Source organism: Oncorhynchus nerka, linkage group LG9a (genome assembly GCF_034236695.1).
Source record: "Oncorhynchus nerka isolate Pitt River linkage group LG9a, Oner_Uvic_2.0, whole genome shotgun sequence".
Lineage (NCBI taxonomy): Eukaryota > Metazoa > Chordata > Actinopteri > Salmoniformes > Salmonidae > Oncorhynchus > Oncorhynchus nerka.
The window spans coordinates 51,515,407-51,659,585 of record NC_088404.1 but is presented as its reverse complement, the minus strand read 5'-3'; the positions used below and the strand labels follow the sequence as shown (position 1 = coordinate 51,659,585).

General features: G+C 43.0%; 3 protein-coding genes and 1 long non-coding RNA gene across 9 annotated transcripts in view; 2 read left to right on the top strand and 2 right to left on the bottom strand.

The window, feature by feature from the left end:
• LOC115134479 (cadherin EGF LAG seven-pass G-type receptor 1-like) overlaps positions 1–26,172 on the bottom strand; it is a 76,008-nt gene extending 49,836 nt beyond the window's left edge. The window contains 1 exon segment of the mRNA XM_029668495.2: positions 22,308–26,172. Coding sequence (XP_029524355.2) covers positions 22,308–25,827 — 3,520 coding nt within the window. The 5' untranslated portion in view covers positions 25,828–26,172.
• Positions 26,173–34,546: 8,374 nt separating this feature from the next.
• On the bottom strand, positions 34,547–64,104 carry LOC115134478 (plasma membrane calcium-transporting ATPase 1-like). 3 transcript variants are annotated; one of them, XM_029668492.2, is made up of 21 exons: positions 63,747–64,103; positions 59,110–59,549; positions 55,196–55,393; positions 54,190–54,447; positions 53,841–53,966; positions 52,531–52,770; positions 44,242–44,268; positions 42,219–42,365; positions 41,866–42,080; positions 41,487–41,729; positions 40,947–41,188; positions 40,600–40,837; positions 40,234–40,413; positions 40,054–40,141; positions 39,842–39,948; positions 39,513–39,704; positions 39,122–39,335; positions 36,006–36,217; positions 35,796–35,903; positions 35,486–35,674; positions 34,547–35,335 (listed from the first exon to the last, which is right to left on the bottom strand). In XM_029668492.2, the coding sequence occupies exons 2-21, from the start codon at positions 59,306–59,308 to the stop codon at positions 34,964–34,966; spliced, it is 3,795 nt and encodes a 1,264-aa protein (XP_029524352.1). In that variant the 5' UTR covers positions 59,309–59,549; positions 63,747–64,103; the 3' UTR covers positions 34,547–34,963. The 3 variants fall into 3 exon arrangements, with proteins under 3 accessions (XP_029524352.1, XP_029524353.1, XP_029524354.1); XM_029668493.2 differs by lacking the exon at positions 63,747–64,103 and adding an exon at positions 60,918–61,178; XM_029668494.2 differs by lacking the exon at positions 44,242–44,268 and having other exon boundaries at positions 63,747–64,104.
• Positions 64,105–73,347: 9,243 nt separating this feature from the next.
• On the top strand, positions 73,348–77,422 carry LOC135573417 (uncharacterized). Its single transcript, XR_010464740.1, has 2 exons — positions 73,348–73,438; positions 74,345–77,422. It is a non-coding gene; the product is annotated as an uncharacterized LOC135573417 (long non-coding RNA).
• Positions 77,423–82,049: 4,627 nt separating this feature from the next.
• LOC115134477 (GRAM domain-containing protein 4-like) lies at positions 82,050–123,735 on the top strand. 4 transcript variants are annotated; one of them, XM_029668486.2, is made up of 21 exons: positions 89,940–90,267; positions 90,365–90,452; positions 90,991–91,198; positions 93,168–93,291; positions 100,428–100,551; positions 100,813–100,871; positions 107,541–107,673; positions 110,275–110,300; positions 110,498–110,589; positions 111,152–111,243; positions 111,354–111,402; positions 111,815–111,886; positions 112,026–112,069; positions 113,664–113,773; positions 113,966–114,120; positions 115,873–115,890; positions 117,431–117,578; positions 117,814–117,907; positions 118,821–118,911; positions 119,458–119,526; positions 120,234–123,735. In XM_029668486.2, the coding sequence occupies exons 2-21, from the start codon at positions 90,433–90,435 to the stop codon at positions 120,339–120,341; spliced, it is 1,836 nt and encodes a 611-aa protein (XP_029524346.1). In that variant the 5' UTR covers positions 89,940–90,267; positions 90,365–90,432; the 3' UTR covers positions 120,342–123,735. The 4 variants fall into 4 exon arrangements, with proteins under 4 accessions (XP_029524348.1, XP_029524346.1, XP_029524350.1 ...); XM_029668488.2 differs by lacking the exons at positions 89,940–90,267; positions 90,365–90,452 and adding an exon at positions 82,050–82,154; XM_029668490.2 differs by lacking the exon at positions 90,365–90,452 and having other exon boundaries at positions 89,954–90,267.
• The last annotated feature ends 20,444 nt before the right edge of the window (positions 123,736–144,179 follow it).

Here is a 144,179-nt window from a genome sequence, read left to right as displayed (position 1 = left end):
TTGGCTGTCTTTGTTAGGAAGAAATGGTCTTCACACAGTTTGCAATGAGCCAGGCGGCCCAAACCGCTGTATATACCCTGACTCTGTTGCACAGAACGCAAGAGAAGTGGCACAATTTCCCTAGTTAAAAGAAATTCATGTTTTTGTCACTTCTAGGTTAGACTACTACAATGCTCTACTTTCCGGCTACCCGGATAAAGCACTAAATAAACTTCAGTTAGTGCTAAATACGGCTGCTAGAATCCTGACTAGAACCAAAAAATTTGATCATATTACTCCAGTGCTAGCCTCCCTACACTGGCTTCCTGTCAAGGCAAGGGCTGATTTCAAGGTTTTACTGCTAACCTACAAAGCATTACATGGGCTTGCTCCTACCTATCTCTCTGATTTGATCCTACCGTACATACCTACATGTACACTACGTTCACAAGACGCAGGCCTCCTAATTGTCCCTAGAATTTCTAAGCAAACAGCTGGAGGCAGGGCTTTCTCCTATAGAGCTCAATATTTATGGAATGGTCTGCCTACCCATGTAAGAGACGCAAACTCGGTCTCAACCTTTAAGTCTTTACTGAAGACTCATCTCTTCAGTGGGTCATATGATTGAGTGTCGTCTGGCCCAGGAGTGGGAAGGTGAACGGAAAGGCTGTGAGGTGAACGGCTCTGGAGCAACGAACCGGCCTTGCTGTCTCTGCCTGGCCAGTTCCCCTCTTTCTACTGGGATTCTCTGCCTCTAACCCTATTACAGGAGCTGAGTCACTGGCATACTGGGGCTCTTTCATACCGTCCCTGGGAGGGGTGCGTCACTTGGGTTGTGCCGTGGCGGAGATCTTTGTGGGCTATACTCGGCCTTGTCTCAGGATGGTAAATTGGTGGTTGAAGATATCCCTCTAGTGGTGTGGGGGCTGTGTTTTGGCAAAGTGGGTGGGGTTATATCCTTCCTGTTTGGCCCTGTCCGGAGGTGTCCTCGGATGGGGCCACAGTGTCTCCTGACCCCTCCTGTCTCAGCCTCCAGTATTTATGCTGCAGTAGTTTATGTGTCGGGGGGCTAGGGTCAGTTTGTTATATCTGGAGTACTTCTCCTGTCCTATTCGGTGTCCTATGTGAATTTAAGTGTGCTCTCTCTAATTCTCTCTTTCTCTCTTTCTTTATTTCTCTCGGAGGACCTGAGCCCTAGGACCATGCCTCAGGACTACCTGACATGATGACTCCTTGCTGTCCCCAGTCCACCTGGCCGTGCTGCTGCTCCAGTTTCAACTGTTCTGCCTTATTATTATTGGACCATGCTGGTCATTTATGAACATTTGAACATCTTGGCCATGTTCTGTTATAATCTCCACCCGGCACAGCCAGAAGAGGACTGGCCACCCCACATAGCCTGGTTCCTTTCTAGGTTTCTTCCTAGGTTTTGGCCTTTCTAGGGAGTTTTTCCTAGCCACCGTGCTTCTACACCTACCTGCATTGCTTGCTGTTTGGGGTTTTAGGCTGGGTTTCTGTACAGCACCACTTCCCAGTGGCACACTGACTCACCCAATGATGAAGATGGAGTGAATAGGCTACTCACCGGCGATGGCCGATGTGCTCGTTGTGGCAATATCCTAGATAAACTACATTTGCTTTCCAAACTGTACGTTTTTCCCGTGACTGTATTTAGAAATTTGCGAAAGGCAAAATGACAGCCTCAACAAACCATAGAAATATAATCCATAGATGGCCGTTTCCTTTCAAAAACGGACTGGGAGCCATTGCTAGTGTACCCATGAATTTAACAGTCAAATTGCCACATTACGAGGTTTCAATCCCTTCAGATGACATGTCTATGGCTACAACGCAACAAATTGTTCTCTACATTTGTCTAGCATGCTTGCCAAATTGTGGCCTTCTGGACTGTTGGCATACCGGTAACTCTCAAAATACAGGAAACATTTGAGTAAATGACGGATACAATGTACAGTGCCTTCAGAAATGATTCACACCCCTTGACTTTTTCCACATGTTGTTGTGCTACAGCCTACACACATTACCCCTTAATGTCAAAGTGGAATAATGTTTGTAGCAATTTAAAAAAAAGCTGAAATGTCTTGAGTCAATAAGTATTCATCCCCTTTGTTATGGCAAGCTTAAATACGTTCAGGAGTAAAAATGTGCTTAACAAGTCACAAAATAAGTTGCATGTACTCACTCTGTGTGCAATATTGATTTTTGAATGACTACCTCATCTCTGTACCCTACACATACACTTATCTGTAAGGTCCCTCAGACAACCAGTGAAATTCAAACACAGATCCAACCACAAAGACCAGGGAGGTTTTCCAATGCCTCACAAAGAAGGGCACCTAGATGGGTAAATACGTAGAAATGGAATATCCCTTTGAGCATGGTAAAGTCATTAATTACACTTTGGATGGTGTATCAATACACTCAGTCACAACAGAGATACACGTGTCCTTCCTACTGTAACTCAGTTGACGCAGAGGAAGGAAACTGCTCAGGGATTTCACCATGAGGCCAATGGTGACTTCAAAACCGTTAGAGTTTAATGGCTGTGATAGGAGGATGGATCAACTACATTGTAGTCACTCCACAACACTAACCTAAATGACAGAGTGAAAAGAAGGAAGACTGTACAGAATAAAAAATATTCAAAAACATGCATCCTGTTTGCAACAAGGCACTAAAGTAAAACTGCAAAAAATATGGCAAAGAAAGTAATAAAAAGCTTTATGTTTGGGGAAAATCCAACACAACACATCACTGAGTACCACACTTACTTTTTTTAAGCATGGTGGTGGCTGCATCATGTTATGGGAATGCTTGTCATGGGAAGGGATCTTTTGGGGATAAAAAGAAACCGAATAGAGCTAAGCACCGGCAAAATCCAGTTTCAGCAGGAGAATAACCTAAAACACAAGGCCAAATACACACTGGAGTTGCTTACCAAGATGACACTGAATGTTCCTGAGTGGCCTAGTTACAGTTTTGACTTAATTCAGCTTGAAAATCTATGGCAAGACTTGAAAATGGCTGTCAGAGCTTGAAGAATTTAAATAATAATAATGTGCAAATACTGTACAATCCAGCTGTGAAAAGCTCTTAGAAACGTACCCAAAAGGACTCACAACTATGTTTGCCAAAGGTGATTCCAACATGTATTGACTCAGGGGTGTGAATACTTATGTAAATGAGATATTTCTGATTTTAATTTTTATTAAATTAGCAAAGATGTCTAAAAAAAAGATCTGTCATAATGGGGTATTGTGTGTAGATATAATCCATTTTGAATTCAGACTGTATGTAACTCAACATAATGTGGAATAAGTCAAGGGGTATGAATACTTTCTGACGGCCCTGTATATGTTATGGTGTGGGGTGCATTTTCCTGGCATGGTTTAGGTCCACTCATTGGCGTATTGGATCTGTTCTGGCAGCTCGTGGTGGCCCAACACCCTATTAAGACTCTTTATGTTGGTGTTTTCTTTTCTTTTAGCAGTTACTTGTATGTGCTTGTGATAAAACTTAAAGCTGCAATATGTAACTTTTTGGGCAACCTGACCAAATTTACATAGAAATGTGAGTTATAGATATGTTATTCTCATTGAAAGCAAGTCTAAATCGGTTCTCTGTGCGCTATTTCTAGGCTTCCCGTTGTTAAGTTTAGTTTTTGCATCTTCAACTTTCGGTTTTGTACACCAGCTTCAAACAGCTGAAAATACAATCTTTTTACTTACAAAATGTTTTATCTCTGCCTCTGGCCCCCTATTGGCTTGGGCCCAGGGCGTTGAGCCCGTGTAAACCCCAGCATTAATCCAGACTTGCAAATAGCCACATGCAATTTCAATTTGCATCAATGAGAAAGGATTTCAAATTTGCATCAGTGCATCAGTCTTCCAATTTCAGTTTAACTCTGCCAAATGTCAAGAATCCAGACATATTACTACAAATGACTAGGTTAGCATGTACACTGTATAACTTGGCATATGGTTATGACAAATGGCCAAAAGTTGAATAAAATGCATGGGGATTTCCACAACTGAAAGGGAATTGAACTTGAACAGAAAACGCTGAGAGGTCAGTGGGTGTTAACCATCAGCATTTTTGTTTTTCTCTTGTCTATCTCTGAGGTAAAATAACATTCAGTCATTTACTGTGGAATGTCAGAAATACTCAACCAAAATGTTTAATTGAAATATTTTGTAATTGTTTCCCACAATTATGTTTTGTTTGAGAAATTCAGAGATTAGAGTTTAGCTCCAGCAGTGGGTGATGCCCTACTGGCCATAGTGTATTTGTGTAATCTCATAGGAAATACCTTCATAGAACTCATGCTTTACGTCTCAGATTTCAACAATTCCTTTTGTATCCCGCAGCATCCATTTTTGATTTGAAAATAAAGCCCCTCTTCGGTAAATGGCTAGCTGAGGAAAAGGGGAGCAATAGGTGCAACTCAACTGAAAGAGGATACCAATGCCTATATAATCAATTCTGAATCAATGTTGTCAATAAATTGCAGTTTTGTGATGAACTATGAAAACAAATACAGAATGTTCCTGTCAGCACAGTCTAGTAACTGTCAAATTGGCAGCTAATCTGAAAAAGCATCCAACTCCATCCAAATACAAAATAGAACTGCAAACCCCAAAATCAATGCTGTTCAGCATCTCACACGAAAAAGTGGAACTTTTACTTTGAAGCCAAGTGTGAATTAGCCCATACAAGAAAATGTGAGGTAGTTAGATAAAACACCTGTTTTGACAGGCCCACTGTCTGATCCTGGTCTGACTGAGCCCCAGACACGAAGAGGAAAAAAACACATCCCTTCTTTCAGCGATTGTCTTTCCTCCGAGTTGCTGTCCCACAAACTGCTTTGTGTGAGCATGACAGAAATCTGCATAAGGACAATAGCTCCCAATGCCCTGCTTCTAAAGGGTCTGAGAAGTCCCCCTCTCTTTAACTCCCAAAAAAGGGACCCGTTTGAGAACCCCCACCCCTCCTTAAGAATGCCCCAAGGAGTGAGAATGCTTCCGGGTTGCTATAGTGACACCCTATGAATTGCCAAAGCCTCACAGCCTCCAAATTCCCCCTTTGCCCCTTTCTCCAAAGTTGAACCACTTTGGGTCTAGTGGGAGATAGAAACCTCCCCCACAGTCTTTAGGCGGGACGGCCAGGTTAACCAATACTTGCACAGGGGTATTCCAGATAGTTTAAAAAGGGCCATTAACTACAGTAAAAAAAAAGGTTGTCTGTAAGTTGTTTCGCCATAGAAAGTTCCATAAATATAAGGTGTCACGTCCTGAAAATAGAGGATGCAACGAATCAAGGAAATGCCACAGAGATTCTCCCCCAATCACCAACTGTCAGCACTTGAGGCACTTGAAGTCACAATGATGTCATCCTTCCTATGTGCTAAGTCTGGCATGCTGTAGTGTGTGATGCTATCCCGTAGTACCATTCACTACAATAAAAGTCTAGGATTTGACTAAAACTTGCTCAAATAAAGTAGGCCTTTTCCCGAGGGAGTGGGAATGCCTTAAAGAAAACTTTGGAAAATCCTGAACTGTAAGTGATCTGAGAATATTTAGTGGGCTTAGCGGAAGCTTTGGAGGATTATCATGACAGTTTTTGTGGTTAGGAAGTGACACATCGGCCTCTTACATTGGCCCTCACCTTTTATCATGTAAAATCGCTCCAACCCGGGAATAGCTTACAAGTTGACCATGGTAAGGAAAATATTTATACCTCCATGCATATTCTAAATCATATGTATATTTCATTTAATAAAGGTGCAATATATATATATCCTTCTGCAATTCAATTGACATGAACTAAACTGAAACAGTATGGTCCCAAAAGCTTTGTCAATCCAACACCCCACTCTTATTTTATAAAATGACAAAATAGTTCAATAACATCAAGTTAAACATTGAACTATTTGGCTCCCCATTGGAATGCAGATCTGATTATAGCGAATTCCCTCCACGCCACTCTCTCCCCATGCTTAACTGAGAGGGCATTTTGGGACTAACAAAGTTAAGGGTGAACACACCAAAACCACAAACTTTTATTTAACTAGGAAAGTCAGTTAAGAACAAATTCTTATTTACAATGACAGCCTACCCTGGTCACAGCCAGATGTGATACAGCCTTGTTTCGAACCAGCGATTGTCGTGACGCCTCTTGCGCTGAGATGCAGTGCCTTAGACTGCTGCGCCACACGGGAGTACTGAGTATGTTTGTGACACAACTCATCCAGATGGCTGTAAATTAAGTAAGCATGAGTGGAAAATATGTGACTGAATGTTTTGGCATACAAATAAAATACAAATATTTGTCACATGTGCCGAATACAAGCCCTTAACCAACGATGCAGTTTCAGAAAAAAAGTGTTCAAGTATTTACGAAAATAAACTGAAGTAAAAAAATGAAAAAAACAAACATGTATTTTTTTTTATAAAATAAGACAAATAGAAAATAACTAATAATTAAGGTGCAACAATAAAATAACAGCAGTGAGGCTATATACAGGGGGTACAGTACAGAGTCAATGTGCGGGGGCACCGGTTAGTTTAGGTAATTGAGGTAATATGTACATGTAGGTAGAGGTGAAGTGACTATGCATGGGTAGTAAACAGAGAGTAGCAGCAGCGTTAAAATGGGGGGTGGGGACAATGAAAATAGTCCAGGTAGACATTTGATTAGCTGTTCAGGAGTCTTATGGCTTGGGGGTAGAAGCTGCTAAGAAGTCTTTTGGACCTAGACTTGGCACTCCAGGACCGCGTTCCGTGCGGTAGCAGAGAAAACAGTCTATGACTAGGCTGGCTGGAGTCTATTACAATTTTTAGGGCCTTCCACTTACACCGTCTGGTATAGAGGTCCTGGATGGCAGGACGCTTGGCCTGGACTAATGTACTGGGCCGTACACACTGCACTTGTTGCATTCGGCGCACGTGACAAATAACATTTGATTTGATTTGGTTTTGATGCAGCCAGTCAGGATGCTCTCGATGGTGCCGCTGTTGAGCTTTTTGAGTATCTGAGGACCCATGCCAAATCTTTTTAGTCTCCTGAGGAGGAATAGGCATTGTCATGCCATCTTCATGACTGTCTTGGTGTGTTTGGACCATGATAGTTTGTTGGTGATGTGGACACCAAGGAATTTGAAGCTCTCAACCTGCTCCACTACAGCCCCGTCTATGAGCATGGGGGCGTGCTCGGTCCTCCATTTTCTAAAGTCCACAATCATCTCCTTTGTCCATAGCTTAGTGATGAGCTTTGGGTGCAATATGGTGTTGAATGCTGAGCTGTAGTCAATGAATAGCATTCTCACACAGGTGTTCCTTTTGTCCAGGTAGGAAAGGGCAGTGTGAAGTGCAATAGAGATTGCATCATCTGTGGATCTGTTGGGGCGGTATGCAAATTGGAGTGGTTCTAGGGTTTCTGGGCTAATGGTGTTAACGTGAGCCATGACTAGCCTTTCAAAGCACTTCATGGCTACAGACGTCAGTGAAACGGGTCGGTAGTCATTTAAGTAGGTCCTGTATTGACGCTTTGCTTGTTTTTTGGTTCAGTGGAAGGCATAGCGGGATTTCTTATAAGCGTCCCAGTTAGAGTCCCGCTCCTTGAAAGCGGAAGCTCTACCATTTTTAGCTCAGTGTGGATGTTGCCTGTAATCCATGGCTTCTGGTTGGAGTATGTACTTACGGTCACTGTGGGGACGACGTCATCGATTAACTTATCGATGAAGCCAGTGACTGAGGTGGTATACTCCGCAATGCCATCGGAAGAATCCCGGGAATATATTCCAGTCTGTACTAGCAAAACAGTCCTGTAGCTTCGCATCTGCATCATCTGACCACTTCCTTATTGAGCGAGTCACTGGTACATCTTGCTTTAGCTTTTCTTGTAAGCGGGAATCAACAGGATAGAGTTATGGTCAGATTGGACAAATGGAGGACGAGGGAGAGGTTTGTATGTGTCTGTGTGTGGATTAAAGGTGGTATAAACATAAGATATTACAGATTTTAATGTCCAGTTGGTAGGATAGTTTTGATCAGAGTTCATGCATTTTGTTATCCAATGATTGCACGTTGGCTGATGGTATGGGGCCACAGTGTCTCCTGACCCCTCCTGTCTCAGCCTCCAGTATTTATGCTGCAGTAGCTTATGTGTCGGGGGGCTAGGGCCAGTCTGTTATATCTGGAGTACTTCTCCTGTCGTATCCAGTGTCCTGTGTGAATGTAAGTATGCCCTCTCTAATTCTCTCTTTCTTTCTCTCTCTCGGGGGACCTGAGCCCTAGGACCATGCCTCATGGCTACCTGGCATGTTAACTCCTTGCTGTCCCCAGTCCACCTGGCCGTGCTGCTGCTCCAGTTTCAACTGTTCTGCCTGCGGCTATGGAACCCTGACCTATTCACCGGACGTGCTGTTTTCAACTCTCTAGAGACAGCAGGAGCGGTAGAGATACTCTTAGTGATCAGCTATGAAAAGCCAACTCACATTTATTCCTGAGGTGCTGACTTGTTGCACCCTCGACAACTACTGTGATTATTATTATTCAACCATGTTGGTCATTTATGAACATTTGAACATCTTGGCCATGTTCTGTTATAATCTCCACCCGGCACAGTCAGAAGAGGACTGGCCACCCCTCATAGCCTGGTTCCTCTCTAGGTTTCTTCCTAGGTTTTGGCCTATATAGGGAGTTTTTCCTAGCCACCGTGCTTCTACACCTGCAATGCTTCCCGTTTGGGGTTTTAGGCTGGGTTTCTGTACAGCACTTTGAGATATCAGCTGATGTAAGAAGGGCTATATAAATAAATTTGATTTGGTAGAGGGGGATTACTCGCTCGCAGTCGGATCCTTACAAGGCACCCCGACCTATGTTCCCGTTATCTCCATCTCTTCTTTATGCGAATGACGGGGATTTGTTTCTTGTCAGGTGTCTGAAGTAAATCCTTGAGGGTCCGACTCGAAAGAAAAACTATTCGTCCAGTACGAGGTGAGTAATCACTGAAGCTCTTTTACAGTCATAAGAGACGGCGGCAGAAATATTATGTACATTACAAGTGACAAATAACGCAAAAAAATCACACCCAATAGCACAATTGGTTAGGAGCCCATAAAACGGCAGCTATCTTCTCCGGCGCCATCAGGATTGAGCCAGTGGTCAAGTTCACATGTATCTTTAATCGGTAACTATGTATATCATAAGTCATACATTACACATCTAAAATGAATCATAAACATGTCATTATAGCTACAACAAGCAATCTTTGAAATCTGAATGCTCTGAATACAATACATTTCACATTAAACAAGTCCAGTTAGTTCTGAGTATGTGACTGAGTCTCTTATTCACACACTCATTAAAGCTTAAGCCAATATGTCATGTATATGTTGTGCTTGTAGATGTGTAATGTAGTCTATGCTTGATGATATAGGCCTACAGTCCCGGGGGGGTTTTCTGGATCAAAAAGGGTCTTAGGTGGTTGACGTAGCAGCCGCCAGTCGTTGGCGCAGCTACATTTGAGACTCCCTCATCTTGGCATTGTATAATTTTGGGGGGAAATTTTTAAGCCAAATTTCTGCAATTCTACACATTTCTCCATGGAACTTTTTTTTGGTTTGTTGCTGTTTTAAAGCAAATTTCTTGCAATTCTACACATTTGTGAGTAGTTTCAGGAAACTAGGCCTATGTCACTCGTCACTACTTTACAGGAGAGGGAAATTTACTTCATCATAACTGTTTTATCAGAAGGCCTTTTTTTTGGGCAGAAATGCCTTCTGGAACATGTGAACTTTCATGTGCCTTAATAACAAACATGTATGCCATCTGTAAATACAAATACAATTGTTAAATTGTGAGCATAGTTGGTTTAGTCACGGAAAAAGACTGGAACTGTCCCGCTACGCATGATTGGCTGAGATAATGGATTGGATGGGCTGGACATGCTGTCTTTAACATGAGCTGGTCAGTATGTATAGGTAATCCTTTCTAACGCAGATTTTTAAAGATATCACGAAGAACTGCAACAAAGAAGTTGACCGACTTATGAAATCAATGGAATGCCCAGTGGAATCGGAGTATGATAACTCTGGATAGCCTCTGGATTACATCTTTAAACTAAGTGCAACCATGCATGCCATCAGTGACAGAGAGGGAGAAGCGTTTATCAATGTACAGTCGTGGCCAAAAGTTTTGAGAATGACACACATTAATTTCCACAACATTTGCTGCTTCAGTGTCTTTAGATATTTTTGTCAGATGTTACTATGGAATACGGACGTACAATTACAAGCATTTCAAAAGTGTCAAAGGCTTTTATTGACCCTTTTTTTTCAAGACCTCTGCAATCCGCCCTGGCATGCTGTCAATTAACTTCTGGGCCACATCCTGACTGATGGCAGCCCATTCTTGCATAATCAATGCTTGGAGTTTGTCAGAATTTGTGGGGTTTTGTTTGTCCACCCGCCTCTTGAGGATTGACCACAAGTTCTCAATGGGATTAAGGTCTGGGGAGTTTCCTGGCCATGGACCCAAAATATCAATGTTTTGTACCCTGAGCCAATTAGTTATCACTTTTGCCTTATGGCAAGGTGCTCCATCATGCTGTAAAAGGTATTGGGGCGGCAGGGTAGCCTAGTGGTTAGAGCGGTGAACTAGTAACCGCAAGGTTGTGAGTTCAAACCCCCGAGCTGACAAGATACAAATCTGTCGTTCTGCCCCTGAACAGGCAGTTAACCCACTGTTCCTAGGCTGTCATTGAAAATAAGAATTTGTTCTTAACTGACTTGCCTGGTTAAATAAAGGTAAAAAAATCCTTACCTGTGAAGCCCTTTTGTGCAAAGCAATGATGACGGCACATGTTTCCTTGCAGGTAAACATGGTTAACAGAGGAAGAACAATGATTCCAAGCACCACCCTTCTTTTGAAGCTTCCAGTCTGTTATTTGAACTCAATCAGCATGACAGAGTGATCTCCAGCCTTGACCTCGTCAACACTCACACCTGTGTTAACGAGAGAAACACTGACATGATGTCAGCTGGTCCTTTTGTGGCAGGGCTGAAATGCAGTGGAAATGTTTTGGGGAGGATTTAGTTCATTTGCATGGCAAAGAGGGACTTTGCAATTAATTGCAATTCATCTGATCACTCTTCATAACATTCTGGAGTATATGCAAATTACCATCATACAAACTGAGGCAGCAGACTTTGTGAAAAATTCATATTTGTGTCATTCTCAAAACTTTTGGCCATGACTGTAGTTTAAAGATGTGCACTGAGAGTCGGGAAGCAAGTTCAAGGAGTCAGTGTTTTAATAAATAAACAAAACATAATACAAAACAAGAAACTTGAACAGCACACAGACATGAAACAGAAACAATAACGCCTGGGGAAGGAACTAAAGGGTGTGACATATATAGGGAAGGTAATCAAGGAGGTGATGGAGTCCTGGTGAGTGTCATAATGAGCGTAACGATGGTGACAGGTGTACGCCATAACGAGCAGCCTGGTGACCTAGAGGCCGGAGAGGGAGCACACGTGACAGTAAGAGAGTGTATCTAGCTAGTTACATTTTCAGAATTTATATGTTTCAAAACTTTGCATGATATGGTCATTATTTGAACTGGCTAGCCATCTAACTTAACGTTAGCTAACAAGCTAGAAACTAACCAAAACATTGTTTAGAACGTTGCTTTTAGTTGCCTGGTTTGCTAGATTGACATTATTTATTAGATTTTTTTTAACCTCTTTTTCTCCCAAATTTAATGGTATAAAATTGGTAGTTACAGTCTTGTCCCATCGCTGCGACACAGCCTGGAATCGAACCAGGATCTGTAGTGACCGCTGCACCACACGGGAGGCCCTAAATTCATTTTTAAACAGATGGGTTGGTTGGTGTTAAAATACACCAGTTATGCTATTTTTTAGATAGATGTAGTATAAACCAGCATTTAGTTTTCTAATCTTTGGTTGTTTAGCACATGGCCTCATGTGAATCTTTAAAGGGGCTAAGGCTTAATTAAGAGGGTGTGAACAAAGCTCAATGGGTGTAGACAAAGAAGAGCTCTCCAGTAGGCGTACCAAAACATTCAAGTCACATTTTCTCAAAAGTGGGGTTACAAGTGTATTAACTTTCAAAGCAGAATCACTTTCCCATTGTTCCTCATCTGCAGTGTATGAGCTACCATGAGTCTCTACTTGTATCCTGTGTAATACAAATATATGAAAACTGCTTAATTCATTGTTTTTGGAATTTCAATTCTCCCAGTCTAGCTTTTATTTTGGTGATTGTTAGTTCTTAAAGATTATATTATTAAGAAATATACACTGAGTGTCCAAAACATTAAGAACACCTTAATAATATTGAGTTGCATCCCTTTTTCCCTCAGAACACACACATACACACACCTTTTGCCCTCAGAACACACACATACACACACCTTTTGCCCTCAGAACACACACATACACACACCTTTTGCCCTCAGAACAGCCTCAATTCGTCGGGACATGGATTCTACAAGGTGTCAAAAGCGTTCCACAGGGATGCTGGCCCATGTCGACTTCAATGCTTCCCACGGTTGTGTCAAGTTGGCTGGATGTCCTTTGGGTGGTGGACCATTCTTGATACACACGGGAATCTGTTGTGCGTGAAAAACCAAGCAGCGTTGAAGTTTTTGACACAAACTGGTGTGCCTATCACCAACTACCATACTCCTTTCAAAGGCACTTAAATATTTTGTCTTGCCCATTCACCTTCTGAATGGCACACACACACAATCCATGTCTCAGTTGTCTCAAGGATTAAAAATCCTTCTTTAACCTGTCTCCTCCCCTTCATCTACACTGGTTTGAAATGGATTTAACAAGTGACATCAATAAGGGATCATAGATCACATATTTTGTACACTCAGTGTATAGGTCCATTATGTTTTCTACATTTATATCTGAGTTTAGTTGTTTTAGTTTTCACTTTAATAATTTTTCCATCCCCAAAAAATGTATGTATTTACACTGTTTGGATTTAGGTGACCCGGAAATGTGGTTTGCAGGCAGGATATGCATACAAAACAAGACATGGAGACACTGTTCTCTACTTAGGCTAATGATCCCAGTGAGAATAAAATATGAACGAAGCGCTGGGCAGCCAACATCACATTAAACCAATTCCAACATAGAATGATATACAGCATAATGACACCCACAAAATGAGGTAACCACTGTGGAGACATCTGTACATTCCAAACAGACATGCTTTTGTTGGCTAGTACATGTACACCACCATTGTTCACATTACAGCGAGCGCATGACAAATTGTGCGAATAGGCAATTACCTGCTTTTCGTCATTGGCTCACTTCAGGGATTGTCAAAAAAGATCAAGGAAATCTTACATCTCCACTGTAAACAAATGTTTCAACAGTGACAAAGTCATGATTGTTCATTCTCTATGGCACATTTCCTTTGCCACTCAGTGTGAAGTCAGAGGATAAATGGGTAGCTGACAGCGACCTTCTCAAGATTTCACCTGAGGTAACATTCTAACGTCCAATAACACCTTTTGTAGAGTGGACAAAATGAGCACAACCCAGTCGGAGTTTAAGTCACTACTTGCTGGCTGAGTGGGCATCTTGCATCCACAAGGCTATGTTATCAAACTCCACAGCAAGCTGAAAACAGTTCAGTAACCACATTTTGTTTTAATGAGTACTCAGAGCCACTGCAGGAACCCTTGATGTTTCCCTTGCTTAAGGTCCTACAATCGCAACGCTCCCTTTCTCAAATCACATCGCAGGACAAAACATAATCACCAATTAGTTTAAAAGTCAACATGAGGTTGTGTGAGGTTTGTCTCAGTCCGCAAAACAAACTCTGGACAAATACATTTGTCTGGTTCACAAAATGCCACATCGCTGTCAAACTCACTTTTAGAAATGAAGGCCATTGATTTGCATTAGGACCATGTCCTAAGCAGCAGAGCATGCTGTTGGTAATTTCCCCAAATTGAATGGGGGGGCATTGGGTCTAATAGAGAGAGGTCCAGTGAAGCCAGACACTAAGACCTGCCAAGTATTCTAGGCTAGGCATGGACGGCTAATCCAATTCTCATGGTTAGAGAAGCAATGCCCACAGATTCAAGATAACTAAGCCCACATTTTTGGAAGAGAACAGAGTACATGAGCAAAAAGAGGACAGCATTTTTTGTTTCTATATAGTAGTAGCAGGACTTGCACTAATGGAGAAAGAGATCTCTGATGAAAGGGAAAGATGGTGATTATGCATGTTTGTGAAAAAGAAAAAAGAAAGGCACACGTGTGTGTGTGTGTGAGTGCTGATACTCTGTCCAGACACTCAAATTAACCCAAGAGTGGGCGAGTTGCAGCATGCTCTGATCTTAGACTGGAGTGCATATGAGATGCGCTAGTAATCATAAATTACGCACATTTCTTCCTGTAACATAGCCCTAATCAATCATTGTTTCATAACCAAGATGTAAGCCAGAGTGTGTAGGGAGCATGCCTACAATGTAGGCCTCAAAGGAACGTCTGGTTAGTTGAAAAGAGTTCACAGATTTTCTCTACATTGCTATTACTTGTTTATGCTGGTTTTAAAGAGGAACTGCACCCGCTGATTTGGCCTCTTTTTTTCTTGTTGGCATACTCCTCAAGAAATACTGGCAGCCATTACGGAAGCCAAATGTGAGTTGGCTGAGGGGTGTGGTTTGATGTGGGTGTTAATTGGGTGTGCCCTTGTTTTATTGTCACATACACCAAATAGGTGCAGGGAAATGTGTTGTTTTTACAGGGTTTTGATAACTTTCAAATGTAGAAACAGGCCCATGTAGAATAAACAACCCTTTCCATAATACCATAGAAGCAGTGTTCTACTAATATAACAATCTTTCCTCTTTCGTTGTCATTCCCAGCCGATACGGATACGGTCTAGTGGTAATGGGGCTACCTTGGCAAACATGTCAAGAGTGGTCATACCTTCCTGTGTGGCGTCCCGTATACAACAGGAGTTCCCTGATCCTGGTGCAGAATACACAGGGTTTCTACCTCCCCATATTGACTGATACCATTCAATTCAATAAAAAAAAATGAAAAAAGACAATACAAGTCAAAGTTGTGTCTAGTAAAACTTTTATACCAAATCTCTCTTCATTCAGAGACATCAGTAACAAGCCTGTCTGTCAGTCTGGACTTCAATCACATCATCTTGCAAGTCTTGCAATGTGCTGGCTCCATACATGTTTCTGGGAACACATACACACATAGTCACTGTTCTATGACCAATGGCAGTTCGGATAGGTGATATCTGGTGATATCTGGTGATATCTGGTGACATCTGGTGACATCTGACATACAAACAGGTAATATGTTGAAGTTGGAACAGGTCAGATCAAACCTACCCAATGATGGTCTCCCCATCAAACGCCTGAGGCTGCCGTCTGGCAAAAGCATCTCCAGTCCATCTGTAGAAATAGGCAGAATTGAGGCAGAGTTCAGTGGCACATGGAGTGAAAAGGGTGTTGCTATTACTAGACATTGGTGCTGTATTGTATTATTAGTGATCACCTTATTGTGGATGTGTTGAGCGCCAGATATCGCTGCATCTCATGCATCTGTGAACACACACACACACACAGTCACTGTTCTATTACCTACGTGAGTTAGGGATAGGTGATATCTGACACACAAATATATACTATGTTGAAGTCTGTTCTCCATATCGACGCCCGTTGGTGAGCAGGCAAGATGTGAGGCTGGGGTGAGGTCTTTGCCAGCACCCCATTGATGGGCATTGCAGCGTAGATCAGTCCCTGGCCCCTCATCAAAGATACTGTTCGGTCACACACACACACCTTTCTATTTCACTTCAGTTATCATAAAATGTCAAGTGAAATAGAATGGTGAACACAGCAATCAAGTTGGTTCCACTAGGTTATGCTCTGGACATTATATGCATCTAAGTAGAAAATAAGCAACAAATAATGTCAGTTTCAATAAATTATGTTTCACAATTGGGTTATCAAACGTATCAATGTAATGAAATGGGTTACCTTCTGCATTTGTACAAATGATGAGCCTGTGAAAGCTGTTGCTGCTGACAGGTGAATGTTGCTGGCCGGATACTTGCCAACATTCATAGGAATGCTCACAGCGAGGTCATGTCTGCATGATGCTGATGACAGCCCACTTGCTGGACTTTTCGATGCTGCATTTTTGGCTGCAAACTAGATAGCTCTCGAACAACTGCAGCAGGCAATCTTATGAGGTGGTGTTGACAGCGAGAGCCTGTGACTGGGTGATATAATTGACTGCCAAGTGGCGAATTGCATTTTGTTCTAAAGAAATGACAAAGCTTTTTGCTCATGCACTTCACAGCCAAAATGAAAACTAGCTGTATTTGTTTGGCTGGGGAATTAGCTTACTAGTTTATCAAGCTAGGTATTTTTTAATAGTACTTTTCACATAACACACATTACCTGTCGTTGTTGATGAAGCTATCTGTGTCATCAGGGCAGTAACTCGGGTTACTATCAGAGCCTTCATGATGGAGTGTCCTTTTCATAGCAATCGAGGGAGACTCTGGCAACAACGGAGGAGGTGTCAGAAGGGTACTTGTGTCACATGACACAGTTTTTTTTAAACGTTTGACAAGCTGTGAAAATAGCAAGTGAACAGTGAATAAAATAATTTTTGGAGATTGCTAAACCATTTGAATCACATTGCTGGACATGTTATGATACTAGTGCTGAGAAATTAACGGAGTTGTAGTTTTCAACAGGCCAATATTCTACATAGTTTAGCGCAGAAAACGTGGTAATTAACTACAATGACGATAATCCATTGCGTGCCCACCTACTTGACTGGTCTGTGTGGAGCACTGAGACCCACAGAAATTGACAGAACAGAGAATGTGCAATCAAGAGGGATAGAAAGCAGTTGTATTCGCAAAGTATGTCTACCTGAAATACATGATCCAAGTGATTGATAGTTGGTTTTCAGCAGTCATAGAAGTATGCCTTATTTACTTTGAAGAGCTACTAAAATTGTGATTTTTGTCAGATGGCATAGGGAGCAGCTCTATAGAGATGATATGATGACTTGGAATGAAATAATAAAGTCATCAAATTAAACAAATATTTAAGTAATGTGCAATATGAATAAATTATGGTTAATAAGTGATTTGCAGTAATGGGCAGTCACTACCATCATGGGACTTTTATTAATTGTTTTATTCTGTGTTGTTACAGCTTTCAACCCACATAATGCATAGTGCATTTCATGTCAACAGTTCATGATAAAGCATTTTTTAATAATCAAACCGAAATGACCTTAAAAAGCACTAATCGCTCAGCACTATATGATACCCACCTTTGCTCCTTCTGGAAGGTCCCGGCAACTGTTCATGACCAGGGGATCAGTCTGGTACCCAGATTAGATTAAGGCCGGTGACACTGTTACAGTATGCAACCAACTGTCATATGTTTTGCTATGGCCCTGGGTTGGTTTGTTACTGCTAGTAAGTACATACATAAGTTAGATGGTACCACCATAGTTGCATCCAATATTTATGTGTGCCCTAAACATGGGTTGCACTTCAGAGGCTAATGTGACTGTTGTCTAAATGACACTAATTTAGAGTGGCATGGAAATATGTTGACATGCTAAAGTTGGCAAATAATTAGTAGGAAACAACTTTACCATATGTGACCGACCGGCTTGATCTTACTGTATGTAGCAAAACTTGAAATTGTGTTTTTTACATTGGATAAAAGTAGAAACTCGGAGCTAGAAAATGGTATATCATACACTACAGTTGAGGAACAATGGGAAAGTATTTCTGCTTTGAAAATGGATAAACTTGTAACCTCACGTTTAAGAAAATTTCCCTTGAATGTTTTGGTAAACCTAGAAACCTAGAGAGCTTTCATTTTTCTACACCCATTCAGCATCGTTCACACCTTCTTAAGCCTTAGCCCCACCCATCTCTTCAAATATTCACATGAGGCGATTTCAAGACTAAAAGGTGGTTTATACTATGTCTATCGACAGTTGTTGCAGTGATATCATGAACATTCTATTGTCGTCTGACAACAAACTTGTCGTTATGAAAAAGTTTAAACACAAAAATGACAGGCTGCATGACATCAGCAGCCTGATAGTCCAAAATAGCATAACTAGTGTATTTTAACACCAATCAAACTACCTGTTTAAAAATGAAATTATATGTAAATCTAGTAAACCAGGCAACTAAAAGCAACTTTCTAAACAATATTTTGATTAGTTTCTAGCTTGTTAGCAAGCTAATGTTAAGTTAGCTGGCTAGCCAGTGTATAATATCATAATATATCTGACAACAAATTCACTTTACCTCATTTGTCTTCATTATTACTGGAAAATAAACTCACAACTAGATCATTATTAAAAAGATAATGGTGAGCCAATTACAGAAAATAGCTCACGGTTGTGAGTGTGATGAAATAAAAGCAGGGCATTCTACCGGAGAATTTTAGAACTTGGACTCTGTCTCGTTGGCCTAACATTATATCCTAATTTGACTTTAGTTCAGTTTTGTTCTTCACATTATCGTCTCTGGTAAACACACACTATATCAAATGAAATCAAAGTTTATTTGTCAAAAGCACAGGATACAGAAGGTGTAGTGAAAAGTTTACTTGCATAGTGGAGTCTTTTGTTTAGACACATAGCTAGCTAGCTCAACAATTATCCGAACTCATAACGTTACTACCCCGCATGAATCTGCAGGTAGCTAACCAACCAAGTTACATGTTAGCTATCTAGTTAACATTAGGCTATAACTAGTAATGCAAATGGCTCAAATATGAATAATATTACTACCCAGATCATACTACCCAGATCATAAACGTAACGTTAGCTAGCTAGCTAAAAGTATGCTTTAACGTGAAATGAAAACTACTTTCTGACTAAATTAGAAACGTATAATATCTGAAAATGTAGCTAGCTAGACTCTCTTACCCGTATACATGGATGGACGCTTCTCCCTCTCTGTCACGGATCCCATGGTTGCCCTTAGTTTGAAGATGTAATCCGGAGATAGGTGTTTTATACAACAGCCTTCTGTGTGTTCTCTTTTCGATCCCTTTGCATATTTGCCATCAAACGCCAGCATTTTCTCCATCTCCTTAGCTATCATACTCTAATTCCACCAGGCATTCCACTGATTTCAAAACTTGGCCCTCCAGAAAGTGGAGAGCAACACTTTTGCAGTTCTACTACGTAATATCTTTCAAAAAAGCAGCGTTATAAAGGAATACCTACACATACTGACCAGCCCATGTTATAGACAGAAGCGTGCTACATGGCAGAAAAATCAGAACTCATCGCTCGGCATGTCCAGCCCATCGATTATCTCAGCCAATCATGGCTAGAGGTAAGGATCCTTTCTTTTTCTGTGGTTAAACCAATTAGGCTCATAATTGAACAATTTGATTCATATTTACAGATGGCATACAAGTTTGTTATTAAGGCATATGAAAGTTCATTTCTGCCATAAAACGCATTTTGCTAAAAAAAACAACGTTTAAATTCAATTGGCTCTCCTGTGAAATAGAGACGTATACACCTGGTTTCCTGAAACGAGTCACATATTATGATGTTGTCAATTGACTTTAGAGAGATAGCAATTACTGTTACTAGCAATGTGAGTAAAAAATAGCTAGCAATGCTAACGTTAGCTAACTAAAATATGGTGGTCCCTTCAATCTTAGTTACCTGGCTAAAGTTATACTGCATCTACAGTTAATCTGGCGACATCCCAATTATGAAAAAAGTTTTTCCTATGAATGATTTGCGTACTTCTGAAATGTTCTCGTGTTTCTTAGACTAAGTTGTATTGAGGTAGGCTAATGTTAGCAAGCCAACTAGCTAGTTAGGGTAACTAGCATCTACTATGCTAGCGATAACGATGATCAAAATATACATAACCTGATACATAACCAGCAGTCTATGACCTAGCTACCGGTATACACATCAACAACAGTCACCCACGAAGCATCGTTACCCATCGCTCTACAAAAGCCGCGGCCCTTGCAGAGCAAGGGGAACCACTACTTCAAGGTCTCAGAGCAAGTGACGTCACCGATTGAAACACTATTTAGCGCGTACCACCGCTAACTAAGCTAGCGTTTCACATCCGTTACATATTCATGGAAGCCAAGGGAAGCCAGGCTACACCAAACATTTTTTTTTTAAATTATATATGAAAACATACAATTATTTATCTTCCGTCTCTCTGTGTTTCAGAATTTTCCTTCAATTCACAAGAAGCTGAATGTATCTCACAGGAGAAAGCCTCAGAGTGAGCCAAACACCGCCCCTATGTCTCTCTACGTGTAGGCCATCTATCTGATGCTGTATGGTCCAAACGAGTATGACATTGTTACCGCCAGTAGCATTAAAGGCGAGGGAAGACGGCGAGCATCTGGCCTCCCTTGACAAAAAAAGTATAAAAAAATTCCAATCAGCGTTGACCTAAACTGAGAGAGCTCAACTGTGAATGGTCCTGGCTCATGAAAAAAAAGTGTCGAGGGAAGCCAGCTTGGATTTGGCATCACTCCTATCAAATCCCATTGAGAGCATAAGTAATTGACAGAAAAACTGAAATTGTTGCATCTTGTTGTGCTGTTGTCCTCTAGTGGTTAGCCATCTAGCTAAAATGGGCCCTTTCCTAAATTAGCCATGGATGGAGATAGGGATTTGGACTTGTGGTTTTACTTAATTCTCCGTACTGGGCAAATACTATAATGACGATTCTGATCCAACCATTAATCAATACATTATTGTGCCCCTGGCCTGAGAGGATGGAAGTTCAATATGTAGCCAGATGTAGAAGGCTAATGTTAATTAGCTAACGTTGCCCATGAATGGAAGTTAGGCTTGCGAGTAAGAATTTTATCCAGGTAGCCTAGGACAACAAAAAATAAAAGCGTGTATTATATGACAGAGTGACAGACCATTTCGTCAACATGAAAGAGAGGAGGATGTCATTGCCGTTTCTCTACAAGTAGAGTGAATCAACATGTTTTTCTTCTTGCACAAACGCGCGCACACACACACACACACACACACACACACACACACACACACACACACACACAGAAATCAGAACCACGGACAGCCACATCATATTTAGCTTGTGTTGATATGACTAAATAGTTGTTGGTATCTTTTAGTTGTTACTGTATTAGACCAAGCAGAGGTGATTTGATGAATTTAAAATGTTGAAATGGGGCTGGAATAGTGGAGGAAGCTCCTGTTTACTTTGCGACTGGTGGTAACTCGGCCTTTAGGCCTATACTGTATATAAAAGGTTGCAAGGCATATGAATTAACAGGTTAAAGAGCAAACAACAAATTATCACAACACATAGGCTTGGCTTCCCCAGTGATGTTACACATGCACTGCTACTGGTAACCAAGTGCCTCAACTTTGAAAGAGTCCCATCTTAGTTCTTCAGATTGCAAATGTACCAATACAACACGCTCAAGTAATAAATAGCATGGGGCTCTCTGGGAAAACAATAAACAAGTTGCCAAAATTGACAATAAATTAACGAATGAATAACAAAAACTAGTGTCAACTGCTTCAGGAAAACTATTTCTCTAGAAGCCACGCAAACAATAACATGGTAACTACTGTCACAAGATATGAAATAGCATGAGATCAAAGAGCACAGTGCCTGAGGATGGTCTTCGGACAACTTCATGCAATGCCGTTGTATTTCTGCTACAAGCACAGCACAGAGCACTGATGGTGAAAACCTCAAGTCAAGCCATATGGTTAAAAGTTGAACGAGAAGACAGACAGAATCCAGCTAAGCCTGGTCTCATCTTGAGTATGCTGCCGTGACTCCTTTTTTTGGACAGAGGGGTTACAAAGAGTAGGGGTGCAAATCACACCAATGGGAACAAAGGGGCGAGTTGTCATGGCAACAATGCTGTTGGATAACATTTTGTGGATCTTTTAGTAGACAGCCAGCCAGTAATGGGCAATGTGGTGGTTTAGGCGCAAACACCAGTCTTACCGTAATAAACATGCAACAGACTCCCTTTTCTAAGCAGAGGCAAGTACCAGCAATAAAACTGATTTACAACTAGCACAATTAGTAGAGGTCTCATTGCAAGACAACAGCAACCACATCAAACGCATAGAAGAATGAAGAGAGGAGGTGGAAAGGACAAACTAAATATACAAATATCTGCCATGCATATGGAGGTGCATATGAAAGGCTATTGCATTCAAATTAACACAGTTTCATTACCTGTGACTGATATCTTCATGGTGGCCTCAAGGGGCCGGTTGTTGTCCAGGTCTCTGCTCAGCCTTAAGTCCCCTGTGTCCTGGCTCAGGATGAGTAGACTCAGCTCGTTACCTTCCACAAAACTGTAGTGGAGTTTATCTGACACATCTGGGTCCTGGGCTGGAACCTTCCCGATCACCCCAGCCGGAAAGCTGTTGGACCTGTTGGTGATGTAGTTGTTGAAGATGATCTCAAAGTCACGTAAGACAGGGGAATTGTCATTGACATCCAGCAGGCGGATGTGCACGATGGCGCGGCTGACTAACGGTGCAGAGGTTGCCTGGACCACGATTGTGTACTCCATCTTCGACTCGTAGTCTAAATCAGTAAGGGCGATAAGATCCCCATTGAAGATGTCTAATTGGAAGACCTCTGGGACGTTTCCTTCCACTATTTGGAACAGGATCTGCGCGTTTGTTCCCTCGTCGGGATCTGTAGCGGTGATGCGGGCTACGACAGAACCCACAGGACTGTTCTCCACTACACAGACGTACAGTTCGTCCTTTTCAAACACAGGAGCATTGTCGTTGATGTCCAGGATGGACACATGGACGTCCACGGCTGCCTTAAGAGGCGGAACCCCCTTATCCACAGCAAAGGCCTTCAGGTTGTACACAGGCACATTCTCCCTGTCCAGTTTCCTGGCTGTTCTAATGATGCCAGAGTACGGCTCAATGATGAAGTCCCCCTCTCCATCATCCCCACCCTGAAAGGTGTAACTTAGCCTCCCATTAGACCCGGAGTCCCTGTCAGAGGCAGAAATCTGGAGGACACTGGTGTACACAGCTGCGTCCTCAAACACGGTCCCCTGGTATATGTCCCTGAGGAACTGTGGCACATTATCGTTAGCATCCAGGATGATGATCTCCACATATGTGGTGTCAGATTTCTGAGGGATGCCGTTGTCGCAAGCAATGATAGCCAGCGTGTAGGAGGCCTGATCCTCATAGTCGATTTCTATCTGCGTGGTTATGCCACCTGTGTCAGGGTTGATCTTGAACTGTGGCACGTTATCCTCCATGACGTAGCTGATGCGGGCGTTCTCTCCTGTGTCCTCATCTGTGGCACTGATTACCACCACGGTGGAGCCCACCGGTTGGTCCTCGCTGATCATCACCTGGTAGTTGGCACTCTGGAACACGGGCCGGTGGGTGTTGGCATCGGTGACGTTGATAAAGACCTGCGCTGTGTCGTAGCGTGTGCCATCTGAGGCGGTCACCGTCAGGACATACTGGTGCTCCTGTTTGTAGTCCAGCAGCAGTGCCAGGGTGATAACTCCCCCAGCAGTCTGACTGGTGATGGCGAACCTGTTCCGCGTATTGCCGCTGGAGATCTGGTATGTTACCACACTGTTGGCGTCCCGATCTATGGCAGAGAGTGCTAGTACACTGGTACCCACCACAGCATCCTCATTAATTTTAAGGCTATACATTCTCTGAGTGAAAGTGGGGACATTGTCATTCACGTCAAGCACCGTCACACTGACACTGGCCGAGGAAGACATGGCAGGAACCCCATGATCCACTGCTTCTACGCCAAAAGTGTAAAAGTCAGTGGTCTCCCTGTCCAGCTCTACACTGACTGTAATCCACCCTGTGTTGTTGTTAATGGTGAAGGGAAAGCCTGGAGCCATGTCTGTTAGTCTGTACTCCAAATGAGAGTTGTCACCGGAGTCTGCATCAATAGCCTGAATATGGATCACAGAATAACCAATAGCCACATTTTCCAATACTGTGGCTTGAAAGGGTGTGCTAACAAACATAGGGGCGTTATCGTTGACATCCACAACTTGCACTACAACTATCCCTGTGCCATTAATCAGAGGTGGCCTTCCCCCATCCTGTGCCTTTATTCTCAGATTGTATTCCCTGATGATCTCATAATCTAGAGGGTTGATTATTTCAATGTCACCTGTAGGGGAATGGATGTAGAACTGGCCCTTCACGTTGCCACTGACGATGCTGTAGTGGACTTTTGCATTGTTGCCCTCGTCTTTGTCTGTGGCCTTCACCTGGGCCACTTTGGTGTTCACTGCCACGCTCTCAAGCACCTGGACTACATACCTTTTCTCACTGAACTGGGGGTAGTTATCGTTCTCATCCTCCACAGAGATATACACTGTAGCCGTGGCACTGCGGGGGCCTGGGTCTTTACCCTGGTCATTGGCCTCCACTATCAGCAGATACTGGGTCAAAGTTTCTCTGTCAGGCCGAACCCTAATCTTGACTAATCCATTTCTAGGGTCGATTTCAAAACCAGCATTATCTTCTTCCTCATTCACAATCTTATAGATCATGTTGGCATTTGATGGGGCATCCCCATCTGTGGCCCTTATAGTCAACACTTCAAAGCCTACCTCGACGTTCTCCCTAATGCTGACCCTGTACTCTGTCTGCTCAAACACAGGCCCATGATCATTAGTGTCACTAATAGTGACGGTGAGGTAAGCAGTGGCCGACCTTTTAGGGATGCCATTGTCTGTAGCAATAACTTTGAATACATGTGTATCCTTGACCTCCCTGTCTAAAGGCTGCAAAGTTGTGATGCTGCCGGTCTGCATGTTGATTTGGAAATAATTATTGGATCTGCTATCGAACAGAGCTTCCATATCATATTCAACCTCACCAGCATCTCCATCGTCGGTATCCAGTGCTTTGAGCGTAATTACGCGAGTTCCCGCGGGTTCGTTCTCCGGGACAGACACCTGATAGTTGGGCAGTTGAAACTGGGGAGCGGTATTCACATTTCTCTTTTTGCGTTTGGTCAATGAATCCAGTCTCCGCAAATCCCTGTCTGTAAACATGGCATGACTACGTAGAGAATTAAATCGCAATTTTACACGGACAGTGGTGTAATTCCATAGATTTTGCACCCTGCAGAGTAAATCCAACTCGTTCCGCTCATTGTATTGCAGACAGTTTGGAGAAAAACTCCCGTTATCAAACACGGCTTTCCAGTTCCCTCCCGTACATGATAAACGATAAGAGTGAGGTTGTCGAGTAAATAGTGGTAAATGTTCATAAATGTTCAAAAGCAAAATACTGGTAGAGACGCATGGCGAAGTCGCCACGTTTGAGAGAACGTTCATGTAAATCTCGGGCTTACCTTCGGCGCTCTTACTCCTATATTTAATTAAACAATTTTGCCCATGCACAAAAGTATTGAAGTTAATTAAAATAAAGTTTTCCGAGGTAATTGATTGGATCTGAATGTAGAGCGGCGCTGGGTTCTTCGGCAACTTCGCACAATTCACTTTTCCTGAGAAATATACAATTCCATGTTGTCTTTCAATATTGAAAATGTGCCTCACGTATTTAGGAGTTAAAGTCCTGTCTATTTGATAGATCCAACCCCGTCCAAGAGAGACATTTCCGAGCACTACTCCAGGCTGAAAATGATCAGAAACGTGTACATCAAAAAATGCAAACACTGGAATGTGTGATAGAAAACATATCCATAGCCAAATAATTTGTAATTCCATGGTTTAAAACGCATGGCATCCAAAAAATCGGCCAAGAACACCTATAAAGTCCACTGAAGTTTTTACCGGGTGCTCGCTGTCCTGTCCCGTTCCATGATTAGTTCAAATGTTGCGGAGTGCAGTACAGCGTGCACATGAAATAGTTCAAAGTGGTCTCGCTCTTTCACTGCCCTTCCTCAGATAGCAACCCTTCTCCCAGGGGATTGTTTGTCAGTCAAATGCAGATTCCCAAAATCTCAGCAGCTGACCACAATGTACCATGAAGTGATTCTGCAAAAAATCTCCAAAAAACCTCTTATTATTATTGTTTTTGGGGCGACTCAGACTTAGGTTTGCCAATTACATGAACATTTAAAGCCTGTCCTCATTGTATCAAAATCCCCACAAATTCCTCAGAAAATTTCAACTTCATTAAATGCTGTCACCTAGTGGACAAACTTAACTATAGGGAGTATCTAGAATCACGTGGCCTAAGTATCGATCCACTCCAAACGATCTAACTTTAGACATTATCATTTGATATAACTTTATACATTTGATCATTCTTGGTGCAGACTAGTAGATAGATCACACGTATTTACCATCAGATGCTCTACCAAATACACAAGGATACTTTAATATATCTCACATTTGACAGAGCACATGAATTAACATTTTCAATAAACTTATACCAAGTATTTGGTAAGATGTACAAGTGTATAATACCTTATTATGAGAGCAGGAGAAAATCTCTGGACTGTGTGTGTATGTCTGTTGGCAGGAGATGCTCTTCAGTTGAGGTCAAACTTCTGGGTGGCGAGACAATAGTGGACTATACCTTCTCTGATAGCAGTGAGCAGACAGGTCAACTCTCTGGCCGTTTTACCAGACCAGTAGTACATTTACAAGACTCGGCATTACCATAACTTAAACGTTTATTTCAACATTTTAAATCATCACAAAGAGCAGCAAGATGGCAACAAACAAAAAGTAAAAGGTACAGTGCCATTCTATTATATAAATCAGATTGGTTTCTTGCATAGTATTTATATGAACTGTCTGGATGTAAATCACTATCTCCTTTTCTAAAATCCTTGATCATCAACAACGAGTTGTACCCGTATACATGACACTAGTGTGTGGTATAGGCACAAGAGAGAGCAGGAAGGCTAGTTGAATCAATGTACATGTTCAAATGTAGCCCTACAATGATCTTTTTGAAAAGGATAAATTGAACAGGAGTGCATCCTTTAAGGCATTTATCTTCTTGTCTTCCCGACTCCATTTGATCAGGGGACAGCTCAGGTCAATCAACTGTAAGCAGAAAAAAAGATACATAAAATGACCTGTAATCAGTGTGTTCATTTCGATCTTGACAACATATCCACTGAATAGTATTGAATTCACATACCAGTTGATGTAATCCATTTGCATTCATATATTCCATTTTCAAACCTGTATGTAACAATCTAAAAAAGTATCATATTAATTCATGCTTTACTTCAATCTGCGGTCCAACTCATCCCAAACCATCTCAATTGGGTTGGGGTCGGGTGATTGTGGAGGCCAGGTCATCTGATGCAGCACTCCATCACTCTCCTTCTTGGTCGAATAGCCCTTACACAGTTTGGAGGTGTGTTGGGTCATTAGTCCCACTAAACCTAAACTAGATGGGATGGCGTATCGCTGCAGAATGCTGTGGTAGCCATGCTGGTTAAGTGTGTGTTGAATGCGGAGATAATCCGTTCACCCACTCTGCATCTCACAAAGACACAGCGGTTGGAACCAAAAGTCTCAAATTTGGACTCATCAGACCAAAGGACAGATTTCCACCGGTCTGATGTCCATTACTCGTGTTTCTTGGCCCAAGCAAGTCTCTTCTTCTTATTGGTGTCCTTTAGTGTTTTTTTTTTTTTACAGCAATTTGACCATGAAGGCCTGATTTACGCAGTCTCTTCTGAACAGTTGATGTTCAGATGCGCCTGTTACTCCGTGAAGCATTTATTTGGGCGGCAATTTCTGAGGCTGGTAACTCTAATGAGCTTATCCTCATTAGAGTTGGCGGTCCTCATGAGAGCCAGTTTCATCATAACGCTCAATGGATATTGTGACTGCACTTGAAGAAACTTTCAAAGTTCTTGAAATTTTCCGAATTGACTGACCTATTTTTTTAAATTAAACCTTTATTTAACTAGGCAAGTCAGCTAAGAACAAATTCTTATTTACATTGATGGCCTACCCATGTCTTAAAGCAATGATGGACTGTCGTTTCTCTTTCCTTATTTGAGCTGTTCTTCAATTCCTGAATGTGGGGGGGAAATGTCCCCAGTGAAAGTTGAGCCCCTGAGTGGTAGGGTACTTTTAGTTATTTGAATTGTAAGCAAATTGTAGTTGAGAGCCTCATCAAGAAAATCAATTAATTAAGGCGAGAAAATTACCTCAATGTCTTCGTCGGTGAGGGCATCAACGCCGAGGTGGCGTTGGAGAGCTACTGTTCTGGAAAATACCAAGTAATAAAATAAAATAAATGCATTGTTTTTATTGATCAAACGTTTGATTCCAATAGCAAAATTACGCATTAACAATGAGATGGACTCCCAAAGACATACCTGTCGTATGTAATCTTCATCACGCATGCTCTGCCAGAGACGCAGCATGGTATCGAAGAAGATGCCACAATGCTGACTCATCAAGTTCCTGTCTCCACCACAAGGTCGTGAACCTCGAGTTCTGCCATCTGTAATACATAAGAAACAATATGATTGAGTTGAACATCTTCATTCAGACCCTTTGTTCAGAACCTGGAACACACAGATTGCTATTTAAATAAGGCGATGAGCAGACAAAGACTCCAGTTGTCACAATACAGGATTTTGTTATGTTGCCCTTTACACTCGTACCCAGAAAGGTTTGCAAATGTTTTGTTGTCTGTAATTGTTTTTGTCTTATGTTGCACTTACCTCATATTTTCCAGGAATATTCTTATGTTACTGATTGTATCCAGAGTATTTTTTGATTTGGTTAATATTTCTGCTTCTGCTATTGTTGTGTCCTAACCTTTGGTCTAATAATTTCCCATAATCTCCAAACCGTTACCTTTCAATTGCTACCATGGTTGTGCCTATGCATTTCATATTTCTTCGGTAAGAAACATTAACATTTAGCCCTATCCATATAGGCCAATTCCCAGGAGGGTAAAAGGTTAATATACCACAACCATGACTACCCATGTGTTTTGGAATTGAAGTATGGAGAGGGTTGAGGTACCCCAGCAAGTCTAGACCCTCTGACCCGATGCCTTGGCAAGAGCCTTTTGACTCATACACTCTGATCTGCGTGGACGCACCATCAAAGACCTGTCGAAAATATTTCATACATACATGCATATCTCATGTGACCTCATGACAAGAAGGCTCAAGGTCATTGGCCACAGGTAAAATAACTTAAAATCACGTTATACCTACAGATCCAGTGAATACCACAAATCCAGTGAATGTCAGACTTTGATGACAAAGTTTGATGACCAAATTTGCCCATGAAGGAACACTGTGCCACCTTCTTGTTGTAATGTATTGCTTAGTGTTGTGTTGTGTAGTGGCTTTGATGGCATGCCACTGTGTATTAGTCAGTATGTCAGTGTAACGGTATTGGTTTCCCAAGCTAATTCCCTACTTTTCAGTTGTTCATTTGTTAGGCTATTAGTTAAAGGTGCCACACAATATTGATTATTGTATTATCATGGATCTAGTTCAGTCTTATCAATCACTTAAACATATTTCATAATCTCTTACCTAGCTTGATGACTGTGGGCCTTTTTGCTTACTTTTTGTTGTTTTAAATAGAGATAGCTAGAAGGGCCATGGGTCATATTAGATTGTGTAGAAATGCAGCAAATGTGCTTTAGATGCCACCCAAAAAATGGGAGGACCTCCAGACCACTGCCAAGTTATGTCAAACAAAAGATTGTAAAATATACTGTGTCCTTAAAATGTACAGTGGGGCAAAAAAGTATTTAGTCAGCCACCAATTGTGCAAGTTCTCCCACTTAAAAAGATGAGAGAGGCCTGTAATTTTCATCATAGGTAAACTTCAACTATGACAGACAAAAGGAGAAAAAAAATCCATCTATGAGACTCAAAATGGTGCTCACGTGCATCCTGTTTTCATTGATCATCCTTGAAATGTTTCTACAACTTGATTGGAGTCCACTTGTGGCAAATTAAATTGATTGGACATGATTTGTAAAGGCACACACCTGTCTATATATGGTCCCACAGTTGACAGTCCATGTCAGATCAAAAACCAAGCCATGAGGTCGAAGGAATTGTCTGTAGAGCTCCGAGACAGGATTGTGTCCAGGCACAGATCTGAGGAAGTGTACAAAAAAACATACCCAGCATTGAAGGTCCCCAAGAACACAGTGGCATCCATCATTGTTTGGAACCACCAAGTTTGGAACCACCAAGACTCGGCCAAACCACCATGACCCGCCCGGCAAAACTGAGCAATCGGGAGAGAATGGCCTTGGTCAGGGAGGTGACCAAGAACCCGATGATCACTCTGACAGAGCTCTAGAGTTCCTCTGTGGAAATGGGAGAACCTTCCAGAAGTACCACCATCTCTGCAGCACTCTACCAATCAGGCCTTTATGGTAGAGTGACCAGTCGGAAGCCACCCGTCATTTAAAAGGCACATGACAGCCTGCTTGGAGTTTGCCAAAAGGCACCTAAAGGACTAACACCATGAGAAACAAGATTCTCTGGTTTGATTGTAAGGGGTGTGTAACTGGTGGCAGGGAAGTCAAACGCAGGAGAGCAGGACTTGGTGAATAGCCGGAGTAGTTTAATATATAAAACTAACGGCATACAAAACAACAAACACATGGGTACAAAACCCATAGCGCACCAGTAACACATAGCACATGGGTACAAAACCCATAGCGCACCAGTAACACATAGCACATGGGTACAAAACCCATAGCGCACCAGTAACACATAGCACATGGGTACAAAACCCATAGCGCACCAGTAACATATAGCACATGGGTACAAAACCCATAGCGCACCAGTAACATATAGCACAAAGCCCATGGGTAACAAAGCACATACAAAGCCCATAGCGCACCAGTAACATATAGCACATGGGTACAAAACCCATAGCGCACCAGTAACATATAGCACATGGGTACAAAGCCCATAGCGCGCCAGTAACACATAGCATGAGTACTTACAATAAACAATTCCCGACAAGGACATGGGGAAACAGAGGGAACATATACAACATGTAATTAGGGAATTGAAACCAGGTGAGTGTGAAAACAAGACAAAACAAATAAAACATGAATAATGGATCGGCGATGGCTAGAAGACCGGTGACGTCGACAGCCGAACACCGCCCGAACAAGGAGAGGAACCGACTTCGTCAGAAGTCGTGAAACTGATGAAACCAAGATTGAACTCTTTGGCCTGAATGCCAAGCGTCACGCCTGGAGGAAACCTGGCAGGGACTGGGAGACCAGTCAGGTTTGAGGGAAAGATAAATGGGGCAAAGTACAGAGAGATCCTTGATGAAAACCTGCTCCAGAGTGCTCAGGACCTCAGACTGGGGCAAAGGTTCACCTTCCAACAGGAGAACGACCCTAAGCACACAGCCAAGACAACGCAGGAGTGGCTTCAAGACAAGTCTCTAAATGTCCTTGAGTGGCCCAGCCAGAGCTCAGACTTGAACCCAATCGAACATCTCTGGAGAGACCTGAAAACAGCTCTGCAGAGATGCTCCCCATCCAACCTGACAGAGTGGATGGATCTGCAGAGAAGAATGGCAGAATCTCCCCAAATACAGGTTTGCCAAGCTTGTAATGTCAGACCCAAGAAGACTTGAGACTGTAATCACTGCCAAAGGTACTTCAACAAAGTACTGAGTAAATGGTCTGAATACTTATGTAAATGTTATATATTCAAAACATTTTTTTTTATACATTTGCAAAAAAATTCTAAAAACCTGTTTTTACTTTGTCATTATGGGGTATTGTGTATAGATTGATGAGAAGAAAAAAATATTAAATCCATTTTAGAATATGGCTGTAACGTAACAAAATGTGGAAAAATTTGAGGTCTGAATACTTTCCGAATGCTTTGTATTTGATAACATTCCACTTATTCCACTCTAGCCATTACCACAAGCCAGTCCTCCCCAATTAAGATGGCATCAATCACCCGTGCCAGTAACTGCCGATCATCCCTTGAGCAAGGCACTTAACATGCTCCAGGGGCGCTGCTCTGACCGTGCTGCTCCAGCCTGTTGTGTATAGTTGTGTGGTACTGTGACACCAAAAATTAACCAATGTATTTTGTATGTGTATATGGGCCGATAAAGATTCCATTGTATTATACGTTTTTTTTTATTTACAGCATTCAACTTTATTTAGACTACATTAAAAAATATATATTTTTGTACTTTTACTCATGTTTTTTTTTAAATAATAGGGTATTGTTATGCTGACATTGCAAACAACTGGGAGGACCACATACCAGTAGGCAGACATGTGGTGTGGGTTTTTTCAGTGACATGTCTTGCTGCACCTACATTTCTTATGACACTGATGACCAAATTCAACAGCATTTATCAATCCATTGAGTATGTTGCAACAATGACTGACAGTTGAGAAAATAGAGAACAGATTCAATACCATTTTTAGGTAAGCTAAATATGAATCCTTTATTTTCAAAAACCATACACAGTACTCAATAAGTTTCAAAAATAGATATCAACCACAAGAACCATTTACACTGCTCAAATTAAACAGACATTAAGTACCTTTATTTTAAAAAATTTAACCAAATATTGAGATATAAAAATGTATAATCCATAAAGAGATTGATAAGCATTTATTCCCAATTGTGGAATGAAACTACAGAGAAACACAAAAGTGACCTACGGAAACGTTCTCCCATTTTTACCACCTAAGCATTTTCTTTGGATTTTTTTATACCCATCTTCAGATGCAGTTTGTAATTGCAACACAAGGAAGAAATCCAAAGTAAATATGTAGTCAAATTAACTGTGACCCTGACATGGATTCCACAAACATAAAATTGGTCCTGTACTGTGAAAAGTTGCATAAAAAAAAGTGTAACGAAGTTAATCATTTTTAGACCATAATGTAACAAAACTATTTTTTGAAATACAGTTCTCCACTGCTCAGGACCTCTTTTTTTGTTCTAGCATTCCTGTTTTATTTGAATAGGTTTCTGTCTTTTTGTTTTTATAGCACTTGGTAAACATGTAGGCTATTTCCAATGACAGTATGAGGGTATTTTGACTTTAGGCTTGCAAAACATTTTGAATCATTTTCAATCCTCTCCCAACTGATGATACCTTGACTTGTGTGATAGATGAAAGCTACTTAGCTCTCTCTAAGAAGATACAAAGCTAGGCTATATTTTGCAAAATGTAAGTCTCCCTAAAGGAGGTTTAGTGCAATAAAGTATTCTGTGCTGAGAGTCGAAAATCTTTTGTGTCTTGAGTATTTCTGTTTCCTGGATGGTATTTCACAAAGCAGTTTCAATATGTTAGTCAGCTAAAAAAAATATAACATTCTCCCAGGTCACGAGAGAGATCAAAATGAAACGAGTATCACTTAATCAACTCGTACTGTACACGTTAACGATACGGAGAATCAAGTTATTTCAGTTAGCAGGACGAACCCATTGATACTATTTTGTGAAATACCACTCAGGTCCTTAAAACCGTTCAATAAATTGAATTCCTTTGAATGAGGTTATTTTTGATCAAGCAACAACAACTTTCTCTTTGATTTCAAAATCCTAAAAATAACAATCTACTCGCTTTACAAAATGTTCTCTAGGGAAACATCTGAAACAGCAACGGGTTTCTCCTCTCTTTTTCTGTAACGTATGAGTCTTATACTGGATTCAGAATGAGCCTTTCAATGGATCAGTGGTCAGTGCTTATGATCAGTGGTCTAGATTGAAAGCACTCTAAGGACACAAATAGGAGCTCCGCCACTTTCCAGTAGTCATGAAATTGAGTTTTGGAACAACGTTAAAGAGATTCTCCGGTACTTTTGTATACTTTTTTAGCCAGTAGTTCTGAAAGTGGTCCGAAAGTGGTCCCTGAAGATGGCTTACTACGTCACATATGTATGGAAATGTGCACCATGTCATTTCTCTCTCTCTCTCTCGTGTTCACTGAGCTGTTGGGCCTGCCCTGCAACTTCATTTGGATAACACTGGGCAGGCCTCCTGCTAGCTGTCACTCAAATGTTGAAGCTCATTGGCTAGAACTTGAATTGCTATGGGGGTGACCCACGTGGGGGGTGGGGGGGAATTGCGGTGCAAAACTTGAAGAAAACAACCACTTTCAAAATAAGGATTTCTTGGCTAATTGAGATAAGACAGTAATTATGCTCATAGATTATGCAGGTATGTGCTACATATTGACACATCCAGCCCAAAGCTGGAGGTTTAAAAAACTATTTCTTAGTCGCCAAAGTACCGGAGCATGTCTTTTAATATTTACAGTATGGAAGTGTGAACATGGATATTTGAGGACATTTTCCCAGTTATTTTCCTGTCTTCTTATAAACATTTAAAACCAATTTCTTATTACTTCGCTAGATATTTCTGCGTACCTAGACAAAAACACACCAAATAGTACCTGCAGGCATGCTAGTTCAGTTTCAACAGAAAGCTTACTTTTCCCCTAAAAGACAGCAATATCTAAAATACATTATTTATTTTTTCATTTTGCAGTATGCAGCCCCACTTTGTACATATTATAACGTTGGTTTTTCACGGACAGTCAAAGTTTCACAAACGTGTAAACTGGGTTGATTTCACAACATGAATGAAATCATAAAAATATAAATAGCCAATGCATGAATTCTTTAGAAGTACTGCTGATGTACAGCAATGCATACCAGTCTCCCTGTTCATTTAATTAAAAAAAAAAGGTCTATAATTCTTCCACGCAAAATGTGCATCTCTCCTCGATACAAGACCCAAAAATGCTTTAGGAACCAAACATATAAGTAAAAACAGAAACCCATGAGGCTTCCAGAAGCCCTCTCTCCCCACGTCTTGGTATTGTTAAGTGGGCTGAGGTGAGTGGGTAATTACTGGTATTCGAGCCCAGCTCAGAGGGAGGTCTCCAGGCTGTGCAGCGGGCTCCCAGGGCGCGGCGGCAGCGCAGCACTCTGGGGGATCCCGCCAGTCTTTGGGCTCTCTTTGTATAAGGGGATGATCCTGTCCACAGCATTATTGTTCTGGTTGGGCGTGGACGAAAGGGTTGCCAGCGTCGAGGGTGGGGGCAGGGTCTGTGCAGCGTTGCGCTTGGTGGGAGCATCGTCCTCCCCCTCTGTGTCGTCGATGAGGGGGATCTGCGGCTCCGAGTCTTCTATCCGGAACTCCGGGGTGGTCATGAAGTTGTGGATCGAGTTGCGGGACTCAGGGGTCTCCAGGCCTTCGTAGGGGGACAACGTGTCTTGGAAGGCATTCACTACGCGGATCTGGATGGTTTTGGGATGAAGACAGTCAAAATGTTAGTATTGAGTCCCCATCGAAAGTCAAAGCACAATCCTGAGTTTGAATCCTTGGTTTGGTGTAAAGCTGAGGGATGATTGTAAGCTGAGATGTAACTTAGAGTTGATCAAACAAACCTGAGTCTGGATCCGGCCTAGGCCTCTGCACCAGAGCACCTGCCCCCTTCTCATCTCCATCTCACCATGGTCGATCTCGTCCAGGTCCTCCATCTCCTCCAGCTCATCCTCAGGGATCTCCTCCTGCTGCGTGCCATGACCTGCAGACTTCAGGAACTTCAGCCGACTGGTGGGGACAGTGGTGACCACCTAGAAATGAACAGACAGGAACTCAAATGTTGTCACTAAATTGTGCCAAAACATTTGTGACAAAGCTTCATAACAGCAAAGGAGATCTTTGGAAGACATTAGAAACCTGTGAGAATCTCACCTGGCCCCATAGAAGACAGCCAAAGCCCAAGAACACACACCAGAGCCACTGGTCGATGCTGAGGCCCACACAGCTGAAAGGTTTCCCTCCAAACTGAACGATCACAATCTGGACAACATAACACAGGGTGATTCGAGAGCAATGTTATTTTCTGTCCAACATGAAATCTCCTCTGTGTGGATATCCTGTATGGATCTGAATGCTGCTCACCTGGATGACGAACGTTCCGAACACAATGGAGCAGAAGATCATGTTTTTGAAGATGCCGTCAAAGACGTTACGCTCGCCGTGGATCTTGCGAGCGTTGATTTCATTGAAGAGCTGCATCATGACGAAGGTGTTGAAAACAATGGTGTAATGTTCCGAGGGAGGGGCATGGAGAGGCGCATACCTCCCACTGTCAATGTCGAAAATCTGCTCTCCTGTGGTGGCAACATACAGGTACATAATAACAAGGCCCACTGGAGACAAGCAATACGGATCAAGTCATTTATTAGATCAATACATTTGCTTTCATATCTTCATAAAGGACAAAGTTAGATGTCCAATTGGCACGACTAACTAATTTGAACCCATGCGGTACTCACCTGGTAGGTTTGCAAAGCTACTGGTAATTTACCAAAGTTACTGGAATCTTTGGCAATCTATGGAAACTATGATAATTTATACTTGAGTAAAAAAAATGTATTCATATATAGTATACACTTTTTATATCAAAGGGCAGTGGAGGAAAAAGTACTCAATTGTTAAAAGTGAGTCACCCAGTAAAATACTACTTGAGTAAATGTCTAAAAGTATTTGGTTTTAAAAGTAAATGGAATTGCTAAAATGTACTTCAGTATCAAAAGTAAAAGTTTTAATTCCTTAGAAACGTCCACTCACTGTCAACTGTGTTTATTTTCAGCAAACTTACATGTGTAAATATTTGTATGAACATAAGATTCAACAACTGAGACATAAACTGAACAAGTTCCTCAGACATGTGACTAACGGAAATTGAATAATGTGTCCCTGAACAAAGGGGGGTTTCAAAATCAAAAGTAACAGTCAGTATCTGGTGTGGCCACCAGCTGCATTAAGTACTGCAGTGCATCTCGTCCTCATGGACTGCAGCAGATTTGCCTGTTCTTGCTCTGAGATGTTACTCCACTCTTCGACCTTGGCACCTGCAAGTTCCCGGACATTTCTTGGGGGAATGGCCCTAGCCCTCACCCTCCGATCCAACAGGTCCCAGACGTGCTCAATGGGATTGAGATCTGGGCTCTTACCTGGTGACGGCAGAACACTGACATTCCTGTCTTGCAGGAAATCACACACAGACGAACAGTATGGCTGGTGGCATTGTCATGCTGGAGGGTCATGTCAGGATGCACCTGCAGGAGGGGTACCACATGAGGGAGGAGGATGTCTTCCTTGTAAAGAACAGTGTTGAGATTGCCTGCAATGACAACAAGCTCAGTCCGATGATGCTGTGACACACCACCCCAGACCATGACGGACCCTCCACCTCCAAATCAATCCCACTCCAGAGTACAGGCCTCTGTGTAACGCTCATTCCTTCACTCGTCAGTGAAGAGCACTTTTTGCCAGTCCTGTCTGGTCCAGCGACAGTGGGTCTGTGCCTAAAGGCGATGTTGTTGCCGGTGATGTCTATTGAGGACCTGCCTTACAACAGGCTTACAAGCCCTCGGTCCAGCCTCTCTCAGCCTATTGCAGACAGTCTGAGCACTGATGGAGGGATTGTGCGTTCCTGGTGTAACTTGGGCAGTTGTTGTTGCCATCCTGTACCTGTCCCGTGCAGGTGTGATGTTCGGATGTACCGATCCTGTGCAGGCGTTGTTACACGTGGTCTGCCACTGCATGTACAATCAGCTGTCCGACATGTCTCCCACTACATGTACAATCAGCTGTCCGCCGGCGTCTCAAGGTACGGACATTGCAATTTATTGCCCTGGCCACATCTGCAGTCCTCATGCCTCCTTTCAGCATGCCTAAGGCACGTTCACGCAGATGAGCAGGGACCCTGGGCATCTTTCTTTTGGTGTTTTTCAGAGTCAGTATAAAGGCCTCTTTAGAGTCCTACGTTTTCATAACTGTGACCTTAATTGCCTACCGTCTGTAAGCTGTTAGTGTCTTAAAGACCGTTCCACAGGTGCATGTTAATGAATTGTTTATGGTTCGTTGAACAAGCATGGGAAACAGTGTTTAAATCCTTTACAATGAAGATCTATGGAGTTATTTGTGCTTTACCTAATTATCTTTGAAAGACAGGGTCCTGAAAAAGGGACGTTTCTTTTTTTGCTGAGTTTATTAAGCAAACCAGACCAGACAGATTTTTAAATGTTTTAACGGTTAGCCAGGGGCCTACTCAAACACATCATTTACAAACAAAGCATGTGTTTAGTGAGTCCGCCATATTTAATTAAGTACTTTACACCACTGTCGAGGGATGGATCGAAATATAGAGAAAGGTTACCTGGAGGAAAATGGGGGAGGGTCATGCTTTTAGAATTTCAATCAAGGAAAATATATATATATATTTTTTATCTAGTCCAGGGGAGGGTCATGTAATTTGTCATTGATGAAATCTCCATATTTCTCAGTGTTTGAGCTGTTTATCTTTGTGTGCTTGATGCTGCCCCTTATCTCTGATTCTCTGCTGGGCAGGCAATATCAATAGGCTATAGGCTACGAAGTGCATCCTCTGAGAGGCACAGGGCAAAGTTATATTTCTAAGATAGCTGCTGGGATGGTACAAATACAACTAGGCTGCATTACTCCCATTACTCCCTGAGCCCGGGCCTGCTCTGTTTTTTGTGTGCTGCCTAACCAATGGTGGTGCTGTGTAGGCCTAAAGTGGCAGTTCAGGAGGAGAGTCAAAGGCTTCTTCCAAATATTTTACTTATTTATTAGGCCTAGGCCAAAAACCCTTGCTCCAGGACTAGCCTATAGCCCAGGTCTTTCCAACCCTGTTCTCGGAGAGCTGCTCTTCTGTAGGGTTTCGCTCCAACCCCAGCTGTAACTAACCTGATTCACCTTATCAACCAGCTAATTATTAGAATCAGGTGTGCAAAATTACGGTTGGAGTGAAAACCTACAGGACGGCAGCTCTCCATCAACAGGCTTGCTGAACACTTCATTTTAAACACCAATTGTATTCACTATTTATTCTTAGGATAATGTTTTCATTAATTGTATTATTTTATATATATTAGGCCACAGATAGGGCCAGACATAATTACAGACACCTGTGATAATCTGAATTACCCAAAAGGGCCACTTTGAAACTTTCCAGTAACATACCCTCCCTTTGCAACACTACTCACCGGAGAAGAGCAGGGTGAAGATGACAGTGAGCTGGTAGACAGCATGGCCCAGGATGTTCTTCATCATGGTGCGGGAGATGAGGGGCTTGTTCCGGCCATACGGTTTCCTCAGCAGCAGAGACTCGGTGGGGGGCTCAGTGGCCAGGGCCAGGGAGGCAAAGGTGTCCATGATCAGGTTCACCCACAGCATCTGGACAGCTTTGAGAGGAGAGTCCTGGGGGGAGATGTAGTTTGGTTTATATATAGCCCCTCACTTTTCAAAGACCGTTGTAACTTGATTAGAAAAACTCCCTATAGTGAGTCAGCCGTTCTCTAGTTGACCGATGCGTCCCCTTTTGACGCAGAAAGACAAGATGGGAAGGATGGACATGACAGCAATACAGTGTCTCACCTGTGTGATGCATGCTCCTGTGAAGGCCACGATGACGGCCACCACGTTGACTGTCAACTGGAACTGGAGGAACTTGGAGATGCTGTCGTAGACGTTCCGCCCCCACATCACCGCCTTGACGATGCTGCTGAAGTTGTCGTCTGTCAGGATGATGTCTGAGGCCTCTTTGGCTACGTCCGTGCCCGCAATGCCCTGTGGGCACAGCATGTCACAGCGCATTAGTCGCAGGACCAAAAGTACCCGTCTGGTCAAATCAGAGAGACAACATACTCATGAAATATTGATGGGGTATAACATACGCCAGATCTTGAAGTAAAAAAACACCATACCATGGCAAATCCAACATCCGCTTTCTTCAAGGCAGGGCCGTCATTAGTGCCATCTCCTGTTACAGCAACAACTTGTCTTGGTTCTAGTACAGTGCTATCCATTATACCTGTGAACAGAGTCAAGCATCATCTCTTTAGATAATAATAATAATAATAATATGACCGAAAAATTTATCTGTAGTGATAAATGAAAAAATACCCCCCAAACATACCTTTTACTAAAGTATGTTTGTCAGTGGGTGAGGATCTTGCAAGCACACGGAGTTTAGGCCAAATCTTATCAATGCGTTCTTGCTCAATCTGGAAGGAGATTGTTTTTTGGGTCACTCTATCATCACCATTTTTTTTCACAGAAACAGATTCATTTTGTGAGACAAAGAGAGGAATAATACCTCTCCCAGTTGGTTTCTTATACGTCGGTTGAACTCTTTGCCGTCTATACAGAGGAAGTCATCTCCGGGGTGCACTATGCCACACTTACTGGCAATGGCGCGAGCCGTGTCGATGTTGTCCCCTGTGACCATGCGCACGGTGATGCCAGCGCGCTGACACCTCTTAATGGCGTCAGGAACCTAGGGTGGAAGAAAAATACTTTATTTTTCAGATTATGGAAATGTGTGTTTTGTTTATAATCTAACACCCCAAGACACACTCAGAAAGACCTGCTCTCCCCTTCAGGGGAATTATACATGTACATTGTTGAGGGTTATACCACCACAAACATCTACCTCCTACGCATATCCCGCTTGACCTTTTACCTCTGGCCGCACAGGGTCCTCGATGCCCACCACACACAAACAGGTGAGGCCGGTGAGGATGTCAGTTTCGTTTTCCCAGTCAGGCTCGCCGTCGACCGGGGGGAAGTCCCTGTAGGCCAGGCATATGGTCCTCAGGCCCTCGGAGGCCATGGGCTCGATCACATTCTTCACCACATAGTCTCTGTCCCTGGGCTTGAAGACCTTAGCCTCCCCGCTTGCTGTCATGATCTTACAACACCTGCGATGAGACAAAGAGGAAATCTATATTAGGTTTCGGGACAAATAATACTGGGAGAGTTCACGGAGTTAATTTGCAGGAAAGCAAGAAACTGAAAGTGCCAGCCTACTTCTTTAGGAGGATCTCGGAGGCTCCTTTGCTGAACATGCGGTAGCTCCCGTCTGCGTTCTTCAGCACTGTGCTCATGGACTTCCTGACTGAGTTGAAGGTGTAGACCTTGAAGAGCTTCTCCTCTGGGATCTCGTTGCGGATGGTCATATAGTCACGTCTCAGTTCCAAGACAAAGCCCAGCAAGGCACATTCGGTCTTGTTGCCCACCTGGCGTGGCAGGCCGCCCTCCTTCTCAGGAGACTGAGGCAAACCATTTACACGTTAAGGTCAGTTCCAAACTTCAAATCAACTAACATAACTGATACTTTGTACGTAAATGTCCCATTATATCAATGCATGATTTAAATGAAAGTCTGAGTTCTCAGATTTCAAGAGGATTTGGCCCTGGCTTGAAATCCCTGACCTGGCACTCAACGTATTTGCTCAGATGTCAATGAACGATTGCTATGAAAAGAGCTGTATTGCACATCTCTTTGTGTTCTGTTTGACAGAGGTGACAACCTCAACTCGGAGTCTCAAGTGAAGTATGTTCACTTACCATGATCTTGGATGTGTAAGCACAGTTGACTCCGATGCCCATAATGAGCAGGTCCAGAACTTTGCCTGGGATGAGGTCAGAGTCAGGAACCACCCTGTAGTGCCTGTCTCCCAGATAAGCCTGGACCACGGTCATCCTGTTCATGGTTAACGTCCCTGTTTTGTCAGAGCAGATGGCTGTGGCGTTGCCCATGGTTTCACAGGCATCCAGGTGCCTCACAAGGTTGTTGTCTTTCATCATTTTCTGAGGAAGAGAGGAGGCTATGATTTGGGATCTGGCAATGACTTTCCTAATTGCTCCTGTCTGTAATATATATATATATATATATATATATATATACACTATAGTAATATAGTAGTGACAAAGTAGTGATACCTACTTTGACAGAATACGCAAGTGAGATGGTGACGGCCAGGGGGAGACCTTCAGGTACGGCAACCACAAGCACGGTAACACCAATGATGAAGAACTTGACGCAGAACTGAATGTAGATGGGCGTGCAGTCCGCGATCCACGGTAGGCCCTGGATCCAGAAGGTGTCCACCATAAACAGAGTTATCAGGATGATGACTGTCAACCCTGACATGAACAGGCCTGGACAGAGGAAAAGATAGTAGTGTACTGTACACAATGAGATAATCAAATATTTGCAATAATGACAAGCTGGGACAAGCTGCTGCGGAAAATCAAACACACTTGTCAACATTCAGAATTCCCTTGTGATGGTCTTACCTGCTTTGCCGATCTGCACCGCTAATTTGGTCAATTTCCCCTGGAGCACAGACTTCTCCTTCTTCGGGTGGGCTTTCTTCTTCTCCTCTCCTTCGTCGTCACTGTTGAGGGCCTGCATCTCCACGCCTGCACCATCCTGAGACTTACCTGAGGGAGAGGAGAGGACGAGTCCAAAGACATTTAAACAAGGATTGTTGATGCAGCCGAATAAAAAAAAGCATGAAATGGGAAAAATAGTACATTGGTGTGTAAGGGTTCATCGTGAGATGGCACTGCTACTGCTTGGAAACAGATAGGGGGTGCTGTTCTGTGTGATACACCGCACGACGCTATGGTGTTTGGTTCACAGTCCTTAATCCGAGCCTGGGGATTATTGCTCCTTCTAGGCTGAGATTCTTTACAAACAAATTCTTCCACCGTCATCCCAAAACATGCCCACGTTCTGTAATAGCACAAACACACAGGCACCGGAACCCTATATACTCAAAACTTTTGTAAGTGAAGTAAAGGGACATTGTTCATCCAGGCAAATGTGTGAGTGAGTGTGTGTGTGTGTGTGTGTGTGTGTGTGTGTGTGTGTGTGTGTCTGTAAGTGTGTACAGTATGTGTGTCTAAGTGTGAACAGTATGTGTAAATGTGTACAGTATGTGTGCCTGTAAGTGTGTACAGTCTGTGTGCGTGTAAAGTATGTACAGTATGTGTGTCTGTAATGGTGTACAGTCTGTGTGCGTGTAAAGTGTGTACTGTATGTGTGTCTGTAAGTGTGTACAGTATGTGTGTCTGTAAGTGTGTTGATCCAAAAACAGTACATAAAGGTTGTTAGCTAAGGGAAGAAAGGCACGGGGAAAAAACAGCTGCTGAGCTTAAGAACTGTAATCTCCTTGGTCCTAATCACCATGAACGGAGTCAAGAGCACCTGCTGCTCGGACCACAGGAACACACACATGACCATATGGCGTCAGGGCCACACTCAGACTATACACACCTTATGCACAAACCCGGAGCCCTATACTATGAATTTAGTTTAGTTTGGTCAACCCTTCAGATCTAACCTGAGCCATATACTACAAATCTAGTTTGAGGACTTAAGTGAGGTACAGGGCTTTCAGAAAGTATTCACAACCCTTGACTTTTTCCACATTTTGTCCTTTATAATGGATTCAATTTAAGATTTGTTTTGTCACTGGCCTCCACACGAAACCTTTATAAAGTCAAAGTGGAATTATGTTTTTAGAAATATTTACCAATTAACTAAACATGAAAAGCTGAAATGTCTTGAGTCAATAAGTGTTCAACCCCTCTGATATGACAAGCCTAAATATGTTCAGGAGCATAAATGTGCTTAACAAATCACACAATAAGTTGCATGGACTCACTCTGTGTGCAATATTGATTTTTGAACGACTACCTCATGTCTGTACCCTACACATACAAATGTGTCTACGGTCCCTCAATGAGAGCAGTGGATTTCAAACAGAGATTCATCCACAAAGACCAGGGAGGTTTTTCAACGCTTCATTAAGAAGGACACTTATTGGTAGATACATTTCAAAAAAAAAAAAAAAAATGGAGACATTTAATATCCTTTTCATCATGTTGAAGTTCTTATTTTCCCTTTGGATGGAGTATCTATATCTATACACACAGTCACTACCAAGATACTGGTGTCTTTCCTAGGAACATACTGAATGTTTGCTCTTAGAAGTAGATTTCACATACAAACGTTATATTATTAGGGAAATCGTTATTTTTGCAAAGCATGTAAAGCATGTAAAGCATGTAAAGCATGTTAAAAAAGCATGTGTTTTTTCAGATCGAACACACCGCTGGAACGCCAATTAAGCTGCTTTCATGTCGTAATAACTTGAAAGATAACTCGGAAAACCAGGTGTTTTAAATCGGCGTAGACTAAGATCAGCAAAGTAAGGCGTTTACATGACTATTGCATAATCTGCCTACTGTCATAATCCGTTTAATATCACATTATTACTGTGGATTTAAACGCACTCATTGACAAACTTACCTTTCTTGTTTTTCTCATCTCTTTTATCTGTGGGAAAAAAAAATAAACGACTGCAGTTAATCATTTGTCCATTTACACATCAGCAAAGAGCATCTCACTATTGCAGAGTGGCAAACCCCTTTTAGTTCTAATATGTTCCCTTGGATGTGAGTTCCCTTGACGGCTAACCCTTAGACACTGAAGGGGAAACTATGAGGCGTGAATGCTCTGACATGCATTTCTGTCTTAACTCCCTAATACAGTCCTCACTCACTCTGAGAATCCCCTGATCAATGATACTGCGACGACAAACGTAAACAAAACACTCCCCTAACACAATTAGCAGCTATGCACCAGGTTGGTTAATTCACAGGCGGTAACTTTTTTTGTAGCCCTGGAATGGCAGGAGAAGTAACGTCCTTAGTCCAACTGACCCATCTCTAGTCAGTTAACTAACTGAGATGTTAACCAACTGTGACTAAGTCAGCATCCTCTATAGCGCTCTCACATGCCGTAATTAACCTGCACCAAGATTCAGCTGCAGATACTCTGTCTGGGTATTGTGGTGTAAAGTGGGAACTTCCTCCATTTGGCACAGCATCTGAGTGGGAATGTTGAATGTGCATGTCACTCTCACACCGCTGGCAGACATTTACATTACATATTACATTTAAGTCATTTAGCAGACGCTCTTATCCAGAGCGACTTACAAATTGGTGCTTTCGCTTATGACATCCAGTGGAACAGCCACTTTACAATAGTGCATCTAGGTCTTTTAAGGGGGGTGAGAAGGATTACTTTATCCTATCCTAGGTATTCCTTAAAGAGGTGGGGTTTCAGGTGTCTCCGGAAGGTGGTGATTGACTCCGCTGTCCTGGCGTCGTGAGGGAGTTTGTTCCACCATTGGGGGGCCAGAGCAGCGAACAGTTTTGACTGGGCTGAGCGGGAACTGTACTTCCTCAGTGGTAGGGAGGCGAGCAGGCCAGAGGTGGATGAACGCAGTGCCCTTGTTTGGGTGTAGGGCCTGATCAGAGCCTGGAGGTGCTGAGGTGCCGTTCCCCTCACAGCTCCGTAGGCAAGCACCATGGTCTTGTAGCGGATGCGAGCTTCAACTGGAAGCCAGTGGAGAGAGCGGAGGAGCGGGGTGACGTGAGAGAACTTGGGAAGGTTGAACACCAGACGGGCTGCGGCGTTCTGGATGAGTTGTAGGGGTTTAATGGCACAGGCAGGGAGCCCAGCCAACAGCGAGTTGCAGTAATCCAGACGGGAGATGACAAGTGCCTGGATTAGGACCTGCGCCGCTTCCTGTGTGAGGCAGGGTCGTACTCTGCGGATGTTGTAGAGCATGAACCTACAGGAACGGGCCACCGCCTTGATGTTAGTTGAGAACGACAGGGTGTTGTCCAGGATCACGCCAAGGTTCTTAGCGCTCTGGGAGGAGGACACGATGGAGTTGTCAACCGTGATGGCGAGATCATGGAACGGGCAGTCCTTCCCGGGAGGAAGAGCAGCTCCGTCTTGCCGAGGTTCAGCTTGAGGTGGTGATCCGTCATCCACACTGATATGTCTGCCAGACATGCAGAGATGCGATTCGCCACCTGGTCATCAGAGGGGGGAAAAGAGAAGATTAATTGTGTGTCGTCTGCATAGCAATGATAGGAGAGACCATGTGAGGTTATGACAGAGCCAAGTGACTTGGTGTATAGCGAGAATAGGAGAGGGCCTAGAACAGAGCCCTGGGGGACACCAGTGGTGAGAGCGTGTGGTGAGGAGACAGATTCTCGCCACGCCACCTGGTAGGAGCGACCTGTCAGGTAGGACGCAATCCAAGCATGGGCCGCGCCGGAGATGCCCAACTCGGAGAGGGTGGAGAGGAGGATCTGATGGTTCACAGTATCGAAGGCAGCCGATAGGTCTAGAAGGATGAGAGCAGAGGAGAGAGAGTTAGCTTTAGCAGTGCGGAGTGCCTCCGTGATACAGAGAAGAGCAGTCTCAGTTGAATGACTAGTCTTGAAACCTGACTGATTTGGATCAAGAAGGTCATTCTGAGAGAGATAGCGGGAGAGCTGGCCAAGGACGGCACGTTCAAGAGTTTTGGAGAGAAAAGAAAGAAGGGATACTGGTCTGTAGTTGTTGACATCGGAGGGATCGAGTGTAGGTTTTTTCAGAAGGGGTGCAACTCTCGCTCTCTTGAAGACGGGAGGGACGTAGCCAGCGGTCAGGGATGAGTTGATGAGCGAGGTGAGGTAAGGGAGAAGGTCACCGGAGATGGTCTGGAGAAGAGAGGAGGGGATAGGGTCAAGCGGGCAGGTTGTTGGGCGGCCGGCCGTCACAAGACGCGAGATGTCATCTGGAGAGAGAGGGGAGAAAGAGGTCAGAGCACAGGGTAGGGCAGTGTGAGCAGAACCAGCGGTGTCGTTTGACTTAGCAAACGAGGATCGGATGTCGTCGACCTTCTTTTCAAAATGGTTGACGAAGTCATCTGCAGAGAGGGAGGAGGGGGGAGGAGGATTCAAGAGGGAGGAGAAGGTGGCAAAGAGCTTCCTAGGGTTAGAGGCAGATGCTTGGAATTTAGAGTGGTAGAAAGTGGCTTTAGCAGCAGAGACAGAGGAGGAAAATGTAGAGAGGAGGGAGTGAAAGGATGCCAGGTCCGCAGGGAGGCGAGTTTTCCTTCATTTCCGCTCGGCTGCCCGGAGCCCTGTTCTGTGAGCTCGCAATGAGTCGTCGAGCCACGGAGCGGGAGGGGAGGACCGAGCCGGCCTGGAGGATAGGGGACATAGAGAGTCAAAGGATGCAGAAAGGGAGGAGAGGAGGGTTGAGGAGGCAGAATCAGGAGATAGGTTGGAGAAGGTTTGAGCAGAGGGAAGAGATGATAGGATGGAAGAGGAGAGAGTAGCGGGGGAGAGAGAGCGAAGGTTGGGACGGCGCGATACCATCCGAGTAGGGGCAGTGTGGGAAGTGTTGGATGAGAGCGAGAGGGAAAAGGATACAAGGTAGTGGTCGGAGACTTGGAGGGGAGTTGCAATGAGGTTAGTGGAAGAACAGCATCTAGTAAAGATGAGGTCGAGCGTATTGCCTGCCTTGTGAGTAGGGGGGAAGGTGAGAGGGTGAGGTCAAAAGAGGAGAGGAGTGGAAAGAAGGAGGCAGAGAGGAATGAGTCAAAGGTAGACGTGGGGAGGTTAAAGTCGCCCAGAACTGTGAGAGGTGAGCCGTCCTCAGGAAAGGAGCTTATCAAGGCATCAAGCTCATTGATGAACTCTCCGAGGAACCTGGAGGGCGATAAATGATAAGGATGTTAAGCTTGAAAGGGCTGGTAACTGTGACAGCATGGAATTCAAAGGAGGCGATAGACAGATGGGTAAGGGGAGAAAGAGAGAATGACCACTTGGGAGAGATGAGGATCCCGGTGCCACCACCCCGCTGACCAGAAGCTCTCGGGGTGTGCGAGAGCACGTGGGCGGACGAAGAGAGAGCAGTAGGAGTAGCGGTGTTGTCTGTGGTGATCCATGTTTCCGTCAGTGCCAAGAAGTCGAGGGACTGGAGGGAGACATAGGCTGAGATGAACTCTGCCTTGTTGGCCGCAGATCGGCAGTTCCAGAGGCTACCGGAGACCTGGAACTCCACGTGGGTCGTGCGCGCTGGGACCACCAGATTAGGGTGGCCGCGGCCATGCGGTGTGGAGCGTTTGTATGGTCTGTGCAGAGAGGAGAGAACAGGGATAGACAGACACATAGTTGACAGGCTAGAGAAGAGGCTACGCTAATGCAGAGGAGATTGGAATGACAAGTGGACTACACGTCTTGAATGTTCAGAAAGTTAAGCTTACTTAGCAAGAATCTAATTGACTAAAATGATACAGTACTGCTGAGGTAGGCTAGCTGCGTTGTTGACACTACCCTAATCAAGTCGTTCCGTTGAGTGTGAAGTTTCTACAATGCTGCTATTCGGGGGCTAGCTGGCTAGCTAGCAGTGTTGGTTACGTTACGTTGAGTTAGGAGAACGACAATAGCTGGCTAGCTAACCTAGAAAATCGCTCTAGACTACACAATTATCTTTGAAACAAAGACGGCTATGTAGCTAGCTACGATCAAACAAATCACACCGTTGGGACTGTAATGAAATGAAATGAAAATGTGATACTACCTGTGGAGCGAAGCGGAATGCGACCGGAATGCGAAAGTTCTATTCAGTAGACGTTGGCTGGCTGTTGGCTAGCTAGGAGTGTCTCCTACGTTAAGGACGACAAAATAGCTGGCTAGCTAACCTCGGTAAATTAAGATAATCACTTTAAGACTACACACTCTAAACTACACAATTATCTTGGATACGAAGACAGCAAAGACAACTATGTAGCTAGCTAATACTACACTAATCAAGTCGTTCAGTTGAGTGTGATAGTTACTACAGTGCTACGGTAGCCGGTGAACGTATGCTAGCTGGCTAGCTGCTAGGCAGATAGGAGGACGACGAAATACGATAATAACGCAATTATCACTCTAAGACTCCACGCTCTAAACTACACAATTATCTTGGATACGAAGACAGCAAAGACAACTATGTAGCTAGCTAACACTACACTAATCAAGTCGTTCAGTTGAGTGTGATAGTTACTACAGTGCTACGGTAGACGGTGTTGGGCAGATAGGAGGACGACGAAATACGATAATTACGCAATTATCTTTGATACAACGACGGCTATGTAGCTAGCTAAGAAGAAATTGCTAAGATTAGACAAATCAGACCGTTGTACTATAATGAAATGTAATGAAAAAGTTATACAACCTGCAGACCGAAGGAGACCGAAGCGCGGATGATCATATAACTCAAGATCGTTGAACAAAAAGCATAATTTCATTTGACTACTTTCAAGAATTATTCTTTGACCCCTTCAGTTAATACAGAGCTAATGTTGCAGGGCTTTCAAGCTGTCACAGATTACAAAAGGGAAACCCAGCCGCGAAATGCCCACCGCTGCTAGCCTAACAGACGAGCTAAATGCCTCCGATGCGTACTCCAAGGCAAGCAACACTGAACCAAGCAACAGTCCTCCGTAGCACATCAACACCATCATTCCAGACACCCTGTACCCACTCCAAATTCCATACCGCCCCAACAGATCCACAGATGACGCAATCTCTATTGCACTCCAACTGCACTCTCCCACCTGGACAAAAGGAATACTTATGTAAGAATGCTTTTCATTGAGTACAGCTCAGCAAGTTTGACAAACACCATCATCATGTTTACTGACGACACGATGATGGTATGACTGATCACTAACAACAATGAGGCAGCCTATAGGGAGGAGATCAGTGTGGCGCCAGGACAACAACCACTCCCTCAATGTCAGCAAGACAAAGGAGCTGATCGTGGACTACAGGAAACAGAGGGGTGAGCACGCCCCCCATCCACATCAATAGGGCTGTAGTGGAGTGGGTTGAGAGCTTCAAGTTCCTCAGTATCCACACCACTAAGGAATTAACATGGTCCACACACACCCACATAGTTGTGAAGAAGGCACGACAGTGCCTCTTCCCCCTCAGGATGCTGAAAAGATTTGGCATGGGCCCAGAAATCCTCAAAGTTCTACAGCTGCACCATTGAGAGTATCTTGACTGGCTGCATCGCTGCTTGGCATGGCAACTGCAAGGCCCCCGACCGGAAGGCGCAACAGAGGGTGGTGAGCTCCCTGTCATACACGACCGCTATACCAGGCGGTGTCAGAGGAAGGCCCCAAACAATGTCAGACTCCAGCCACCTGAGCTATAGACTGTTCTCTCTGCTACCACATGGAAAGCAGTACCAGTGCACCAAATCTGGAACCAACCGGACCCCGAACAGCTTCTACCCCCAAGCCATAAGACTGACAAACAAGACTGCTAAATAGCTAATGAAATGGCTACCCAGACTATCTGCATTGATCCTTTTTGCACTAACTAGTGCTGAGCGATGAAAAAAAAAGAAAAGAAAAAAGAACATCTCCGTTAAACAACTGATTGACCAACATCAACTGCTCAGTGCGTAGTTTCTGTAGAGATAAATCAGTTTAGCGCAGAAAACGTGCTAATTAACTACAATGACCACAATCCATTGCATTCGTACTTGTCCCTTTTGTGTGTTAGTGTGGGGGCAGACATGGAAAGAGAGAGAGAAGAGCCAAAAGAATGCGCGATCGAGAGGGATAGAGAGCAGTTCCTTCACGAGGTATCTCTACCTGAAAATGCATGATCTAAGTGATTGATAGTTGGTATTCAGCATTCATAAAAGTATGCCTTATTTACTTTGAAGAACAGCAGCTCAATGGAGATGAGATCTTTACTTGGAATGAAATAATAAAGTTACCAAATAAAACAAATGTAATATACACAACAACTGAAATATTTTATTAAAGTAATGTGAATAAATTACGGTTAGTAAGCAGTAATTGTCACGCCCTGATCTGTTTCACCTGTCCTTGTGCTTGTCTCTACCCCCCACCAGGTGTCACTCATCTTCCCCATTATCCCCTGGGTACCTATACCTGTGTTCTCTGTCTGTTGCCAGTTTGTATTGTTTGTCAAGTCAACCAGCGTTTTGTCTCAGCTCCTGGTTTTCCCCAGTCTCTTTTTCCCTCCTGATTTTGACCATTGCCTGTCCTGACTCTGAGCCCGCCTGCCTGACCCCTCTGCCTGCCGTCCTGTGCCTTTGCCTCTACTCTGGATTACCGACCTCTGTCTGATCTGACCTTGACCCAGAATCTGCCTGCCGTGCGGTACCCTTGCCCCACTACTCTGGATTATCGACCACTACCTGTCTTGACCTGTCGTTTGTCTGCCCTTGTTGCTGTAATAAATTGTTACTTCAACACAGTCTGCATTTAGGTCTTACCTGAAACGTGATAGTAATGGGCAGTCAGTACCATTATGGGACTTTTATTAATTGTTTTATTCTGTGTTGTTACAGAATTCAACCCACATAATGCATAGTGGGGTGGCAGGGTAGCCTAGTGGTTAGAGTGTTGGACTAGTAACCGAAAGGTTGCAAGTTCAAATCTCAAACTGATAAGGTACAAATCTGTCAATCTGCCCCTGAATAGGCAGTAAACCCACTGTTCCTAGGCCGTCATTGAAAATAAGAATTTGTTCTTAACTGACTTGCCTAGTTAAATAAAGGTTAAAAAAATTGTGCATTTAATGTTTAAAAAAAATATGGAAATAGAAAACTGTGATTATGATAACAAATATTGAACTGAAACGACCTCAAAAAGCACTAATTGCTCTCTTGCACTGACTCTATGCACACACACTTAAATGTACATACTTACACTGACACCTACATACACCCACACATAACATATGCATACTTACACAACACAATTGCTGCTGTTATTGTCTATTATCTATCCTGTTGCCTAGTCACTTTACCCCTACCTACGTATATGTACATAGTTATCTCAATTACCTCGTACCCCGGCACATCGACTGGGTACTGGTAGTCCCTGTATATAGCCCTGTTATTTTCTACTCCCTGTATATAGCCATGTTATTTTCTACTCCCTGTATATAGCCATGTTATTTTCTACTCCCTATATATATATCCCTGTTATTTTCTACTTCCTGTATATAGCCATGTTATTTTCTACTCCCTATATATATATATATATATATATATATCCCTGTTATTTTCTACTTCCTGTATATAGCCATGTTATTTTCTACCCCCTATATATATATATATATATATATAGCCCTGTTATTTTCTACTTCCTGTATATAGCCATGTTATTTTCTACCCCCTATATATATATATATATATATATATCCATGTTATTTTCTACCCCCTATATATATATATATATATATATATATAGCCCTGTTATTTTCTACTTCCTGTATATAGCCATGTTATTTTTACTTGTTATTGTTATTCGTTATTCCCTGTGTATTTTGTATCTTTATCTTTAACTCTGCATTGTCGGAAAAGGACCCGTAAGTAAGCATTTCACTGTTAGTCTACACCTGTTGTTTACGAAAGCATGTGACAAATAACATTTTATTTCATTTTAATAACCTTGTCTGACACCTTCTATGGTGGCAAATAGCTTGATGTCATGCCACTGGCAAAATGTAACGTAATAGCATTGTAGGCCCTATAGGATAGCATCATGGAATATCTCATAACACATATTGTTGGACAGGGTTTTTCAAAACAATTATATTCTATGTTTACTCCTATGATGGTGAGTCTCAACCAAATACAATAGAGATGAGGTGAGTTTTTACAAATGTTGTGTAACAGATGACTATAAAAGTTGAATCTAGTTCCACATACTTTTCTTGTCCAGTTTGTCCTTCTTGTCCTTCTTTTCTTTCTTCTCTTTCTTTCGCCTCTCTTTCTCCTTCTTCTTCTCCTCCCTTTCCCTCTTTTTCCTTTCCTTCTCTGCTTTCTCCTCCTCGTCGTCGTCGTCTTCGTCTTCGCCGGCTCCGAGCAGGGTGAAAATTATGCCGGTCTGGGAGTTGACACCTACTGCTGTGATCAATATCTTCCCAGAACCCTCCATGACGTGGGTACCTGACAGAAGACAAACATGGACAGCCATTGAGACATGGTCATAGGAACCTGACAAATATAATTTCTCCAACTAAAATGGGACAGTAAAATATGTTTCTTTCTTTTATAAGTAAGGCCATACAAATGCATTTAAATGTTTAACGGACAACATTTTTGTGAGGGGAGCAAGCGAATAATTTTTTTTTTTTTTTTTTAAGTGAAGAGGGGTATGCGTTAAATATTTAATTACATGAGTATGGCCTAACAGTATTTATGCTGGAATAGCAAGATCATGCTGTTTCAAGTAGTTGTTAACTCCAAGGCGCTCTTATGAAGATTGATTGACAGTAATAAGATGCCAGGCTAAACAGCAAATGAAAACAACAATGGAAAAGAAAAGGGACCCAATGGTGTACATTACTTCAATAGTACTTTAAAGTATTTTTTACTTAAGTAGTCTGTACTTCACTTCACTATTTATATTTTGACATATTTAACTTTTACTTCACTACATTCCTAAAGAACATAATGTACTCTTTACTCCTTACATTTTCCCTGATACCCAAAAGTACTCATTACATTTTGAATGCTTAGCAGGACAGGAAAATTGTCCAATTCACACACGTATCAAGAGAACATCTCTGGTCATCCGTATTGCCTCTGATCTGACGGAATCACTAAACACGTATGCTTTGTTTGTAAATTATGTCGGAGTTTTGGAGAGTGCCCCTGGCGATCTGTAATTTAAAAAACAAGACAATTGTGCAGACTGGTTTGCTTAATATAAGGAATTTGAAATTATTTATACTTTTACTTTGGTACTTAAGTATATTTTAGCAATTCAATTTACTTTTGATACTTTAGACTTTTACTGAAGTAGTATTTTACTTAAGTCATTTTCTATTAAGTTATTTTTACTTTCACTCAAGTATGACAATTGGGTACTTTTTCCACCACTACCACCACCTTAATTCATAGTGGAAAGAACAAACGAAGCGATGCCTCTGGGCGATGCCCGGCTTGATCCAAACTGGATCTGCATCTAGACATCAGCCATGTTAGATGAAGAGAGGAAGGCTCATCATCATTACCTGACAGCAGCATTGGATCGTTGTCCAAAGTCTTCTTGACATGGTCGGATTCACCGGTGAGAGAGCTTTCATCGATTTTCAAATCATTTCCCTGGATCAGCACCCCATCAGCAGGAAGAAGGTCACCTGGGAAAAAAAACGATCACACCATACATGAACATCAGACAGCCCAGGTGGGTGAGTTAGCTCATTTAACCCCAGATTCAGAGTAGTGGAAAAAGACGGGTAGAAAGTTATATCAAACGTAGGATGGTAGATGCTCTTTGGTTTTAAGGCAAGCTCTCACGGACACACACACACATACATACATACATACATACGCAGGTCACTCTTCCTTCAGGACCAATACCGTATTTCACTTGTGCAACATCGCCGACTACGATCTCAGCCACGTGGACCTGAACGACTTGGCCTCCGCGGACCACCGTGAACTTCTGCTCCTGTTCGATGCGGCTCTGCAGCCCGCGGAACTGCTTCTCTTTGCTCCAGTCATTGAACGCCGTCACCAGGACCACGCAGACGACGGACAGGAGGATGGCTGCACCCTCAATCCAGCCCGCGTCTGCCTCCCCCTCATCCTCCACTCCTCCCGCTGCCTTTCCACAATCTGAAAAAAGAGGGACAGTTGTCACTATCTGGACATGCTACAAAGAACAGAAGTACAATGCAATCCCTCCAGAATAGTGTTTTTTAAGCCTAGGCCTAACCCTAAATCGAGGACAAATGGCTAATCCATTCTGACAACATTGCTAATGTTGTCGTTGGTAGCATGGCCATCTAGTGATTACCCAAAGGGACAGCTACAGTGAGTCCCACAGAAAGTAGCCTACAAAAGTAACCTACAATGATTATAAGAGACAGGCAGTATCACTGTCTTGATCGCAGGAAGTAAAACTGGCTACCCACTATGCCTCTAAAGAGTCCTTTGAAGAATGGGATTATGGATTGATTGAAGTGTATCAAGAGTATCAGACTAAATCCCTGTGTGATTATTCAATGGGCAGGCTACTCACATTTTGTACCAATTGATATCTCTTTGTGCCAATAAAGTCAGAGACATGAGATCAAACAAAACTTTGTGAACACCCTCGGGAAGACGCAGTAAAACATCTGAAATTAGATCTAGGCTACTTGTTTTGGCCTCCGATGAATTCCAAAGTATCTGTCCAATAAACAATCAGCATAAAGTGAAGTGCACAAACCAGACACGTGGAAATTGTATGACTGCATGCATGAAGTTTACAGGTGCAAAGTAGCAACAATCTGATCATTTGGTATTTGACTGAGTAAATATTCATGATCTGGTGATGAATCAATTAGAATACATGGCATTTCAAATGAGAGGAGATACTTACTTTCCCTTTCGGCATCTGGAGGTCTATAAAAAGAAAGGCCTAATGAAATGATGGCTGCCACTTCGAGGATGATTAGCGTCACATCTTGCAACGCTTCCCACACTAACTGAAGAAATGTTTTTGGCTTTTTTGGAGGTATAACGTTTTGTCCAAACTCCTCTTTCCTCCTGGCAATGTCGTCGGCATGGCCTCCTAAACCTAGAGACAAAAGAGGGAAAGGGATAATGAACAACTGTAAGGCATTTGCATTGTCTAGAATTCAAACATGAGCAAATGCATGCATGACTCACTCCTGGCTGAGCTCCCTTTTTAGAGCAATGTAGTGCAGACCTGTGTTTAGATTTGTTCTACGTTCACAGACGGAACGGCAGAGACAGAACCTGTCGAGAACGGTAAGCTTGGCTTGTTTTCGGAGGCTTTCGAACTTGACGCTTCAGACCTTTGAGGTGGCTCTGCATGAGGCTGTGTTCGTGACAAAAGAGGGCGTGAATATAGCCCGTGAAGTGTTGCCACGAGGGTCGTCAGCACAGTCATTCGAGGTCAACAGCAGGGAATCAATGACTTTCGAAACGCACAAGCCCTCATCTTCCCTCAGACAACATACTCGACAGTCCGTTAAATAGCACGCGTCATAAGAAAACCACCGCAAACCACCCCAAACCAAAACCTTTTTGTTGGACATGTATTCTCGCTGAAAGGATTTCATCGATGAATTCCTCACTGTGTGACAAGCCTTGCGATCATGTGAGTTACACATGAACATAGAAGTCACAACTCTGCCCTGAGTGTGTATGTATTTTAACGTACCTAAAGAGTAAATGGTCAGAGCCACCAACGAGGTGTGCGAAACAGAGACGTTGCTCTCTGTTGTGGCGAACATATGGATTTAATTTTTAAAAATCATTTAGCGGTTCCAGATGACAAGCATTGCTGTTTGCGGGCACAAAACGTCAATCAAGGAATGAGGAGTAAATAAACCGGGAAAGTTCATCGGGTGAGGAGAGATGGTCTACAATTGATCATATGAGCCGCACAAAACAGTTCTGCACAAAACAATTAAAAGTAACTACCAATTGGATACCATGAAATTGAGGAGAAAAGGAGTAATATATATATATTTTATGTTGTTGTTTATGCTCCAGGAGACTGGTAGATGTAACTAAATTAGAATGAACTTTAATTGTAATCAAAGAGTAAGAGTGCAGCTCTTTGAACTAATATCATGAGACGTGACCTATCTTGCGTTCCCCCTGGAGAGCTGATGACGTCATTGTTATCACTGCAGTAGGGGTCAAATGGCTGCTTTTGTGACTCCATGCAGCACAGCATTGGCCTTCTCTGACCTGAGTTGGGTTAGTATGCTTATTCCCTCTAAGCAATGCTGCTTCTTCTGAGCTTTAAGGTTAGATTCCAACTCAGGGAGAAAAAAAAAACCTGCCGTGATTCTTCACCCTATCACCGAATTACAGATTTCTGGACTTATCTTCGATTCATTCAGACTATTTTGAGGTGCACTTGTTGCTACGGCGTCTCAAGAAGGACAAACAGTTATATTGCCACTCTTTTCTCATTTAAGGGAGAATTCCCTTCGCCTAGCCGAGTTCTGCCAGGAGCAAACCGAACCTAGTATATGGGTGCCTTTATACGAGCACCTGCCATTTGCATTTTATAGTGCAAAATGTATGTGTGTGTGCCACATGGATTTGTAACTGTACTCCTTTTCTTATACAGTCTTAAATTGGGAATCATGTATGCGGCAGGATTAGAAATGTTTTTTGTAATCTGAGAATCCCATTCAAATCCCATTCCCTAAGAGTTCACCAAAAGGTCACCAACGGGATTATGCAGAAGGACAATGGAGAAGCAGCACTGAAAGGCTTGTCACAATTTGGCCTGTGTACGCTATGTGTGCTCTTGACTGACAAATTCAGGTATAGATTGGAGCAGAACAGGGCATCATCACAAGCATAGCAGTATCGACATGGGAAAAGGTTGTTTGGCTAACATGTTGGCCATGAACATCTAACATCCACATAGGGATTTATAAAACGGCTTGGTCTGAGTAAAGCTGGTTCCTGTTTCCCAACAGCCTACAACTGGCAAAAACATGAAAAGCCATTATAATTGCTAGTAAATGTGTATCAATGCATATTTCTGAATTATAAAAAAGGATTTTAGTTGTAATGCTTTTAATGCTTATACATGTTTACAAATTAATGTATTAATTGTATGTACAGTGCCAACAGAAAGTATTAGCACACCTTGACAGTTCCCACATGTTGATGTGTTACAACCGGAATTTAAAATGGATGCATTTGAGATTTTTGGTCACTGGCCAACACACAATACCCCATAATGTCAAAGCAGAATTACTTCTTCATCTCTGTACCCCACACATACAATTATCTGTAAGGTCCCTCAGTCGATCATTGAATTTCAAGCACAGATTCAACCTCAAAGACCAGGGGGGTTTTCAATACCTCACAAAGAAGGGCACCTATTGGTAGGTGGGTAAAAATAATACCTTTGATCATGGTGAAGTTATTAATTACACTTTGGATGGTGTAGCAATACACCCAGTCACTACAAAGATACAGGCGTCCTTCCTAACTCAGTTGCCGGAAAGGAAGGAAACCGCTTAGGGATTTCACCATGTGGTCAATAGTGATTTTAAAACAGTTTAATGGCTGTGAGAGGAGGAAACTGATGATGGATCAACAACATTGTAGTTGCTCCATAATACTAACTTAATTGACAGAGTGAAAAGAAGGAATCTTGTGCAGAAAAATATATATTCTGCAAAGCAATTCACTTTTTGTCCTGAATACAAAGTGTTGTGTTTAGGGCAAATTCAATACAACACATTACTGAGTACAACTCTCCATATTTTCAAGCATAGTGGTGGCTGCATCATGTAATGTGTATGCTTGTAATCATTAAGGGCTGGAAGGTTTTTCAGGATAAAAAAGAAAACGGAATGCAGCTAAGCACAGGCAAAATCCTAGAGGAGAACCGGGTTCAGTCTGCTTTCCACCAGACACTTGGAGATGAATTCACCTTTCAGAAGGACAATAACCTAGGCCAAACTCAAGGCCAAATCTACACTGGAGTTTCTTACCAAGAATACAGTGAATGCTCCTGAGTGGCCAAGTTACAGTTTTGACTTGAATCTACTTGAAAGTCTATGGCATGACCTGAAAATATTTGTCTAACATTGATCAACAACCAATTTGAAAGCGCTTGAAAAATGTTGAAAATAATAAAAGGGGCAAATGTTGCACAAACCAGGTGGGGAAATCTGTTCGAACCTTACCCAGAGAGACTCACAGCTGTCATCGGTGCTGCGTGAAAAGTGTGAGTTATCCCCATGTGTAGAGAAGTGACAGCCGGGCCCTGCAGAGTGCCTTCCACTCAGAGCCCAAACCGTAGCCCACACCAGTTCCCCTCAATAAACTCAACAAGACATTGTGCTAAAAGGCTTGAGATTGGTGTAGGAGGAGCAACTCATGACAACTCCAATGGAATCAATGCAGTATCTAGAATCATTCTGCATGGCAGTTGTAGATGCTATTTTGAATTGTTATTGTATTCAAAATGTAACCACAAACTTGTAATTGGGGGGGGGGTCGGGTTGACGTCAATTTAATTTCAGCTACCAGATGAATCGGCAATCAACTCATAAATTGAATACGTCCATTACTTCAATTAGGGGTTTTCAATTTGTAAATTATTACAATTCGCTGCAGGGGGGCCCAACCAAATCTCACTTAGGGCCCCCAAAAGGCGTATGGCCCCCAAAAGGCTGATTGGAGTTAAGCCTATCCCCAATGAGTAATAGGAGAATTGGTGTCTGAAGCACCAGACCTGAAAAAAAGAACAAAAATACAAAGCAAGATGCTCAGCAGCATATTTACCATGAATAGGTGATGTTCTTAGTCTGGTACATAGTCCTTCGACATCTCCGTAACATTCCTGGATTCTAGCTATTCCCTCAGGTCCCCTGAGTTCCATGAGAGACCGCAGCTCCTTGAGAGAGCAGTTGAAGTCTCCAACATCATGATTGGCCTGTGCATGTCGACCACGCTTTGACCCACGGAACGAGTTGCTGGCCATGTCTCCTCTACAGCGCACCACTCAAGGGTGGTGGAGAGAGGCTTTCCCAAAAAGGCAAGTAAAATCCTCAGAGGCAAAATACGGTATTTCCCATAAACTGCTGTTATTTCTCAGGGGTGTACGTCGCTTGACTCCTTAGAGCATGACTTGGACATGTAGAAAGCCATTTGAATTTGATTCCTGTAAGCCCACTCTCTCATCTTGGCTGTTGATGTTGGCTTAAGTCCTCACAAGACTACATCTGAAAAGACAAAAAACAAATATTGAGTAAAGGTTTATCTCTGAAGTCATTCATGTTGACATGAGGAACCTGATCCCGCATATGGCTGAAATGCTATCTAGTAATGTCACACAAATAAAGAATAACATTGAACCCCAAATCATTTAGGTACACTGATACTCCCGTCAACATACTACTGATCAACACATTTGCAGTAAACATTTTATATTGCATTTTCATGTCAGTCATTTAGCAGATGCTCTTATCCAGAGCAACTTACAGTAGTGAGTGCAGACATTTTCGTATTTGTTTTACACTGGTCCCCCGTGGGAATCAAACCCACAACCCTGCCGTTGCAAGTGCCATGCTCTAGCAACTGAGCCACACATGATCTCCCAGCAACATATGGAATCTACCATTTGAAACACACGTCTGTTAAAGCAATGTTAGCAATGTTTATGCCAAGCTTCTGCACAGCCTCTGTATAGAAAAGCTATTTGAGGAAGAATTCACCCAGAATTCTACGATGGCATGACCATCAAATCATTCCCCTTCTCCTGAAATGATGAGGACATTTTGATGGTCTCTGGTATAGCTCTAGACGATCCCATCTCAGTCAATCAATCAATCAATCGTTTTTTTGACTCAATCAACTTGAAGTGAGAGTTCTGTTAGGGGTGAGCCTGTCTGACACTCACACCCACTGGCCAGTACACAAAGTGACAGCAGGCTTTAAACACAAGGCCCTGCAAAGTCTATTTAAGACCGGAAAGGCACAAATGAGTTCAGTTACATAAAAACAACTGACACATTGGCCCTGAAATAATCAGCTTTGGGCAAAGTGTACTTGACTTTATGTACCTGAAATTTGAAGCGAAACGCTGTAAAAAGGACCCAAAGATGTTGAGGACCTATCTGCTCATCCTTACTGACACATCTAAGCCTAGTGGGGCTAATAAATAACACACAGGGTGTAACTAATTGTCAGCACGATGGGGTGTGCCTTGCAATGAAAACTGTGACGCCTGAAAACATCGATCCTTGGAGTCGATTCGGTGGTGGAGAAAGTCTTGTAATTTACAGCTGATCAGACAGTGTCTGTGACGGAGGGAGACCAGATTAGCAGGCCCAGACTCAAACACCAGACATCAGGCCTCTCTTATTTCTATCCACACGGAGCAATAAGAAGTATAGCCCCTTCGAGGAATGACACCGTGCAAGCACGGCTAACAAGTGACACTGGACGACGCCTTACAACGGTAGCAGATGGAACCAGTTTGAGCATTATTAAAGAGACATGACACATTTTCCGTACAACAATTAATACTGACACTCACTATTGATTTTAGAGATTGCCTCTGCGTTGACCAAAAGATTGAGTGTACTTACTAGAAATCCACCCTTTTCCTATCGTTATAGCAACAGGAGGTATATGACGGTAAGACCACAGGTCCGATTAGGGAAGGCAGTGTCTTTCACAGAACTCCAGAAACATCCCCATAATCCCATTAGGAGCATCTACCAGCACTTCTCAGAGGGTATCCAGATAGTTACCCTTCTCAGGGTTACGTCCAAATTGCAACTCTTCCTTTGAAAATCAAGGTTTGACCTTCAGTGCACACGCTCGACCGACGCAGGCTTCATTAGAGGGAAAAGGCTCGCTCAATGATTATCTCAGGAAAGCTTCTTCCTTAATCTAATTAGACAATCTGTGGCATCGGTGCGCTCTACAGTCACTGCTTGCCTTCCCCGAGAGAGCCACTAACACTGTGATGGGGAGACACTGTGGAAAAGTGAAGACACAGCCTCACCATATTTTTTCACGAGCGTTTTCAGTACCACTGTCCATTCAGCTCTACTTTGCCTGTGGTGAATTACATCTTTCAAAATGCAGACTAGAGAACAATTAAAAGGCACTGAATTAGGATGAATATCTTACAATCGCAACCAGGGAATGTACCCATCCTTGGTTGAAACCTTTACAGGTAGACTGAACTTCCTACTCAAGGGAGGAACACAGGATAGATAACACAGGCCACCAGATGTTTTTATTCACTTCTGTTTGACACCGAATGGCCATGGAACACAATCTTCTCTTGACAATTTTGATTATATTCTGAGGTCTACTTTATGCCCTTAAGCACAAACAGGTGAGCGCTTTCTATTTAATTAAGGAAATTGCCGCACTAAATATGCTTTCACAGCCTCGTCCGGTGAAACGTTTGCTTTTGGTGAAACGTTTTGATTATGTAGATCTCACTACAAGACAAACTAGAGCCGTGGAGTTATAGCCAAATGGTTTGAGCACATTCTAGCCTAAATAGCCTAGATTAATTGGGCCACAATACAACAACAAACATAACGTCACAGGGTCACCTGTAACATACAGTGATGGATTAGTTCCTGCCCGTCTAGATGGGCAGGCGTTGCATTGCGGCAACCAATTGTTGCGTGCCACGTCATCAACTGTGCAGTTAGGCATCAGATTGCTATATGATAAGATGTGTTAAACGTATGTGTTAAATACCTATCCAGGTGTTGTAAGATCTGGCATCGGTCTGCAATGTAGTCCTGCGGGATGAGACCCCCTTCCACTTGATCTAGTGACACTGCAAGTGTAATGATGCCAAATCGCGGACCGAAGCTGATTAAGTTATATTCATCAACTTCGGGACACGCTACAACTTCAGGGAGCAAGTCATTAGAAAATGTGTGTCGAATCTAGGCAATAATGTGAACAATATAAAATATGAATATTTCTATAAAAATGACTCACAGGATACAGAGCATTGACCTAAGATATATTTTGGCTGGAAGCATTCTGCTCTTTAATGTCAGGACCTTTTATATCAGTTTGGACCTTCCCCCAGGATCTCTGTCTATGGCGTTCTCTGCCTTTGAATTCATACACTGCCCGCAGAAAGAATTCAGCCATTAACATGTGCGGATGTTAGTTGCATTTCAACAGAACGAAAGTAGCCTCATGACCTCGCTGATGAGCATGCATGTTTTTCTCTTCCATCCATTACACGTTTTGTCTTTGTGAATCTCAGTTACTATGAAAATGATTGAAAGACCTTGTAAAGGCAAGCACAAAAAAACCAGACTCTCTCGTCAATTATCTTTTTCTGTTGTCTTAATGCTGAATGGAGGCTGGAGAAACACAAATGTGTATGTGTTTGTGTGTGTGCGATGTGCGTGCCTGGATGCAATGTGTGCGATGTGCATTCGTAGTGTGTGCTCTCTCGGGTTTGTATGTGTGTGTGTGTGTGTGTGTGTGTGTGCATTAAAGTATGATGAATCGATGACACTTCAAAGGGAAAGGGGATGAAGAAGTAAAGCACTCCATAACAACAAAGACAACAGGAGAAAATGAGTCAATGGATTTCTGCTGTAAAGGTCAAAGTTGGGGAGGTTAAGTAATTCATTTGGACAGCTTTCCTTCTCGACTGAGGCCATCAATACTACAACAACAGGCATAATCCTGAAGTCTATTTGAAATGATAGTCCTGAGTCGGGTCTAATGGCACCGCTAATGACTTCCGATCACCCCCCCCCCCCCCCCCCTTTGGGCAGGGGTTAAATTCTCACTAGAGCCCTTTCTGTCTGCATGCCCCTCTATCTGTATCTCTCTTCTTTATTTGATGACTTCACTACAATACATTTGTAAAAAAAAAACTAAAAAAGCCAACAATTCCCACGTCGATACGTCATCGAATGAAAATGTTTTGATTTTAAATTCCGTAAAAAACAACGTTGAGGTTCACGGAAACACGTCGATTCAAACAGCTGGTGACATGGCAACATTTTAAGCCATGTCATGTTGCTTCCAGCTACATAGATGCTTCATCTTATTATGGTGGTACCTAACTATCCCCCCGTAAATGCATTCTGACAGAGAATATATTAATAACGTTTTATGTGTTGCTACGACAGTGTGAGCATGTGCGTGGGTTGTTAGCGTGACAGAGCAAATAACATACAACAAAAGGATAAATAAACAATTGGCAAAGCTTTTTAAAATTCTCTCAACTGGTAATGCAAATGTCTTATTTTGACCAACAAAAAGTGAATCATTTCAGAATTCTACTAAAAAACAAGTCATTCTAATAAAATTATCTGCAAATCCAATGAGATCCAAGAAATCACCCAAGAGCCCACAAATGATTGTTTATGTTGGTTTGATGTGATAGTTCATGTCAAGGCGGAGTCACTTACAGGTGAGCCACAGAGGGGGCCCGCCGGTGGGGCAGGGCTCGTGTGCCGAGGTGAAGGGAATCCGCCATGTCAGAAACATCCAGAAGAGCCCTGTCTATCTGCCCATCAACGGCCACACACACGAATGTGTGGAGCCCGGTCTGCTGCCTAGCTTCATCCTTTGCCAGCCCTCTCTTGCACGACGACAGCACGCCAGCGGCGCTTAACTCCGATTGCTCCGTCTCAGGGACAGTAGAGAGCACGACCTCACCGAAACAGGATTAGCTATAAATAGGCATGCATATCCGTCCAGGGGCTGCTGCGTGGCAGTGGCTCAGTCTTTGCCTGTGTGGTACTCTGTAGCACTAGAACGCTAAACACTTGTGGAGTAAATGACTAAACCGGTGTACCCTCACTCAACCCCACCCTACTTCACCCACCAGTCATTGGGTTAGCTATAGCTCCAAGGGATTTTGGGAGTGATGGGCAGGGGATTATGTTAATCAGACTGCTTTCCCGTCCCCTTTGTTCTACAGAGGTCCTGCCTCTCACTACGCCCCCAACTCCCCAATTAAGAGATCAAGCCAAGTATCCCATGATCATGGCCTCATTTCACCTCACTACTGCTGTGTTTTACACATACTGAAATGCAGTGCACATGTCGCACATGCATGCACACACCCTCCCGTGCACAGATGCCCACATTCAGAGGAGGATTAAACTACACTGCACCTACGCACATGCACACACACAGCCAGATTACAGACGCACATATACACACGGCACAGAAGGATTATACACAAATGCACACACCCACACATACACTGCAGCTAGACAGCAGGATTAGAGGCACACACAAGTACACACACAGAAAGAGACAGATAGAGAGAGAGATTACAATGCAGTTCAGACCCGGTTGCCTTTGCAGAATGTGCAGATCTGATATGTAGGGCAGCAGAGGAAGAGGACATTATAACATACACAAGGACTACTTTTTGTACAAAAACTAATTTAGTGGGAGAACTGTCCAGATGCAAACTTTGGTCATTTTTATGTGACCACGTTTTCCAAAAACGTTAAATACCTGCTCCGAATTCTGATTAGATGATGTCTGCATAAAGAATGGGGTGTCAGCTATGACATGACACCTCGAGTTTGAAAAAAAATCTCTTTCGGTTATTGAACTACAGCAAGTGAGGTAGATTTACACCCGGTAACGGAGTTACGGTAACAGATTTACCTCATGGGCCCCTGATCTCTACTACACAGAAATGCATAATTATGGATACGAATGTCATTCTCCCCATGTTTCACGTTTGGACATCAAAGCACAGCACAGTAGAGTACAGTGCAGTACAATACAGCACAACAGAGTACAGTACAATATATTGTACTCTACTGTGCTCTACACACTGTGCTGTACAGTACTCAGTACTGTACTCTACTGTGCTCTACTCACTGTATTGTACTGCGCTACCCAAACTTGTGAAACAAATGTCTGTGATAGGTTCAGATTTGCTATTGGAATGATGAGTTTTAATCACTTCATTATTAATAATCAAAATTGCTATAAATTTAATCACTATAACTAATTGATACCATTACTTGTTACCCCTATGAACTTTCATTATCCTTCCTCCTCATGTGGTTTTTGATAACAGAGTTACAAGCAAGAAGGCAATATTACTTAAACTTACAATTCATTTCTCCAAAACAACATTTTGATATGTTGGCAGGGGTATTTATGTTAACATTATTGTGTTTTGATGTATTTCTGATACCTTTTAAGACTTTTTTCTGGTAGATGTTTTCTAAGACCCCGTATCCATCTGTTCACCTTAATAATCTTGAAAATGGAAACTGGTTGAAAAATGTAACTTTATTCAGGGAACAGTAGTTATATTCATGACTGTACGTTTCCTTTCAGTCGGTCACTCAGCATAACATACGATGGGGAAATACAATCCCACCCCAGGCGGGCTCAGACGGTACCAATCTATGGCAGCCCAAGCACACACAGGTTCCACTGGCTTCAAAAACGAGTTACAGAAGCCACCTTTTTCCCCTAATACTTACCGAGAAGCCTGAACTGTCAGACCCCCATATAGGGAACCAGAACCTGCTGCAAATTGGCTATGCGCCCTGACCATAGAGTCCAAGTCCATAGACCCCACAGTTCCAAGAACAATACTTACCTTGAGAGTCTGAAAGGTCAGAACTCGTACAAGGAACCACAAGTCTAAAACGACAGAACACCTGTCGTGACTTAGTAAAGCACGCACGCGCACTGCATAGCATCGATCAGAGTCGGGGAATTGTGGTAACCCGGGTTACATGCGGAGGCTGCACAGTGGTCTAAGGCACTGCATAGCATCGATCAGAGTCGGGGAATTGTGGTAACCCGGGTTAAATGCGGAGGCTGCACAGTGGTCTAAGGCACTGCATAGCATCGATCAGAGTCGGGGAACTGTGGTAACCCGGGTTACATGCGGAGGCTGCACAGTGGTCTAAGGCACTGCATAGCATCGATCAGAGTCGGGGAACTGTGGTAACCCGGGTTACATGCGGAGGCTGCACAGTGGTCTAAGGCACTGCATAGCATCGATCAGAGTCGGGGAACTGTGGTAACCCGGGTTACATGTGGAGGCTGCACAGTGGTGTAAGGCACTGCATAGCATCGATCAGAGTCGGGGAATTGTGGTAACCCGGGTTACATGCGGAGGCTGCACAGAGGTCTAAGGCACTGCATAGCATCGATCAGAGTCGGGGAACTGTGGTAACCCGGGTTACATGCGAAGGCTGCACAGTGGTCTAAGGCACTGCATAGCATCGATCAGAGTCGGGGAACTGTGGTAACCCGGGTTACATGCGGAGGCTGCACAGTGGTCTAAGGCACTGCATAGCATCGATCAGAGTCGGGGAACTGTGGTAACCCGGGTTACATGCGGAGGCTGCACAGTGGTCTAACGCACTGCATAGCATCGATCAGAGTCGGGGAACTGTGGTAACCCGGGTTACATGCGGAGGCTGCACAGTGGTCTCCCGGCCGCGACCGGGAGACCCATGGGGCAGCGCATAATTGGCCCAGCGCCGTCCGGGTTAGGGAAGGGCTTGGCCGGCAGGGATGTCCTTGTTCCATCGTGCACTAGCGAATCCTGTGGCGGGCCGGGCGCAGTGCACACTGACATGGTCGCCAGGTGTACTGCGTTTCATCCGACACATTGGTGTGGCTGGCTTCTGGGTTAGGTGGGCATCGTGTCAAGAAGCAGTGCGGCTTGGTTGGGTAATGTTTCGGAGGACGCACGGCTCTCGACCTTCGCCTCTCCCGAGTCCGTGCGGGAGTTGCAGCGATGAGACAAGACTGTAACTACCAATTGGATACCACAAAATTGGGGAGAAATAGGGGTACCATTTAAAAAAAAAAAATGCGCAACCTGCGGGCTGCCTAACACCCACTCCCGAACCCAGCAATAAAAACACTATGAGGCACCGTGGGAGCAGTTACATCCAAGTGATACAACTGCAGCAAAGATATCACCAATTGTCATACTGCTGCAAAATGTCCAAGCAGCTGCCACACCCCTAGTGGAGTGTGAACCCTTGTCCGTTGCTTTCATACCCCAGGGAGATAACCTCCACAATCCAATGAGAAACACGCTGCTTAGAAAGAGCCCTACCCCTATCTAGATTAGTGAAATAGACACAAAGCTGGTCACAAATGCAGATATCCTTGGACCTATCCAAACACATGCATAAAGCGTGCACAGGACACAGGCCATGCAACCTCCGTTGTTCACTGGAACAAATGGAGTAGGTTAGAAAGGGAACAGCTTGGGAGCAAACGCTGCATTAGGACATAGCATCACCTTGGAGTCGCCAGGTGCAAACTCCAAATAGGAAGGGTGTACTGATAGCGCGGAGATCCCCAATGCGTTTGGGCGATGCCAAGGCCATGAGTAGCCTAGTCTTGTAGGAAAGGATCTTCAGGACCACAGACTCCAATGGTTCAAACGGAGGCTCACACAGTGTCCAGGACCAAATCCAGGTCCTAGGTCAGTACCATAGGCTTAGACACGGCTCTGAGACGATGCAAACTTTCAGGAACCGCCCCACCAGAAGATGAGACCCCAGGGTATTTAATTTAATTTATTTAACCTTTATTTAAAAAGGGAAGTCAGTTAAGAACAAATTCTTATTCACAATGACGGCCTACCCCGGCCAAACCCGGAAGACGCTTGGCCAAGTGTGTGCCGTCCTGTGGGACACCCAATCACGGTCGGTTGTCCTATAGCCTGGAATCAAACCAGGGTACGTGGTGATGCCTCCAGCACTGAGATGCAGTGCCTTAGACCACTGTGCCACTCGGGAGCACCCGGGAGAGCTGTCAATCCCTACATGACACGCCGAGATGGCTGCCATATAAACCTTTAATGTGGAAAAGAAAGGACCTGCTTAAAAAGCTCTTGCAAGAACATCAAAATCCAAAGAGCTCTGAAAAGGTGAAACTCGTTTAACCTGAGAATGCGCATTTTGTCTTATAAAAGTGTTGAATAATGTCACGTATACTCCCTCTCCGGCCTCTAGGTCACCAGGCTGCTGATTATTACGCACACCTGTCATCATCATCACCGCACCAGCACTTCATGACACCCACCTGGACTCCAGCACCTGTCTGGTCTGGGTTCTGCTGCCGGAGCAGCTCATCAGCCAGCTCATCAGGCTTTCATGCCTCAGCCGGTACCTCGGGGTGTCAAGACTCAGTTGGCAGGTCAAGCGTCTGTTGCCGAGTCTACCGAGGATGCCTCAGCTAGCTCGTCAGGCTTTCATGCCTTAGCTAGCTCGTCAGGTTCTCAAGACTCGGTGGGCTCGGCAGGCTCCCATGCCACAGCTGGCTCGCCAGGCTCCGGCACTTCCGGCTGCTCGTCAGGTTCCCGTGCCTTGGCGGAGGCGACTGGTCCACTCTTGATCCCCGGGATCGTGCCTTTGGTCGGCCTCCTGCGGCTGGAGTCGCGCATCGCAGAGGGGGTACTGTTTCGTCTGCTCCTTCTTCGGCGCTCTAGGTCGCCGGGTTCCCACGCCCCAGCCGGCTCAACAGGTTCCCGCGCTTCAGCAGAGGTGACCAGTCCGCTCCTGATCCCCGGGATTGCCCCTTTTGTCAGTGTCCTGCGGCTGGAGTCGCGCATCAGAGAGGGAGTACTGTCACGTATACTCCCTCTCCGGCCTCTAGGTCACCAGGCTGCTGATTATTACGCACACCTGTCACCATCGTCACACACACCAGCGCTTCATGACACTCACCTGGACTCCATCACCTCCTTGATTACCTTTCCTATATCTGTCACTCTCCTTGGTTTTTTCCTCAGGTGTTAGTAACTGTTCTATGTCAGTGTGTTGTTCGTGTTTATGGTTTTATGTTCCGTTTATTTATTAAACACTCACTCCCTGTACTTGTTTCTCGACTCTCAGCACATTTGTTACAAATAAAAAGTGTTGACAAATTTGAACTCACTCATAAAACCAGCAGCTCTTTGCTGTATTCGTTAACTGTCTCTAGTCATGGTTGATTTTTTTGTTGTAAATCTCATAGTATCAATTTGGCTGTAGCTTTCTTTTATGCCTGCTATGTTACTGCAGACACGGTAATCTGAGCCATCCGATTGGCCAGTGGTAAGTGCACTCGATTTGCTCTAGGGCCAACCAGGGAGGCAAAGTTTGTTCAGGTACATGACATTTTTCAAAATCCGAACACTTCACCTACCTGGTGCAAACGGCAGCTGAATCGGTTGCACCTACCAACAATAGTGCGAGATGATAAAAAAAATTGGAACGCAAGGCTTTATTGGTGGATTTTTACAGACATTTTTGTTCATTGACTAGAAACGCCTCGCGGTCGACCAATAGGTGACCACTGCTTTATGTAATTGATATTCAGCACCCCTTTTCCAAGTACCCACACACAGCACTCCCTATCCCAGTAAGGAAGCATCTGTCGTGTTCAACCTGCGGGACACTTCTCAGACCGCAGTCCTTTCAAGGAGACAACACCTGTAGGCACGACAGGGATATTCTTATTTACAATGACGGCCTACCTTGGCCAAACCCAGATGATGTTGGGCCAATTGTGCGCTGCCCTATGGGACTCCCGAATCACGGCCCATTATGATACAGCCAGGGATCAAACCCGGGTTTGTAGTGACACCTCTAGTACTGCAATGCAGTGCCTTAGACCGCTACGTCACTCAGGAGGACCATTGATGTAATCACGCCACAAAAAGCAGGAAGAGGATGCACAGCAAACTGCAGACCATACACCCTCGTCAGCGTCCTCATCTCCCATGGTGTAACTGCACCCTGAGAACACGCCCACTCTCCTGGCCTCTTGCTATGTATGCAAAGGTCTGCTCTTTCCCCCGCAGTGCAGAAGAATCAGCTTTCACCTCGCGCTCTTTTGACCCAGCACAGTGTCCATGCCAAGAAGTCCCCCGCTGCCCAGAAGCACCAAGACGGTCAAAAACTCTCCATGAACCCGCCTCTGGCTTGGCCCCTTTCCTTCACACAATAGGAACTGCCGGGCAGCCCCCGCAAAGGGTTTTCATGGGAAAAAGGACCCGTAGAGCTGTGTCCTGTTTTTGTTTCTCCTCGAAACAGGCCTGTAAGTACTTCATAGCTGAGCCAAACAACTTTGTTGGCGAAACTGGCTCATGGGCGAAAGCCTCCTTAGCATGTTTTCACCCTAGACAAACAGGACAGCACTCAAAGCCATCTTTCATTTTCCTAAAAATAGGGCATGGCCAGAGGTTCAAACTCTGCTTTTTGAAATTACTCTTACCACTGGCCATCTTGGCTACACACACAGAGCAGAAAGTAGTGGGGTTTTAGCAAACACAAATTGTACCCAAGCAAGGAAGCATTAGCTACACAAGCAGAGCAGAAAGTAGTTAGCTTTTAGCAAACACAAAAACCGATACCAAGACCCAAACTTGCAACATCTAGGGGGACGAGTACTCTCTCCCCACTAACAGACGCTTAAGTCAGAGACGAATCCCTTAGTCTTCATATGCTTGGTAAATTAGTTAGTAAATTGCATAACACCTACTTCCTTCAGGCGAGCTAAAGAGAGAAGCATTTAGGAAATGGATGCGAGCCCCGGTATTATAGCCAGGAAAGCGTTACTTCCTAGGTATTCATTGGCCCATTGGGAGTGATTTCAGTTTTCTTCAGGTGAATATAATTGGTTGTTGACTCCCCATATTGTGTTATACCAAGTGACTGACTGAAAGGGGACTGAAGATGCATGCTTAGTCATTTATTTTTGTTTTTAGGCATGCAGAATTCATGGCCTGCTGGTCAGTGTGGCCTTTTGTTTTGGATGTCTGTGTACACGAAACATGGTCATATGTGGGTAAGCAAGCATGTCATTAAATCTAACAGACGCACCTCCCCTACCTTGCCAGTCAACCAATCCTTGTCTGTACATCGGACATGGAGCTTGTGGAAGCCTAAAGCTGTTGTTAGCTTAAAACTAAGGATTGTTAGCAATTACAAATCTATAGCGTGTCTTTAAGTTAAAGTAAATATTCTGGCACAAAGCTGCAGCACTCATGTCTGCCCCAGAAGCACTACTAACACACACACACACACACACACACACACACACACACACACACACACACACACACACACACACACACACACACATACATACAAAGCCACTGAAGAAGATTAATAATTTTAGAGGAAAACAGCGTCAGTACTTTTAGGGACATATGCACACAGATTAGCCCCCACACAGCATCACTAGGCAACACACATCGTATGGTGGCAACCATGGCATCAAATTAATCCGCACCTTACCCACTCAACCTGTCTGCTAATCAAAGGAACTGGTCATGGACACATGTTTGCCGTCCAGTTTTGCAGTCCAGGTAATGACTAGAGGGTGTGAAAGACATTAGAAACGTCTCATTAACATTCAGTGAAAGCCAATGTTTCATCAGGTAACAGGAGAACAGGATCGCGTTTCTGACGTTATTGTACATGTTCAAACTGTTGCTGTTCAAACTGACAAACTGACAAAATGTGGAGCTCAATAACTAATGTACTGAAGGGAGAGCAAAGATCAACGATCAAATGGATTAGATGGTTTTTCACCAGGTTTGGGGGGGGGGGGGGGGTTCAATTCACTCTAATTCTGTCCATTCAGCAAATGTATTGAAAATCACTCCATCAGGATCTAATGGAGAATTTCCCAATCCATTTTAGCCAAGGTAAGTGGACAAATCATGTTTGTTTGTATGTTGAGAGGAACAGCTTTTTAATGTCTGCACCACAGTGTTTAAAGGGATGTTTCACCCGTAACAAAATATAATCTGTGTAGCTCAGTTGGTAGGGCATGGTGATTGCAATGCCAGGGTTGTGGGTTCAGTTCTCATGGGGGTCCAGTATAAAAATGCATGCACTCACTACAGCGTTTTAATGTCTACACCACAGTCTTTAAAGGGACTCTGGATGAGAGAGTCTTCTAAATTACTTTTGACGAAGGGTACTTACTGCTTCTGTCTACATAGTACACCGTAGGCTACTAGAGAAGAAGTGTCTGCATCCAATTGTTGCACTGTGTTTTAGGGAGAATATATCGATTTAATTTACTTTCAATCACCCTTTCTCAAATCAAATGAAATGCAATCTGCATGCAGTGTTGGAAGAAATCAAATGCATTGACCTCACAAAATACTGGCAAATATTATGTGATACTGCCTACTTGTGGCCATTGTTGAACACCTGGAATGTTTTCTCTAAAATTGTAAAACATTTTCCCGAGAAGTGCCTAGGCCACAATTTATATTGCAATGGAATACATATGAGGCTCTGAATATTTCCTAAACCTAGAGGAAAACAGTAACATTCATCACAACAAAGAGAGATCCATTAACTTTACTGGCGTGGTAAATTGTTTCCCTACTTCAAAGTTTTTTGCCCCCTTTGTGTATGGACTTCCTGCATCGTTTGCCATAAGATAATGTTATTTATTGGGGTTCAGTGGAGGTTGGTGGGGATGGGCAATAGGAGGATGGGCTCATTGTAATGGCTTGAATGGAGTTGATGGAACGGAGTCAAACATGCGGTTTCCATATGTTTGATAATGTTCCATTTATTCCATTCCAGCCATTAAAATGAGCCCGTCCTCCTATAGCGCCTCCCACCAGCCGCCACTGCTGGAGTTCAATGTTAAAGGGAAACTTCACCAATTTTCCACTTCATATTCATCATCTCCAAAACCACCCAAACATCAACATATGTGAAAATGTGTTTCTATGTTCTGTGGTAAAAAAAGATAAAGATAAGTGTTTCGATCATCAACCAATTAGTAGACAATTTGCAGCCAATTAGTAGGCAATGCCTACTCACAATTGGTTAAAATAACCAAAATAATACTGATGATGTCAATGGAAAAATTTATCTTCCTCAATTGTTTTTACTACAAAACATAGAAATGCACCATTTTCACATACTGTATGTTGATATTGGAGTGGTGCTGGAGATGATGAAGTTGGATAATTGTGAAGTTTCCCTTTAATACTTGGAATGGGGGTTCCTTTGAAACGTGTGTCCTGAACAGCATTAGTGGACACTTCTCTTGACAGGAGGACGGTAACGGTCATATAGCCTAGTAACTTTGGTGTGATATCTAGGGATGAAACGGTTACCGGACGGTAAGTATTACCGTTTAATTTTAATTATCATTGAAACCGTGTTTGATTACCACGGTTTGAAAAACTCACGGTAAAGACTGTCCAGCATCAACCAAAGTTAGCAACAGTCTGACGCAGGTGTGAAAACATGGGAGATTTTTGCCTTCTAAAAATACTAAATCTGAAGTGTGGTCGTATTTGGGGTTTTACAAGAGTGCTGAGAGAAACTTAATCGAAGATGGTCACCCTGTCTGCAGAACATGCAAAAATAAATAACTGCGAAAGGGGGCAAATCTCTTGAGTCATCTTCGTGACCACAAACCACTACTTAATAGCGAATGCAAGGCAAGTTATCTTTTAGCTCAATGCATGATGTGTGGACTTTGGAATGGGTGGAAAAGGTCATGGTTTGTCTATCTAACTTGCTAATAGCTTGTCAATAATGTAAACTGAAGCGTTCAGTGTTACCTACTCTTGTAAAAACACTACGCGTTGTTCTGCTGCTGCTGTGTGTGTCTGCAGACTCTATTCACACATTTCACACGATAACACGTTATGTAGTTTAGTCACCCAACCAACATATTTTGTTCATTTAAAATCCGTCAGTCCTCGACTTGGTTGTAAAAGTGTTCCAACAGGATAAACACTATAGACTCCTGTATTTATGTCAATTGTTGGGCTCATTTAAATTACTATCACTGTCTACTTAAGACTCATTTGTATTTATGTAAGTCGCTCTGGATAATAGCGTCTGCTAAATGACTTAAATGTAAATGTAATGTAAATTGTGCATGGAGCCATTGCATATACTCGAATGCAACACAGAAGTGAGTTAATAATAATTATAATGTAACACTAATAATAATAATAATAATAATGATGATGATGATGATAATAATAATACATTCGCTATTCCCTTGGTTACAGAGAGGTGTGCAGCATGCAAACCCAGTGATGCTACTGGTCCCTTATCTACAGTTGTGACACAGGCACTCAGCAAGAATTTAAAAGGCAGGCTGCTTATGCACCCACATCAAAGAAAATGCTCAAGACCTCACTGCAGCCCTTTCATATTACATTGCAAAGGACATGATGCCATTTCAAATTGTTGAGGCCTGGCTTTCTGAGGCTGAACATTATTTTCCAAGACTGAAATCCCAAACCTGTACAACTAGGCTAAAGCTGATGTGCCTTGAGCCAAACTTTTCCCAACATGGTTTGCTGCAACTACTGACCTCTGGACCAGTGAAAGCAGGGGGTGGTTCAACCATAATTCAGCTTCACTATCTATTACCTCACCCCAGACTGGAACAGGAATCAAACTGCCTGGAAACACAGTTCTTCCCAGAATATCACTCAGCTCACAAACATGATCAAGGCTTTTGAAGAGTTCAAGGCCTGCCATCATCTGGTCCAAGGCTTCTTACGGAGCTGGAAGAGAAGGAGATAACTGAGAGAAAAGCAAGCTGCCCTCAACATGCCACAGAAAGCTCTGATCCATGATGTGCTGACCTGATGGATCTACACACAAGATGCTTGAGCGTTTCCTCAGCCAACAGCAGCCAGTCTGTGCGACACTGGCTGGAGAAAGAGGAACATGGCATCTGATGCCCAAGGACGCTGACATAAGTGTCATGGAGCAACTGTGCCAGCTACTTGAACCTCTGAAGTTTACAGATGAACTTGCCTCAGAGACACGAGTGACACTGTCAGCCATCAAGCCTGTCCTGGACCACATCACCCGTGATGTTCTGGTGGAAAAGGATACGGAGCCATCCCTGACCAATGAGATAAAAAGGGTAATGAGAGAAGACCTTAACAGAGAAGGCAAAGAGAGTCATGCACATGGCTTGTTACATTGACGCCTACGTCAAAAGGAGCTTTTTAGATGAGCCTGAGGCTGCAAAAGTTAACACTGACAGCTGTGTCCAGGAGGCCTTGAAGCTGGCAGCTGCACAAGTCAGGGAAGAACCACAAAGCACCAGCAGCACCTCCACCACCACCCCCACAGCGGTATTGGAAAGGCTGGGTTGCTGAGAAAGATTACCTCGCTGGCCATGGCAGAACACTGACATTCCTGTCTTGCAGGATATCACGCATAGAACGAGCAGTATGGCTGGTGGCATTGCTGGAGGGTCATGTCAGGATGAGCCTGCATGAAGGGTACCACATGAGGGAGGAGGATGTCTTCCCTGTAACGCACAGCGTTGAGATTACCTGCAATGACAACAAGCTCAGTCCGATGATGCTGTGACACACTGCCCCAGACCATGACGGATCCTCCACCTCCAAATCAATCGAACTCCAGAGTACAGGCCTCGGTGTAACGCTCATTCCTTCAACGATAAATGCGAATCCAACCATCACCCCTGGTGAGGAAAAACCGTGACTCGTGAGTGAAGAGCACTTTTTGCCAGTCCTGTCTGGTCCAGCGACGGTGGGTTTGTTCCCATAGGCGACGTTGTTGCCGGTGATGTCTGGTGAGGACCTGCCTTACAACAGGCCTACAAGCCCTCAGTCCAGCCTCTCTCAGCCTATTGCAGACAGTCTGAACACTGATGGAGGGATTGTGCGTTCCTGGTGTAACTCGGGCAGTTGTTGTTGCCATCCTGTACCTGTCCCGCAGGCAGGTGTGATGTTCAGATGTACCGATCCTGTGCAGGTGTTGTTACACGTGGTCTGCCACTGCGAGGACGATCAGCTGTCCGTCCTGTCTCCCTGTAGCGCTGTCACCGTAGGTGTGTGTGTGTGTGTGTCCTGTGTATCCAGTTTGTGTCCAGTGTGTGTATGTCCGATGTGTGTTTTCCACTCAAATCAAATCAAATTTATTTATATAGCCCTTCGTACATCAGCTGATATCTCAAAGTGCTGTACAGAAACCCAGCCTAAAACCCCAAACAGCAAACAATGCAGGTGTAAAAGCACGGTGGCTAGGAAAAACTCCCTAGAAAGGCCAAAACCTAGGAAGAAACCTAGAAAGGAACCAGGCTATGTGGGGTGGCCAGTCCTCTTCTGGCTGTGCCGGGTAGAGATTATAACAGAACATGACCAAGATGTTCAAATGTTCATAAATGACCAGCATGGTCGAATAATAATAAGGCAGAACAGTTGAAACTGGAGCAGCAGCACAGTCAGGTGGACTGGGGACAGCAAGGAGTCATCATGTCAGGTAGTCCTGGGGCACGGTCCTAGGGCTCAGGTCCTCCGAGAGAGAGAAAGAAAGAGAGAATTAGAGAGAGCATATGTGGGGTGGCCAGTCCTCTTCTGGCTGTGCCGGGTGGAGATTATAACAGAACGTGGCCAAGATGTTCAAATGTTCATAAATGACCAGCATGGTTGAATAATAGTAAGGCAGAACAGTTGAAACTGGAGCAGCAGCATGGCTGCACAGCATTCCACTGTGTCCTGTTTGTGTCCACACACACACTGGACACACCTCTACATACTTGAGTTTCTCCAGTCTGCAGTGGGGATTCCCCAGTCCAGCAGAAAGCAGTCTGACTCCTGAATCTTTCAGGTCATTGTTATTCACATCCAGCTCTCTCAGGTGTAAGCGATTTTGACTTCAGAGCTGAGATCAGAGAAGCACAGCCTTCCTCTGTTACTAGACAGCCTGCAAAGAGTAAAATCATATTAAAACCACACTGACAGTGAAGATAACATTTGAAATGTGACTCTGTACTCCAGCATTTTGGATTAAAGATCAAATGTTTCATATGAGGTGACAGTAGATAATGTCACCTTTTATTTGAGGGCATTTCCATACATATCTGTTTCACCGTTTAGAAATGAAAGCACTTCATGTATCTAGTCCCCCTATTTGAATAAGTCACACATATTCTGACAAATTCACTTCTAGTGTATTAAACCTGCACTAGGGAAAATTTTACCTCTCATAGCCACATGGTTAATGTTATTAATTTAATGTTAATGCACACAAAGTGCATAGTGCTAATAATTTAATTTGATGGTTGTTGATTTTCAATATTAAACTTGACTAAATGATTTCATTGTGTGTATCAGTACTTTTTGAACATTCCCAGCACATTTTTAATAATACTGTGATAATACTGATAACCGGGATAATTTTGGTCACTATAATCGTAATACGAAAGGTTCATACCGTTTCAAAACTTTTCCACCTTTTTAGTTAGATGAGAGACGAAGAAGAAAATGACTGAAAATGGCTGACGATCTGGTGTCGATTAAAAATGCTCCTATTCGGATACATTGAGGTCATTTACAAGATTTGCCTGAAGGCAATAACAGCAAATGAAGGAAATGCATCAAATCTGGGCTCTCACCTCAGGGTACACCACCTTTTGACCTATGCACTCGCTGGGCCTGGGTCCTCATCACTGCCGTCGCCAACCCCATCACCAGTGGTGTGTATTCATGGATGCCAAGAGAAGCCAGGCTTCCCCCAAAAAATGGACCAATATTTTTTAGACATCAAATAATATATTTTGCCTCTGTTTCATCATTTTCCTTCAATTCGCAAGAGGCTGAATGCATCTCACCGGATAAGGCATCCTAGAGAGCAATACAGCGCCCTCTCTGTGTAGGCCATCTATTTCATACCGTCTGGCCCAAACGAGTATGACATTGTTGCCGCCCGTAGCATTGAATGCAATGCAAGGGAAGCACAAGCATTTGGCCTCCCTTGACGAAAAAAGTATCCAAAACAAATTGCCAAAACTGAGCAAACTCAACTGTGAATGGTCCTGGTGCACCCCAATAAAGTGTCAAGGGAAGCCAGCTTGGAAGTCAAATCAAATGTTATTTGTCACATGAGCCGAATACAACAGATGTAGACCTTACTTTACAAGCCCTTAACCAACAATGCAGTTCATGAAATAGAGTTAAGTTGACCATTTTTGGTGTCACCTCTATTCAACCGCATTGAGAGCATACTGTACGTCATTGATAGAAACTTGAATTGTTACATCTCGTTGTGTTGTTGTCCTCCGGTGGCTAGCCAGCTAGCTAAAATTGGTCCTTTCCTAAATTAGCCACGGAGGAAGATAGGGGTTTGGACTTCTGGTTTTACTTAATTCTCTGTACTAGCCAATGATTATAACGGCGATTCTGATCCAACCATACATTCATACATTGTGCCCCTGGCCTGAGAGGATGGAAGTTCAATATGTACTTTGATGTAAAAGACTAATGTTAACTAGCTAACATTGCTCATGAATGGAAGTTAGGCTAGCGAGCAAGCATTTTAGCCATTTTAACCTATGACAAAAAATACAAGTGTGTACTGTATGACAGAGTGATAGACCGTTTCGTCAACATGAAAGTGAGGAGGATGGCATTGGAATATCTCTACAAGTAGGGTGAGTCAACATATTTTCTACTTGCGCACACATACACGCACACAGAAATCAGAACCATGGACAGGCACATCATATTTAGCTTACGTTGATTGCAGGCCAGGCAGCAGGCCAGGCTGCCAGGGTGCAGGCCAGGCAACAGGCTGTTAGCCAGCCTGACAGCTTAGTGGAGTCTTAGTGGGATCTGCCACTAGCAGTCAGTGTAGTCAGCTCAGCTATCCCCATTGAAACCTTGTCTGTGCCTCGATCTAGGTTGGGCAAAACTAAACATGGCGGTGTTCGCTTTAGCAATCTCACTGGAATGAAGACCTCCTCCATTCCTGTCATTATTGAAAGAGATTGTGATATCTCACATCTCAAAATAATGCTACTTAATGTTAGATCCCTCACTTCCAAGGCAGTTATAGTCAATGAACTAATCACTGATCATAATCTTGATGTGATTGGCCTGACTGAAACATGGCTTAAGCCTGATGAATTTACTGTGTTAAATGAGGCCTCTCCTTGTCCAAAGTGTCTCCGGACCTACTCACTGCCGCAGTCATACTATGGACCTAGTTTTGTCCCGTGGAATAAATATTGTGAATCTTAATGTTTTTCCTCATAATCCTGGACTATCGGACCACCATTTTATTACGTTTGGAATCACAACAAATAATCTGCTCCGACCCAATCCCAAAGGATCATCAAAAGCCATGCTATAAATTCTCGGACAACCCAAAGATTCCTCAATGCCCTTCTAGACTCCCTCCGCCTACCAAACAAAAAACATTTGTCATGAGAAACTAGCTCCCTAGTATACAGAAAATATGCGAGCCCTGAAGCAAGCTTCCAGAAAATTGGAACATAAATGGTGCTACACCAAACTGGAAGTCTTCCGATTGGCTTGGAAAGACAGTACCGTGCAGTATCGAAGAGCCCTCACTGCTGCTCAAACATCCTATTTTTCCAACTTAATTGAGGAGAATAAAAACAATCCAACATGTATTTTTGATACTGTTGCAAAGCTAACTAAAAAGCAGAATTCCCCAAGAGAGGATGGTTTTCACTTCAGCAGTGATAAATCCATGAACTTCTTTGAAGAAAAGATCATGATCATTAGAAAGCAAATTACGGACTCCTCTTTAAATCTGCGTATTTCTCCAAAGCTCAGTTGTCCCGAGTCTGCACAACACTACCAGGACCTAGCATCAAGGGAGACACTCAAGGTTTTTAATTCAATATCTTTTGACACATTAATGAAAATAGTAATGGCCTCTAAACCTTCAACCTGCATACTGAACCCTATTCCAACGAAACTACTGAAAGAGCTGCTTCCTTTGCTTAGCGCTCCTATGTTGAACATAATAAATGTCTCCCTATCCACCAGATGTGTACCAAATTCACTAAAAGTGGCAGTAATAAAGCCTCCTGAAAAAGACAAACCTTGACCAAGAAAAAAAACTATCGGCCTATATCGAATCTCCCAATCCGCTCAAATTTTTTTTGTTGAAAAATCTGTTGCACAACAACTCACTGCCTTCCTGAAGACAAACGGTGTATACGAAACGCTTCAGTCTGGTTTTAGACCCCATCATAGCACTGAGACTGCACTCGTGAAGGTGGTAAATGACCTTTTAATGGTGTCAGACCAAGGCTCTGCATCTGTCCTCGTGCTCCGAGACCTTAGTGCTGCTTTGACACCATTGATCACCACATTCTTTTGGAGAGATTGTAAACCGAAATTGGTCTACAAGGACAAGTTCTGGCCTGGTTTAGATCTTATCTGTTGGAAAGATATCAGTTTGTCTCTGTGGATGGTTTGTCCTCTGACAAATCAACTGTAAGTTTCAGTGTTCCTCAAGGTTCCGTTTTAGGACCACTATTGTTTTCACTATATATTTTATCTCTTGGTGATGTCATTCGGAAACATAATGTTAACTTTCACTGCTATCCGGACAATACACAGCTGTACATTTTAATGAAACATGGTGAAGCCCCAAAACTGCCCTACCTGGAAGACTGTTTCGGACATAAGGAAGTGGACGGCGGTAAATGTTTTACTTTTAAACTCGGACAAAACAGAGATGCTAGTTCTAAGTCCCAAGAAACAAAAATATTTTCTGTTGGATCTGAATAATTAATCTTGATGGTTGTACAGTCGTCTCAAATAAAACTGAAGGACCTCTGCGTTAGTCTGGACCCTGAACATATCAAGACTGTTACAAGGACAGCTATTTTCTATCTTTGTAACATTGCAAAAATCTGAACATTTCGGTCCAAAAATGATGCAGAAAAGTTCATTCATGCTTTTGACACTTCAAGATTAGACTACTGCAATGCTCTACTTTCCGGCTACCAGATAAAGCACTAAATAGACTTGTGGTAAACACAGCTGCTAGAATCTTGACTAGAACCCCCAAATTTGATCATATTACTCCAGTGCTAGCCTCTCTACACTGGCTTCCTGTAAAGGCAAGGGCTGATTTCAAGGTTTTACTGCTAACCTACATTATATGGGCTTGCTCCTACCTATCTTTCTGATTTGGTCCTGCCATACATACCTACAAGTTCACTATGGTCACAAGACGCAGGCCTCCTTATTGTTCCTAGAATTTCTAAGCAAACAGCTGGAGGCAGGGCTTTCTTCTGTAGAGCTCAATTTTTATGGAATGGTCTGCCTACCCATGTGTGAAGGTGAATGCAAAGGCACTGGAGTGATGAACCACCCTTGCGGTCTCTGCCTGGCTGGTTCCCCTCTCTCCACTGGGATTCTCTGCCTCTAAACCTATTATGGGGGCTGAGTCACTGGCTTACTAGTGCTCTTCCATTCGGTCCCTATGAGGGGCGCCTCACTTGAGTGGGTTGAGTCACTTTCGTGGGTTGAGTCACTGACGTGATCTTTCTGTCCAGGTTTGGCGACCCCCTCGGGTTCATGCCGTGTGGGAGGTCTTCATGGGCTACACTCGAGAAACCGGATTGGGACACCTCCCATAGGCCTACGTTTCCGGAGAGGTGAAAATGCGCCTTTCCACTCCCCTCTACAATATGAATCTAAAGTATAACATTTTTCCATCAACGGCCATGTAGTTGACTCTCAGACAAGCATGGCTTCACTCAAACGAGTTTGGCTAGAGTCCTGGTGCTAGCTGGGATTACAATTGATGTTTACTTTGTGTCAAATGAACTAATTGTTTTCTTTTGCTGAATTTATATAACAGTCCAACCTTGTTTAGTATCATGTAGTCAAATTGCATCGGTTTGCATCAGTTTCAATGGGTGACTTTTAATTTGAAGGCGAACCGCCGATTCCGCTATTGTTGTCCACAGCACACTGGTCTATGAAACACTGACAGGTGAGAAAGGGTGACCGACGGACTAACAACAGCATTAATGGAACTTTGTTGCTGATTTCGTTATGGGTAAGAAACTTTCTGACCGGTTATTATTGATTTAACCTCAGTTCTAAGATCAACAGGCGCAGTCCTGTGCAGTTTCTCGTGGCACCAAAATATATTGGTTTAATTCGATATCAGGCTCTCATTCTGCGCTCATAGAGAACATGATATTTTCACAACGTGTCATCCCCTGACCACATTTAAAGTTTTTGATAGAATTATATAATTTAGCCTAGCATAACCTACTGTTAATGTCTTATATGTACCATTGCCTCCTTTTACTTTTGTGTTAGCCACTACTACGACTAAAACTGGCTACTTTTGTCTGCTTTACAATATTTCAACAATCAAACGTTACACTGTAACAATGTTCTTCAATCAAGATTAGCTGGTGACGGCGCAACATCGTATAACGAAATGATGTTTGTACATGTGTTTCTACAAACCCTCATCCAAACGTCTTGCACTTGAACGTTCGGATTTTTACATTTAATTTTGCAGTGATATGTGGCGATGTAATCTGCCCAGCAGCTACATAATTCAGTCTGTTGGCCCATTTAAAAACACATAATGACCATTAACAAAGACAGTACAACCTAAAGGACCAAACAACATGTACCATACTGCCCCTCTGTCATTAATATTTATAAATGTATTGATCTCCTGTTCAGGGAGTGGTTCTTAGTGTGTTGCACCCAATGGTATACATTTACACTAGATCACTAAAAGGGGTGCAGTTTTGAACCCTGCGCGCCTCCATCTTGGCACAACCCACCATAAGAAAAAAAATCCCATCAATTCACTAACTTTGTACATTGTAACGCAAAATATGTTGATTTCAAATCTGATTGCCGCCTAAACATTATTCGTTCACTTAATCGGTCTCTCACGTCTCTCCCAAAGATGATCTATTGCCTCAGCGAACTGACTGTGTCTGTGAATAGGGCTTCCACAGGCCACCTCGTGAATGACCACATTACTGGTTAGAGATAGTGGGCACTTTTGAAAAATAAGCAATTTTTTATTTATTTAGATGTTGTTGATCAGTACAATAAAACAAGCTCAATAACTCAATGCATGCACACACACCTATTGGCAGGGTAGCCTAGTGGTTAGGGCGTTGAACTAGTAACCGGAAGGTTGCAAGTTCAAATCCCTGAGCTGACAAGGTACAAATCTGTCGTTCTACCCCTGAACAGGCAGTTAACCCACTGTTCCTAGGCTGTCATTGAAAATAAGAATTTGTTCTTAACTGACTTGCCTAGTTAAATAAAGGTAAAATAAAATATTGAATATGCATTCAACTGTATTATGAATAGGCCTAGGCTTGATTTACCCAATAGAAATGTACCATTAAAATAAATTATCACTGTTACCAAAGTCAAATTGATTATATGATTTATTCATTAATGCATACATGGCTGTCACTGAAAATTGTTGACGTGTAAAATTGAATGATATTGAACTCAAAATTTGTCCAACGATTAAACAGAGCACAGTTTCTCTCTGGCTCAAGTGCCATTCTGTGATTTTGGTTAATATGCCTTTTTTGCCGTGGTATCGTGATAGTATTGAAAATCGTGATACCAAACCCGGTATCGATGTAAAGGTCTTATGTGACATAGTGTTGTCACATTACCAACATGTTTACATCTTCCATGTTAATGTCAATGGATTTGTGAGAGACTGTAAAAAAAAGTTGCACTATGCTCCCTTTCCTCCTCATCAGCAACTTGTTGCCAGGACTGAAAATAGGGTAAATCCATTTGAATTCAACCACTTTTTGTCAGCATTCATTTTGATTTAAACAACTTTCCATACATATTTGCTCATGGAAGAAGCAGTCAGAAATGTACTTTTTGGACCAGAATGCCAAAACATTCCGTGTGTAAAGGGGCTCAAAGTTGACCCATTTTTCATACCATACGACATTCATGTCTTCATCACTGTAAAAGATAAACGGTTGATTGATTATCATTTAAAAGCTTAAAGTATTCTCAAACAATTGGATTATTTCTCTAAAAAAATATTTTAATACATTCTTTACATACCTTTAACATCAATTATCTAAAGACACGTATTTTCATATTAACATACAGTTAATTCGGAAAGATACTGCCGCCACCGTGCTTCACCGTAGGGATGGTGCCAGGTTTCCTCCAGAAGTGACACTTGGCATTCAGGCGAAAGAGTTCAATCTTGGTTTCACCAGACCAGAGAATCTTGTTTCTCATGGTCTGAGAGTCTTTGGGTGCCCTTTGGCAAACTCTGTGTGCCATTACTGAGGAGTGGCTTCCTTCTGGCCACGATACCATAAAGGCCATGATTGGTGGAGTGCTGCAGAGATGGTTGTCCTTCTCGAAGGTTCATCCATCTCCACAGAGGAACTCTGGACCTCTGTCAGTGACCATTGGGTCAATGATTTCTCAGTTTGGCCGGACTGCCAGCTCTAGGAAGACTTTTGGTGGTTCCAAACTTCTTCCATTTTTAAGAATGATGGAGGCCACTATGTTCTTGGAGACCTTCAATGCTGCAGACATCTTTGATACCCTTCCCCAGATCAGTGCCTCGACACAATCCTGTCTCGGAGCTCTACAGACAATTCTTTCGACCTCATGGCTCGGTTTTTGCTCTGACATGCACTTTCAACTATGGTACCTTATATAGACGAGGTGTATGCCTTTCCAAATCATGTCCAATTTAATTTAATATACCACAGGTGAACTCCAATCAAGTTTTAGAAACAACTCAAGGATGATCAATGGAAACAGGATGCACTTGAGCCCAATTTCGAGTCTCAAAGCAAAGGGTCTGAATACTTATGTAAATAAGGAATCCGTTTTTTTGTTTGTTATACATGTAAAAGATTTCTAAAATCATATTTTCGCTTTGTCGTTATGGGGCACTGTGTAAAGATTGAGGATTGTTTTTATTGAATCCATTTTAGAATAAGGCTGTAACGTAACAAAATGTGGAAAAAGTCAAGTGGTCTGAAATACTTTCCGATGTTGTAGCGTAGGCCATATTTCACATCATCTGAGGTTTTTGTGTTGTGCCTGTCATTATTTGAGACACAACATGCTCTTGAGTACAGTGTGGGTTTAATTTCAATCGTATAAATATAATTCATAGAATGGACCTATCCCTTCAGACCACTGCAATTTAGCTGGTATACCATTTACATTTTTATTTAAATTTTTACCACACCCACCATTGAGCATCAACTTAAATGGTCATGTCTATTCTATTATCAATTGGTTTCCTATTGAGTTTGACAGTATAATTTTAAAACGGATATTTCCATTCAAGTCAACATTTTCTGATGTGTGGACACCCAACCCTGTTGGTGGTAGCATTTGAAAGTAGAAATGTCAATTTCTTTCTCTTCTTCCAATTTTAGTACATTTATCAGTCAAAACATGACACCCACCGTGCATTCAAGAGTGGGCACAACACAAAACCTTAGATTATGTAAAATAGAGTCTAAGCTACAACATATGGAAAAAATCGGAGTAGAAGCATATTTTGATAATTGCTGTTAAAAGTTTAGAAAATTACAATTTGTCTTATTAAAAAAAAAAAAAAAAAATCTTCCAGCTTTTAAATGATATCAAACTTAACCCTTTATCTTTTCCAGTGATGGTATGGTGGGGTATGGCATTCAGGTCCAAAAAGTTACTTTCTGAGTACTTCTACAATGGGCAAATATCTATAGAATGTATCATTCAAATCAAAAGGGCTGCTGTCAAAAAGTGACTGAATTCAAATGGATTTACCCTATAGGCTTAGAGGATTTTAGTCTTCTCATTGCTCTGTTTACTTTGCCTTTGTGCACACACAGACATCACACCTTTCTGCTCATGATTTTCTCTCAATCGGTAGGGCTTAGCTGCATATGTCAAACCCCTTAACGCAGGAAAAGATTAATGGTTAACCTTAGTCCATTCTTAGACTTTAGCATCTATTCATGAAGTTATCTTCTGGCTGGGGGAGTTTTGTTAAAGGGCGACTGCACTTCCTGGTTTGGCCTTGTTTTTCATCAATGCTCATTTAGAAATCATTGCAGCTATGACAAAAGTCAAACGAGACTTGTCTTGAGGGTGTGGTTTGATGTGGTTATTTCTTGGGTGTGTCTTTGGCATTCAATCACAACAAACAAGACCAGTAGTGAGTATAGTGAGGTAAACTAATCTAGCTTTGCTATGGAGAGAATTAAGTTTTGAAGTTGAGGACTTCTCCTCTCCAGACTGATTCGCCATCTCAAGATGGAAAGCTAATTCATATCTTAGTTGGATGTAAAATTGCGAGACTAAGATCTCCTCCGCAAAAACGTCAAAATTAATGACCGATTTCTTGAGTTAGATTAATTAGGACTTTTGAGAAAGTGTATACTAGCTAGGGCGTCTCAAAATGGACAAACAGTGTTTATATAGTGATATATATATATATATAATACCAGTCAAAGGTTTGGACACCTACTCATTCCAGGGTGTTTCTTTATTTTTTACTATTTTTTTCCTTTGTAGAATAATAGTGAAGACAACAAAACTATGAAATAACACATGGAATCATGTAGTAACCAAAAAAGTGTTAAGCAAATCAAAATATATGTTATATTTGAGATTCTTCAAAGTAGCCACCCTTTGTCAGTTTTTTTTGTATGTGGTTTTGTTATAAACATTTTTTGGTATCCAATTTGTAGTTAGTCCTGTCCCATTGTTGCAACTCCTGTATGGACTTGGGAGAGGCTAAGGTCGAGAGCTATGTGTCCTCCGAAAACACTGCTTCTTGACACAATGCTCGCTTAACCCAGAAACCAGCCACACCAATGTGTAGGAGGAAACACTGTACACCTGGTGACTGTGTCAGCGTGCATGCGCCCGGCCTACCACAGGAGTCGCTAGAGCGCGATGGGACAAGGACAACCCGGTCGCGACTAGCTGCGACACAGCCAGGATCTGTAGTGCTGCAGCTAGCACTGTAATTCAGTCCCTTAGACCGCTGCGCCACTCGGGAGGCCTGCAATTTATTTGAATTTTTACATTGGATAAAAGTAGAGACAGAGCTACAAAATGGTATGTCATGGGAAAGTAATTCTGCTTTGAAAGTTGATAAACTTGTAACCCCACTTTTGAGAAAATGGCCCTTGAATATTTTGGTACGCCTACTGGAGTGCTACTTTGTCTAGACCTATTCAACATTGTTCACACCCTCTTAAGCTTTAGCCCCGCCTGTCTCTTTAATGATTCACTTGTGAGGCCATGTGCTAAACAGAGGGAGTAAGATAGTCTTGAACTATTTGGTTGTTTACTATACTAAAAGTGGTTTAAGTAGTAGCCTACAATAAGGGAAGAACTCCAGGTAAAAATACACTCTAGTCCTTGGCTGCTTGTTTACAGAATACGTGCTACACCTGTGTGTAAGTGTACTAGGGAAAGAAGTGTAGTGGAAGTGTATTTTGTCGGCTGGAGTCACACAGCCGTATGGATCTGTGCAAACCTGCTACAGCAAGTGTATCTTTTTTATTTATTTGAAAGATTCTTGCTGATATGAAAGATAAGATCCATATGTTTTTCGAAAACCTTATCGCCAGCAATGATTATTAAACGATAAAACAGAGCTTCGGGATTGTATTTCACATGGTCCCACCAGTAAGCTGTGCTTATAGTTGAGAACCTTTTGGGATTTGGATTTGATTTATTAGGATCCCCGTTAGCCGATGCCAATGGCAACAGCTAGTCTTACTGCGGTCAGACACACAACGAAAAAGACATTACAGGCAAAAGACTCCAATTGACATACATTTAAAAACATTAACATGTGTTACACATACAGTGCATTTGAAAACTGCCTTGCACTGTCATCTGTGGGACCTTATATACTGTAGATGGGGGGGTGTGCCTTTCCAAATAATTTCCAATCAATTGAATTTACCACAAGTGGAATCCAATCAAGTTGAAAAAAGTACAATTGTTTTGTTGACATGATCAAATAGTTTGTCAACCTTTTTTGTAAGCTTATATATCAAACTCAATTATATCACTCAACCATTTATCTTTTCCAGTGATGCAGACGTGGATGTCTCATTGTATTGCGGGATATGCAAAATGGGTGACCTCTATCTCCTGAATGTTTTGGTATTCATGTCCAAAAAGTATATTTAACCAGGGGCAAATATGTATGTTCAAATCAAAAGGAGTGCGGTCAAAATGTGATTCAAATTAATAAGAATGACCCTCCTAAATTAAACCTCTCGTCTTATAAAGGGTGCCTAGTCTCCTAATTAATGATGCAAGTTGGCCATGTACCACATCTACATTTACATTTACATTTAAGTCATTTAGCAGACGCTCTTATCCAGAGCGACTTACAAATTGGTGCATTCACCTTATGACCTCCAGTGGAACAGTAGTGCATCTAAATCTTTTCAGGGGGAGGGGGGGTGAGAGGGATTACTTTATCCTATCCTAGGTATTCCTTAAAGAGGTGGGGTTTCAGGTGTCTCCGGAAGGTGGTGATTGACTCCGCTGTCCTGGCGTCGTGAGGGAGTTTGTTCCACCATTGGGGGCCAGAGCAGCGAACAGTTTTGACTGGGCTGAGCGGGAACTGTACTTCCTCAGTGGTAGGGAGGCGAGCAGGCCAGAGGTGGATGAACGCAGTGCCCTTGTTTGGGTGTAGGGCCTGATCAGAGCCTGGAGGTACTGAGGTGCCGTTCCCCTCACAGCTCCGTAGGCAAGCACCATGGTCTTGTAGCGGATGCGAGCTTCAACTGGAAGCCAGTGGAGGGAGCGGAGGAGCGGGGTGACGTGAGAGAACTTGGGAAGGTTGAACACCAGACGGGCTGCGGCGTTCTGGATGAGTTGTAGGGGTTTAATGGCACAGGCAGGGAGCCCAGCCAACAGCGAGTTGCAGTAATCCAGACGGGAGATGACAAGTGCCTGGATTAGGACCTGCGCCGCTTCCTGTGTGAGGCAGGGTCGTACTCTGCGGATGTTGTAGAGCATGAACCTACAGGAACGGGCCACCGCCTTGATGTTAGTTGAGAACGACAGGGTGTTGTCCAGGATCACGCCAAGGTTCTTAGCGCTCTGGGAGGAGGACACAATGGAGTTGTCAACCGTGATGGCGAGATCATGGAACGGGCAGTCCTTCCCGGGAGGAAGAGCAGTTCCGTCTTGCCGAGGTTCAGCTTGAGGTGGTGATCCGTCATCCACACGGATATGTCTGCCAGACATGCAGAGATGCGATTCGCCACCTGGTCATCAGAAGGGGGAAAGGAGAAGATTAATTGTGTGTCGTCTGCATAGCAATGATAGGAGAGACCATGTGAGGTTATGACAGAGCCAAGTGACTTGGTGTATAGCGAGAATAGGAGAGGGCCTAGAACAGAGCCCTGGGGGACACCAGTGGTGAGAGCACGTGGTGTGGAGACGGATTCTCGCCACGCCACCTGGTAGGAGCGACCTGTCAGGTAGGACGCAATCCAAGCGTGGGCCGCGCCGGAGATGCCCAACTCGGAGAGGGTGGAGAGGAGGATCTGATGGTTCACAGTATCGAAGGCAGCCGATAGGTCTAGAAGGATGAGAGCAGAGGAGAGAGAGTTAGCTTTAGCAGTGCGGAGCGCCTCCGTGATACAGAGAAGAGCAGTCTCAGTTGAATGACTAGTCTTGAAACCTGACTGATTTGGATCAAGAAGGTCATTCTGAGAGAGATAGCGGGAGAGCTGGCCAAGGACGGCACATCTCTCTTTCTCCTTCAACCTTTTTCTCTTTTCCACTCTCTTTCAATCTCGCTCTCTGGGCAGAGGCTAAAGGGTCCAGCGCTCTGTCTGACCTACATAGAGTAAAGAGATAGTGCTGGAACGACCCAGCCCTAAAATCATTGCCCAACTCCCCCACACCGCCTCAGTCACATTGGTCTCACACCGCTCTGGCCCTACTTTGCTGGTGCAACATATATAGCAAGTTACGTTTTGGGAAAATAATAATTACTTTGAAAAATAGATTCTAGATGAAAAGGGATCAAAGTTAAGGTAGAAGAAATAGACATTCTTCCTGCCCACCATTTGGCTATTTTGTCATCGTTTTAGAATTGTCTAATCATGTGGAGAAGTGATGGGAGTCTAGTTTATTCTACGGTAAGTGTCTCATTACTGATTTTGAGTAGAGGGTTTTATTTCTCCTGTAGGAAATTGATAGGAATGAAATCATGCTGTGTGCCCATTACTCTTGCAGAATTGAATGACTGTATGTGGATGACTATGCCGTTCATACCTCCCTCCTCATGCCTGTGCTAGAATGCAATGTCATGTGGATTGCACATGTAAGTATTATATTGCTGCACAGGAATCTTTATATTGGCATTTAGAATTGGTCATATTCATATAGATTTATCATTTTCCGAAATGTTTATTAATGATGATGATGTTAGGATTTCTGAGCATTAACTATTTATTAATCATTAGTTATAAAAGAGACATGAGGGGTGCCATAATGAAGCTGGGGGGGCTGAGTGCAGGGAAAACGGTCACATGTGGCTGTACTGATAAGGGGAGGAACCGCTTACTTAGCTCCCTGCCTAGCAATAATGATGCAATGTTTAGCGATAAGGAAGAGACTGCACCCAAAGTGGGTTATGTATACTACCACGGGTGGAACCATGCCTTTGTCTGTTCAGCTGTTCGATCCTCTGGGAAGAATACACTTGGTTTGAGCTTTCATAGTGTCTGAGTATTTACTCTGATAATGAGAACCTAACAATGACAATACAATGCCTTATGGAGACACATCCTGGTCAGTGAGTTGGCGGTACAATATTTTATTCTAACCACCTGTGTCTTTCTTCCTTTTTGTCCCTACAGGGATGCCATACGCCATGTTAAGATAAAGACGATTGTGTTTAACATGCTTAAGCGGTTGGACAAAATCCGGTTCCGGGGGCAGCGGACAGATGTGTTTCTGGATCTGGGCGACTCGCCCAACACATCTGACACTGAATGTAGCGAAGAGATTCTGATGAAGCCTCGGCCCTCACTTGAAATGAAAGACACGGAAGAACTGCAAGACCCTGTAAGTGAATATCAGTATTAATAGAACCATAGAACTGGCATCTCTTCAGACTCTTTCACTTCACTAATTCTCACTGAAACAAAACAGATATTTTCCTCATAACTTAGTTGGGAATCTTCCAGATCACTTTGTTAAGTCTACTCACTCGCCATGCCAAGGTGCCGCTTTTCGGGGGGTTTAGCCAAAATGTCCCCCCTTTGATACATGGCTTTCATGTTTATTCAACCCCCTTCCTGTTGATGTAGTTCACTCAAGCGAGGATGGAGAGAAAGACCTAACAACCGCTGTCTGCATCACTGCAGGCAGAGCTTAGTCAAACTACACATGTGCCAAGGCCTAACGTCAACTCAACATCCCTGAACACTTTAGAAGAACAGCTATATTTTTCATCTTACTATTTAATTTGACTGAATATTCTGGTGCGTTGATGTTCATATTTTTGTGGAGAGAGGTTGATCAAACTGCTTGATCTTTGAAGATCTACTCAGAGGAAAAAGTTGAATGCATGTTTTCCCCATTTAACACCGATCAAAGTCATCATGAGTTATTTGATATCATTCCACACGGGGTCAAATTGATTGCGTTCTTTATGAAGTGTCCAAAAAAAGCTCAAAGTTGATGACAGATGCACACAAAAGACGTGAAAACTTGGCACTGGTGCGAATGCTCAGCTAGCCGATCTGGTTCCTAAATATCAAGACCCAACTTGCACGTCGAGTCTAAATAAGAGAAGACAGTTGGAGATGTTGATCTTTTTTAGGGTGGCTGTGTCTCAAACAAACTTTGACCTGGAACGCCTGTGTGCAGTGGAATTAGGGCTTCAACACAGCCCCTGTAATGTCTAACCACAGACGTCTTGTTTCTGGGAAACTGGGCTTCAGCCAGTTCAGTACTGTACAGTGACACATTTTGTTTGCCTCTTGGGCTTGTCCTCATGGAAACAGGAACAGTGTGGTTCTTCTCACTCTGGTTATTTATCATAATCTTGACACCTTTGTCATTATGTTTTAATCGATTTATGAACTCGTGTCAAATAGACGTTCCAGATGTATTTACCTGCGTAGCAGGCCTGGCTGTCATTACTTACCACTTTTGATGCACTTCAGCACTTTTATATCTAATTAACGTTGAGGTCTAATTTGCACGGATGGAATACATTGAGGTACATTACATTTGTCAGCTAGTAGACCGAAACGCGTCACTGCTTACATTTACATTTACATTTAAGTCATTTAGCAGACGCTCTTATCCAGAGCGACTTACAAATTGGTGCGTTCACCTTAAGACATCCAGTGGAACAGCCACTTTACAATAGTGCATCTAAATCTTTTAAGATTTTTGCTTCTCCGGGTAAATGGCGCAAAGAGGGACAGAGTTAATGTCCTTCTATTATTCTCATCATTTTACAAGCGGCACTATTGCAATCTGCTATTGCACTGATTTCTCCCCTTCTGACACGAGCGGTCTCTCCGCCTGCTGAGAGGATGTGAAATGAAATCGGCTTTGCCTCTCCCAGCTCTGTTGTCTGAGTAGTGCCGTACAAGTTGGCACTAGTGGCTATCTCACTGTGGCAGTCCTCACTCTCTCACACTCACTTTCTCAATCTTTCCTCTTGCTCACTCTCACCATCTCAATCTCCTTTGTTTCTCTCGCTTTGTCAAAAATCTTTGTTCCTCTATCAGTGTTTTGGGTCATGATACTAGGCATACAGGATTATACTGCTGTTTTTGAGCCAGGCTGAAGGGTGCAGGGAGAAACTGTAGGGTGAAATAAAGTATTCTGCAGTCAGCTTGCCTCCATTTGTTTGTTTGGGTGTTTTGTGTGCGTTTGCTTTGCGATATCAGACTTTTGAGGTTCTGTGTGCAGGTGTTTTGAACCAGAGACTACGGTAGCTCACATCGGCAAGGAGGTTGTTCTTCTTTACTCACCCCTGCATCACCCCTGCATTTGTGTGTTTGCCCACATCCAGGCTGGTCCAGGGACACTTACGATGCCTGCTGCAGCCATCCAGGACTACCAGAGGGCTGAGACAGATCGACTCAACGACTTGAAAGGCCACCTGGAAATTGCCTTACTGGAAAAGCACTTCCTACGTGAGTACTGCACTTTATTTTTCAACCTAGGTGATAGTTTGTCAGACCTCTAGCCGGAAGTCTTTGATTTGCAAAAAAGGGAAATCATCACGTTTTGTTGTTTGATTGCCAATCTTCACAGCAGCTTTGGATATCAGTCTTTCCTGTCCAGGTGTCTGTTGGGGCATTTTCACACATGCAGTCAAAAGTTTGGACACACTTTCTTTATTTCATCAAAACTATGAAATAACACATATGGAATCATGTAGCAACAAAAAAAGTGTGTAACAAATAAAAATATATTTTAGATTATTTAAAGTAGCCACCCTTTTTCTTGATGACAGCTTTGCACACTCTTGGCATTCTCTTAGCAAGCTTCGTGAGGTAGTCACCTGGAATGCATTTGAATTAACAGGTGTGCCTTGTTAATTTGTGGAATTTCTTTCCTTAATGCGTTTAAGCCAATCAGTTGTGTTGTGACAAGGTAGGGGTAGTATACAGATGATAGCCCTATTTGGTAAAAGACCAAGTCCGTATTATGGCAAGAACAGCTCAAATAAGCAAAGAGACGTGGGTTAGTCAATCCGGAAAATTTCAAGAACTTTGAACGTTTCTTCAAGTGCAGTCGCAAAAACCATCAAGTCCTATGATGAAACTGGCTCTCATGAGGACCGCCAGAGGACAGGAAGACACATCTCAACATCAACTGTTCAGAGGACACAGCGTGAATCAGGCCTTCATGGTCGAATTGTTGCAAAGAAACCACTACTAAAGGACACCAATAATAAGAAGAGACTTTCTTGGGCCAAGAAACATGAGCAATGGACATGAGACTGGTGGAAATCTGTCCTTTGATCTGGAGTCCGAATTTGACATTTTTGGTTCCAACCGTCTTTGTGAGGCGCAGAGTAGGTGAACGGATGATCTCCGCATGTGTGGTTCCCACCGTGAAACCTGGAGGTGTGATGGTGTGGGGATGCTTTTCTGGTGACACTGTCGTGATTTATTTAGAATTCAAGGCACATTTAACCAGCATGGCTACCACAGTATTCTGCAGTGATACGCCATCCCTTCTATTTTGCGGTTAGTGGGACTATCATTTGTTATTCAACAGGACAATGACCCACAAAACCCCTCCAGGCTGTATAAGGGCTATTTGATAAGGAATGAGAGGGATTGAGTGCTACATCAGATGACCTGGCCTTCACAATCACCCGACCTCAACCCAATTAAAATGGTTTGGGATGAGTTGGACCGCAGAGTGAAGGAAAAGCAGCCAACAAGTGCTCCGTTTGTGGGAATTCCTTCAAGACTGTTAGAAAAGCATTCTTCATGAAGCTGGTTGAGAGAATGCCAAAAGTGTGCAAAGCTGTCAAGGCAAAGGGTGGCTACTTTGAATAATCTAAAATATATTTTGATTGTTAAACACTTATTTTTGGGTTACTACATAATTCCATATGTGTTATTTCATAGTTTTGATGTCTTTACTATTATTCTACAATGTAGAAAATAGTCCAAATAAAGAAAAACCCTTGAATGAGTAGGTGTGTCCAAACGTTTGACTGGTACTGTATTTCTGAGCTCGAGTTCGAATCAGTTTGTTTTATTTGTTACATTGTATTTTTGTCGTTTGGTAAGGTTGGTTTCAAATTGTCAAATGAACTAAAATGCCTATACGAAACCACATGTTCATGTAAGTCATTTTGTTTATTGGGCAACAATGCGCACTTTAAATCCATCTATAATATCATGGAGCATCACTTTGTGTCCCAATCGTATTACTTCAGCTTTCTCTTCCGACCACATGCGGGAGGGAAACGGCTCCATAGCTGCTCTAACTGCGACGGGCAGTGAATATGTGCTTCGTTTGGTGCGTTCCCGAGTGCGGGATAGAGTGTTCCCACCAGTTCAAATGGACAAACTAAAGGGGGTAAACCCACTAGAGTGGGAAGAAATGTTTTTGGGTGTGAAAGCCCCCTTAGTTGGTAAAGTCATTGGAATTTGTGTAAATTGTGTTTTTCTCTCTTTCGGGGCTCACCTGGCTGCAGAATTACTGGCTCCTATAACCCTCTGGCAACGTTAAGTGTTAGCCTCCTATTACCCCATCTAGGTCAGTGATCGTACATAGTATCTGTGAGTGACTATATCACTACTAAATTATGCTTACGTTTGGGCCGTTATTGTCATCCTACTCGGGCATGTGTCAATACATTTTGCACATTGAGGAGATCAAAGTAAAGAAGAGGTGTGTGTGTGTGTGTGTGTGTGTCCTTCATTTCACATCAGCCCTTCATCTTGGATGCAGGATGTGTGTGTCAGCAGTGTGAGTCTCATTGCACAGCCTATTGACCTCTGTCTAGCACCAAAGGGTACTATGGGAATGATCACAATCTCCAAATGTACTTTTGCTGCTCTGCTAAGGCACACGTGTAGTGACTCTAGGGTGGAAAAAAAGGTGAGATTCCAGATTTCCGTGTTGTCACAGTTGGTATGGAAGTTGATAATCCAATGGCAATGACTGGGAGAGCATTGTGCATTTGCAATGCGAATGTTGTTTGTCTGCCTTGATTTGAATCCTGGTCTGTAACTTGTAAGGGCTGGGAGAATGTTTTATCTTGAGCCTTCAGGGAGGTGGTAAGTCCTTTCTTTTTTTTTTATTCTGCTTTGAGTCAGTAAGACCTGCAGCTCCGGGACGTGTTCAGGATTGGTGTTGCATTGCACTGTGTTGGCAAACCTTGTTTATCAAAGTGACCCAGCCTTTAATTTCAATTAGTGTGTCAGCAGGCCCAAGAGATTACCCCTATGCTGATCAGAGAATGGTTAAAAACACACACACACACACGCGGACGGACATGCGCTACAGTAAACGCAATCGCTACCAGGAATTACCAGTTACATTTAAACATGCCGACCACAGCCATTGTGTTTAACACACACTGCAATGCTGATTAATTGAGGCCAATCTGCCCCGCGATCAATACATTAGTCTAACAGACAGTCCATGTTGTGATATCATCAGCCTCTACAACGGCACAGACCAAGGCATTTACCAGCCTTTTGAGTTGGATACAATTGACAGATTTAATAGTGCTGTAAGGGTTGACCATTTCCCCTAAATAGCTTGGATTTCACTCTCACGGTCGATCCTTTCACACAACCTGCGACAGGAAGAGCCTCAGAGAGCCAGGAATGTGTATTTTTATGAGTTTTTCCCCCCCTTCCTTGCTCTCTTGATGTTTAAATCCTAGAGGCCTCCGCACTTACCACCTGCACTGACTCTCTGCACCTTAGCACACATGCACCCACTTACACACACGCGTGCGCGCGCAAACAATTCAAACACTTGCCCCCCCCAATCCCCTCTTCCCTGATAAATGTGTACATTTTGTACTCTAAATTGTGCCTTCCTGTATTATACTTATGCAACAAACAAAAAAAGATTCTACTGAACCAAGGACTTTGTTTGTATTGGTATCTTTTATAAATTCTTATTGCTTTTGCATTGTCGAAGGAACCTGCAAGTAAGCATTTTGGAAGGTGTATACCATGTGTACCCTGTACATATGACTAATACAACTTGAAACACTTTACGATTGTAAATAACGTGAAGTGAGGTCATGGTCCACTATGAGTGCGGAGGACATGCAAAAGTCAGACGAGGACCTTCTTACTGTGCCAGCAAATAAAATCAATTTCTACAGATAGTCGATGTCACAGATGCTTCCCCACACTCCGAAGAGAAAGGCAGCCAGGTATTGAAGGACCATTGGGTGTCTCTGGTCTGATCCGCTGGTACAGAGACCGAAGGATAAGGGGTCTCAAACAGTTAATTTCACAGCAGTAGTTACTTCAGAAACGTTCAGCGTGGCCTCTCCCTTGCTCTTGGCAACTATTAATCTATGCTGGCTAGAAACCACAACGCATTTTTTAATAGTCTCCAATTCCAACCTCGTCTGTTCACATGCCTGGGCGCGTGTAACCAGGGCTACACTTTTGACAATGGCGGCATAGAATGAGAGATTGGTAGCAGTAGTATGATGTATTTTACGAGGCATGAATTATGCCTATGTTTGTGTAAACACTGTTAGTAAAGTAGTCCAGGTTCTGTTGTACATTTTATGTAACAGTTTGCCCCCAGAGAAATGGGTATGTTTATACAACAGCGAGTGTTTTCATTGTCCAATAAGGCTATATCTAAAATGCGTTTAATCTTCACTTGAGCTAACAGTTGGTAGGTACTAAAGCGGTTGTACCTCCCAGGTGCCCTGTATTTGAGGGCCAGCTTCTGTCTTTAGAGATCAGGGGATGGGGTGGTTGTGCCAAAACGAGGCAGAAGCAGTTTTGGATTGTTTCCAGTTTACTCTGCTAGTCTCTGGCTCCAGGCCAAAACAAGGTCAAGTCACATGGGTCACACCTCCTCCTGTTTTACATTGTGAAATGCCTGGATGAGGTTACATAGCGATACCTCGGGAATGTCCAGGCCAGCCTGTAGACGTCATTCCACTCGCTGTTTCCTTGTTGTGAGTCATTGCACAGGGCGTTCGGTTTTCTTAGGGAAAGTATTAGTGTGAGCAGATGCTGCATGTCCTGGATGGCATTAGTCCTTTGGCTCACTTTTTATTTGATTTTATACCCACTGTTAGACACTGACTCTGGGACAGTTGGTCATGGTTATATGATCCCCCCCCCCCCCCCTTCCCCATCTACCTAGGATGTGTGAGGATATAGCTAGCTTTGAGTATGACGTGAACCTCACACAGAACACTATTGAAAGTTTACAGGAATTCAACCTATTAAGCATTGCATCATGGAATTGGATATCTGTGTAACAGGAGTAAAATACCTCTGTTTACCCTGCCATTCCTTTCCCTAGCCTGGCAACATATCCATTAGCTAAGTGTTAGCCAGTGATAAAGATACACAGCACCTCCCTTACCATAGGTGTCCCATGATACTGGCGCTGAAAGATTTACTTGAATACGATCAAAGACGAGAGCGACCTCAACAGCGCGTTGGAGATGCTAACATAAATGGTTGTCTTGTGTTTGGCAGCCAAAACGAGGCGCTGTGGGAAAGAAGAAGCAAGGAAGTCTGAGAGAGAGAGAAGCTGGCCTTCAAATACGGAGAACCTGGGAGGTACAACCGCTCTCCGTGACCGCCGGTAACTTCAGGACAAAGTTGACGACAAATACAAAGTTACCAACGTCTTTGCAATTGATACAAACCAGCGAAAAAAGATGCGTCCAATTAAAACCCGAGATGACGGCATTAAAATACAGTAGGCCTTTTCCAGGCAAAATGAAGGCAGTTACGAATGTATTGTAATGTTTTTAAAATGTATAACAGATTTTACAATGTAATAAGTGTGTGCCCTCAGGACTCTACTTTACTACCACCTATCTATGCCACAAAATCCATATGTACATGTGTGTGTATAGTGTGTGTGTGTTTTGTATGCATGTGTCTATGTATGTGTCGCTTCACAGTCCCCGCTGTTACATAAGGTGTATTTGTATCAGTTTTTTAAATACATTTTGTTACTGCTGGCATGAGTTACTTGATGTGGAATAGAGTTCCGTGTAAGTCATGGCTCTATGTAGTACTGTGCACCTCCCATAGTCTGTTCTGGACTTGGGGACTATGAAGAGACCTCTGGTGGCACGTCTTGTGGGGTATGCATGGGTGTCTGAGCTGTGTGCCAGTAGCTCGGCGCGTTCAACATGTCAATACCTCTCACAAATGGAGATGAAATCCATCTCTCCTCCACTTTTGAGCCAGGAGAGATTGACATGCGTACTATTAATGTCCCTTGACCGCACGACCAAACAGTAGTGCTGGTGCGTCAACTAGAGCCTGTAGGACCTGCCTTGTTGATAGTGCTGTTAAGAAGGTAGAGCAGTGCTTTATTATAGACCGAGTTCTCCCTATCCTAGCTACTGTTGTATCAATATGTTTTGACCATGACAGTTTACCATCCAGGGTTACTCCAAGCAGTTTAGTCTCAACTTGCTCAGTTTCAGTCAATTGAGTACTATTTTTCTACTTGTAGGCTACCGTCTGTAATTTGCCTCCAATATATTTCATGATGTGTAGCATGCCGTGCGCAATGATTTACCAAATCTTGATTTGTTGCATTGTTATAGGGTAAGCAATAGAATAAGCCGCATCAGTATTTGCAAACATAGATATTATCACCTATCTAGGAGCTGATCCGTCGTCAGTATTGTGGAATAATTCTAATGTTAAGGTAAGATTTGAATGGATAAATCTGATCCGAGAGCAGCTTTGCCTTTCCTGCGATCCTCAGTATCGACATGCCTCAATGCGTTTAGCGAACATTCTCCACGGGTGGTGTTTTGGGAAACGTGGGTTACATCTTCGGCCGTTGTAGGAAAGATGCATTGTTAAATCACTCGGAAGATGCATTGTTAAAACACTAGTTTGTCCAGGTTTTCCATCGCTATCCAGAAACCGGGCCCTGGACAGTTGAAATGAACGTAGTTGATACCTTGTTGCCTGTCTACCTCCTTGTCTACCTCCATCTTATTGTGTTAGCCTATCCCATTCGAATAATATCAAGTCATTCTTTCTCTTGTGGATTAAAGAAGGACATTGAGGAAGAGTCTTCTTGAGATATTTTCTGTATCTGCTATTCTGTGTCATGGGGGAACATCCCTTGTGATGAGGTCTTAGTTCAATAAGGTCTTAGTTCAATTACAGTGATGAAGTAGGTTGAGGTGTTCTCTGCCAGAACTCTGTGCTACAGTCATTTTTAATGACCTAAAACCGTTGCATTAACGAGAGAAACTTTTACGGGTCTTAATTCGTCTTCTTTTCACCCCGTCTCTCTGCTCAGTCAAATAAAAAATGATTTGGGGACTGTTAAGGTAGTTGTGGGCAAAAAATATCTGTTCCCATAAGAACAGGCGTAGGCAACCCTGGTCCTGGAGTGCAGCAGATTCTTATTTTTAGTTCCAACCAGGCACCGCATCTGATTCTACCAATCATCAGACGTGCTACTTGGACAATGTCAGTGACTGGTTAAAGACTGCCAGACTGTCCAGGTGCCTTTGACAGTGACTCTCCAGGAGCAGGGTAACTGATAGAAATATGTATTGGCTGAGACATTGATGGGCTTTTATTGCTTTATTTTTCAGAGGAAGAGTTGAGGAAACTTCGGGAAGAAACCAACATAGACACTCTGAAACAGGATTTGGAGAAGGAGAGATCGAAGAGGTTGGACTTGGAACAGAAACTGAACTTGGATGTTCTCAAAATGGGGTAAGGGGCATGTGTGCACATGCGCCACTGCTGGCGTCCTTGTGTTAGTGTGTCTGTTGTATTTGTCAGTCCTTGTTAAAAATTGGCATTGGGAATTTCTCAAGAAGCAGAGCCAGGCTACCAATAAGCAATAATTGTTTTTCCCCTGTCATTTTGCTTTCACTTGTCTGACACAATTATGTCTCAATAAGTGAATGTGTTTTTCTGAAGCCATGACTAATGCTCTACCTACCAGCAATGCCTTTTCTCTCCTGTTCCTAGACCGGAAGATTCCCCATCACAGCGACCCAGAGAAACGCCTCCAACTGCCAACGGTACAGGTAAGCCAGAAACGGGTAGTCCACAATAGACAACTGAAGATGCGTACAGACACGCTAATTCACACATTTTTTGAATACCTTTCATTGCAGACTTGACGCTCCCCAGACTGCACATCCCAGGATTTCAGCTCCATAACATGCCATCTCTCACCATTCAAATGACCTGTCTCGTAATGGTTCCGAATGGAAATTTGCCATTGGAGATGGTCTCAACATCTCTGTGTGGGAGTTAGAGGCGAAACTATGTGCTTTTCTAAGCCCCTCTGGTTTTTGATGGGTAGAGCGCTATCTATCTTTCCCGTGTTTGTGTGTGTGTGTGCGTGCATGCACACGCTTGTATGTATGCAACGCCTAGCATGAGTATCAGGAAGTGTGCGTGGCGACAGGAATTGCATCCCTCTCCCTCTCTGTAGGGACTGTTACACATTCATAGGTGGATGAATGCAGCTGTGGGACATGGCCTCTTATGATGGAACATTGCCTTTCTACTCCCCTGTGACCATGCTCAAGTCTTGATTTGGTCTCGCACCGGGTTTCTTCATTCAATTCTGTCAGCCTTGTTTTCAGATGAGGGTTTCTTTGTACTGCGAGATACAATATGTGACGACCGGCTCGATTCGGTCCTATGTAGCAAAATTTGAAATTGTGTTTTAAAAAAAATATTAGATAAAAGTACACTCTGAGCTAGAATATTGTATATCATACACTACAGTTGAGGAACAATGGGAAAGTAGATAGACTTGAATGCCCTTGAATGTTTTGGTGCACCTAATGGAGAGCTCTTCTTTGTTTACACCCATTCAGCATTGTTCACACCCTCTTAATTAAGCCTTAGCACCACCGATCTCTTTTAAGGATTCACATGTGAGGCCATGTGCTAAACAGAGTAAGAGTGTAGTAAATAACCAAATATTTCAAGACTAAAAGTGTTGATAGTAGTAGCCAAAATACACTATCTAGTTCAAAATATGATTGTAATCACCCCTGGCTAACTTGATGGGTCATGTAATTATCTGACTAATTGGAGTCTTGTTTAGACATGTAGTTAGCTAGCAACCAATTAACCTAATGGTGCATTCAAGACGACTGGGAACTTGGAAAAATACGAGGTCAAATCATGACCTCAGTGATCTTCAGGTCGGAAAGTTAAGGCTCTAGAAAGAGGCCAAAGTTCCAGAGTTGGAAATACGAGTTAGATGACGGTAAAAAGTTCTCAGTTGTCTTTAACACGCTGAAGGCAGAAGTCAGAGTTCTGAGTTCCCAGTTGTTTTGAATGTGGCAATAATCCCAACCCATATACTACTAAAAATACAAACTGATTGTCATAGCTAGCCAACATGCATGAATCTGCAGGTAGCTAAAGCTAATCAACTAGGTTCAATTTTAGCTAGCTAGCTAACATTAGGCTATAACTAGCTATGCAAATGGCTTCCTGAGATACACAGATCATACACGTAACGTTAGCTAGCAAGCCAGCCAGCTAACATTAGCTAGCTAGATAGCTAACAGTACACTTTAACTTGCAATGAAAGCAACTTTAGAAATGTGTAGTATCTGAAAATGTAGCTAGCTAGACCCTCTTACATGGATAAACGCTTCTCGCTGTCTGTCACAGATGCCATGGTTTCCCTTAATTTGAAGATGTAATCCGCAGACAGGTGTTTTATACAACTTCTCTTTTATAATCCCGCCACATATTTGCAATCAAACGGCAGAATTTGTGCCATCTCCTTAGCTATCATACTCTTCTTCCACTGGGCATTCCACTGATTTCAAAAGTAAAACTTATTTCGTGACAACACTGTTAATCGCCGTCTGGTTCAATGAAAATGTTTTTGCCTAAATCAGGGATTTCCTCATCATCTGATTAATTTTCAGAGTCGGAGTCAGCATGGCACGATCGTCCTCAAGAAAGTGGAGAGCATTAACAACACTTTTGCAGTTCTTCATGATATTTCTTAAAAAAATACTTGGTAGAAAGGTTTACCTACACATACTGAGCAGGTCATGTTATAAACAGAAGCATGCTACACATGTCAGACCAATCCAAACTAATTTCTCGGCATGTCCAGCCCATCCATTGTCTCAGCCAATCATGGCTAGCGGGAAGGTTCCTGTGTTTTTCCGTAATTTAACAAATGTATTCGTATTTACAGAAATCTCTCAGTATAGATGTTTAGAAATTAAATTGTATACTTTATCTGCTACGTCATATTTAATTTTCGCCTACCAGTTGTGCGGCGCGGGCTACACGGAGAAGCAGCACAGCTTATAGGGGAAACCGCTCGAGTTCATCACACGACTCTCCCTTCAGTTTTGCTAGTGCAGACTGGAATATGCTAGGGATTCATCCGATAACATTGAGGAGCATACCACCTCAGTCACCGGCTTCGTTAATAAGTGCATCAAGGATGACAACGTCCCCACTGTGTCCGTATGTACATATCCCAACCAGAAGGCATGGATTACAGGCAACAACCTCACTGAGCAAAAGGCTAGAACTGCCGCTTTCAAGGAGCGGGACACTAATCCAGACCCTTACTAGAAATCCCGCTACAACCTCCGAGCCATCAAACAGTCAAAACTTCAATACAGGATCAAATCCTACTATGCCGGCTCTGACACGCGTTGGATTTGGTAGGGCTTGCAAACTATCACGGATTACAAAGGGAAACCCAGCCACGAGCTGCACAATTGAGTGAGCCTACCAGACAAGCTAAATGCCCTCTATGCTCGCTTTGAGGCAAACAACACTGAACCATGCATGAGAGCACCAGCTGTTTCGGACGACTGTGTGATCTCGCTTGCCATAGCTGATTTGAGTAAGAACTTGAAACAGGTTAACTTTCACAACGCCGCGGGGCTAGACAGATTAGTAGGATGCATGCTCAGAGCATGCGCTGACCAGCAAGCAAGTCTGACCTATTCAACCTCTCCCTGACCCACTCCAATTCGCATACCGGCCCAACAGCTCCACAAATGACGCAATCTGAATTGGACTCCACACTGCCCTCTCCCATCTGGGCAAGAGGCACAGCATTCAAAAACATAGTGCCCTCCAAGCTCATCACTAAGCTCAGGACCCTGGGACTGAACACCTCCCTTTTCAACTGGATCCTGGATTTCCTGACCGGCTCCCCCCAGGTGGTGAGGGTAGGCAACAACACACCCGCCACACTGACCCTCAACACGAGGTCCCTCAGGGGTGCATGCTTAGTCCCTCCCTGTACTCCCTGTTCACCCTTGAATGTGTGGTCACACACGGCTCCAACACCATCATGTTTGCTGATGACACAACGGTGGTTGGCCTGATCACCAACGATGATGAGACAGCCTAAAGGGAGGAGGTCAGTGACCTGGCAGTGTGGCGCAAGGACAACAACATCTCCCTCAACGTCAGCGAGACAAAGGAGCTGATCGTGGACTACAGGAAACAGAGAGCCGAGCACACCCCCATCCATATCGACAGAGCTGTAGTAAAGAGGGTCAAGATTTTCAAGTTCCTCGGTGTCCACATCGCTAAGGAATTATCATGGTCCACACTCACCAACACAGTCGTGAAGAAGGCACGACAATGCCTCTTCCTGCTCAGGAGGCTGAAAAGATTTGGCATGGGCCCTCAGATCCTCAAAGTTCTACAGCTGCACCATTTGAAAGCATCTTGACTGGCTGCATCACTGCTTGGTATAGTAACTGCTTGGCATCCGACTGCAAAGTGCTATAGAGAGAAGTGTGGCTGTCTGAGTACATCACTGGGGCCGAGCTCCCTGCTATCCAGGACCTCTAAAAAATTGTCAAACTCCAGCCACCTGAGTCATAGACTGTTTTCTCTGCTACTGCACGTTAAGCGGTACCGATGCACCGAGTCTGGAACCAACAGGACCCTGAACAGCTTTTACCCCCAAGCCATAAGACTGCTAAATAGTTCGTTTGAGTAGCTATTGGTTAGCCATTGGTTAACTATTTAACTAACTGCATTTACATTTTTTGGACTGATCACATACAGTTGGGCAAAAAAGTATTTAGTCAGCCACCAATTGTGCAAGTTCTCCCACTTAAAAAGATGAGAGAGGCCTGTAATTTTCATCATAGGTACACTTCACTATGACAGACAAAATGATCCTACATTGTAGGATTTTTAATGAATTTATTTGCAAATTATGGTGGAAAATAAGTATTTGGCCAATAACAAAAGTTTATCTCAATACTTTGTTATATACCCTTTGTTGGCAATGACAGAGGTGAAGGCTTACAGAAAACATTTTACGGTTTTTTTACGTTTTTTTTTAACATTTTAAGGTTTTCACAAACTGTTGCTGGTATTTTGGCCCATTCCTCCATGCAGATCTCCTCTAGAGCAGTGATGTTTTGGGGCTGTTGCTGGGCAACACGGACTTTCAACTCCCTCCAAAGATTTTCTATGGGGTTGAGATCTGGAGACTGGCTAGGCCACTCCAGGACCTTGAAATGCTTCTTACGAAGCCACTCTTCGTTGCCCGGGCAGTGTGTTTGGGATCATTGTCATGCTGAAAGACCTAGCCACGTTTCATATTCAATGCCCTTGCTGATGGAAGGAGGTTTTCACTCAAAATCTCACGATACATGGCCCCATTCATTCTTTCCTTTACATGGATCAGTCGTCCTGATCCCTTTGCAGAAAAACAGCCCCAAAGCATGATGTTTCCACCCCCATGCTTCACAGTAGGTATGGTGTTCTTTGGATGCAACTCTGCATTCTTTGTCCTCCAAACACGACGAGTTGAGTTTTTACCAAAAAGTTATATTTTGATTTCATCTGACCATATGACATTCTCCCAATCTTCTTCTGGATCATCCAAATGCTCTCTAGCAAACTTCAGACGGGCCTGGACATGTACTGGCTTAAGCAGGGGGACACATCTGGCACTGCAGGATTTGAGTCCCTGCCTGCGTAGTGTGTTACTGATGGTAGGCTTTGTTACTTTGGTCCCAGCTCCCTGCAGGTAATTTACTAGGTCCCCCCGTGTGGTTCTGGGATTTTTGCTCACTGTTCTTGTGATCATTTTGACCCCACAGGGTGAGATCTTGCGTGGAGCCCCAGATCGAGGGAGATTATCAGTGGTGTTGTATGTCTTCCATTTCCTAATAATTGCTCCCACAGTTGATTTCTTCAAACCAAGCTGCTTACCTATTGCAGATTCAGTCTTCCCAGCCTGGTGCAGGTCTGGTGTCCTTTGACAGCTCTTTGGTCTTGGCCATAGTGGAGTTTGAAGTGTGACTGTTTGAGGTTGTGGACAGGTGTCTTTTATACTGATAACAAGTTCAAACGGGTGCCATTAATACAGGTAACGAGTGGAGGACAGAGGAGCCTCTTGAAGAAGAAGTTACAGGTCTGTGAGAGCCAGAAATCTTGCTTGTTTGTAGGTGACCAAATACTTATTTTCCACCATAATTTGCAAATAAATTCATTTAAAAAATCCTACAATGTGATTTTCTGAATTTTTTTCATAGTTGAAGTGTACCTATGATGAAAATTACAGGCCTCATCTTTTTAAGTGGGAGAACTTGCACAATTGGTGGCTGACTAAATACTTTTTTGCCCCACTGTATGCTGCTGCTACTGTTTTATAATCTACCCTGTTTCCTAAACACTTTATCCTTACCTATATGTACATATCTAACTCAATTACCTTGTACCCCTGCACATCGACTCGGTCCTGGTACCCCCTGTATCACAGGAGGTTGGTGGCACCCTAATTGGGGAGAACGAGCTTGTGGTAATGGCTGGAGCGGAATGAGAGGAATGGTATCAAATACATCAAACGTATAGTGTCCATATGTTTGATGCCATTCCATTTGCGCCATGCTGGCCATTATTATGAGCTGTTCTCCCCTCAGCAGCCTCCTGTGCCATTGTCGTTACTCATCGTGTATCTATTCCTCGTGTTATTTTTCAATCATATCCCGTTTTTTTTTTTCTCTGCATTTTTGGGAAGGGCCCATAAGTAAGCATTTCACTGTTAGTCTCCACCTGTTGTTTACGAAGCAGGTGACAAATACAATTTGATTTGAACCACCCACCACCACATAGTCTCGGAAATCCCAGACCTATGCTGGAACATTGTTAACATTGTGGGATGCAACCAGCATGCTTTGGGAGACTAACCACCACATTGGTCGTCCGCTCAGCCACATTCCAAACAAAGCGAGGATGGAGTACAGATTGGAATGGTACTTGTGAGTTATCTTGGGGAATAACCCGAGGTGACTATTTTAATTTGGTGTGATGTCTGGCTGCAATTTATTTTAGTGAGGTGTCTCGGAGCGAGCTGTTAGTTAATTAGTTCCAGAGACATGCTGTGGAGACGATACAGTATGAGGGGAAAGGAGATTAGAGAAACTGCTAAATAAAGACGAGGTGTTTGGATACACTGTAATGAAGAGATACAGGTGCTAACGTAGGTCTGACAAAAAGCATACATAGTGTTGTATTCACCTACTTTCATACCTCAACAACCATGCAACATTGAGTCTAATACTGGTCAAATGTATACAGTATAAGTTGTGGTCACCAACACTAGTCCTGGAAAGCAATAAGGTGTGCAGGCTTTTGTTCCAACCCAGATATAACCTACCTGATTCAACAAAACAAGGTCTAACAATATCCCATATGTTCCTCTGCCCCTGCAGACCAGCAGAAGGAGACCATGTACTCATGGCTGCAGGCGTGGCTGTACAACCGGTTTGGAGCGTACATTGGGGACTTCCGTTTCCAGCCGGAGGAGAACACCGTGGAGCCAGAGGAGTCGCTAAGCGCTAAGAGGTGAGAACACCCCCCCCCCCCCCCCCCATTGAGAACATTTGTAGGGATAGTTTTGTGGAATTACCCTTACCTTGAGTTCTGCCTAAAGCCCCATAGTGACGGAATCCACAATAATCTATTGTTTACTTCTGCCACAGCCAGGAGCTAGCATAATAGGCATCGTCCAATTCATGACTGTAAATCAGGGGACTGATGTTAGCAAAGCGTCACCTTGGGCCTTCAGCTAGGGTTGCAAAGCTGCCGGTAATTTACCAAAGTTGCCAGAATCTTCAGTATTTTTGGTAATTAACAGATTGCCATAGATGTTCTATTGTAACTTTGGTAAATTATGCTTGAATAAAATACATGTATTCATATATTATTTTTATTATCTGTTGTCCATGAGTTTCTAGTAGATGGACCACAAGAGAAAATAGCCTAATTTAAAGAAAAGTATCTAATCAACGATGCCATTATTTTCTATTAACTCTGCAACTCTTCCAACTATTGCTTCTACACGTGCATTGCTTGCTGTTTGGGGTTTTAGGCTGGGTTTCTGTACAGCACTTTGAGATATCAGCTGATGTACGAAGGGCTATATAAATAAATCTGATTTGATTTGAACTATTGACTTTTCGTCACAACTGCCACCAGTTGCCAACTGCCAACTGACACCAAAATACTGGCAACAAATACATGGTGACAGTAAAATAAATTAAGTGTGTAAAAAAAAATGACATGATGGATATTTCATGCTGAAAAGCCTCATATTTGATGCACACACACACACTACATGTTAATGTTTTTAAATGGATATAAATTGTGAAGTCTTTTGTCTGTACCTTTTTCGTTATGTGTCGGACCCCAGTAAGACGAGCTGTCGCCATTTGGCGTCGGCTAACGGGGATCCTAATAATAGAAATCAAATGTTCACTAAGTTGATTGTTTACATTTAGGATAATGTTTTACAGCTTTGTCATTGAATAAAAAATAAAAAAATTAAAATCATATTTAAATATGCAATATTTAACTTTTTGGGTGATCTGACCAAATTCACATAGAAATAGGATTTATATATCTTTCATTCTCATTTAAAGAAAATCTAAGAAGCGTTAGATATGTTTTATGTATGTTGTTTTATATGCTTCACGTTCTTAAGTTTCATTTTTGCGTCTTTTACTTTCGGGTTTTGTACACCAGCTTCAAACGGCTGAAAATACAATATTTTGGGTTATTGAAAATTAATTTCATAGTGGTTTAGATGATACAATGACTCTCTACGCTATCCGTTGCTTGTTTTGTCACAAACTGAAATTAGGCAAACTATTTGAATTTTAGCGAACAGGAAGTGGCTAAGCGATTTCTGCATATTACACCTTTGAATTATTTCATACTTTAAAGGTTTTAAATGTGATCAGGCCACACAGAGGGTCGTAGATAATTAGACACCTGTGATAATCTGAAATACCCAAAAGGGCCACTACATGTCTTGTGATAGATTACATAAATTCCTTGAAAGATTCTAGTAGTGTACTGGTAAACGTCAAAAGTTTCCAGTAATATACCTTCCATTTGTAACCCTAGACACAACTCTAAGGTAAGGTTAATTCCACCCATATTTGGATTTTGCCTGAACTATCCCTTTTTCAGATTCTGATTTTAACATTTACTCCCCTCTGCTTCTCCCCTATCATTTCGATCAGAATGGGGGATCAGCCAGCCACTGTAGTCATCAGGTTAACCAGCTCAGAAGACCCTGAGTACATGCTGCTTAGAGAAGGGTCATAAAACTGATGGCTTTGTAATGGGCCTAGAGTCTGTCAGCATGCTATTCATCAGCACCCACCGTAAAGTAGCCGTCCCCATGACTTCACCCTGATGTCAAATTGGCCTGTTGTTATAACCCACAGCCAATCCCAGGCCTTTCAGCACAGTAGAGGTTGTAACCATGTTGTTGTGGAAGTGGGAGGATTGTCTGACCCCTGGTGGTAGGTTGAGTACACTGCAGCAGGCTGTTGTCATTCTATGCTAGTTAAAACCGATTTAGGGTCCGTTCTTCCTGCTCCAATCCAAACAGTGACCTTTTACAGTTGCCCTGGACCAGTCCTCTGCTGAATAACGCAGAGTGGAGTCATGGGTCCTCTGACTCAAGCTATGTTATGAAACGTACAATAGACGGAGGGGAGAGAAAGAGGAGATGAGAGGAAGAGAACGCTCAGTGTTAACAATGTCAGTATTGTCATGAGTAGTCTGACTCAAACTGTGTCCTGTAACTTTATCCAAGTACATAAGAGGACGGAGAGTGAGAGAGCAGAAGAGGCAGGGGGAGAGAAGGAGTGTTCACTGCACCCTGCCAGTTGAAATTAACTTGATGTTAGTTTTTGAGGCTGAAAGGGAGATGAGATAGGAGGCAGATAAGAATGCTTTGGCAGACAAGTGATTCTTCCAGGCAACACATATGCCAAATAAAATAAAGGTTAAAATAAAATACTTTCCCATGAAGGATAGCTAAATGCGGCGAAATCAGTTGTCTCTTCCTCCACCAAAACCTATATAGCACTGTTTGTGCTTTTGCTTGTTCTAATTGAATAAAACTCCCCTTCTCTTGTCCCCTGTCCTCAGATTGACTGAAAACATGAGAAGACTCAGTAAGTGTTGTAAATTTAGTGAACAAGATGTACCGATCACACTCAATGTCAGCCGTATCTTGATGACTATCATATTCTGAGTCGAATACTATTCCAATGACATATCTTTATTGTAGTAAATGATGTATACATGATTGATGCATTTGTGTCTTGATAGTGTTTTTAAAAATGTTTTAAAACTTTCTACTTGTCTGTAGAGCGAGGTGCCAAACCTGTCATAAACTTTAAGAGGAACCTTTTTGCCTTATCCAGCTGGCAATCAGTGTATACGTCAGCCTTCGCCTTCATTGTGAGTGTACACACACACACACACACACACACACACACACACACACACACACGAGGCAGTGAGGCCAGAGGTGTCCACCTCTCATGACTATCATTTGGCCGCCTAGTGTTTTGAGTACTCACGCGACATAGTCTGCTTTGTGAGTCCTCTGAAACAGAATGGCACACACACACACAGACACTGTTGAGCCTGACAAACCGGTGCGCCTGGCACCTACTACCATACCCCGTTCAAAGGCACCTAAATATTTTCTCTTGCCCATTCACCCTCTGAATGACACGTGTGTGTGCGTACATAAGTCATCTCGATTGTCTTGAGGCTTGAAAATCAAGATTCCAGCGAGAAAGATCAATAGATCTATCGCTCCACCTGTATAGCAACATCTATTTATGTTTTAGAGAGATAGATTTACATGCAAATATATCTGTCCCAAAACGGTTTACAATATGTGTTGCATAGTACCGAGATGTTTCACACCTCAGTATGAGTATAGACTAGAGGTGGATAGATGGAAATAATAGATTGTGTGTGACCTGTTCTCCCCCTTTTATATTTTACACAGATCTATATGAATGCAGCGTGGCACGGTTGGGCCATCCCAATGTTTATCTTCCTAGCCATTCTAAGGTTGTCCTTGAATTACCTCATTTCCAGGTAGCTAAGCTCATTACAAGGTGCATTTCCTGTTATAAGTTGTTCCATTTGAACATGTGCAATCTGCTTGTGAGTTGAGTCAAACTTGTCTCTCTCCACTTTCTTCTCAGAGGTTGGAGGATCCAGTGGAGTATTGTGCCTGGTGACTCTGAACCTGTGGTAAGACTTTAATGATGTCACCTCTTTTGGGATCTAACTTTACCTAGGAAAGGTAAAAAAATCATCCCCTTGCACCTTCCCCACGCCCCTTCCCCTTCAGTGTTTGCAGATTTTAGGGCACTGGGTGTGTATGAGGTATTCTGGGTGGGGTTGTCCCTGTGCTGGGATGTGGGTTTTATATGGTGTGTATTCTCTTTTCTCTCCACTGGCTATCTGGTAAACAGGCTACACTCTAGACAGTCTTTTCTGCTGATGTGTGTGGGTCTGGTAGTGGTACTCTCTCTATTCTACTCTTTTCCTTTGGCGCCCGAACAAAATCTTTATCTTTACCCCTCTCAAATAAATACCGCTTACAACCTTAATGCTGTTTGCTTTCGGGGGAAGAGTTTGGATGTAACTCTTCATTTCCTAGGAACCACCAAAAGAGGATCGGACTGTTTCCGAGAAGTTCCAGTTAGTTCTTGATGTAGCTCAAAAAGCACAGGTGAGCTGTAACAATTGTTCACCTTCTTGAGTTCGAGATGGTTAGAGATGCATGATGATATCTATTCATAGTTATGGAGCTGCGATGTGAGGTGTTTAAATTGTGACATTTTCACAACAAAAATGTGTGTTCTTAACAGAATCTTTTTGGAAAGATGGCAGATGTCTTGGAGAAAATAAAGAAGTGAGTGTGTGTATGTTTAAGTTTGTGTGTATATATACAGTTGAAGTCGGAAGTTTACATACACCTGAGCCAAATGCATTTAAACTCAGTTTTCCACCATTCCTGACATTTAATCCTCATAAAAATTCCCTGCCTTAGGTCAGTTAGGATCACCACTTTATTTTAAGAATATGAAATGCCAGAATAATAGTAGAGACAATGATTTATTTCAGCTTTTATTTCTTTCATCACATTCCGAGTGGGTCAGAAGTTTACATACACTCAATTAGTATTTGGTAGCATTGCCTTTAAATTGTTTAACTTGGGTCAAACGTTTCGGGTAGCCTTCCACAAGCTTCCCACAATAAGTTGGGTGAATTTTGGCCCATTCCTCCTGACAGAGCTGGTGTAACTGAGTCAGGTTTTTAGGCCTCCTTGCTCTCACACGCTTTTTCAGTTTTTCAGCCCACAAATTTTCTGTAGTATTGAGGTCAGGGCTTTGTGATGGCCACTCCAAGCCATTTTGCCACAACTTTGGAAGTATGCTTGGGGTCATTGTCCATTTGAAAGACCCATTTGCGACCAAGCTTTAACTTCCTGACTGATGTCTTGAGATGTTGCTTCAATATATCCACATAATTTTCCTACCTCATGGTGCCATCTATTTTTGTGAAGTGCACCAGTCTCCCCTGCAGCACCCGCACAACATGATGCTGCCACCCCTGTGCTTCACGGTTGGGATGGTGTCCTTCGGCTTGCAAGCCTCCCCCTTTTTTCCTCATGTGCATCTTTGTCCCCATGTGCAGTTGCAAAACGTAGTCTGTTTTTTTTTTATGGCGGTTTTGGAGCAGTGGCTTCTTCCTTGCTGAGCGGCCTTTCAGGTTATGTCAATATAGGACTCGTTTTACTGTGGATATAGATACTTTTGTACCTGTTTCCTCTAGCATCTTCACAAGGTCCTTTGCTGTTGTTCTAGGATTGATTTGCACTTTTCGCACCAAAGTACGTTCATCTCTAGGAAACAGAACGCGTCTCTTTCCTGAGCGGCATGACGGCTGCGTGGTCCCATGGTGTTTATACTTGCGTAGTGTTGTTTGTACAGATGAACATGGTACCTTCAGGCGTTTGAAAATTGCTCCCAAGGATGAACCAGACTTGTGGAGGTCTACAATTTATTTTTCCTGAGGTCTTGGCTGATTCATTTAGCTTTTCCCATGATGACAAGCAAAGAGGTGCTGTGCCTTGAAATACATCCAAAGGTACACCTCCAATTGACACAAAGGATGTCAATTAGCCTATCAGAAGCTTCTAAAGCCATGACATCATTTTCTGGAATGTTACAAGCTGTTTAAAGGCACAGTCAACTTGGTGTATGTAAACTTCTGACCCACTGGAAATGTGATACAGTGAAATAATCTGTCTGTAAACAATTAATGGAAAAATTACTTGTGCCATGCACAAAGTAGATGTCCAAAACTATAGTTTGTTAACAAGAAATTTGTGGAGTGGTTGAAAAACAAGTTTTAATGACTCCAACCTAAGTGTATGTAAACTTCGAGTTCAACAGTGTGTATATAAATAAATAAATCTGTGTGTGCGCGCATGTGTATTTCAGCCTGTTCATGTGGGTGCATCCTGAGATTACTCGGAAGCTTTACGTTGGTCTATGGGTGGCCTTGATCTGCTCCTGTCTCATCCCCTACAAACTCATGGGCTTTATGATCGGTAAGTACAATATGTAAATTGTACCCTGGACTGACCTAAGATCAGCATAGGGGGTCACTCCCTGCTACACCTACACGGTGAGAGCCCCAAGCATTGAGATGAGAAAAAGACTGAGATATACCAGACGAAGAAAGAGACACGGAGAGATCCTCTTGTTCTTCTCTCATGCCTTTCTGCATGTCTCCTCTTCAGGGCTGTATGCAGGGATCAAGTTCTTCCTAATCGACTTCCTGTTTAGGAGCTGTCCCAAGCTAAGGGACAAGTATGACACGCCGCACATAATCTGGACCAGCCTGCCCACTGACCCCCAGCTGAAGGAGCGCGGGGGCGCGACATTGTCCAGACGGGTACGTCTCAAACTCTACATATACTATTGTATATAATGCGTTTGTGTCTGTATATGTGCAGGTCTTTTATGCCTACAGTGCATTCGGGGAAAGTATTCGCTTCAAGTTTTCTTTATGTTGAAGCCTTATTCTAAAATGTACCAAATAGTTTTTTCCCCTCATCAATCTATACACAATACCCCATAATAACCAAGTAAAAACAGGTTTTTAGAAAATGGAAATATGACATGTACATAAGTATTCAGACCCTTTACTTAGTACTTTGTTGAAGCACCTTTGGCAGTGATTACAGCCTCGAGTCTTCCGGGGTATGACGCTACAAGCTTGGCACAGCTATATTTGGGGAGCTTCTCCTATTCTTCTCTACAGATCCTCTCAAGCTCTGTCAGGTTAGATGGTGAGCTTCGCTGCACAGGTATTTTCAGGTCTCTCCAGAGATGTCTGGGCTCTGGCTGGTCCACTCAAGGACATTCAGAGACTTGGGGCTCTGGCTGGTCCACTCAAGGACATTCAGAGACTTGTCCCGAAGCCACTCCTGCTTTGTCTATGCTGTGTCCTGAGCGCTCTGGAGCAGGTTTTCATCATGGATCTCTCTGTACTTTTCTCCATTCATCTTTCCCTCTGCTTACTAGTCTCTCAGCCCTTGCCGCTGAAAAACATCCCCACAGCATGATGCTGCCCCCAACATGCTTCACCATAGGGATGGTGTCAGGTTTCTTCCAGACGTGACGATTGGCATTCAGGCCAAAGAGTTCAATCTTGCTTTCATCAGACCAGATAATCTTGTTTCTCATGATCTGAGAGTCTTTAGGTGCCTTTTGGCAAACTCCAAGCAGGCTGTCATGTGCCATTTACTGAGGGGTGGCCTCCGTCCGGCCACTCTACCATAAAGGCCTGATTTGGTGGAGTGCTGCAGAGATGGTTGTCCTTCTGGAATGTTCTTCCATCTCCACAGACAAACGTTGGAGCTCTATCAGAGTCACCATCGGGTTCTTGGCCACCTCCCTGACCAAGGCCCTTCTCCCAGAATTGTTCAGTTTGGCCGGGCGGCCAGCTCTAGGAAGAGTCTTGGTGGTCCATTTAAGAATGATGGAGGCCACTGTGTGCTTGGTAACCTTCAATGCTGCAGACATGTTGTACCCTTCCCCAGATCAGTGCCTCGACACAATCCTGTCTCGGAGCTCTACAGACAATTCCTTGGACCTCATGACTTGGTTTTTGCTCTGACATGCACTGCCAACTGTGGGACCTTGTGTGTGCTTTTCCAAATCATGTCCAATCAATTAAATGTATCACAGTTGGACATCTACATTCAAGTTGTAGAAACATCTCAAGAATGATCAATGGAAACAGGATGCACCTGTTCTCATTTCTGAGTCTCTTAGCAAAGGATCTGAATACATATTTTACATAAGGTATTTCAGTTTTTTATTTTTAATAAATTAGAAAACATTTCTAAAAATAGTTTTTTAAAACTTTGTCATTACGGGGTATTGTGTGAAGATTGAACATTTTAATAGAATCAATTTGAGAATAAAGCTGTAACGTAAACAAATGTGGAAAAGGTCAAGGGGTCTGAATACTTTCCGAATGCACTGAAGGTACGTGTACACACACACATGAAATATTGATGTGTGTCATTGTCACAGTTCATCCCTAATTAATGTTGGTGGTCACAGCAGCTGGGAACTGTGGGAATCCTTAAGTTTGTGTCTGATCACCTGAGTTCTGTTGTTTTCTCTGTTCTCTCAGCTCTCTGGGTGTGAAAAGGTAGGGCTCCCTAGGGTGCATTTTGGTTGGCGAGTGTCTGTGTTTGCGCCACCATCGTGTGTATGTGTCATTAGAGATAAGCTGCATTCCAAATCGACCCCTTTCCCCTTTGGATATCAGCAGTAGAGCAATGCTTCCCGTGTCTATGTGAAGGAACAAAATGTGGCCTTGTCTTTTAAACATGTGCATCTATCACAGTGCTGCTGAAAGTGTTATTTTCCATGTGGCACCAAATTAGAGATTACCATAATGGTGTATTGAATGTTAATTCTGTATCCATTCTCATAGCCACGATCAGAAGGAAGCCTATACTCAAAGTAGTGCTATGTGTGTTGAGGAAGTAACTAGAAGCTAGAAACTGCTCATTGGTTCTTTTTGAAAGATAGTGGTTTGTTAATAGTATTTGTATTTGTAATATCATACCGGTAACTACTCTTCCACAAAATCCCATACAATTATTCAAGGTTGTTTTATAATGTCCTAATAGTTAGCAATACTTATCAGTGTGTTCGGGCCAGTTTGTGTTATCTAGAAAAAAATCCCCCCAATGGTCAGCAAAAACAAATTAAAGTCAAATCAAATTGTATTTGTCACATGCGCTGAACACAACTGGTATAGACTTTGTGAAATGCTTGATTATGAGCCCTTCCGAACGATGCAGAATTGAAAAATAAAATGGTAACTAGGAATAAAATAAGTAAGAATGGAGCCATATACAGTCCCAGGGTCCCTGGCTTGGTGATGAGCTTGGAGGGGACTATGGTGTTGAAAGCTGAGCTGTAGTCTATGAACAGCATTGGCACATAGTTATTTCCCCTCTTGTCCATGTGGGAGATGGCAGTGTGAAGTGCAATTGAGATTGCATCTTCTGTGGATCTGTTGGGGAGGTAGGCGAATTGGAGTGGGTCTGGGATAATGGTGTTGATGTGTGTCTTGACCAGCCTTTCAAAGCACTTTATAATTACACATGTGAGTGCTACAGGGCGATAGTCATTTACGCAGGGTACTTTGGAGCTCTTGGGAAACATGGACAATGGTGGTCAGCTTGAAACATGTTGGGGTAACAGACTGGGACAAGGAGAGATTGAAAATGTCTGTGAAGACACTTGCCAGTTGGTCTGCGCATGCTTTGAGAAAACCTGTCCAGTCACTTTTCATGTTTCATTCTTTAGAATGAAAGGTTGTTATATACAGTACAGGGCATGAGTCCATTGCATCATGCTTTGCATGAGACACACCATAAACCTATCGTTCACATCCCCATAAGCATTGTATCCAATGCTCTCCACTAGTACCCTGGCCAATATGCACTGCTAACCATAAAACTGTGTACGCTTTGAGTCACCTGCAGTGAAGTTGACTGAGTGATGCTGATGACCAAGTCAAGCCACTGGTTTGAGAGAGCCTGCTATAATGCACACACACTGCTTAGGTCTAGCCAATTCCCTTCCCACACTCTGTTCCTAGTCTAAAATGCTGACCTCTCCATCCTTCCTTCTATCCTACCATTCTTATCCCCGCTCTCTCTCTTTCTCTTTAGATCCATCCGACGGTAGCTCACGGCAGTCTAGGAACAGCCTTACCATGTGGTATCAGTCTAGAGGAACAGACTGGCAGAGCCTACAATACTAAGAAGGGGGCTTTCCACGAGGTCTTCAATCTTTCCGGGGATGAGCGCCCCCTAGCAGGTTGGTAGAGCACTACATGATAATTCTCAGGAGCGACGGCTGACTATTTGTGCCTGGATCACCACCTCACCCTTTTCCATGTTGACCTATTTCCATAGTTGTTGTTGATGAATTTAGTGTTTATCGATTGTGTTATGTTGGTGCAGTGCAAGCAGTGAAACCATGAGTATTGACTGTTTGTTGGCAGTGTGTCAGACCTGATATATGTGTGTGTGTCGACTGGTTTCGTTGGCAGTGTGTGAGAATGGCTGGCGATGCTGCTTGATCAACAGGGACAGGAAGAGTCCCACAGACTACATCCGTAATGGTGTGCTCTTTGTCACTGAAAAGTAAGCCAAAAACTGCTAATACCTAGCTGTCACATGTAGATCTGTACACTGAGTATACCAAACATTAGGAACACCATACCCCGTTCAAAGGCACTTCAAATCTTATCTTGCCCATTCACCCCCCCATTCACCCTGACGCACATACACAATCAATGTCTCAATTGTCTCAAGGCATATTTAACTGGGAAAGTCAGTTAAGAACATATTTACAGTTAAGAACAAATTTACTTACAATAATAGCCTAACAATGAAATAAAAAATATAGTACAAGAGACACCACAACACCACATAAAGAGAGACCTGAGACAACAGCATAGCATGGCAGAATAGCTTCCTAGAGTCGATGTCCGGGCCCCTGTGGAAATCAAATTAGCATAATACAAAAATCCCCATCAAAATCCTTCAGTTTAAGGAGATATGTTTCTACGCCTCAATGCTCTCAGTCCGCCGATGTCGCACATTCGCATCGGAAGCGAAAGGTGACAGAGAGCTAGAGCGGTTTTTGTCAAATCATGAGACATCCCGAAAATCGGTCTCCTCACAAAATCGTCTGTAGCGTCAGAACGGGCTTGGCCTACAAAACTATTATGACCCCTCACACAAACATGATGGTGTTCGACAACCCCCACAAGCGTCTTGGGACTCGTCTGAAGGGCTTAGACTGTTATGGGTTAGCCTGTCTCCTGCCTTTTTCATCTACACTGATTTGAAGTGGACTTAACAAGGGACATCAATAAAGGGATAATAGCTTTCACCTGGTCAGTCGGTCATGGGAAGAACCAGGTGTCCTTTAATGTTTTGTATGCTCAGTCTCTGCATGTGCTCTTGCAGCACCCTTTTGTGTGTTTTGTATTGGCCTGTGTTCAGGTGTAATGTGTCCTTCTCTGTGCTTACAAAGTGTTTCCCTCCCCAGTTACCTTTGCTTTGAAAGCTCAAGCTGCAGGTCAAATTCCTCTAAAAAGAATAAAGTCATCAAACTGATTGACATCACTGATATTCAGAAGGTGGGTTTCTCGATTTTCACTTCACCTTCTGTCCAATGTCTAAATTCATTGGTTGAACAAAAATTTGAGTTGGGCTGTATCCATATTTTCTGTACCATGCCAAGGTATACAGTATTACCGAATGTGCACACAAGGGGTGCTATTTCCAAAAGAAAAAGGGAACTTTGCAGTAGTTTAGGAATCACAAAGACAGACGCGACTGGACAGGGATCTTAGTCAACTTTGTTTACTAGTGTTTAAATAAAATCATTTTTTATTTTTTATTTTTGAGGCACAAATCATTTAGGCAAGAAGGATCTTGAGCCCTATTGCTGGATATAATTTACTTGACACATCTTAGATTTCTTATAGTTATAAGCAGTGGCATAACACGCACACCCAAACCTCCAAAAATAAACATAATTTTTTTTACAGTATTGAAAATCATACAATCAGTATTTCGGTATAACCGGTATATCGCGCCAAGTCTACTAAAAATCGACTTCTGCAGTAGAATGTTTAAGGTTGTCTGAGCTTATCTGGTGTTTTGTTTTGTTTGTTCCACAGTACAAAGTCTTGTCTGTATTACCTGGGTCTGGAATGGGAATCTCCATAGCAACACCGTCCACCCAGAAGGTAGGAACACTTATGGACAGTCCATTTTAGTAAGTGGTTTGTAAGTGGTTCCAAAAAATGTGGAGTGTTAAAACTAAAAGGGGACTTACCTATTCCAGTGGAGTCCCAAGGAACCTTGAGTGAACGGATTTGGTATCTCATGTTTTTTTACACTTTAGTTTTTATATATACTTTAACAACAAAGTGAGGTACGTTGGAAGCTTGTATAGTAGAGCTTTGTTAACAAAAAGGAAGTAATTAAGTGATCTACGGGACTGTAATGAGGACCAGCCTACCTTTTGCGACAGGATGCAGTGGTGAGTATTAAATTGGTCACCTGTGATTGGTCACCAAAGGCACTATGGTAGAGTGGTGACTGCTGCTATCTGGTAAATGGTATCACCATAGACGAGCTCTGGTAGGAAAGTTGACTGTACAATCTGCTTCCTGCTATTTAGGGAGAGGCAAGATGTATATATAAAAAATATTAAAAAGCCCACTTTAAATCTTAGCTTTTTCACTAGTTCATCGGTATGGTTTTTAAACATAAAATCTTTGTCAATTCAAAAGAACAGAAATGTATAGGCAGGAACCCAATCATTGAGCTTCATAACAGTTTTTTGACAGGTTTATCAACGCCTAAAATAATCTTCCAAATAATATCCCTTCCTTTTATCACTGTCTTTCTATCCCCTCACTCTCCCCTTTATTTACCTGTTCTCTCTCAGCCGATGGTGTTTGGTGCCATGATCCACAGGGACGAGGCCTTTGAAGCCATCTTCACACAGTACACGAAGAAAGTGACCATGACCACAGCCACCAAACCTGAGACCTAACATACCAAAATGGCTGCCTTCACCAGGGATGTCCTATACGGACACAGCGAGTTCTCTATGTAGTACACTGCTACTGGCCAATTAGTATATCTGCAAGTATGTTAAGCTAGTGTCCATGCCAAGGTCGGGATTCCTCCACCAAGCCACATTAGGTTAGTATGTGAGGATGGTATCCACTTGATCTGAGGCCTGGTCCATCACTATAAAGGCCAAGATCTTTGTATCCTCTCGCTGATAACCACAACTTCTCATTAGGTCTAAGGGACTACAACTGGACCCGCACACCATCGCTGCCTCCTACTGGTTCGGTCGAGGCTATTGCATCCGTTGTTCTGTACTCTGGGAATAGCTTTTCAAGTCTCTCTCTTTTGTTGTCAGTTTTTCTTTTGTACACGCGTGCGTAGTGTGCACATGCGCGAGAATGTGTGCTGCTAAAAAGCGTGTGTGTGTGGTGTGGGGGTGATCATTTTATGGTCAACACTGTTGTGCTGTTTCAGGAGGGGGCTGGATCTCTTTGCCTATCTAACAGGACTGCCTGGCAGTGTATCACACACATTGTTGCTCTTTGCTCCACTTAATACTCTCCTTCAATAGGATGCATTTGGTTTGATATAGATATCATTGGTGGCCTTGGACAGGTCTTAACTCACATTTTGTAAAGTGCACCAGAAACCACGTTTATGAATACTTCAAGCCTTCATGTTTCTCAGGTAATGAAAGTGCTTTAGATATCATTTCTGCAATAGCCTTTAGTTGTAAGTGTTTTATTTAGCCTTTGTTTCTGAGAGAGGAGGGACGGAACAGGAGTCATTTAATGATGAGCAGCCAAACGCCTGAAGTTCTTGTAGTCGATATCTTCACATTTTTGTCTCGGCAAAGAAAAGGTATGGATTTACATGTCCAGGTTAAGGAGTTATGATGCATTCATAAGCACCACATAAACATGACCTAATGTCAACCTAGTCTTTCTGAAGCCTCAGAGTATATTTATTATGTAGAACAATATGTGACTTGTAATATGTGACATTCTACATAACTAATTGGTTCAGTAAAAACGATAATTTATGTAGGTTTTGTGGAATGTTTATGAATGTACTGTAAGTACTTTATGGGACAGATTACATGTAAAGCAATCTCCAAAAAATCAGGAGCCTTTTCTACACTTCCTTGTTCCACCACAATGCCTTCCCTAATTCTCTCACAGATTTAGGCCAGGATTCAAACCAATGCAACACTGCACTTTCTACTGATTCTGACGTGTAACTTCAGGTAAATTGCCATTGGATCACGCATCACGAAACCACATGTTCTTAAAAGTCGAGTGCAGTGCAATGCCGGTTATTTGTGTTAGTTTGAATCCCGGACAAAAATGTTGGCAATAAAGTTTTCTTTTTGGTTTTGACAGCAAACGGGAATGGGGTTTATATTAAAATGCTAGTGACCTTGTCAAGAGGTTCAGACCTCTTGGTGTAATGGTTAAGGTGTTGGCTTGAAGGTCGCTGGACCCGGCTTTGAGTGCCGGTCGGGGCTACCCCCTGAATTTGCTACATTGGTGTCAGAAGTGGGATGGTGTCTGTGAGGCCATCGGAGAGGCGTGTACACCTGGGGGACTTGGTATAGAGAAAGTATGGGGGGGGGGGACTCTCCCAAAGGAAGGGGGTAATGTAGCGTCCTTAACCCAACACCTTGCGACCTCGTCAAGATGTTCGTAGCTCTTGGCGTAACGGTTAAGGTGTTGGCTACAATATGTTCTAGTTGAGCACATGCTAGGGAGGCTAACTGGACATTTGCTTGATGCCTTTTAGTCTACACCAAGTAATTTAGGTATCTCACTCGCCAAGCCCCTCAAAAAGTTAGATCTACTTAAGAAGCACAGAATGTACTGTATGTCTGCCAAAATCTTTACTTTATTTCACTGCTTGTCATTGAGTTATTTCACCCTATATCTGTAATGTTTACAGATGTTAGGTTCTGAACTCCACTGCTTTAAGTCAGTTTGATTCCTTGTAAGACTATGAGGTCATGAAGTCTTGTGATGGAGAACTTCTGAATGCTGATAAACCTGAGTGGTCACATCTCAGCCAATCAAAGACTTCCCCTGGGTTTAGCCACACTCTTTGCCAGTGGATGGTGAATTGAAAGGTGTCAATTCGTGGAGTCATGTTGCTTCCAAATCTGTTTGAATCTCCACTCACTAAACTATGTCAATTTATGGCATGGCCGTCAACTTGAAGATGGAAAGTCCTCATTTATAGTACCGTGTGTGTCCCAAACCATCGAAGGTGTTGTAAAATATATATTTTTTTTTTAAAGCCTCGCTAATCAATCATGCCCTTGTTGATCGATCATCCTTTTCGTCACTTGCTAATTCCCAGTATGATGGTAATGGCTTCACCAAGTCCTCTGGTAGGTTTTTGTGCAGTTTCTGCCACACTGTAATGCTCACCTACCATGTAATTTCACAATAGTTAAGGAGGATCAACACGGGACTGGATACATTTTCAGAGGAGGATGGATATTGTCTCTATGGTTCTGTGTCAGAGGGGCAGAGATTGTTTCAACCACTGAGGCTTGCCAACTGAAAACTGCAGAAGTAATCATGTGGCCTCTGTGTTAAACAAGTACAGGGCCTTCAGAAAGTATTCATACCCCTTGACTTATTCCACATTGTGTTGTGTTGCAGCCTGAATTCAAAATGGGAAATAAAAAAAAAAAAAAAATTATCTTACCCATCTGCACACAATACCCCATAAATGACAAAGTGAAAACATGTTTTTAGAAAATGTTGCAAATGTATTGAAATGAAATGCAGCTTTCCACACCTTGTTTGTGCAACAGTTGGCAATTTTTAAAAGTTGTTTGTTTCCCTATCTACCAATAAGTGCCCTTTGTGAGGCATTTGAAAAACCTCCCAGGTCTGATGTCGAATCTTTATTTGAAATTCACTGCTCGAATGAGGGACCTTAGGCTTGCCCTTAGGCTTTTCATTTTTTATTAATATGTAAAAATGTCTAAAACGTTGACATTATGGAGTGTAGGCCAGTGACAAAGAAATCTAAATTGGATCCTTTTTAAATTCAGGCTGTAACACAACAAAATGTGGAAAAAGTCTAGGGGTGTGAATACTTTATTTATTTGAAATCAAAGTACTTGTTTGCTAATTCATTTTTCATAATACCTTCCCAATCAATATGTAACTGTTTAGGAATGATAACCAGTTACAGTAGGTGTGAATACTTCTTTGTAATCTGCTGTGTCCCCTGCCTTTTACAAAAAATTGTACATATGAAATTATGTAATGAACACATTTTAAATCCCTGTAAAGTTTTTAAAGAAATTGTTAAGTGAAAATGTACATAACATTTTACAATAAAGTAAACACATTTTAAAGTAATGATTGTTGGCAGTTTTCTTTCGAGCATCTCAGTAACTTTATCACTTATTTCTTTATCCCTGTAATCTGGGATTATCCCTTGTTGAAGGTGGGCATACACTGGAAAGGTTTGGAACGCACCGGGATAGAAGACCACGGCAAATATGATTTTGTTTCTTGTGTGAAAGGATCCTTTGGAGAGACATTCGCTTGAATGCTCAGAGTGCAAGAGCTTTGCACTAACTTGTGATTGCTCAGTCTGTACACAAGCATTGTCTAGGTTGAAGTTGCCCCTAGATGCTGATCTTGGGTCAGTTTTGCATATCTCCCACTAATGGTTAAGGTTAGGATTGGGGAGGGGGAGCTGATGACATAGTGGGTCCTCATTTTAAAAGTTTTGTTATGCTTGCGGAATCGTGTGGTACATTGGAATGAATGGAGTGAATCATAGTATTTTACTGTTAGCCATTGTTGCTGTTAATGCTAGTTTGACCACCAGTGGGTGTCAGTGTCTTTATGAAGCTTCTTCGTGCTTGCTTACGTTTCCAAATAATCCTACAGTCCATGTAAAGGCAGATGTTTTGATTGCAATACCCTATCCGAAAGAGCATATTCCAACGTTTTTAATTTATCTAGTTTTGCCAGACAACACAAAATGTTTTACAAATGGTATCTCTTTCAAAATGTAACTTTTCCTAGAATAACTGCAGTTCCATGCCTACTGGTGAAAATCAGCAAATATGCATTTGGGGAAACTATCCTTTCTGTTATATTCTGTTATTTTCCATCATGTTGTAAAGGGCTGGGGAATATAAGCATGTGATGTCTGCTAAATTAACACGTTCATTTCATTAACATTCCATAGCCTATAGCACAGATAAATAAATCTTAAAACATGCTATTCTGTTCTTTTTAAATACATTGTCTTACTTCCCTGTTTTTTATTACCTCTCTAAACAAAATATTTATGGATTTCTTTGTGATTGTGTATATTAACCTCTCTAGGGTACGTTAGCGTCCCACCTCGTCAACAGCCAGTGAAACTGCAGGGCGCCAAATTCAAAACAACAGAAATCCCATAATTAAAATTCCTCAAATATACAAGTATTTTAAAGCCTTAGGAATCCTTAGTAAGTGCAATATGTCCACATAGACATTGTGTATTTGACAGGCCAAGAGTTGAAAAACTACAAACCTCAGATTTCCTACATCCTGGTTGGATTTATTCTCAGGTTTTTGCCTGCCAAATGAATTCTGTTATACACAGACACCATTCAAACAGTTTTCGAAACGTCAGTGTTTTCTATCCAAATCTAATAATTATATGCATATTCTAGCTTTTATCGCTGAGTAGCAGGCAGTTTAATTTGGGCACGCTTTTCATCCAAAATTCCCAATGCTGCCCCCTACCCTAGTTGTTAATCATATTTAGGAAAAGTCGGGGACAGGTGGGTTCAAGGTTTTTATTGAAAAGACATGAAGCTGTAGGCCTAAGAGTGCTGTTTACTGTAGCTGTCTTAACTTACTTACTGGCATAAAGGCCAACTTCAATATACAGTATATCAATCATTCAGTCGTGTGTCATCACACAGCATCCATGTCTTTTTAAATACAATCAAGCATTTTTAGTTAAACTAAATAAAGGGAGCCTTGAATAATTAAACAATGAATAAAGCGCAACATTATTGTTGCTAAAGCAATTGAATTCATGAATGTGTTTGACTGTTTCTTATATTGGCTGTACTAAAGACTTTACAACCTTTTTTTGTTTGAACAGACTACATGGGATTGATTATAATTTGTAAGATATTAATTATATTTGTTGTGCTGTTTATACTGTTAGAAAAATGCATTTTACAGCTGCCTATGTAGACACCTCAGGATTTCCATTAGAAAGATATGGCGCTGTACAACGTGACCGGTCGGGAGTAGACCTAGGCTACTAGGCGACTGTGAGTGAAGAGCAAAATAATCCTAACATTTCCACAACCTAATTGTAGGCTAACCAATAGCCAAATGGAGATTCAGTGGGGAAAAATCTGATTGATCAAGACCAGTCCCCATGTTTGTGTCAGCAGCACGAAACGGTGCTGAAATGGTTGACCACACGTGGGTAGGCTATTGCTTCGAATCCTATTATAACAATTGGATGACTTTGGGAGTTTCAGTAAGCAGCAATTTGTCGCCTTCAATTGCATTAGCCTACTTTATTCCAATATTTCCTACATTCAGTGATACTCCCACAGTAGTTTATGGCTCCATCCAGTTGTGTGACAAGCCTCGCAAACATCCATTAATACATGTAAAGTCCCTAAACTCGGCAAGAGTATATTGTCCTGCTGATAGCCCATCAAGAGTGAATGGCATCTTTTGAATTCCATTTTATTGGAAAGACTGCTAAACCATTTACATCTGGCCCACAGCGTTATTGTGTACTTACAGTGCACTTTCACTCCATTCTCCGCCTGACTCTCTACAAATTCCACCAGATAATTCTTTCTATTATTGTTATCCATTCGGTGTAAAGTAAATATAATAAATAAAACCGAAATGAAATAGCTCAGGTCTTAATTATGTGAAACCATTTTATTAATGTATATGTGCTTACTATCCGAGGCTATATATCTGCACCATCAACTTGTAAATTTAGCAGACATCACTTGTGTATATTCAGTCAACACATACTTTAAGAATATAACAGAACGTTTTAGTTTATCTTAGAATAAAAACCTGTACCTATGATGAAAATTACAGGCCTCTCATCTTTTTAAGTGGGAGAACTTGCACAATTGGTGGCTGACTAAATACTTTTTTGCCCCACTGTAACTGGAGAGGTTCCAACAAACTTGATGTGCCAATAGTGAACATCTGCCAGGAGTTCCCCCGGGCGCGGTCCCGTCAGTTCTCTTATATACTGCTTACACAGACATATTTGCATGATTTTACATGATTCATTATTCGTCACTAACGTTGGCTCCTGCATTACACTGACCAATACATCACATGGCTTCCTCTCTCCAAGACCTAGAAACTGAGAGACCTCGGTTCTCATACCAATGTTCTGGGCGCCCTGCCAAGTTGCTTATCAGTGAGAGTGAGGATTCCTCCATACACGATTAGTCAGTCACCTGCACGAAGCCGTCTAATTGGTTATTAGAAAAGTAGCATTGATTTGATACCCAAACGGAACAGTTTCCCTCACATTCCCTCTTATCGCTCTGATAATTATCGTAACATTTTAGGGTAAGCATTAGAACCTCAAACCTCAAAGGAGGTTCTATCAAAATATTTCTATTAAAGTCAGCGAAATCAAACACAGAACCAGGCACTTGATCCTTTCAAACCCTTCACTCGGTTTCACAATCTAAAATACACACACACTGAGGTGACTAAATCTGTCAATGTATAACCATTGTTTACGAAGGTCTTACCACAATCGGGTTGCAGTGACATTTGTTCTACGCCAACTGTTCCCGGGACTAGTCAAAACAAAACAAATCCTCTAGGGCCTTCTAAACATGTCAAACCTAAAACAACTTTAAATTCTCTCTCATCGTCCTTATCTAAAAGGGGGAAAAGGAAGCTCATCCATCGTCGGCAGCTCATCAGTCTCATCATCCTGAGTAGCATTAAACATGATGGCTGCTGAAACCTTATCAGCTAGGGAGGCACAAATAGCCTTACAGCATGTTATTAATACAATTAGATAGACTAAGCAAAAAAACAAACGCTGCGGCCCATTGGGCAGTTTGGGATCCCCAACATCCAAACAGACATTTCAAGTTGCAAGCGTCCACTCTGTCGGGAATTGTTCTTCGCCACAGTGGCGATGTATTTGGCAAGATTGGTAAGTACTGAGCCAGGACAAAAGTGCAGCACTCCTCTCCAATTATTACACAAGTGCACCCCTGACCTGCCAAAAGTTAGTCAAGACCCTCTCTGTTTTGCAGAGCCAATTTATGCATTTTTTTTCAGTTGGTCATTTAATTGTTTCAGGGCATTTCGAGCAGCATTGCCAATTTCCTCTACGTGTTTCGAGATATCACGAATTTGGTCAAAGTGCGCATGTGACTCCATACCCAGGAAAAAAATACACCAAAGAACCTGGAGGCAATTGCCTGAGTGTGAGTGACGTCAGCCAGAGACCTCTTATCTCTTCTCATTCCAGGAGATTTGTAGGCTCTAAACAGTCTTAAGACTCTTATCAGTGTTTGGAACGGTTCTCATAGCTGTCACTACAAACAGTACAACCACCTCCCCAGTTCAGGGGCAAGCTATAGTAAGCCATTTTCCCACACAACCAATAGGTGCCATCTGGGGCTCCTCTCAAAGGGACAATAACATTATAGGCTGACATACCATAAGTAACATTACCAGGTTCCCCAGTGTCGGCGTTGTTAACAGTTAACTTACAGGTATTGGATCCGTTGTAATACATTGTACAATAACATTCTAGCTCACCCAAACGATTAACTCCTTCTCCTCTAATACACCAAGGGGTTGTCATCACTCCTGCTACTGAGATGGGTGGGAGTAAAGTATTGTCTGGCCTAGCAAACGACGGTGGGCCTGTGTGGTTGTGTAATGCAGAAAACGTCATGGGGTCAGGGTTACGTGGCATCTCTACCACGAATAGTCAATTTGTGTAGTTAGATTTACCCAACGGGAACTCCCACAAGTGGTAAAACCTGCTCCTACCGCCCCAACCCACACACCCAACACACTTTTTGTCCAGATGTAAGATTAGTAACCATTTCTTCTCTAGAACGGAACAGATTGCCCTCATGGTTATGATCAAATGGTAACAGTGTTAGGCACCAGAGGTGCTCTTGCATGTACAGCATTGTTTACTATCCTAAAGTCTTGCACAAAACGATAATCACCAGATGGTTTCCTAACAGGTAGAATTGGTGTGTTCCATGGTGAATTCGGGCAGGGAATTCGGGCTCTCTCCTCTGCTCTCATCCTTCTAGACCTATCGGCTGCCTTCGATACTGTGAACCATCAGATCCTCCTCTCCACCCTCTCCGAGTTGGGCATCTCCGGCGCGGCCCACGCTTGGATTGCTACCTACCTGACAGGTCGCTCCTACCAGGTGGCGTGGCGAGAATCTGTCTCCACACCACGTGCTCTCACCACTGGTGTCCCCCAGGGCTCTGTTCTAGGCCCTCTCCTATTCTCGCTATACACCAAGTCACTTGGCTCTGTCATAACCTCACATGGTCTCTCCTATCATTGCTATGCAGACGACACACAATTAATCTTCTCCTTTCCCCCTTCTGATGACCAGGTGGCGAATCGCATCTCTGCATGTCTGGCAGACATATCAGTGTGGATGACGGATCACCACCTCAAGCTGAACCTCGGCAAGACGGAGCTGCTCTTCCTCCCGGGGAAGGACTGCCCGTTCCATGATCTCGCCATCACGGTTGACAACTCCACTGTGTCCTCCTCCCAGAGCGCTAAGAACCTTGGCGTGATCCTGGACAACACCCTGTCGTTCTCAACTAACATCAAGGCGGTGGCCCGTTCCTGTAGGTTCATGCTCTACAACATCCGCAGAGTACGACCCTGCCTCACACAGGAAGCGGCGCAGGTCCTAATCCAGGCACTTGTCATCTCCCGTCTGGATTACTGCAACTCGCTGTTGGCTGGGCTCCCTGCCTGTGCCATTAAACCCCTACAACTCATCCAGAACGCCACAGCCCGTCTGGTGTTCAACCTTCCCAAGTTCTCTCACGTCACCCCGCTCCTCCGCTCTCTCCACTGGCTTCCAGTTGAAGCTCGCATCCGCTACAAGACCATGGTGCTTGCCTACGGAGCTGTGAGGGGAACGGCACCTCAGTACCTCCAGGCTCTGATCAGGCCCTACACCCAAACAAGGGCACTGCGTTCATCCACCTCTGGCCTGCTCGCCTCCCTACCACTGAGGAAGTACAGTTCCCGCTCAGCCCAGTCAAAACTGTTCGCTGCTCTGGCCCCCCAATGGTGGAACAAACTCCCTCACGACGCCAGGACAGCGGAGTCAATCACCACCTTCCGGAGACACCTGAAACCCCACCTCTTTAAGGAATACCTAGGATAGGATAAAGTAATCCCTCTCACCCCCCTTAAAGATTTAGATGCACTACTGTTCCACTGGATGTCATAAGGTGAATGCACCAATTTGTAAGTCGCTCTGGATAAGAGCGTCTGCTAAATGACTTAAATGTAAATGTATGTGGAACCAGAGTGCCTCTTTCAACTAACGCACTATGAATGGGAATGATACCCTTTTCCGGCTTCATTGCTAACAGGGTACTGAGCATCGTAAAGGTCTGTGGGTGCTTTTTGGAATGGCCACAACTGGCGCAGCTCCTTTCATGTGTCCAACGTCAGTCTTTGATGTAGCCCACGGTTCATCAGGTATATCCTTTAGCCAATCAATGTGTGAATTATCTTGTAATACCACAGGCGTGGTTTCAACGGGATTTTTTTTTGGGGGGGGGGGGGTATTGTCATCGCAGTAGCCCAGTATGGCGAAAGCTGCTGTTGAAGCTGACCACTTTCCTTCCCAGGCCACCCAATCAGTTGCTTCCATAGCTTTCTTCATCCAAACACCCACATCTTTCCATTGTGTTCCAGGAGCTTTTGATAAGCTACAATGGGGAAGAGAGTCAAGGACGTCATACAAACTCAGGTTCGTGTCCGTCAACAACACTCCAGCTGCTACGAAGTCTTCTGCTCTGTATATCCCATTCATGGTTTCTCAACTTTCTGTTTTTGTTTTGACCATCTTTGTTGTTATTCAGTGTCCTCTTTGCATGAGAGAACAGCAGCAGTACAATGTAGGTGTTCAGATAATTCCCAGTTAGCATGCAACGGGGAAGAGATGGATTGCTCTCTTAGCTGTCCCTCCAACATGTTGATTATTCATAGTAATAGTTCATCAGGCACGGGAAGATTCCATTTTCTCTTGATCCCAATGACAATCCTTCTTCAGTACAGGCAACAGATTAATTAATTTTACACATCAAATCTCTTCGCAATAAATTGACTGGGCAGACAGATGAGTATAGGGGAAAGGTCAAATGTTCTTCCGAGGGAATTCCAGACACTCCAACTGTGTGCATTGCTTTTTTGAGGGGGATATAGACAGGGCAGATATTTTCAACACTGAAACCGCAGCCCCAGTGTCCATCAAAAATGTAATTGTATGTTTATTAACTAACATATCAATATCAAGTGGGTTTTGGGTTGACAAGGTGGTCAATTTTCTGTTTCCACCTCATCCTATGATTGGTAGGCCTCTCATCCACCTCTTCCAAATGGGTTGTTCACCTGCACGCCCACAGGTGGGTACGGCCACTCTCCTTGGGCTTCTCCAGGACAGTGTCTTGAAAGATGCCCTATCATCCTACAGTTGTAGCAACTCTAGTCTCTCCCTCCGTCAGCTCCAGCAGGGGCCCCTCTTCCTCTACCTCTTAGGTTTCCATTTTCTCCTTTTACATGTCATTTTACTCCTCCAGAGTAGCACATCAGCTGTACCTTCTTCAGTGTATTTCCGTCCTTAATTTCATTTTCCTTCAACTGTCTTTCTGAATAGGTTATAGATGGCTTTATGTCAGACAGTGTTTTTTCCCCCCATGCAATACAAGTTGTAGTTACAGCTGTTTTCAGATCTTGTGTCAGGCCTGTCACCACAGCACGACACAATAGGCTGCTGTAGGAGTCTTGGTCAGGTATCAGGCCTAAGTGTTGGAGGAAGACTGTCTCCATTCTTTCCATGTAGTCACTGTCACGGTCGTGGTAATTGACGGACCAAGGCGCAGCGTGTGTTGAGTTCCACATTTTTATTTGCAGTGAAACTTCTAAAAAAACGAAACAATAAACCAACAACGAACCGTAACCTCAGTGGTGCTACATACATGAACAATATCCCACAACCCAGGTGGGAACAATGGAGAACTTAAGTATGATCCCCAATTAGAGACAACGATAATCAGCTGCCTCTAATTGGGAACCATACCAAGTACACCAACATAGAAATAGGAAAACTAGAACACCCCCCTAGTCACGCCCTGACCTACAACACCATAGAGAACCAAGGGCTCTCTATGGCCAGGGCGTGACAGTCACTCACTTTTTCATCAGTTCCCTGTTTGATGGAATGGATTTTCTGCCAGTCTGTGCGTTTGGGGAAAGCAGCCTCTAGCGGTAAAAACTGCAACCCACGTGTTTATAGTCCTTCCATTTAAATTTCAAGCAGCGGCAGAGTATCTCTTCAATTTCTCTGGTGGTGGTGTTGTACATGGAGATGGTTTATTTTATCTCTTCCTCAAACCTCACCGCATCTTTTGCTGGGTCAATGACATCGCCCACTATTGCTTTTATTTCGTCAACATCCCACGTTCTCTCCATTTCAAATATCCCACCTCCATTGGGGTTGGGGTAGCGTATTATTGGAAACATTCCCTCAAGCTTTTTGAGGGGGTTTTCTGCTGGTCTTTTCTGATTTTTCCTTCGTTGTTGTCCCACGGCTCCTCCACCTGGCACAGGCCCAACCCCAAATTGGTTATGAGGGGGTGGGAAGCCACCATCTCTGTCTGCTGGTGGAGGATTTTGCAGTGGCAGATACAAGGGGGGCCCCATGAATCGGTTCCCCTCTCAGAAAGTCCAGCCAGGCTTCTTTTTCTTTCTTCTCCGGTTCTACTTGCTTTACCATCAATCCTCTTAAAGCTTTATCTTTTCCATTTTTCTGCTTTCTGAAATTGTCCCACTTCACTTAAATGTTCTTGTGTTTTATTTCTTTACTTTCAAGTTAGCCTCAGACTCCAGTTGTTATGTGCTCAGTGTCCCATCAACAGGGAAATGTTAATCTGTCCATATCGTCCAGTCTTCTGTTAAAAAAAAGAAAGCAAAAATGAAACGCTGCAATTTTAATTTTATTTCACCTTTATTTAACCAGGTAAGCTAGTTGAGAAGAAGTTGTCATTTACAACAGCGATAAAGCAAAGTAGTGTGACACAAACAACAACACAGAGTTACACATGGAATAAACAAAACATACAGTCAATAACACAATAGAAAAAAAGGAAAGTCTATATACAGTGTGTGCAAATGGTGTGAGGTGGTAAGGCAGTAAGTAGGCCATAGTAGCGAAGTAATTACAATTTAGCAGATTAACACTGGAGTGATAGATGAGCAGATGATGATGTGCAAGCAGAGATACTGGTGTGCAAAAGAGCAGAAAAGTAAATAAAAACAATATGGGGATGAGGTAGGTAGATTGGGTCGGCTATTTACAGATGGACTATGTACAGCTGCAGCGATAAATTAGCTGCTCAGATAGCTGATGTTTAAAGTTAGTGAGGGAAATACGTCTCCAGCTTCAGCGATATTTGCAATTTGTTCCAGTCACTGCCAGCAGAGAACTGGAGGGAAAGGCGCCCAAAGGAGGTGTTGGCTTTAGAGATGACCAGTGAGATATACCTGCTGGAGTGCGTGCTACGGGTGGGCGTTGTTATCGTGACCAGTGAGCTGAGATAAGGCGGAGCTTTACATAGCATAGACTTATAGATGACCTGGAACCAGTGGGTCTGGCGACGAATATGTAGCGAGGGCCAGCCGACTAGAGCATACAGGTCGCAGTGGTGGGTGGTATAAGGGGCTTTGGTAACAAAACGGATGGCACTGTGATAGACTGCATACAATTTGCTGAGTAGAGTATTGGAAGCTATTTTGGAGATGACATCGCCAAAGTCGAGGATTGGTAGGATTGTTAGTTTTACTAGGGAAAGTTTGGCGGCGTGAGTGAAGGATGCTTTGTTTGCGAAATAGAAAGCCGATTCTGGATTTGATTCTGGATTGGAGATGTTTAATATGAGTCTGGAAGGAGAGTTTAGAGTCTAGCCAGACACCTAGGTATTTGTAGTTGTCCACATATTCTAGGCCAGAACCGTCCAGAGTAGTGATGCTAGTCGGGGGTGCGGGCAACGAACGGTTGAAAAGCATGCATTTGGTTTTACAAGCGTTTAAGAGCAGTTGGAGGCTACGGAAGGAGAGTTGAATGGCAATGAAGCTCATCTGGTGGTTTGTTAACCTCTCTAGGGAAGGTGAGACACTAACGTCCCACCAGGCCAACATCCAGTGAAACTGCAGAGAGCTAACATTCTAAACACACCATTTGTTATAGTAAACATTCTTGTAAATACATGTATCTTACATCATTTAAAAGAGGAATGTCTTAATTTTAATCCAGCCGCTGTGTCAGATTTCAAAAAGCCGTTACTGTGAAAGCAAATATGCTATTTTCTGAGGACGGCGCCACGCACACACAAGTATTACTAGCATTTTCCAACCAAGCATTAGCGTCATGAAAGTCAGAAATAACAATAAAATAAATCACTTACCATTGAAGATCTTCCTCTGGTGGCAATGCCAAGTGTCCTAACTACACAGTGAATGTTTGTTTTGTTTGATAAAATCCATTTTTATAGCCTAACATGAAACATTTGTAAACCGCTTGCGTCATGATTTCCGTCTCATTCAACTTTGGAAGATGCGTTCGTGGTAATTACACACACTAAACAAATGTTTATCCAGTCATGGTTGGTTTCATTGCAATTCTCTGGTTGTTACTAACACAACCATACTTGATGGTTCTTTTCCCGGGACATATTGACCGAAACAAACCGTTTTGAAGACACCAATCAATGACATCATTGCGCACCAATGGTAGGACCGGTCTATCGTTGATTGACTGTATTTTGGCCCAATGACCACTGATCATCTTGAAATCTAGCTTGGAAGATAGCCAATGATCTGAGGTAAATGGCAATATGTAATGGTTATACGTTTGAAGACCAGCCTTTGTCGTAAACTCTGGCGTAAAAGAGGTTCATTCACCATTGCAAATCATACTTGACGGAGCCACGGGTGTTACGCATAGCAGTACATATTCAATAGCATTTTCAACAAGTTTATATATTTAAAATATGGCGAATAAATCAGAAAAAGCAAAAACAAAGTCTAGGTATACAGATTTGACCCAAATTTATAGAGGAAATAGATAGACACGTCGTCAGGCGTATCTATCTAGAAGGACGGTGCCAGGGCATGGACCACAAAAATGTCCACCTTCCAGCTGCTGTGAAGGACTACAACAAGAGCATGGGAGGTGTGGACCTGGCATATGCGCTGATAGGATACTACAATGTTCTCCACAAGACCATGAAATGGTACAAGACATTTTTCTTTCATTTCATTAGCAATGCTGTGGTGAATGCCTTCATCCTCCAGAAGTAAATGGCTAAGAGCTGTGGACAGCCCCCCATCTCACAGCTAGCCTTCAGGGAGCTGCTCATCCAGGAGCTTGCTAGCTACAGCAAGTCTACTGTAGCACCTTTTGTCCCTTCTACCTCTGTCCCTTCATTCATCTCTGCAGGTATGAATGTGCCTCAGGGCAAAAAGGGCACAGTAGGGAGACGTCGTTGTGCCCTTTGTCACAGGAAATGCCCCATCACCAGCACCACCTGTTCAGTAAGCCTTTGCTTTACAGCAGAAAGAGACTGCTATGGGCCATGGCACCAGCAGCACAATATTGTGTAGAGGACTGAGGGTCTTCACAATATTGTAAATAGAAAATATGTAAATAGTTACCCTTGTTAATTGTTTGTAGTATTATTATTATTATTATATACTTTTTAAAATATATATATTTGTATATATATATTGTGTTAGAATAGAATTGATGTATTTTGTATATAGTTCTTTCCTTCAAAATGTATCACTGTACCAATTCGGCCACTTGGGTACATTTGGGTACATTTGTGTGGGACACCTGGGTGACTTCATGCTCAATGTCATGTAGCTTGCTCATGTTTGAAGTTATCTGTCCAAAACCTTGCTCAGCTATTGTTGCCATCTTATGTTCTTCATTCAAATCATCCACAACATCCTATCTGTAAGTTTGGCTGTTCTTGGTCATTTGAAAGATGATGCAGCAACAATAAAAAACAGAAAACGTATGTTTATTTCCTTGTAATTTCTTCTACCAGATCTATTGTGTTATTCTCCTACATTCAATTCACATTTCCACAAAATTCAGAGGGTTTCCTTTCAAATGATACCAGAATACACATATCCTTGCCTCTGGGCCTGAGCTACAGGCAGTTAGATTAGGGTATGTCTTTAGGCGGAAATTGAGAAGGGAGGGGGTTCCCCAAAGAAGTTAAAAGTGTCCAAAGAAGGGCCAGATGTATACAGAATGTTGTCGTCTGCATAGAGGTGGATCAGAAAATCACCTGCAGCAAGAAATCATTGATATATACATAGAAAAGAGTCGGCCCGACAATTTAACCCTGTGGTACCCCCATAGAGACTGCCAGAGGTCCGGACAACAGGCCCTCCGATTTGACACACAACTCTATCTGCGAAGTAGTTGGTGAACCAGAGGAGGCAGTCATTTGAGAAACCAAGGCTATTGAGTCTGCCGATAAGAATACGGTTATTGACAGAGTCGAAAGCCTTGGCCAGGTCGATGAAGACTGCTGCACAGTACTCTCTTTTATCGATGACGGTTATGATATCGTTTAGTACCTTGAGCGTGGCTGAGGTGCACCCGTGTCCAGTTCGGGAAAACCGGATTGCACAGCGGAGAAGGTACGGTGGGATTCGAAATGGTCAGTGATCTGTTTATTAACTTGGCTTTCGAAGACTTTAGAAATGCAGGGCAAGATGGATATAGGTCTATAACCGTTTGGGTCTAGAGTGTCACCCCCTTTGAAGAGGGGGATGACTGCGGCAGCTTTCCAATATTTAGGGATCTCGGACGATACGAAAGAGAGGTTGAACAGACTGGTAATAGGGGTTGCAACAATGGCAGCAGGTCATTTTAGAAAGTGAGGGTCCAGATTGTCTAGCCCAGCTGATTTGTACAGGTTCAGGTTCTGCTATCTGGATTTGGGTGAAGGAGAAGCAGGGGAGGCTCGGGCAAGTAGCTGCGGGGGGTGCGGAACTGTTGGCCGGGATTGGGGTAGCCAGGAGGAAAGCATGGCCAGCCGTAGAGAAATGCTTATTGAAATGGTGGTGACCGTGTTACCTAGCCTCAGTGAAGTGGGCAGCTGGGAGGAGGTGCTCTTGTTCTCCATGGACTTTACAGGTTCCCAAAACATTTTGGAGTTAGAGCTACAGGATGCAAATTTCTGTTTGAAAAGGCTAGCCTTTGCTCTCCTGACTGACTGCGTGTATTGGTTCCTGATTTCCCTGAAAAGTTGCATATCGCAGGGACTATTCAATGCTAGTGCAGTCCGCCACAGGATGTTTTTGTGCTGGTTAAGGGCAGTCAGGTCTGGAGTGAACCAAGGGCTATATCTGTTCTTAGTTCTACATTTTTTGAAAGGGGCATGCTTATTTAAGATGGTGAGGAAATTACTTTTAAAGAACGACCAGGCATCCTCGACTGATGGGATGAGGTCAATATCCTTCCAGGATACCCGGGCCAGATTGATTAGAAAGGCCTGCTCGCAGAAGTGTTTTAGGGAGCGTTTGACAGTGATGAGGGGTGGTTGTTTGACCGCGGACCCCTAGCGGATGCAGGCAATGAGGCAGTGATCACTGAGATCCTGATTGAAAACAGCAGAGGTGTATTTGGAGGGCAAGTTGGTCAGGATAATATCTTTGAGGGTGCCCATGTTTACAGATTTAGGGTTGTACCTGGTGGGTTCCTTGATAATTTGTGTGAGATTGAGGGCATCTAGTTTAGATTGTAGGACTGCTGGGGTGTTAAGCATATCCCAGTTTAGGTCACGTAGTAGAATGAACTCTGAAGATAGATGAGGGGCAATCAATTCACATGTGGTGTCCAGGGCACAGCTGGGAGCTGAGGGGGGTCTATAACAGGCGGCAATAGTGAGAGACTTATTTCTGGAGAGATTCATTTTTAAAATTAGAAGCTCTGATTATTTGTTATGAATAACATTTATTTTATTTATTTCATTAAAATTCATTTTAACCACAAAGTCACAAATAATTTAACATATACACACATACACATACACATGAGCAGATTAACTTGGTCAAAACATTTATTTATTAAAGATTGTCAGAATGTTGGTACTTATTAACTTTGATTCAAAGTCACGAATGAGTGAGTCACTCAGCTTTATGCTGACAAATCTACATATATGGTGCCTACGAAATAGGTAAAGCGTAAACAAATAAATTAAATGGCCTAAATAAACTAGTAACGTTCATAAATTAAATAAATACATTTAAGTAGCTCATGTCTTGAAAATATGGACAACCTTTTCCCCTCCCTATCCTCACTGGAATCTCTTTCATTCAGCTTCTTCTTCTCATCAGCGAAGAAGGACTCCATGTTTCAGAAATTCAATTCATATAGAGGGGCTATCACTCTTTCACACTGGTAAATAAAGCCAGTTTGTATTCTAAATGACGTTCTTTCTATTTTTATAGGGAGAGAAACCAAATGCATTATCAGCGTTCTAACTCCTCCGTGTGATAGTGTGGCACAATGACAGAATGACATCATTTACCAGAAACTGACGCAGCATAAGCTCAAAACTTTTAATTGAGGAACCACTACAAATCTGTGGCTTGAGGAAACTTCACCCCAGAGCGGTGGTCATGGGAGGTAATGTGGCTGGGGCATGCAAAGAGAAGACCAGGATGTGTGAACAACTGACTTCTCAAATGCAGTGTTTCAGTTTGAATTATATACATTTTTGAACCATTTCCATCATTAGGCCTACATCTGTCATCTGTCATTTGAATGGTTTGTGACCAGAGTGTATGGTAAATTAATGATCTATTCTCTGTGTCAATATGCCATTTTAACCCTTCTGAGCACATCCTGGAAACATAAAAAACATTCCAGCTTGGAGTAAGGAAATTGTTTTAATATCACGATAATAATAAAAAATATCTACCAGGTTGCGGTCAATACCATTTTAATTCCAGTCAACTCAAAAAGTGAACCAAAGTCTAATTAAATTCAAATCAATGGTGAAGTCCCTTCCCTACAGAGCTTATGCCACTGTTTTATTCACACAATTAACCCCCTCCAAGTCCAAAGGACTGGTGTTGTACCCACATTTTTCTTTCACTTTCACATTCTTCTATGGGTGTGTTTGGATGGAGTAGGTATAGTGTAACAGGTCTTTTCCACACCCAGAGTCTTATTAATCTCACTATCTATTCCCAACCCCATTATGCCGCGACAGCCTGGACAATTACCCCCTCCCATAGGGTGACTGGTTACAGTAATTGGGGCCCAACACCCCTCTGGGGGGCATGGTTCCCCATCTACCCACAGACCTTTATTCATATTCAATATCGCGTTAACACACTTCTCATAATATTTATATATTGCAGGGTATTTTTTTAGTCTGCATTTTAGTCCGGTCCCCTCAGCGTTAACAATTCTTTCTATCCCTGGGCATGTCGAATTTAAATTACCCCAGAACAGACTTGACCAGGGTATGTTTACATTACATTCTTCCAGTCCTTGGTTTCTTGTTTCTACACACTCCCTTTCCCATAAAGGTATGCCCGGATCCCCTTTAAGGTATTGAACACATCAATGTGTGTATAGCCTTAATGTTCCCTTTCTCTTTTAATCACATCCACTTGTATGGCCTTATCTTCTAACTCGTTCCACTGCAGTGTGACCCAGTAAAATTCCTGCGGTCCCAGTTTACGTCCAAGACGCTGTAGCCAACCTCATTCTTCAAGTGGCCGTCAACCTTCCAATTCACTAATCTCTGTGAGCACCTGGCTCAAGTCTCACCTCTTTTCCTATATCCTTTAAAAAGCTTTTCTCATTTCCGCTGACTTTCCAGTGCTTAAATATCAAACCACCTTTAGTAGAGATCACATATTATCGGGAGTGCACGAGTCTTAAACACTGGAATGCGGGCAGTTTTGTTCAATCTTTCCGTTCTCTTTATCCCTACTCTAACATGTGTTTGTTCCCAGCCAGGCTCTCCAATCAAGTACAAAGACACCAACAGCAGTGTCCCGTGAAAGAGAGATTAGTCGTCTGAGAATGTTAGGGAGTCTTAACAACGAACGAGCGCTTCCTGGATGGCTTCCCACCATGCCCAGCACTTCCTCCTTCACCATCCTCACCCTTTTCATAGGATCTTTGGCCTCCTTCTTTAGGGCCTTTTTCACACTTGGACAGCTGTGCACCATCCCACTTACAGAAACAGTCAGTGGGCATTGTTACTTCATCACCCTTATTTTCCACTCCACGACTACCTTCAGCCTAGGGAGTAGGTTAACTCGGCAATGGTAGCAAAATAATATATCCCCCACTTTAACTGGTCCTGCTGTTATTCCATACAATAACATTGTTCTCCGCCTGGTATGGTATCTTTCTTGGCCTTTCCGTCCCACGACACTGCCAGACAACGGGCGGGTGGCACACTCTCCTTCTACACCTTGGCGCCACTTCAGACCTCCAGGCACGGTGCTAGTCATGTCGTCCTTCGCTACTGTTACTCTGGGAGCGGTAAGGCTCTTCTGGACCACACGTTTTTCCCGAGTTTGTTTTATCCCTTGGTGTTTTCAACCCATATGGACGCCAGAGATCAGCACTCGCTCAGCCTTCCCAGGGAGCTCTCCCTTTTAGGAATTGTTTTCCAGCTTCCCCCCTTCCACTATTGCACTCCTCATCTGAGCAATAGAGTCTACTTTGTCATTACCCTGCCAGTACTCTCCTTCTTTCATATGTGCTTCCTAGTGTATTATTTCATGTTGCAAATGCATTAGCAAGTCAGCTATATTAGCCCATACACCTTGGTTAGCTATATGCTTTCCTTTAGCTCCTTCATAGCCATTTTGTTCCCAGATCCATAAATCTTATTTTAGGGCTCTATGGCAGTAGTCACTATCATTTTTTTTTCTCATATTTTTTTACGTGCTTTTATATTTAGTTTTTAACAGGCCTTCAAATACTGCAGATTGAAGTTACCACAACTGTTGGGGCTCTTCAGAGAAGCCATACGTGTCTAGTAAATGTTTAACTCTAGATACTGTAGGTAGTCTATGTCTTTTAGGCAACACTGTCTATAATATGTTCAGTTCTCACAGCACATTAGACAGAAACAAGGTTCTCATGGGTATTGCCTGTGGTTGTGGTAACCCAGCTTCCTGTAGCTGTCGGTCAGAGCTCAGATCAAAACTGCCAGCGTGTCCTCCCGAGAAAGCACTGGGGGGCCCAGCAGCTCTTGCTGTTTAATGTCTCAGAGCTAGAGTCATCTCCCTCTGAGTCTTCAGCCCTCTGAAATTTTTAACTCCGTTTTTTAATTTTTTTTTTTTTACTTTCCACTTGTAATTATTTTCTCATCTTTCTTCTAAGCTCCTGCAACATGGCATCATGTGCCACCTAAGGGTGAGAGTGAAGCCTTGAGCTGTCATCAAATGCGCTGAGAAGGGGTGGTTGGCAAAATGAATCACCATAAGTGAACCCTGTTTCACAAGTTCCTTCATCCATCTTATCAATTCATGATCTAGGAGGGGTAATAATGGTCTCTTCTGTTCTAGGAACATAGTATTTATAGTATTGTTAAGTGCATGTTTTCTACTTTCTACTAGCTCGTTTAGTGTTTCTGTCCCTCCTGTTATTGTCATCATCCCTATCATCCTCAGGGTCGTTATTATTTGTTTAATAAGCCACATTGGCCTGTTGGTGTCATGGAGCGTACTCTTGGACTGGACCTCTGGCCTGACCATAGGTCTAGGGGCCACCATCCCGTACCTGGGTGGCTATCTCATTTCCGATATATGTGGTTCCACATGGTCCATCCACCCCCACACCTTGATAATATGCATTCATTCAAATTCTCCATTGATAGTAACCTTGGGATCATTATGTGTCTCAACTCTGAGGGCTCATTACAGCACAGTACCTCATTACAGTACCTTTCCAAGTACCATTTCAGTTCTATTGTGGCTTGTGCAGATTCCTCTGTGGTGGTTCCGAATATCCCGGCAGAGATATAAGGTAGCGCCACAGAGGATATGCCTGCCTTATGACAGGTCTCCAGGACCCTTACCGCTGTTTCCTGGATTTCTCAGAGGAAATCTTGTGAGATTTTTTTTCTCTGGTACCACTGCATGTACCACATACTTCCTAACCTCTCCTGAGGGGGTGCTTTTGGTCAGATTACTTCCATTAATTATTTAAAAAAAATTGTAGCCTTTGCTGGTCCATTTACTGCAATCTGGGCTTGTCTTTCGGCCTCCAGTCGAGGTCCTCCCAATAGCAAATTTCCTGTGCTAAACCTCCTGCATGATTCGGGCGGGATGTAATTTAGGAGCAGACACGTCTCCTTTCGCTTCCCCTTCTCTTTTGCGGTTTCTCCTGCCCGATCCCAGTTCACTGTGGCTTTGGCCCCTCATGGCTGTGTCACTCCTGCTCATTTCCATTTGCCCCCTTGGTTGAGGTGTTTGTTCTCTATCTCTGGGCGGGTCCACTTTCTTCCCTTCCTATTTTGTTTAGGGTGGATGCCGAAGGGTGTCCACGAGACCCAGATTTTTGTTAAGAGGGAGGTTGTGGTAGAGGAGCCAACCCTGCTGGCTCTGAACCAATCCACCCAGGTTCCATCTGTTCCTCTTCATTCCATTTTTGTGCAGCTGTAACCAGCGTAAGCGCCATTCTGGTTCTGAGAGCAGTAAGGGAGTCGACGTTGACACCGCAATACTGCTTGGTGCTATTTAAGAGTGGCTGGCCCAGTGCTCCAGTTGTCTTGAGAGACGTGGAGGGTCAGCACCTTTAGTTTGCACTCCCTATTTGATTTCTCAAATGTTATTTTGTCTGATCTTCCCTGTTTTGGTTTTGCACCACTTTTTGGTTTGCTTCCCATCTTTAAGTTTGGTGTGGGGTTTTTTTTATGTTTTTTTTTTTTTTGCCTGCCTCTTTCTGGGCAAATGTAGTTGGCGCTTATGGTGGGTGTCTTTTCAGGTTCCAGGTTCCAGTTGTTATCTTTCCTAAGATTAAGAGGTTTCTTTCCACAAAAAATTACTTTAAGTTGCTTTATCTAGTACCAGGTACAGTTGAAGTCGGAAGTTTACATACACTTAGGTTGGAGTCATTAAAACGTGTTTTTCAACCACATTTCTTGTTAACAAACTATAGTTTTGGCAAGTCGGGTTAGGACATCTACTTTGTGCAAGACACAAGTAATTCTTCCAACAATTGTTTACAGACAGATTATTTCACTTATAATTCACTGTATCACAATTCCAGTGGGTCAGAAGTTTACATACACTAAGTTGACTGTGCCTTTAAACAGCTTGGAAAATCCCAGAAATTATGTCATGGCTTTAGCTTCTGATAGGCTAATTGACATAATTTGAGTCAATTGGAGGTGTACCTGTGGATGTACTTCAAGGCCTACCTTCAAACTCCGTGCCTCTTTGCTTGACATCATGGGAAAATCAAAAGAAATCAGCCAAGACCTCAGAAAAAAAAGATAGTAGACCTCCACAAGTCTGGTTCATCCTTGGGAGCAATTTCCAAATGCCTGAAGGTACCACGTTCATCTGTACAAACAATAGTACGCAAGTATAAACACCATGGGACCACGCAGCCGTCATACCGCTCAGGAAAGAGACACGTTCTGTCCCCTAGAGATGAACGTACTTTGGTGCGAAAAGTGCAAATCAATCCCAGAACAACAGCAAAGGACCTTGTGAAGATGCTGAAGGCAACGGGTACAAAAGTACCTATATCCTCAGTAAAACGAGTCCTATATCGACATAACCTGAAAGGCCGCTCGGCAAGGAAGAAGCCACTGCTCCAAAACCACCATAAAAAAGCCAGAATACAGTTTGCAACTGCACATTGGGACAAAGATCGTGTTTTTGGATGAACTTCCGTGTTTTTGGATGAACTTCCATCAACTAGTTAACTTTGACTAGTTAATGAAAAGCAGTAACACTTCCTTTTTTTTGTTCCTCAGCTTCGCAACTGATGGATTTAATAGATTATTTTTAATAGCAATGACACTCTACAGTTGCTTTATCAATAGTAATTAAGCTCTGTGCTTACCTTGCCTCAGTCTTCACACTTATAATACATCAATCAGTTACTGCTCTGTCAGTCCTAGAATCTGCCCTTTCCCTATCTTTTACATGGGCATTTATACTTTTTGCCCAAGCCTAGGCCTCTCTTGACTACAGCCACACATCACATCCTCCCTCTCACACGTGATGTTTAAGCGAAGTATAAACTGAGTGGCGCAGCGGTCTAAGACACTGCATCTCAGTGCTTGAGCCGTCACTACAAACACCCTGGTTTGAATCCAGGCTGTATCACAACCGGCTGTGGTTGGGAGTCCCACAGAGTGGCGCACAATTGGCCTAGCTTCGTCCGGGTTTGGCCGGTGTATGCTGTCATTGTAAATAAGAATATGTTCTTAACTGACTTGCCTAGTTAAATAAAGGTTAAATAAAAC

Coding starts and splice junctions, on each gene's coding strand:
- LOC115134478 (XM_029668492.2), bottom strand. CDS start 59,308: ATGGCCAGCAACTCGTTCCGTGGGTCAAAGCGTGGTCGACATGCACAG. Junction 40,838..40,946: donor TCCGAGATCCTCCTAAAGAA/GTAGGCTGGCAC, acceptor GTCTCATCGCAG/GTGTTGTAAGATCATGACAG. Junction 39,336..39,512: donor CAGGAGCATGCATCACACAG/GTGAGACACTGT, acceptor ATCTCCCCCCAG/GACTCTCCTCTCAAAGCTGT.
- LOC115134477 (XM_029668486.2), top strand. CDS start 90,433: ATGTCATGTGGATTGCACAT. Junction 107,674..110,274: donor GAGTCGCTAAGCGCTAAGAG/GTGAGAACACCC, acceptor CCCTGTCCTCAG/ATTGACTGAAAACATGAGAA. Junction 113,774..113,965: donor ACTCATGGGCTTTATGATCG/GTAAGTACAATA, acceptor TCTCCTCTTCAG/GGCTGTATGCAGGGATCAAG.